Source organism: Periplaneta americana, chromosome 4, assembly GCF_040183065.1.
Source record: "Periplaneta americana isolate PAMFEO1 chromosome 4, P.americana_PAMFEO1_priV1, whole genome shotgun sequence".
Taxonomy (NCBI): Eukaryota; Metazoa; Arthropoda; class Insecta; order Blattodea; family Blattidae; genus Periplaneta; species Periplaneta americana.
In genome coordinates, this window is record NC_091120.1 from 182,178,538 (window position 1) to 182,300,433 (window position 121,896).

Genomic DNA, 121,896 nt, shown 5'->3' on the forward strand with positions numbered 1-121,896 from the left:
TGTCCAGATTGTAAGAAATACATGGTAAAAGCTTCAGATTAATTGGTGTAAAAATGTAGAAGTTAAAAATTTCACAGATCCTTAGCCTTAATAACTTTAATTACACAGGCTGCAGTAGGATGTAGTACCGTGAATTGCATACACATAGCATTGTTCTGAGGGGGCTGCAGAAGAAGTCCCTGGGGGAGGGGCAAAAGGACGTTAATCACAAATTCTGTTGGCACTGACTGTTGTGTAGTTGAATCGATAGATAGCACCAATTAGTGACTTGTGATGCAGAAATGTGGTCTTACAGATTTAAAACAATCATCCTACCAATGGAGTGGTGAGCACAATAAGCCTCAAGTTGCGGTGTTAGCATTTGGGTCTCTCCTCCATCAAAGAGAAAGAGAGAAAAAAGTTCTAATTATCCCAAGATACAAGTATTTCAGTCTTAAAAATATGAAAAATTATTATGCTACATTTCCTTCTGGTATCAAAAGGTATATGAAAGGTGAGGTATCCTTGTGCACACTAATGAGCATATGGGAGAAAGAGAGGTAGAAACTATACGGTTTCTGGACTTTGGTATTAGATAGCAACACACACCAGCTGTCTTGTAGGCCCAAGAAAGGTGTGGTGCTCAATCTTTTTAGGAGGTAGAAGGTCGGAAACATTAAGATTTATATGGTAAAGAATGGTTAGAACGGATAAAAATTCTCTCCGGCACCGGACTGAATCCTTCTCAGTTTAAGTTCTACATCTCTGTTCCCTTTGGTGACCTACACTCATGTACTGTCTCAGAATATGTGACAGTGGCACAATGTCCAACACTATGTACATCTGAATAAACTCGACTTATGTTGAAATACTTGAAAGATGTATTAATCATATATTCGGTATAAGAAGTACATAATTGTAAACACGCTGTAAAAAATTCAGCAACAGAAAACAATCCTATGGCGATTTTCTATTAAGACAGGTTCATAATCAATCGGGAACTAGAACCAGAATGAAAACGAGAAGCAGAGGATGTGAATATGAAAATTTTTGATTCACAATAAACCGAGAACGTAGACGACTATGCATATCGATATGAATGTCAATAACAATATGTAAAGTCGATATTACGCATTCTGATGTTATTTGTGTATAATTGACCAATAGCGTTCTCTCATGAGTACAAGGCAGCCAACATAAACACAGGTTAACCAACTTCGAAATTTCAACTGAAACATTTCAAAACATAAACACAGGTTAACCAACTTCGAAATTTCAACTGAAACATTTCATTAGGTACGGTACTATAAATATGCCCATGCATCTTTATTATCACAACCTATTTTAAGTCTACCATAACGTAAAATAATTAGAGAAGAAACATTTGTAATAGATCAAAAATGAACACAACAGTAGTTATTGAATTGAAGCATGAATATGTAGTGTGTAATACAACCAATACAGTAATAAAATATGATTCACTTACGATCGGTGTTCAAAGATGCAGCTATTGAAAGCCACGTATTCTCCTTCATTTTCTCATCTTTATACGAGGCGGCGCTTATCATAAACGTGAGGATTTACCTCAATACTCAATATTAAAATCTCATCAAATAAAACTTGCTCCATGATGCACAGCACAGAACAAAATAATGCATAGGTTATGTCACGGTCTTCTTGTTAAAAAATATACGATGACAAAATAGCTTTTAGATGGCAATAGAATGAATCTAGTGGGCTGTGATCAGAAACGTGAACGCCAAAGTTGAAACTTGGCCAACTCTCCGTTCCCGATACCGGGCTCCGGCAAGCTTTTTGTTAATTGTGAATCTTCACATTTAAATGTACACATTTTAATAGTTCTACCGTTTTCGTTTTCGTTCCGATTCTCGTTTCTGGTTTATTGTGAACCAGCCTTTTGACTGCTAAAGTAGTACATTCTACACCGAGACAAACAATTCCGGTACAATCACCTGAAACACAACCCAATGACTACAACATAAAGTAATACGAGTGACTAGAATATAGATGTGGACGGAATTGTGTCAATACATACACAGGTGCAGGTGAGTCATGCTGCATGCAGGTGTGAGTGAAGGCCACTACTCCGGCAGCAGGTCATCTCCCAGCTCCTCATCCCCAAATTCGTCTTCGACCTGGCCTGGAGGCTTGCGTCCTGCTGATGTGCGGGGTCTCTCTGCAAGAGGACCCAGTGGGTCGCTGTAGCTTGCGTCTGTGGGGAATAAGCGAAACATCATGTTAATATTTCATTAATTATGCTCTTAAGCCTATCCATGTAACATAGATTCAAATGAAAAAGAATGTGATACAGAAAATGTTACTTATAGACATGCAGAACATATAGGACAGATAAACGATCAAATATAGACAGAAAGAAAAGAAGAGTGAGCCAAATATCTTTAAGGACAACAATAAAAAGTGGAATGAAATAGTAATAATGAAGATAGAAAGAGAAGAAAGTAACAACAAAATGGAAGGAATAAAAAGAAAAAGGTAAGACAGAAAGAAAAAAGAAGAGAAATAAGAACACAGGAGGAAAGAAGGAAAAGTGCAAGGGATGAATAGCAGAAAGGGGAAAAAATTAAAAGAGGAATAAAAATGATGAGAAAAGAAAAGAGAGAAATAAAGAAAGAACGAAAGAAAGGAAAAATCCAGACAGAAATGAAAAAAAAAGTAGAGACAAAGTCCCAAAGGAGAAAACGAGGAAGAAAAATAGAAAGGTAGAAAAAATAAAATGGAAAGAAGGAAAGGAAAGACTAGAAAGAGAAATTTTTTTTTTAAGTAGGTTATTTTACGACGCTGTATCAACATCTTAGGTTATTTAGCGTCTGAATGAGATGAAGGTGATAATGAAATAGTAATAATGAAGATAGAAAGAGAAGAAAGTAACAACAAAATGGAAGGAATTAAAAAAAAAGGTAAGACAGAAAGAAAAAAGAAGAGAAATAAGAACACAGGAGGAAAGAAGGAAAGTGCAAGGGATGAATAGCAGAAAGGGGAAAAAATTTAAAGAGGAATAAAACTGATGAGAAAAGAAAAGAGAGAAATAAAGAAAGAACGAAAGAAAGGAAAAATCCAGACAGAAATGAAAAAAAAAAGTAGAGACAAAGTCCCAAAGGAGAAAACGAGGAAGAAAAATAGAAAGGTAGAAAAAATAAAATGGAAAGAAGGAAAGGAAAGACTAGAAAGAGAAAATCTTTTTTTTTAAGTAGGTTATTTTACGACGCTGTATCAACATCTTAGGTTATTTAGCGTCTGAATGAGATGAAGGTGATAATGAAATAGTAATAATGAAGATAGAAAGAGAAGAAAGTAACAACAAAATGGAAGGAATTAAAAAAAAAGGTAAGACAGAAAGAAAAAAGAAGAGAAATAAGAACACAGGAGGAAAGAAGGAAAAGTGCAAGGGATGAATAGCAGAAAGGGGAAAAAATTAAAAGAGGAATAAAAATGATGAGAAAAGAAAAGAGAGAAATAAAGAAAGAACGAAAGAAAGGAAAAATCCAGACAGAAATGAAAAAAAAAGTAGAGACAAAGTCCCAAAGGAGAAAACGAGGAAGAAAAATAGAAAGGTAGAAAAAATAAAATGGAAAGAAGGAAAGGAAAGACTAGAAAGAGAAAATCTTTTTTTTTAAGTAGGTTATTTTACGACGCTGTATCAACATCTTAGGTTATTTAGCGTCTGAATGAAATGAAGGTGATAATGCCGGTGAAATGAGTCCGGGGTCCAGCATCAAAAGTTAGTTACCCAGCATTTGCTCATATTGGGTTGAGGGAAAACCCCAGAAAAACCTCAACCAAATAACTTGCCCCGACCAGGATTCAAACCTGGGCCACCTGGTTTTGCGGCAGATGCACTAACCATTACTCCACAGGTGTGGACAAGAGGAAATCAAAATGAAACAAAGGGGAAAAATATTAAACAAGGAAAAGGAAACGAAAGAAGAAAAGATAAAATGAAGTATAAATACAAAAAACTGAAAAAAAGAAGAAAAAATGGAAAATGAAGAAACATGAAATAAGGAAAGAAAGAGCTAAATATGGAAACAAAAATTTAAAGGTGGGAAGAGGAAAGGAAATGAAATAAAGAAAGAAATCGTGAAATATGGAAAAAAATTAAATAAGGATAGAAAGCATTAAATATGGAAAGAAGAAAATGAAGTAGGGAAACAAAAGATAAGAGGAGAGAAAAGAAAAGATAAGATATAGAAAGTAAAAATGAAATAAGGAAAGCAAACGTAAAGAAAGAAAAAATTATATATGGAAAGCCAAATTAAATTAGGGAAGAAAAAATTACATAACGAAAGAAAACATTAAAAATGGAAAGAAAATATGAGGAAAAAACAGATATAGGATCAAATAATGAAGAAAACATGAACTGTGGGGATAGATCAAATAAGAAAACAAAAGAAAAGGGAAGAAAAAAGAAAACTGTACATATGGAAAGAAAAAATGAAATAAGAAAAGAAAAGATAAAGTAGGAAAAAATGAAGTATGAGGAAACAATGAAATCTGAAAAGAAAAATGCAATAAGTAAAGAAGAATAAGGAAAGAAAAGAAATGAAATACGGAAAAATTAAATAATGAAAGAAAAATGAAATAGGGGGGGGGGGGAATGTCTTCTTCAATAAGGAAATAAACAAATAAGGAGAGAAAAATTGACTATATAAATAAAAACAAAACATCAAAAGAAAAAATGAAATACGGAAGGAAATAAAGAAAGAAAGGCAGGAGAAAGAAAAGACAAACAGAAAACAAACGAAATAAATAAGGAAAAAAGGGAAGAAAGAAGGAAGAAAGGGAGAAAGCTGGAAAGGCAGGAAAAATGGGGAGGAAACAAAAAGGATAATACAAAGAGAGAAAATGGGTGGAAAATGGAAAAGAAACAAGAAGAAGGAATGAAAGAATGGAAAAAAAGAAAAGGAATTAAGAAAGAAACAAATTTTGTAATTGTTGTTGTTTTCTAATGCCAGGCGTTTGACAATAAAGTCATTTGACCTCTTGCACTCCAATATTTTTCAAAGATATTATCATGACCAGCCACTGAAGCACAGATTTTGAGGTGTTCCGAATCCATTTCTTGGTTTGAGTTGCACAATGGGCAATTAGGGGACTGATATATTCCGATTCTATGCAGGTGTTTGGCCAAACAATCATGGCCTGTTGCCAATCTAAATGCAGCTACAGACGATTTTCGTGGTAAATCGGGAAAATTTTGTAATTATAAGGTACCTTAAGATTTTCAGTCAGATTGAAAAACTTAATCCATTAAGGACAATAATTTCAGTATTGTAGTTGCATGGAACTCACCGACATCTCTGTGAAGATTTGTAGGACTGTAGGATTCATTTGCTTCCAGCAATGCCAGCTTGTGTAACCTCGACACCTGCGGGGGCACCGGTGGGCTACTGCGTGTGCCTGCAGACAGCTGTGGGGAGTCACTGAGGGGACTGTTCAGACCTCCGCGGGACGAACGACCACTTCCACTCCTCAGAGACCCTGTGATGTCAACATTGGCATAAATCTCAATGGAAAGAGATTAATGCAAAGCAGCTCACTATCTTCTTGTACAACAATATTTTAAACCTGATGAGATGTTCATTAATATCATGTACCAACCTGGTCTGCTGCTACCGATCCTCTCCCGCACTTCCTTTGCTTTCTCTGCTTTCTTCAGCTCTAGTGCATATTCAGTGGCTTCCTTAAGCCCTAGATCACTGCACAGACGGATGAGAAACTTCAGACCTGTCAAATAAAATTATTCATGTTGAAATACAACATAAAGAATTTTGATTACTGTGACACTCTCTACGATGAAATTATTGGGGATCATCAGTGTGGTTTAAGGTGTAATAGATCAACTACTGACCAGATATTTTGTATTCGACAGATAATGGAGAAAAAATGGGAGTATAAGTGTACAGTGCATCAGTTATTCATAGATTTCAAAAAGGCATATGACTCGGTTAAGAGAGAATTTTTATATGATATTCTTATTTAATTTGGTATTCCCAAGAAACTAGTTCGATTAATTAAAAATGTGTCTTAGTGAAACGTACAGCAGAGTTCGTATAGGTCAGTTTCTGTCAGATGCGTTTCCAATTCACTGTGGGCTAAAGCAAGGAGACGCACTATCACCTTTACTTTTTAACTTTGCTCTAGAGTATGCCATTAGGAAAGTCCAGGATAACAGAGAGGGTTTGGAATTGAATGGGTTACATCAGCTGCTTGTATATGCGGATGACGCGAATATGTTAGGAGAAAATCCACAAACGATTAGGGAAAACACAGGAATTTTACTGGAATCAAGTAAAGAGATAGGTTTGGAAGTAAATCCCGAAAAGACAAAGTATATGATTATGTCTCGTGACGAGAATATTGTACGAAATGGAAATATAAAAATTGGAAATTTATCTTTCGAAGAGGTGGAGAAGTTCAATTATCTTGGAGCAACAGTAACAAATATAAATGATACTCGGGACGAAATTAAACACAGAATAAATATGGGAAATGCCTGTTATTATTCCAGTGAGAAGCTTTTATCATCCAGTCTGCTGTCAAAAAATCTGAAAGTTAGAATTTATAAAACAGTTATATTATCGGTTGTTCTTTATGGTTGTGAAACTTGGACTCTCACTTTGAGAGAGGAACATAGGTTAAGGGTGTTTGAGAATAAGGTTCTCAGGAAAATATTTGGGGCTAAGAGGGATGAAGTTACAGGAGAATGGAGAAAGTTACACAACACAGAACTGCACGCATTGTATTCTTCACCTAACATAATTAGAAACATTAAATCCAGACGTTTGAGATGGGCAGGGCATGTAGCACGTATGGGCGAATCCAGAAATGCATATAGAGTGTTAGTTGGGAGGCCGGGGGAAAAAAGACCTTTAGGGAGCCCGAGACGCAGATGGGAAGATAATATTAAAATGGATTTAAGGGAGGTGGGATATGATGATAGAGAATGGATTAATCTTGCTCAGGATAGAGACTGGTGGCGGGCTTATGTGAGAGCGGCAGTGAACCTCCGGGTTCCTTAAAAGCCAGTAAGTAAGTAAGTGACACTCTCTACACTGACCTTAACATGAGACTGACAGACAGACTACAGCGTGTTCATAATGCATGTGTTTGATTTATTTGCAACGTCCGTAGATCTGACCGTATCACACCTTCACTAAATATGCTGTCCTGGGCCCGTCTCAAAGAGCGAAGAACTATTCACTCTCTCACTTTACTCTTCAATATTCTTCAAACCTCTAACCCTAGCTACCTAGCTTCTCGTTTTCAACATTTGTCCTCATATCGCGAAATAGATACTCGCTCACAACACCATATCACACTCTCCATTCCTAAACACAGAACATCCTTCTACTCTTCATCTTTCAAGGTCTCTGCAGCTCATCTCTGGAACTCTCTACCACAACATGTCAGAGACTGTCGGACATTGTCTAGTTTCAAAAATAAATTAAAATTGCACTTTTTCAATTCAGATTCTTTTCAGTTATAAGCCCTTTTCTCTGCGATAGTTTTGTAAAAATTTAGGCTATATATTTCTTTCCTTCCTTTCCCCTTTTTGTTCTCTTTATCAGCCAAGAAATTTATTATCATAGCCTTTTTATTGTGAATTTTATTTAATATTCGTATTTTTCTTTTTTATTATTATTTTATTACATTCCATTTTGTTATATTCTATCTTACGTTGCTTTTACTATATTCTAATGTATTTTACTTTCTTTTTTCTATTATTGTATTATTTTCATGTTGTTCAGTGTAGATTTTATTATGCTATTATTATTATTATTATTATTATTATTATTATTATTATTATTATTATTATTATTAAAGAGGAAATTGGGAAGACCACACAAGCGCTGGCATGAGACTGCAACAGATCCTGCAGGGTCTAATACGTGAGGGATATGATGATGATGATTATTATTATTATTATTTTTGTAATATGTTAGTATTCTGTTCTTTAACTTTTTGTTAAATTTTAACCGCCTTTATACTTTGTGACCCTGGTAGAGTTAAGAGAAGGCCCTATGGCTTTAACTCTGCCAGTATAAATAAAGAATTATTATTATTATTATTATTATTTTTTTTGTAATATGTTATTATTCTGTTCTTTAACGTTTTGTTAAATTTTAACCGCCTTTATACTTTGTGACCCTGGTAGAGTTAAGAGAAGGCCCTATGGCTTTAACTCTGCCAGTATAAATAAAGAATTATTATTATTATTATTATTATTATTATTATTATTATTATTATTATTATTATTATTATTAAAGAATTGAAGAGCTTCCTCCCCTCCCAAAAAAAATTAAAATAAAAGTTCTGTTTTCCCTCGAAACTCACTTCCATGAAGCAAATAACGAGCTAGAAATATGACAATTTCACGCAAAACAAGTCCAAGCCCAATTTCTATCGAAACACTTTAAATCCGTCCTGCATATTTGCAGGAAACTGAAGTCTTTTGCACCCTCACAATTGTTCAGAAAACAGAAGTCCTTCGTACGATGCGCATTTGTTCAGAAAACAGTTGAGTATGAAGATGGCCACTGCCAGCCAAGATAATATGAAGAATGACAAAGGTTTTCATAGTGACAAATTGGAGGTTACAAGTGAAATAGACACAGACACTGGCAATTCAGATTATTGGCCAGAAGATATGCAGGAGATAGCAAGCGAGTATGGGTTGACTCAAAGTATTACATGGTTCTACGTACTGCTAGCAGTTTCGCTCTGTTACTCTCAGATGTTCGTGGTTGACTCTAGGGCAGTAGGTAGCATCTTGTTGCATGCATGTCGAGGTGCATGATGAGAATTTTGTATAAATGTAAGGTATAAATTTACAAACACCAATATGTTTTGAACTGTTCATGGAATTTTGGTCAATAAAAAGCATCACACACAATTTATATTAACTTATTTCTTTAAAAATGGTACTATTTAAAACGTAGATTTAAACTGAGGATTATTATTTTACCTATGCTGAAAACATATATGTGTGTATAGCAGTAAGAAACCATCAGGAAATCCAGCATAAATCGATACAGCATCCACAATCTTTTGTCCTTCCCGTCAAATTACTGAAAATGGACTTAACACGTTTTGGGAAAAAGCTCTTCAATTATTGAACAATATACAGTATTAATAGTTATTTATGGTACTTGTGAGGTAAGTGTATCTTTATTGCGCGAGTGGAAAGATTTAAGCACGAGGCGTCAGCCGAGTGCTTAAATTACACGAGCGCAATAAAGATCACGCTCACAAGTACCATACGTAATTTTATCCAGGACTATAACGAAAAATTCTGTTTTATAAAAGAACATATGTTGAAAATAAGTCATCATGGATTTTAGAATCGATACGTGTACTAGGTAGGTTATGATATAGGAGGCCACGATTAGTGAAGAATGGTATCTAAGGCATTGAATAAATAACAAATTATAATTAATTATATAATTTTAATATATATATTTTTTTCATTTTAAACATGTATTTTCGTCTTTTTGAAGTTTCAGGGATTATTTAGACGTGTTCACGGGACTAATGTGATTAAAATAATTTCACATTTTACTTCTGTAAACTTAAGAGGAATATTAAAATGTAATTAATCATCGTGTCTGTTTAGCGTGTTGATATAAAATCCTATAAACGCAACTTGGTAGGTTCAAGTCTCCTCGCCTCCCAAAAGGTAAATTATTACTAATTTTTAAAAAAATACGTATTAGATATGAATGCAATGCACAAATTACGACGTAGTAGATAGAGAAAAGAGAAGGAGATTGAGTGTATGTATATTTAAGAAATTCATTGCATGGTAAAACAAATTCAAATGCTAAATAAAAAAGTGGTCTTCCAATGGATCCCGGCCCACTGCGGACTGAACGGTAACGAGAAAGCAGATATGTTAGCAAAGAAAGGAACTTATATCAACTTAAAAACAAATTTCAAGTTCCCATATGAATCAATAAAGCGAGTCATAAAAAGAATAAGTTACAGCAAACAGGCAAAACATCAAAATTCAAAATGGAAAGAATCATTCAAAGATCCAAAACTAATTCCTGATCTACCTCGAAAATCTGCTGTGGCCATGTTTAGATTGATTACTGGTCATGATTGCCTCAGTAAACACCTCCATCGTATTGGAGTACTGAATTCACCTAAATGCTTACTGTGCACCAGAGAAGAGGACATGGAGATGGAGCACCTGGCTAATTGTGAAACTCTTAGGACATTTGTGGACCTTCCATCAAAATATTGGGAAGCAAGAAGGATGATGACTTCATTGTTAAATCCAGAGCATTAGATACACATATTTAAGAAATAGTAATAAAGAAGTAGAGGTAGTGACATCTAGTAACTAATATATTAACTTCTTGAGTAATAGTTCAATGGAAAAGTATACGTGTGTGCCCGGGTACTAGGAAAATACTAATGAACTGTGAGATAAAGTTCAAACTGTGAGGTAAAATCTTTACAAACGCAAAAGTATTTAGTAAAGGCATGTTTTTCGTTATGGTCATGGATAAAATACATTATAAAGAGACTATTTTGTAATGAAGCGCTTGCAGAACCTAATTAAAAACACTATTTTGTTTGGACCAATTTTACATTGCTATGAAACAAAATGAATTGCGTGTATGAATTTGAATAAATTTGCTATTGGGCGTGCGCACGCACATATGCACACACAAATGTTTATGTGCACTACTGAGAACGTCTGCTAATGAGAAGTTACTATTATAAACTTGCTACAAAAGAAAGAACATCACTGAAGCACTTTATTGGGAAGTTAGACAAAGAATGATGCAAATCAACTCTTAATTGCCATTCGACAACAACACATTACTTTTTCCATGTAAGTCACAAATTTCAATAATTTGATGTTACATTCTTTTCCTGGGGAAGTCTTCAATTATGAATTCATGATACTTACATTCAATGTTCTCTGGAAAGCGAGCGTGAATATCTTTGTATGCCTGTAAAGCCTGATGATAGTTTCCACTTCTCCGATGACAGGAAGCTGCCATGAGTTGCCACTTCACGTCATTAGGCTGCATAAGAGCTGCCCGTTCAAAGTAACCCAGTGCCTTTTCAGCCACTTGATGCTCGATGAAATATGAGCCTAACCAGTCCAGCACTTCCAAGTTCGATGGATAGTACCGGAAAGACTGAAACAAGCAACTTCGTAAGTTTCTTTATGTAATGATGTGATGAAAATACAGTGTTAAATTAAAAGTAACACTTACATCATAGTGATATTGGTAGGCTTGCTGCTTATCTCCATCATGATCGTACATTTCCGCCATCTTGTGTAGAACACCCGGGTCAGTTGGCACAATTCCAAGAAGTTGAAGGTACCTAAAAGCATACAAAAATTGATCAAATGTAACGCACATTTTAAATAAACCAATATTTACTGGCACAGGTCAGAAAATAAATATATACTGGGTGTTTATTTCAAAGTGTGTCATGACGTCACTGTTGTGAGTCAACGATTTCAAGCGAGTTTCAGCTTTTATGTCAGAGAAGTTGCCTATTAATCAAGGCTTTCAATCTGAAGTTAAGAACGTGTATGGTATAATTTGAACGTTGTAGCAACAGATGGCGGTCTGTACGGTCTGTGTGCTACCATAACCTCTTTCGAACTGTGTTTTGCGCAGGCAAGTCGTACACAGGGTATAGGCTCATTCACAATGAAAATTAACCATAACGGAAGCGTTACCTTAAAAATGTAAACGTAACGGTAAAATCAAGAACATTCACGATAGGAACATAAACATAACCGCTAAGATACTTGGTAACCATGGAAACATAACGACGCCATTTCCTCATTATTCTGTCGTATACATCAGCGCTCCATGATTGTGTACTGTTTGCAAATCACGTAAGCATAAGCATGAAAGTTTGGAGTTTGCAAACTTTCATATTAACGTCTAACAGCAATGTTTATGTCAATATTTATGTGAATCATTGTGGATGATCTCATTTGATAACCTGGCCGCAAACTTCTGTGTTTGTGTTACGGTTATGTTTAAATTTAATTGTGAATGGGACTTATTTGTTATCATCGGTTGTGTATGGCAACATTCCACAACACAAATCAAATGCTCCGTGTCCATGTTGACCGTCGAAGTTAATGTCAACAAATACGCAAGTAATCGTCTTAAACCTCTCCCCATATCCCGACAGTAACAAAAAAACTCATCTCAGTACGTGTTTCCAAACAGTTCACATTCCTGGCACTACCGGCATTACCATACGTATCGGTAAGTACTCTTCAGAATGAACGCAGTACTTGCTAGGCAACTTCTCTGGCACATAGGTAATATGCCTCTGCAGAAGTGTAGGAAGATTGAATTCTCTAGGCTCATCGACTAGCCACATGACGACATACAACGAGCCAAGACACACTTTGAACTGAACACGCAGTATTCTTTCCATTGTCAATTCTTTACAAAATACCATCACTATCAACAATCGACAGGCCTGTGTAGGTCCTGACCTACTTCAAAAATATTCTCCATTCTAACACTCTTTCGTATTTTCAGCCAGTTTTCTCAAGTTCCTCTCCCCAAGAAATTCAGTATCCTAATCTACTAACACTATTTCACATCATTAATATGTATTTCTGTATTTGTATAAGTTAAATTGTAGAAATTAAAATTGTATTATTTCTATGTCAATTTAACCCTACGTTCTAAAGCTGTTTTTTTTCTTGTAATTATATCTATCATTGCTAAGTGTGTGTGGATTACTTCCTAAGCACGATACTCCTTCAAGGATGAACCAGAATATGACTTACATTTATATGTGTATAAGTGAAAGTCTCAGCAATCTTCTATGCCACATCAATAAATTTATGAATGTAGTTATATTGTCAAGACTCCAAAGCAGCTATTCTATCAATAGTCTCTAAACACACACCTTCATCTCAAACAGCAGAAATAACTAAAATGCTCTCTCAATTAATATCACTCAATAAAAGAATTGTATTCCAATGGATACCATCCCATTGTGGAATCCTGGGAAACGAGAATGCGGATGCATTAGCAAAGAAGGGCAGCACTGCTACTTACAGACCTGTTACTAATCTACGTATTACTCTGTGAAAAGATTTATTAAATCTACATACTTAGACTTCAACAAACAAAATTTGACAACACAATCTCAAGGGAAAAAATGGAACTCTCTGCATCATAATCCACAGTTAATTCCCGATTTACCACGAAAATCGCCTGTAGCTTCATTTAGATTGGCAACAGCCATGATTGTTTGGCCAAACACCTGCATATAATTGGAATATATCAGTCCCCTAACTGCCCATTGTGCAACTCAAACCAAGAAATGGATTCGGAACACCTCAAAATCTGTGCTTCAGTGGCTGACCATGATAATATCTTTGAAAAATATTGGAGTGCAAGAGATCAAATGACTTTATTGTCAAATGCCTGGTATTAGAAAACAACAACATTTATATGTGTATAAATGTTTTTTACTAGCAATAAATTATCCTTATTTATTTATCCCAGACCTGACCGGGACTCGAACCTGGGCCGCCTGCATGACAGCCCGGAGGTCTGACCACTCAGCCGCCATCTTTGCCATGTTACATTTAAGCAGTAGTAACTCATTATGTTCACAAAAATCGAAAACGCAGTAACTTCCCACTTACGTTTCTGTATTGACTGTTCTCATTTCACACTCTGCCAGAGATAAATATAGCAAAATGACTTAACAAGCTCTGAGAAAACATTTTATAAACTGGCATGAAGTTCGTATCTAAGGACTTAATATGTGGTTACAGCAATCAATGTGTATTGCATTGTCACTTAACTTTCGTTGACCTGCATTATCAAGACAAGCAGTGCAATGCAGCCTTGTCCAGCTGAACTGGTTTTTTCCATCATGCATGTGGAGATGTCGATGATACGTCATCCACAGCCTCAAATATGGAACATTGTTAGTCTTCTTGAACTCCATAATATTTCTCAATAAAATACGGTGACATAGATGTCAACACAATGGTCATGAAATAAGTCCGTCAAACAAAAACAAATTAGTAAGGTCTCACAATTTTTATCTATTTAACACCTACAAACGTTTTTTCATTTGATTCTCTCTAACATTTCTGTTTTTTATTTCTCATATAAACGGTTTTCTGTACAAAAATAGCTCGTTACCATTTAAGTCATATGATACATGTATAACAGTGTTGCCTTGTGCAAGATCAGACATTTAATTTTCGAGTCATGTGATGTAATGATGGATAAATCATTGACTCATGAAAGAGAAAACTAAGGTGTTCCAAGAAAACCTGTCCCAATACCATTTGGTCTTGCTGGATTTTGAATCCAAATCTCCATAGATGATGTACATTATTGTTCTACACTTCTGCTACATTCGAATTTACTGAAATTGCAGAATTTCGAACAAATACAGTAAAACCCCGTTTTTATGGAATTTCCATTTTTAAGGAATAACCTATTAAGTCCCAGCCAAATTATGATGATAATAATAATAATAATAATAATAATAATTAATGTAGAATTCCTTGTATCCGGCAACTGTGGGACAAAGTCAGTACTGGATAACTGATTTTGTCGGATAATTGGAAAATACATTTATAGATTTGTAAAGACATACCGTACTGCACGAACATTTTTTTCCATGTTGAAATCTAGTAATTTTCATATAGATATTTAAAAATAAAGTTTTGAAATACGTTTATTTTTAGTATTAGGCATAAATATAGTAATGTACATTCATCAATTCATAATTATTGTAATACATAATAACGTAACCTTATGACAATTTTAAATAACAGTCATGTGATGTGAAGATCAGTGTAGCCAACGTCGCAACTATGAAGATGAAATGGCGCTCGATGATTTGACACTCTTTAACATATCTCTAACATCTTCTTGTTTATATATACTATCCTTCACTTGAATGAAACTTTAAGCGCTGTAGGAACAGAGAATTTCACACTTTCCCATTTAGACTCGTCCAACACACCTTTGAGATGGGAAAGTTCAAGTAGTAAATTTAAAGATATCGTCTCTGCGCATTGTTTGCAAGTCTGAGTGACAGCTTACCGATGCTACCCGATCTATCCAGGGACATAACGGAGTTTTCTGTCTATGTTTTCACATGTGAACAATGTAAAGAGTAAACAATATGCGGCATGTGCAGTCCACGAAAACCACTCACATCTTCGTCCTACTCTTCCCTGTCGCATGAATGACTTTTTTTGGCCTAGCCAAAAGTGCCGTTGTTTTGGTAATTTGGGTGCAGGATACGAGGGATTTTACTGTAATAATAATAATAATAATAATAATAATAATAATAATAATAATAATAATAATAATAATAATAATAATAATAATGTACGCTTTTAAGGAAACCTGGTTTAAGGAAAATCCTGCTTTTAAGGAATACTTTTCAAGTAAATTTTGTGATAATGAAGCCCGAAATATCGACTCGACTTTCAATAATCATTAGTACCAGCATATTCGATAGCACATGTCAATCGATAGTAATGTGGTGCCACACGGTGAAATTATTCTTTATCGTTCTTTATGGTCTTGCTTTGTGTTGCTTTCACAGAGTGGTTGCTTTGCTTGCTTTGTTCTCGCGAGTTGTGTAGATCCTATTTCCAAGTTTTTTTGTTAGTTTGAGTTCATTTATGCATCATTACAATGGTAATGAAATGGGAGAAATTAACTATAAGACAGAAAGTGAAAATAAGGGATGTCGAATGAAACACTATCGCAATGGCAAAAAGCATGGTTTGTCAGCTACTTCATTGTAGGGAATAATGAAGAAGAAAGAAGAAATTTTCAATGCTGAGTTTCAGTGTGGTTCAGATTCAACTAAACGGAAAAACATTTCTCTCTCACCATTTGAAGGGTTAGAAAATATTATAATAAAATTTATTGTAAATAATAATTATAGGCATAATTAAATGATTATAATATTTGGTATATCATTTGTTATCTCGTGAAACGTACTTGCTTATGAGGGGAAGAAAAAGTGGACTGGAAAGCATCCCTCCCTTGCTACACTTCCACTGGTAGCAAGCGAGCTCACTTACTATGAGCTATGGCACATGCATCCATATGGTTTCACAAGATAATGAACAACCTATATCACACATGTTAGTACTAGTTATTATAGCATTTCCTTTCAATTTTATGTAAACCCCCTTTTAAGGAAAACCCCTATTTAAGGTAAAAAAGTTGTTGTTGTTGTTTTCTAATGCCAGGCATTTGACAAAGTCATTTGAAATCTTGCACTCCAATATTTTTCAAAGATATTATCATGACCAGCCAATGAAGCACAGATTTTGAGGTGTTCCGAATCCATTTCTTGGTTTGAGTTGCACAATGGGCAGTTAGAGGACTGATATATTCCAATTCTATGCAGGTGTTTAGCCAAACAATCATGGCCTGTTGGCAATCTAAATGCAGCTACAGACGATTTTCGTGGTAAATCGGAAATTAACTGTGGATTTTGATGCAGAGAGTTCCATTTTTTCCCTTGGGATTGTGTTATCAAATTTTGTTTGTTGAAGTCTAATGCCCACATACATCAACGTCGGTTAGTGTAACCATCGGTTAAAATTGTGACCCAATCCCCGATTAAGCATTTTTACAGTGGATCGACCTCGGTTACGACTTAAATAGGAAGTTAACCACAGTAATCTCTAACCGGCCAAATATGAGCGGTTAAAGGAGATAACCAGCGATTAGTAGAGCAAGTAAAGCAAAATGGCGGCCATAACCACAGGTGATTATTTCGAAGACGATTATTATTGTGCAGTACTTGAATTACTTGGATAGAGCGTGAGCGTGAAGGTTCTTTAGTGGAAAGAGAGAATTCTTGCGAGCAATTAGGTGACAGAAAATTTCAGGAGGGATTTCCTTTATCAAAATCTACAAAGGGATCAATTGAAATAACACAAGAACAATCATATTTCTCCTACGGATCGGCTGCTTATATTACGATTCTATGTAACTATTATTTTCTGTATTTTAAGAGGGAATACTCGAATACCAGTATCTCTTTCTCTATGTCACTGGCTGAACAAAGAGAGGTTATGGATGGATCTTAGGATAATGCACAATTCCCTGGTGTAGTCCAAGATCGCACACACATTCCTACCAACTTTCTGCATCCTTTTCCTTTATGGATATTCCATCTTTTTTATATAATAGGCCTACATTTAAATCTAGTAATTAAGTCTATCGATACTTCAACCTAACATTGGGATATAATCATTTTTGGATTCAATTTTCCATTTTGTACGATTTTAACCTAAAAGTACTGAAAAACACAAAGAAATGGAACTCACAAATATAACAGCGCCCAAAGGCAAACAAATGCAACGCGAAAATGTAGGATACGTTCATTTCGATGTAGAACATAGTGAGCGCAGTCGGTTTTAGACGTTGACTATTATCTTTGCAGCGGTATGGATGCTTTCCTTTAGTCATTTTGTAGAAACAATGTACCATCATAGACTTTACTCTGGTTAAATGAGGTGTCAGCTAGCCAAGTTTTAGTAATTGGTGATTATGAATGGTGCACATAAATTACATTTTAACCACGGCTACTGTTTAACCATCGTTTCGTAATCTATGATTACTGCGTTTTTAATCAATGTTGATGCACTTCGCCATAAGTATGTAGATTTAATAAATATCTTCACAGAGTAATACGTAGATTTAGTAACGGGTCTGTAAGTAGCAGTGCTGCCCTTCTTTGCTAAAGCATCTGCATTCTCGTTTCCCAGGATTCCACAATGGGATGGTATCCATTGGAATACAATTCTTTTATTGAGTGATATTAATTGAGAGAGCATTTTAGTTATTTCTGCTGTTTGAGATGAAGGTGTGTTTAGAGACGATTGATAGAATAGCTGTTTTGGAGTCTGACAATATAACTGCATTCCTAAATTTATTGATGTGGCATAGAAGATTCCTGAGGTAAAAAAGTAATCCCACAGAGATTCGTTAAAAAAGAGGTTCATCTCGATTACGTTTAAAATTACAGATACACTTCCATCCAGTCTCACTTTTAGTTTGTAAAAACATTTCAATTAGAACATTGAACTGTATCACAAGAGCACTTAATGGAGATAGAATTTGGCACAGGCACTCACCATTCTGTGGCCTGGTCAACATCACCAAGGAGCTCGTAGAGATGTGCCACGTGATAAAGAACCTGTGGGTGATGTCGCACAATCGCCTGCAGCTTCAGAAAGCATTCCAAGGCGTCCTCGTACAGACCCAGCTGCTTGTTCACGAGACCTGCCAACAGAAAGCACAACATAACTTGCATTTTGTATTCCAACCATGAGTCTGAAAGACAAAAATGTTTTACATCATGATGAAAACTAGTATACTAAAAACAGTAACAGAAAGAACAAAAGAAAAGGGAGGACAAAGAGAAAGAACGAGGAGAAGCAAAAAATGAGAATGACTGAAAAGGAAGAACAGATAAATAAGGAGGAAGAGAAAAAAGAGCAGGGGAGGAATAGGAGATAAAAGAGGGAAGCTGATAAACAGGAGGGCGAAGGGAGAGAAAGCTGGGAGAAAAAGAAGAGGAAAACTAAAAGGGGGGAAAAAAAGAGAAAAAAGTAGGAGAGAGGGAAGGGTAGACGAGGAGAGCAGAGGAGAGAGGAATGGAAAGGGGAGCGAGAGGGGAGGGAGAGAAGGAAAGGGAAGGGAAGAGACGAGAGGAGAGAGGAAAGAGGAGAGGGAGAGGGGAGGACAGGAGAGGAGAGTGAGATGGGAGGGGAGGAGTGGAGGGGGAGAGGAGAGGAGAGGAGAGGAGAGGAGAGGAGAGGAGAGAAGAGAAGAGTAGAGAAGAGAAGAGAAGAGGGGAGGGGAGGGAAAGGAGACGAGAGGAGAGGACAGGAGAGCAGAGGAGAGGAGGAGAGGGGGGGAGGTTTGGAGAGGGAAGGGGAGAATAAATAAACAATCTATGAAAAACCAAAATCGATATGCAGATGTTCAATAGAGAATTGTTTAATTTTGCTGTCCAAGGAGAAGAAATAGTGCACAATATTTTTTATTTCAGCAAGCAAGAAGAATTGAGGAGTCAGAAGCAAAGGGGTATAAGTGCACTTAAGCTTCTTTTAAGAAAATGTTGTTAAAAGTATGTAAGATATCATAAATTCCGTAAAAATGTTTATTTCATTTTTAATATGTGAAGAATTTAAAATATATATCCCTTTGCCACTAAAATTTTAGAAGCTTTAACTTACCCTGGATACACTTAACTCATGATTTTAGAAATGCCACTTGTACCTATTTTTTTCTGACCTCTCAATTCTTTGCAGTAAGAAGTATGTGGTGGAGTTAATATACAAGAAGTGAAATATCAAGTAAGCTCTTTTCTATGATAATTCTGTTTGTCCTATTTCTTTCAAAACCCAAAAGCTGCTACTGCTAATGAACGAGAAGAACGGGAAAGAGTACGAACAGGAAAGGAGAAAGTGATTCAGTTAGATAAAAGGCTCTTCTAACCTAGATTGTAGAGTGCCTCAACACATGAGGTATCACTATCCAGGGCACATGCAAAGAGCTCCTTGGCCTTCTCAACGTCATTCCGAGCAAGACTGCAGTTGCCCAGGTTGACAAACGCTGCAGCATTGTAACTATCAGCTTGTCGAGCCATCTCTCCGTACTTCTCGGCTTGTGTGATGTCACCTTGCTGCAATACAACAGTAACACAATTTTAAACCTCATAAATTTATTATAATGTATTGTAAATTTTATTAGTAACAACAATGTAATTTATTCGTCACACAATAATTCCTTTCTACAATTCACCTTAAACGCTCTCGTCAGCAATTGGATCTTCACTCAACACAGTATTCGTTATAGCACTCCACCGACGACAATGACAATTTACTTGGACTATTACGCACAACAATGAACTGTTAATCTTAACTAATATTTACAAAGCACTATTTACAAATCAGAACTACCAGTTCTCAGTTCACAGTTCTTCTATCTCAGTCACTCGAGTTCACAGTATCTCGAACCACAGACCTTCAGAGACAGTTCACTGTACTCGAACTCGGGTCCCTCCAACTGCGGTCCACTGCACTCGAACTCAGGTCACTCCAACTGCGGTCCACTGCACTCGAACTCAGGCCTTCGGATGCTGACGCAGATGCGGACGCACACTCGAGTCGAACTCCGGCACACAAGTCTGGCTTGCTTGCTCTGGCTTACTCACTGACTGAATAACTGAAAACTGCTGTCGTTCCTTCGCGACCGTAATTTATAACCACAGCGACGTAGCCTCGAAAGTTCCACGCGTCTCTAGAGATGGCACTCCAGAAAAATCCAGAGCCCTCTCCTCTCTACCAGCACCAGATGCGCGCGCACTCTCTCTCCACTCTCTCGCCGCGTTGGCCCTTTCCCCTCTCCGCCGCGCGCCATCCCAAAGTGCTCCACGCGATCTTCTCTCTTGCGGGACGCTGGTCGTGAGTTCGAATCTCACGTCGCTGTCACAGTATGAAGAACAAGAAGACTACGATTGTGATTATTAGAGAGCAGAATTTTAGGCCCTAAAAAGTGGCATTTTAGGCTCCTAAAATAGGGTCTTACTTACTTACTTACAAATGGCTTTCAAGGAACCCGAAGGTTCATTGCCGCCCTCACATAAGCCCGCCATCGGTCCCTATCCTGTGCAAGATTAATCCAGTCTCTATCATCACACCCCATCTCCCTCAAATCCATTTTAATATTATCCTCCCATCTACGTCTCGGCCTCCCTAAAGGTCTTTTTCCCTCCGGTCTCCCAACTAACACTCTATATGCATTTCTGGATTCGCCCATACGTGCTACATGCCCTGCCCATCTCAAACGTCTGGATTTTAAGTTCCTAATTATGTTAGGTGAAGAATACAATGCGTGCAGTTCTGTGTTGTGTAACTTTCTCCATTCTCCTGTAACTTCATCCCGCTTAGCCCCAAATATTTTCCTAAGCACCTTATTCTCAAACACAACCTATGTTCCTCTCTCAGAGTGAGAGTCTTAGGGTGTTATACTCCTTTATTTAGGATCTATAAAATAAAAAAAATAGGCTTCTTTTGTTAAAGAATGTCACTAATATAAGAGTGCTTTTCATACACCAATCACATTTCCATAGTTTGCTTCACAGTAGATGATCAGCACTATTGTGGCTATTGTGTCGCTCACTGCTGTACTTACAAATGGTGAGGAAAAAGTAAAGGGTTGTTTCTGTCTTGGAATATAAGAGAATGCTTATTCGAGTACAACTCAGTGAGTTTGTGTTAAATTGCTGACAGACAGAGGAGGAAATAATAATAATAATAATAATAATAATAATAATAATAATAATAATAATAATAATAACAACAACAACAACAACAACTTGTCCCACAGGAGTTCAATTTGCAACCTCGAGCACAGAAGGCCAGTGTTATACCGACTACACCACCCGATTGAAAGTTGGAATTTTAGGATTGAAATATTGTAAGAATGAGAAGGGGTGGCCCGGAGGTACTTCTCTATTGTGCTGTTCACTGCTAGGAATGAGTTGTTGTTATCCATCTTGGAATGTGAACGGTACAGGATGTTAAGAAAAACAGTGAACAGTTACGAAAAATTATGCAAAAATTTATAAAATTTAAAAATAGGCACAACGTCGAAATAGGCATTTTTAGGCACTATAAAACCCCTTTATTTATACCTATATTTCCATGAAAAATGTAAATATTAAATCTCAAGCCCGTATGTATCAAGGAAAAAAATAGGTTCTTGCCTAAATTCCGCTCTCTAGTGATTATAAACAATAAAAAAAATTCGAAAAATATATATTAGTACCAGTCAAAAAAAAAAAAATTCAAATATCTTGGAGCAACAGTAACAAATATAAATGACACTCGGGAGGAAATTAAACGCAGAATAAATATGGGAAATGCGTGTTATTATTCGGTTGAGAAGCTCTTATCATCCAGTCTGCTATCAAAAAATCTGAAAGTTAGAATTTATAAAACAGTTATATTACCGGTTCTTCTGCATGGTTGTGAACCTTGGACTCTCACTCTGAGAGAGGAACATAGGTTCAGGGTGTTTGAGAATAAGGTGCTTAGGAAAATATTTGGGGCTAAGCGGGATGAAGTTACAGGAGAATGGAGAAAGTTACACAACACAGAACTGCACGCATTGTATTCTTCGCCTGACATAATTAGGAACTTAAAATCCAGACGTTTGAGATGGGCAGGGCATGTAGCAGTATGGGCGAATCCAGAAATGCATATACAGTGTTAGTTGGGAGACCGGAGGGAAAAAGACCTTTAGGGAGGCCGAGACGTAGATGGGAGGATAATATTAAAATGGATTTGAGGGAGGTGGGGTATGATGATAGAGACTGGATTAATCTTGCACAGGATAGGGACCAATGGCGGGCTTATGTGAGGGCGGCAATGAACCTTCGGATTCCTTAAAAGCCATTTGTAAGTAAGTAAGTAACCAGTTAATAAGTTAAATTAAAGATCTCAGAAAATGTGAGTACCAGTAGCTTAGCATAATAACATGTTTCAAATGAAGAAAATTACATCTTAACTGATGAAAGTAGTCCATGATTTCAAAAGAAGAAATTCTTGTTGGAAAAAGAGAATTATTAGTTACTGGTACTTCTTGCTCTCGTGCGCTCATTAACCAATGAAACACATTAATATCTGTCAAAAGGAGACCTACAATGAAGATTTCTCTTCCAAATTTCTTACTGTTACCCTAAAACTCTCTTAACACTTTATGTTTACACTTTGAAGAAGGTGGAGGCAGTTCTGAAGACCATGTCCAGGACTGGAAGACACGTTGGGCCAGATGCACACAACTCAATGGGGACTGCTTTGAAAAATACTGTGACAGCGACGTGAGATTCGAACTCACGACCAGGGTCCCGAAAGAGAGCAGACCGCGCGTGAGCCGACGCGGGCCTCACGGAGCACTTTGGGATGGCGCGCGCGGAGAGAAGTAAGGGGAAAGGGCCTACGTGGCGAGGGAGTTTGCGCGCGCATCTTCTGCTTGCCTAGAGAGGCCGAGAAATCCGTCGAAGTGGAAGAATCGCGAATTCGAACTTTCGAGGCTACGTCGCTGTGGTTATAAATTACGGACGCGAAGGAACGACAAGAGAATTTTCAGTTATTCAGTCAGTGAGTAAGCCAGAGCAAGCAAGCCAGTCTTGTGTACCGGAGTTCGACTCGAGTGTGCGTCCACAACTGTATCAGCATCCGAAGGCCTGAGTTCAAGTGCAGCGGACCGCAGTTGGAGGGACCTGAGTTCGAGTGCAGTGGACCGCAGTTGGAGGGACCTGAGTTCGCGTGCAGTGGACCGCAGTTGGAGGGACCTGAGTTCGAGTGCAGTGGACCGCAGTTGGAGGGACCTGAGTTCGAGTGCAGTGGACCGCAGTTGGAGGGACCTGAGTTCGAGTGCAGTGGACCGCAGTTGGAGGAACCTGAGTTCGAGTGCAGTGGACCGCAGTTGGAGGGACCTGAGTTCGAGTGCAGTGGACCGCAGTTGGAGGGACCTGAGTTCGAGTACAGTGAACTGTCTCTGAAGGTCTGTGGTTCGAGATACTGTGAACTCGAGTGACTGAGATAGAAGAACTGTGAACTGAGAACTGATAGTTCTGATTTGTAAATAGTGCTTTGTAAATATTAGTTAAGATTAACAGTTCATTGTTGTTCGTAATAGTCCAAGTAAATTGTCATTGTCGTCGGTGGAGTGCTATAACGAATACTGTGTTGAGTGAAAATCCAATTGTTGACGAGAGCGTTTAAGGCGAATTGTAGAAAGGAATTATTGTTGGAAGAATAAAATCCTATTGTTGAGTGGAAATAAATTTACAATACCATACCAACCTTGACAACCCTGCCTAGAGTACTTCGTAAGCAAAAAATTCATTCTCATTCTTTATTGACTAGCCCTCGTAAATTAAAGAATGGTTGAAAGTTACACACATTGTGTTTAATAAAGACTATTATCAATAGTTCACAATAGCATCATAAGATTAACTTGCTTGTCTACAATACATAGTCAAATAATGATTGACTTATATCTGAACACATTACTACTGAGTCCATCTGAAGTGTCTTAATATTTTACTTAACTACTTACCAAGAAATGAATGAAGGCCAAATTGGTAGCAGCTGCACTGGCAACCTTACTCTCCTTCTTCTCAAAGGCACGGAGAGTATCAACTGCTTGGGAAAACTCCTTCTGCTTCAGGTACATCACAGCCTTGTTGATTTCCAGATCACTGGCCAGGGAGGAATGGTTGGAACCCTTGATTGCATCCACACACCAATTATAGCCTATAAATATGAGTTATTGCTATTACCACAAACAAAACTTCATGCTGCAAATTAATTTCAAAAGAACAAGGACTTACCTGCACTGAAAGAATCTTCTATCACAGGCGAGATGAGTTTAGCTGCAGTCAGGATGCTTCGCTCGGCTTCCTGCCTCATACCTCGCTCCAGTTTCCGCAGGGAGTCATTTTTTATTACCTCGAGGATCAGGTTCGATGCTGGGTCATCCTGTATCAAACAGATGAGGAAAAATAACTTGCAAATCAAGCTTTCAGATAACTCCCTGTAAAGTTTATTTGAATAATTTCGAGGGAAAAATTGTTCCAGGGTCAGGTATCGAACCCGGGACCTTTGGTTTAACGTACCAATGGTCTACCAACTGAGCTACCCGGGAACTCTACCAGACACCGATCCAATTTTTCCCTCTATATCCACAGACTTCAAAGTGGGCTGACAACCGTCAAGCAACCAACATTGAGTGCACACTAACTCTGTGTGACTTAAATTGTGGTTTTCTGTTATTCTTATTTATTCTTATTCTTATTTAACATTACACTAAAGGGATAATTATGGTGATAATATGTATAAGGATGAAAACAATGACAATAAAAATAAAAGCAGTAACAAATGCGTACAAGATGACATGGAAGTGATTTTGTAACTTCAACAAATAAACATTATGAAAAAGTGACATGGGGATTTGAGGAAATCTCTGTAAGTGCGTGTAACATATACAGTAAAACCCTTTTTTAACGAATCTCTGGGGGATTACGTTTTTTTTCTTAAACAGGAGTTTTCCTTAAAAAAGGGATTACATAAAATGAGAAGAAAAGGCTAAAATATGTAGCACTAACGTGTGTTATATACCAAACTTTATTATAACAATTTATTTAGACATACAATTATTATTTACAATAAATTTCATTACAATAATATAGTGTGGCACAAATGTTTTTGTTTGATTGAACCTGAATCACAATGAAAGTCGGCATTAAAAAGTCTTCTTTCTTTTTCATTATTCCCCATAATGAAGTAATTGGCAAACCAGAATTTGTTTGCCATATGCGATAGTATTATTTGAGTGTTAGCCTCGACATTCCTTATTATTTTCTCTTTCTGTCTTATAGTTAATTTCTTTCATTTAATCACCATTGTAATAATGCATAAACAACATAAACGAAAAATAAAAAACCTGGAAACTGGAACCACACAACTCGATGATGATGATGATGATGATGAAGATGATACACAACATTTTAAATACCGATAAATTAAATTGTAAACAATTTTAATGCTGACCCTCCCTGAGCCACCCCCTTGACAAAATTCTGCATACACCACTTGTATAAAGCAATAAAAATTCTACAGTAAATAACATAAAATGTCTTAAGGGATTAGGTACAGCTTACAGCGGTAAAATTTTTGGAAATATTCAACATTTTTTTCCTCCATTACTGTATCTTGTACAATAATGAAAACTGGTACACGTAAAATGCTGTCCTTCTGCTATATGAAAAAAAATATTTTTATGATTTAAAAAAAAATTACTTATATATGAAGAGTCCACTTCAAGAATGATGGATGTCACTTTCTTGTCGAAAATGAACCAAGACTGTCAATGCATAGCTTAAGACATAAAGAAAGTTCATAGAGAGTTATATGGCATTAACACTGATTGTCATTGTCCAGTAATGATCGGAAAATCACAGTTAAGTTTTGAGCACTAAGCATTTCAAACTTTCAACTGCTTCTCCTGCAAAATGTATTCCAAATGACATCCATCATTCTTGCAGTGGACTCCTCATATATATTTTTTTTTCAAAATTAAAGATGGTGGCAGTTCACTGTGCAGTGATGAAGCATTTCCCTCATAACTCATAAACTTGTTAACTTTTTCATGTTCTCTCTCTTGTATTTTATTGCTGAAACTCATATTTACAAATATCATGCACTTTCAACTACATTCCTTAATAAATATTATTTTTTTTTTTATTTTGTGTTAGAAGAAAATACTGATATTTGACCAATTTTTTTAATGAATTTATTTTTTATCAGACAATCTATCAAAGGTAGAGGAGTGATTTTGCATCATATTGTAGATATGACATGTATATTCATCACAGAATGTTGGATAGTTTTTGAGTTATGTGGGAGACACTTCATCACTGCACAGTGAACTGAATTTTGGAAGGAAAAAAAATGTAAATATTCTTTTTTAAATCGTAAAAATATATATATATATTTTTTTTCACACAGCAGAAGGATAGTGTTTTAAACATACCAATTTTCATTATTGTACACAATACAGTAATGGAGGAAAAAAAATGTTGAATATTCCCAAAATTTTACTGCTGTAAGCTGTACCTAACCCCTTAAATTAAAAATCTTTCTTCCTTTCTCTCTCTCCTATTCCTCACTCCCTCTCTAAAATACTGAAACACACTAAATAAAATTCAGAGAGAGAGCAAGCAACTCTATCATAAATGTCAATACAAAGTGAGGTTCAGATCTGTCTTCAGACAGTTGACTAAACAACTATAACACATGAAGTAAATTTATTTTGTGCGAGATAGTGCGCATTTGCTTGGTTTCCGCACACAGTATTCCCAACCTAACACACATAACAATTTCCCTCTTCTTACCGCTTAAGTGACATATTGATTTTACTGCTTTAGGCTTTTAACATATTATTTTTAGAGACGTTCAATATAGTAGTAATTACAAATTGGAAACTTACCACTGCAATTTCACCTAAATTGCACTGTTAATTATTGTTTTTAAATATTTGCGAAAATTAAGTAAACTCTACAACTCCACTAAGTAACATTAAGGAAGCCGTGAAAAAATCAACAAGATTCCACACTCATCATAGACTGAGGTAAAAAAAAGACAGACTTATATCACGGCCTGCTGGAGTATAGTAAACACAGAAAACATTTTAAAGCAACAATGTTGAAGATAGATATTTTTGTTTTGCAAATTTGCCGTCATTGAACAGAAACCAAGATGGAGATTTCATTGCAACTAATTAAAAATTCCTCTTTCAGGTATGTAATCAACGATCTTCGCACAAAAATAATGTACGATACACGAGCAGTATGTTTTCTTTCAATTCTCGGAAATTAAAAAAGCTCAACTACATTTCGCTTTTTCAAACTTTTCCTCGAACATGAAAACTTCAACATACCGCTCTTGCAACGCATATTACTAGTGTGTCATATCTGTAGCCTAACATTTAAAAGCTCATGACATCTACATTACTATTGCAACAGAAACAATAAATGAATTACACAACTTACAGTAGTAGCGTTGTATTTCTCGTCGTCTTCTATGTTTAGGGGACATTCCAATAGCAGTTGAAAAGCTCGCTTCATTTTATCCTTCTCACCAAGTGCGTAATAGCATAAAATCATATGGAGACCTATACGCAAACAAAACAAAATTATTTTAAGATACCATGGATTCTGTTTATGACAAATAACATGAACTGGATCCTGGGAGCTATACTAAAGAGGAACAGATTCGTTCGTGAAGTATTTGTCAATGAATTCTGTTCTACTACTGGGTTCAAAAAGTTCCCGGAATTTTACTACCATTTTTCGTATTAATATATAACAAGGGATATTATACATTTGTTTTGTTGGTAACATTCATGATGTCATTTCCTCAAAGTTTGTTGATAATGGCGATTGTTGGTTTTGAGTTGTAGGCAATTGTTTATCATAGTGTTTTGTTTGTTCGTCGCATTTTGTATTTATGTCCACAGAGCAACGTACAAACATCAAGTTCTGTGTTTTGTTACACAAAATTCCTGCAGAGACATTAAGATTGTTGGAAGAAGCATAATGGCGAAGCAGTAGTGACAAAAACTCAAGTGTATGCCTGGCATAAACGCTTTTCTGGTGGTCGCGATGGCATCAAAGATGGCGTACGCAGCGACCGACCAATAACTGCAACAAATGAAGCAATCGCTCAGCGTGTGCGTAATGTTGTGAGGGACGACCGACGTAAAAGCATAAAAGAGATAGCAGCAGAGGTCGGAATATCAGTCGGAAGTGTACACAATGTTCTTCACAAGCATCTCAACATGCATGACGTGTCTCAGAAGCTAGTTCCGAAAATGTTGCCGGCAGAACAGAAAGAAACAAGAATGACTCTTGCTGGGGACATGATCAGTATGGCTGATGAAGATGGTGATTTCTTAAACAAAATTATTACTGGCGATGAAACTTGGTGCTACTTGTACGACCCAGTCCCTAAACGACAGTCATCTGAGTGGAAATCGAAAACATCTCCTCGGAAGCAAAAATTTCCTAGGGACACTTCCAAAGGCAAAGTTATGTTGGAAGTTTTCTTCGACTCTCAGGGTCTCATCCACCATGAGTTCATTCCAGAAGGTCGTACTGTAACGAAAGAATTGTACGTAGAAATCCTCCGTCGCCTCCGGGACGCAGTGAGAAGGAAACGTCCAGAAAAGTGGGTAGAAAACAACTGGTTCCTTATGCATGACAATGCACCTGCTCATCGCGCAATTATTGTAAAGAATTTTCTTGCCAGGTACAACATAACTGCTTTGGATCACTTACCATGCTCTCCCGATCTCTCACCACCTGATTACTTTCTGTTTCCCCGTCTGAAAAGTCATCTGAAAGGACGGAGATTCAATGCTGAAGAGGTTATCGCAAACGCGACGAGAGCACTAAGACGGGTTTCACAAAATGGCTTCCAGACCTGCTTCCAGGAACTCTACACGCGTTGGCAAAAGTGTGTTGTTGCGGAAGGCAACTATTTTGAAGGGAATGCTGTAGAAGAGTGTTTAAGGTACGTTGTTTCTATGATACTAGCAAATTCCGGGAAGTTTTTGAACCTAGTATGTATTTTATTCTAGGAAATGCTAGTGTATAATTTATTATTATATGGAATAAGAAGAAGAAAACCGGTGACTTACAAATGCTTTCAGAAAAACTGATGGAAGGTGAAGTGAATATACTTCTTGAATGTCAGAATAGAATTCATTTAATATAGTAGAGCATCGATTATCCAAATATCGATCAACGAAATATCAGTTAACCGAAAGCATTCCAGTCAGCAAATTTTACTTTAATGGCCATTTTGAACTTGTCAAACTAGGCTAGTCAGTTCTCTGTGTTATTTGTAAGAAGTGTGATACAAAATATGTACTGTATGTACAGTTTTGTGTTTGATATCAGTGTTTCTTTGTTTCATACTGCTCCTATGAAACCAGTACAATTTGTTTTCGTAAACAATTAGTTATCCGAAAAATCAGTTATCCAAACACCCCCTATCCCCAATTGTTTTGGATAATCGATGCTCTACTGTAATCTTAAAATTATGAAGGAAAACAGAATCCAGAAGAAACTGGTTTGTCTACATTTTCCTTTCTAAATCCGTAGAGAAGGAGAAGAGGAAAGAAATGGAGGAGAAAGAAGAAGGGGAGGAGGAGGTGGAGGCAGAGGAGGAGGAGGAAGGAGAATGGAAAAGGATAGCAGAGAAGATGAGAGACAAAAACCACAGAAAAACAAAGAAAAATATACGCTCCGTAATTTACACAAAACAAATGTAACCAAATTGTCAGAAACTAAATTTGGAAATATCCTTTTGGCACACATGCACATATGTGCACACCCACACACACAAAAATACATTCACTCCCTCATTCACTAAGAAATTAACTCATGCTGATGAAAAGGGATGTTTTTCTTCCAAAAATTTAGCTTGAAAAGAAATAAACTATTTTACCATATTTAAATGATTATAATACACATCCTTTTTTGATAAAATGTCATCTTGAAAACTGGGATGCATACTATTTTCGATGATGTATTATTGTCAAGTCTATTGTGCTATCAAAAAGGAGTGCGTTATATGGCAGTAAGAATTGTTAATAACATCCTTAAGAATATAAACAATCAAATTCAAAACATAAAATTATTTACAGCCAAATTAAAGAAGTACCTAATTTCTCATGCCTTCTATTCTGTAGGTGAATTTATGACATTCAACAATGCTTCATGAATATTTCTGTCTTGTATTAAGTAGTGATACTAAACCTTTGTGTTGTGCTAGAATATTGTAAAACTCCTCTGTATATATTTCAACTAGACTGTGACTATAATTAAGACTTTGTAGTACTATTAAGATTTTTTTTACATGTTCCATATTCTAGCTGTGAAGCAATGTACGAATACCATGGAATGTTAATAAATACAATACAATTCACATGCGAACACTCTGACTGGAACAAATTTAAATTAACGCTCAATTTATGCTATGGGATATGATGGGAAATTGCTAATAGAAACAGCCATTGTGGGTTTGTGTTTTCTCGTCTTTCATGTATGTTTCATTCATATTTTCATGACCATTTTTGACAACCACCATTATTAATACAAACGTTATTTTTAACCTACGGTAATGACTGAATGGCATTTTTTATTCTGAAATGTTATGTATACAACTTTTAAATAAACCAAAAGAATTGATTAACAATAAAAGTAGGTACTGCGGAAAGAGTGACATGATTTAGTCAGTCATTGTCAATCAATATTCTGACATCAACTCAGACCTGGTGGCTGGAAGTTCCAGTTTTGATACTGCAAGTGAGGATAAATGCGATACATAGTTAGAGTAAGGGTGCCTTTGTAACCTGCCTTGATAATATAATTTTAATCTTGAGTGGTTTTTAGCACAGGTGCGTATATATTCGCCAGCAAACTTTTCCTGGACTTTTGGATAAAAATATTGGGGTGTGTATTATATTCAATGGTGATATTATATTCGAGTAAATACAGTATATTTATAAAGCGTACCAGTGGCGAAATCTGGCTTCTCTTGCATTATGTATTCAAAACTGGGGATGGCATCGCTGAACTGGCCCATTTTCACAAAAAGTATGCCTATGTTGTGCATAATTTTCAATCTGAAACATGAGAAGAATACAAAATCACATACCAAACTTATTTATGCTAACTAACAATGACGATGATTACATTATTATTATTACTAATTAAAAGTAGAATGAATAATGTATCATACAGATAATACAGACTCGAATGGTAACAACATGCCTCCATTTGCACAAAGCAGGAGTTTGTTTCAGTGTGATAATGAGAGTGAATTAAGGGTGATTATGCTGATAGTGGTGATAGGAGATAACAACAGATAAATAGGTGGTATTGATAGTGGAGAATGATGGACTGCTGGTGATGAAAATCAACTTTTTTGCCTGAAGGAACTACTTGTTTTAAGTCTCAAAAAAGTTACAGTAAAAATAAAATTACTTTAATCATATGTCATACTGCAATGTCAAATCCCTTCATATTTATTAAATAATTTTCCGTAACTAACTCAGCCATTATTTTTATTAGTATTTTAATAAAAGTTTACAATACTTTATTTATGCATCTGACAGCTATTGGACAGAAGTAACATTGCCAAATGCCTTAGGAAATCTGAAAATTCTTTAAACTATCTCAGCGAAGATTTTAATAAATGTGCTGATATCATCGCAATCGAAAAGAAAGAGAAAAAAAAAAAACACACGCAAGCACGCACACACACACCACGAGATATCCTTTGTTACAAGGCAGCTATTCCTTCCTGGATTCTTCCTCTCACTACCTTAAATTCATAGAAATAACTATACACTCTTAAGTGTGACACTCACTAAAAGCAGGTTTATGTATGAAATTTGTAGCAACCAACCTGAGATCTTTGTGTATAGATGGAACCTGATCCAGCGCCATTCGGTACATCTTCAAGGCACGGTTGAACTGTCCCAACTTCAAGTAAATATTCCCCATGTTTACTTTCAGCCTGTTTGCATTATTAAACATCCTGTTCTTCGTGATCACCTGGTAAGTATTAAGTGCTTCAGAGTACATCTCATTGTTGGCATACTGATTTGCAAGGTTGAAGAGAACCTGAAAACACGTAATAAATACAAATGTAATCATCTCTAGACCTGTTGAGTACAGGAACACTGTAAGTCAATTGCTAAGGAACAATAATATCCATCTTGTGTGATCTCTGAACATAATGGTAACAAAGATTCATATTTTGGCTAAAGAAGGGGCACAAAATTTATTTTAAGAACAGAGCCCTTGCAAATCTAATCTTTCAGGTAAAGCTTCCTGTAAAGCAGATTTGAATAATTTCAAGGGAAAATTTGTTCCGGGGCTGGGTATCGATCCCGGGACCTCTGGTTGAACGTACCAGCACTCTCCCAACTGAGCTACCCGGGAACTCCACCCGACACCGTCTCAATTTTTCCCTTTATATCCACACAACTCACGTGGGCTGACGAAACGCCAGAGACCCACATCGAGTGCACACAAACTCTGTGTGACTTGAAATTGTGGTTTTCTGTTAATGTACACAGTGACGTATATATTATGCAAATCTAACCTTTCAGGTAAAGCTTCCTGTAAAGCAGATTTGAATAATTTCAAGGGAAAAATTGTTCCGGGGCCGGGTATTGATCCCGGGACCTCTGGTTGAATGTACCAGTGCTCTACCCGGCCCCGGAACAATTTTTCCCCTGAAATTATTCAAATCTGCTTTACAGGAAGCATTACCTGAAAGATTAGATTTGCATAATATATACATCACTGTGTACGTTAACAGAAAACTACAATTTCTAGTCACAAAGAGTTTGTGTGCACTCGATGTGGGTGTTTGGCGTTTCGTCAGCCCACGCGAGTTGTGTGGATATAAAGGGAAAAGTTGAGACGGTGTCGGGTGGAGTTCCCGGGTAGTTCAGTTGGGAGAGCCCTTTACTGGCAACAGGAGAAGAAAGACGAGCAAGTGGTTGGTGATAACCCGCCATTTATGAAGAAAATTACAAAGTAACATCTTGCAACTCATGGTCTGTGGTCTGTTTAACAATATTAACTTCAACACATCATGTTCAGAAAAGTCAGTACCAACTGCAAGCATTTCCACTGCGATTTATATTGTTCTTTCACGCACTGCTGTAACTTCTCTCATTTCTTGGCAAGCCAGACATGTTCTAGACAAAAGAATGGCCGGTTGACTGTGAAATAAGGTCTGCTTCCAGTTTTTGAATGGAAGTATTGTGAAACCGATTAATATTTATGGTCAGATTTGTGAGATCCATAGTCAAAATACCATGAGTGATGAAGTAGTGAGAAAATGAGTCAAGACAGTTCAAGGAAGGTCATGAGAATATTCCACATTATAAATAATCAATGTGAGAAAGCCTTGTTGAATGGCGTACATCAACACGACAGTCAAATTCTTGCCACTCTCTCTCCTATCTGTTTATAGATGCAATTGCAGCAAGATCTAATGTCTTACTTCTTCAAGACCTTGGCGTAGAGTTGGCACATAAATTGTATTCTTTACATGCCTCTAAAGAAAGAAGTCACATGGCGTCAAGTCTGGTGACATGGGAGGCCAAGAATGATAGGCCACATCAATGATGTGCTAGATGGTCAATTCTGAAATGTCTACAAAACAACCTTTGTATCATCGTTACTGAATTTGTTTTCACAAGGTACAGAATGCAAAATGAATGTTGTTGAGTTGCCATTTTTCAACAATGTCTCCCATCAAAAAAGAATTAACACGTTTTTCGAAATTTAGAACTTGAAACTCTGAGATGTATCATGTTAATTTCTCACTAATACTTAGGCCTAGGACTTACTTAATAATCATATGTTACCATCATTTTGAAACATAGTGTAATAAATGAACATTATAACAAAATGAAAAAAAATGTTATTACCGAGAAAGTAAGATCCAAGTTGTGTGTTTCACTCAGGCCTGCCTGCTCCTGCATCCTGATGAGACTACGCTCTTTGCCTGAAGCATCTTTGGCTTTATCCAGTGCCAGCCTCTGTTCTCCTCGACTACTTGCCAAACAAGATTCTTCTATGAGCTCCGTAATTTTACGCTCTAGTTTCCGGATCTTTTCTTCTGGTCTAAAAATTAAAGAACAAACTTGTTAAGTATTATTATCATACAGAAAGTACAGATACCAAATAACATACGTACATGTAGAAGTTCAATATGGATGAGCATGCCATCCAGTGGCAGAACCTGTATTTTTAATTTGGAACTGTCCACACCTGTGGAGTAACGGTCAGCGCGTCTGGCTGCGAAACCAGGTGGCCCGGGTTCGAATCCCGGTCAGGGCAAGTTACCTGGTTGAGGTTTTTTCCGGGGTTTTCCCTCAACCCAATACGAGCAAATGCTGGGTAACTTTCGGTGCTGGACCCCGGACTCATTTCATCGGAATTATCACCTACATATCATTCAGACACTAAATAACCTAGATGTTGATACAGCATCGTAAAATAATACAATAAAATAAAAAAATAATTTGGGACTACATTCAACTACATTCATGAGGGCATAACTGAATCAAGTTTCTGCACAGATAACATTCAAATTATTGTTATGGGAATAGAGTGCTGGTCATGGCTAATGTTTGTAATCATAATATTAATATAGATTAATTTTCCATTTTGTGCACCTTCTAATGCTAAACAAAAACAATATGATATAACAAACTAATAAAGACTTAGCATATTAAAACACGAATTCTGTTACTTATCCACAATAACAGAAATTGTGAAGTATTTGCTATGAAAAAGTTGTGAACCAAATATAATAAAACCCTGGTACAATGCTCTCCAAGAGATCGCGTGTTATCCATGTATTAACCAGGACCACATATATAGCAGAAGATAACCAAATATGTACAGTATAACATGAAAAAAAAAAAACGTGTTCAAATATTTTAGCATTTTTAATGAAATATTGCATATACAATACATGTACTGTATGCCAAAATATTATACAGTATTTAATTATGTTTCACAACACTAGATCTATTAATCATACATTGTGAGGATCACGTAAGAGTAGCTCCTAAAAGGCTAATTTGGACGAGACGATAAAAGTCACCCTCGGCTCCCTTTATTGCGCATGCGCTATCAGTGAAGAAATTTCGCTTCCGGTGTGACGCTGAGCCCCGTTGTAAGCATAAAAATGTTTTATTTACCGCAGTAATTGTGAACTGGATTTCTTTTACTTTCATTCGAGATTGATGGATTAGTTTTCAAACTTCTGTAATAATGCCTGTGGTATGCAAACATTGCAGTGTCATATTTAGTAAACAGTCGAATTTAAACAGACATTTAAGACATGTACATAAAATAGAGCACGTGAACATGATATCGTATCAGTAATATTATATCTTTCTCTTGTAAAATTTCCAGTTTTGGAATTACAAGGTTTTGATCGCCACCCGACGATGAGCCATTAGTTACACTGTCATTAATATAACCCAATTTATCATTGTATTCCAGTTCACTGCACTTTCAGTGGGGACAATTTTCTTTATTAAGGATTTATCCATTATCAGTAGTTATATAGCCGTTGCTAATCAATTAACGAGCATACACCTTCGACGACGATCATAACAAAAAAAATCAACCTAAAAACGAGTGTTGATAATGGTTAGTTTTGAATTTTGGGTAATTAAGTAGTAATCATCAGCCAGGCCATCTTCCCGTAATAGAGATCCAGGATAGATACATTACCAAGTATACACATATATTTTAATAATTGTGTAGAAACAAACCATCGACAGGTCATATCGGCCAGGCCATCATCTTACTACAACAGAGATCCAGGGTGTAAAGTGGATACTGGATGACAAGTTAATCATATACAAACGAAATTTAATAAAAGAAAATACATATGATAACGAAGGTGCCCTGGACCTCTATTACGGGAATATGGAGGCCTGGCCGATTATTACTACATAATTACCATACACTGTTAATTAACTGTTAGCTCTGTGTTATTTCCGCTTGGTAAGACTTAGGACCATTACTGTTCGATCCCAACAGTTCATAGATTTGAACTGAACTACAAAAATGTGGATCATGGATAGAGAAGTGGAGTCACTCTGTTGCATGTGTGAAGATTCACCGATCTCAAATTCAGGAAAGATAGCGGCATTATGAATTGCTTTACTAACATGTTCGACAGCTGACCTCCTCTATCAGTGATTTAGATGGATAAAAACATTTAGGGCCTACAAGAACTCATAAAGTTAGTGGTATGTTTCCTAATTTACCATGATATTTAAAATGCTATTGTTCTAAGGGTGTCCCGATTTGTTCTTTTGGATGGTTCCTTGTCCATTTTGTTACTCAACTGTGGAATAATAAATAATAATGAATATAGGTCTATACCGGTAATAATAAATATATATATATATATATATATATATATATATATATATATATATCTTCTTCTTTCCGAGATGTTCCATTCGAACCAAACCACTACTCTCTATAGAGTTCAAATAATAATCTTTGGCCTATAACCTACTTCATCTTTCAAACAAATTAATTCAATTTTTGGCTAAACTAGTGCTGAAGTAGTTCCCCGCTTATATACATGTTGCATATACGAATCTGTGACAGGTTAGATTTGGTTAGTTTAGGGTTTTGTTACGCCATGCATATACGATCAACTGTATCTACATAAAAAGAAACCCTTATAAATTCAACAATTTTCACTTCCGAAATCACCAGAACTACTTCAGCGCTAGTTTCGCCGCTTTATTTACATAGGAGTATCTCTTCGAATTGTTAACAAGGTTGAGATCACTCTTAATTTTACTGGATGTGATGCCCCTGGTTTTATAAATTCGGACACAAAGTGTCTTGCAGCCCCTCTGAAGTTGGCACCTACGTTTGGTGATATTTATTTGCATATCACGAGATTCGTAAGTTGGTTTACAGTTGAAATATCCAGAACTACCTCAGCGCTAGTTCTTGCCGCCCCTCTGAAGTTGTAGATGGAATATTGTGTTAGCCAAGTTTAATATCAATACTACCACCAGAAATTAACTCTTAATACATATAGCCTATCAAGACTTATGAGGAAATATTCTGGAATACAATTATACGAAAATAACGTTTGACTTGGATAACAGGAGCTGGAGTAATAATTGTGAAATCTATCAATGCACTATTATTATAATTACGTAACTTGTATCACCGAAATGTAAATAATATATGATCGTGACGAAGGTGAATCTAGAATGCGGTGAATAAAACAATTTTTATGCTTACAACGAGGCCCAGCATCACACCGGAAGCGGAAATACTACTCCGATGGCGCATGCGCAAAAAGAGAGCCGAGGGTGACTTTTATCGTCTCGTCTAATTTGGCCGTCACTTCAGTGTTGCCAACTAATACCAGATATTACTAAAAATGGTAAAATCACAATGCTGTGTACTGAAAGGAGTCTGGTGGGCTAATAGTTTTTGCAGTGATCACATCGTTTCTCTATTGCTTCGTGTTACAACAATTTTCAAATTATTTTCAATTATTTAAGTATCTTTTTTCTCTTGTATGTGGTGTGGGGGGACATCGAAATTTACAGAAACAAAAAATATTCGTTTTCCTTTTTTTTTCTTTTCCCTAGTAATTTCTCCCAAGCAAGTATGTATTAAATGACATATAAAGGAGAGATCAAAGCAAAACATGTAGGCTAAATTTTCACTTACGAATCTTCTCGTTTTGTTTCTAGCTGTGGAGTTGCTGGCAATTTTACGGCTTGATTTAGTGGATCAAACTGACGCTGACTTGAAGCTGAAGTGTAGCCTGCACCCCTTACTGCCGTCATCGGTCTTGCAACTCCTCCTTCACGGTACTGTTAATGAAAACATAAGTATTTGATATGAAATCAAACAACAGAAGTAAAACAATAGGCCTATAGCCTTAATTACTTATTGCTTTTAAGGAACCCGGAGATTCATTGCCTCCCTCACATAAGCCCGCCGTCGGTCCCTATTCTGTGCAAGATTAATCCAGTCTCTATCATCATATCTCACCTCTCTCAAATCCATTTTAATATTATTCTTTCATCTACGTCTCAGCCTCCCCAAAAGTATTTTTCCCTATGGCCTCCCAACTAACACTCCATATGCATTTATGGATTCGCCCATACGTGCTGCAAGCCCTGCCCATCTCAAACGTCTGGATTTAATGTTCCTATGTGAGGTGAAGAATACAATGCATGCAGTTCTGTGTTGCGTAACTTTCTCCATTCTCCTGTAACTTCATCCCTCTTATTATATATTTTCCTAAGAAACCTTACTCTCAAAGATCCATAATCTCTGTTCCCCTCTTAAAGTGAGAGTCCAAGTTTCACAACCATACAGAACAATCGGTAACATAGCTGTTTTATAAATTAAAAATTTTTTGACGGCAGACTAGATGACAAAAGCTTCTCTACCGAATAATAACAGGCATTTTCCATATATATTCTGCGTTTGATTTCCTCCCGAATGTCATTTATATTCAAAACAATGTGCCGTAGCCTAAAAACAATATACCCTAAACTGCATTAATAGCCTATTTCTCTTCTGTCACATCCATTAACTTAGTCTATATGAAGAAAGAACATGATGACTGCTGCCCGTTAGATTAGGCTAATATAAACAAGCGATATCCTATAAAAAGAATCCCACAAATCCACAAAAATTTATAAACATAATTTTTTATTTAATGCACATATGAACATTAGATGACATTTATCATTTTATATTTCATATTGATAGCTTAGCTCTTGCAGCAATAGGCCTACCTACAACTCTTAATAGACATAGCCAATTTTTACTTCATTCACTCACCCCAGTTGCAGTTCCCAGTCGCATAGCAGTACCTGGTTTTGATGTGAGCTGAAAAATAATACTTACTCTTAGGAACAATTCAAGCAACCGTAATGTAATGCAAGAACATTATAAACACGTTGCAATAAATACACATTTTTTTTTTTACGATTGCGCTACCAAGGAAAGATAGGATATATTTGCGTATTTGGTTTCTAGTGGAATCATATATGCCTTAAACAATAGGCAAATTGAGTGACGACGCCAATTTCACAATGGAATAAGGGTGGAAAGTTGCTGTGAAAGTAGTGGTCAGCGGAGAGGCGGGACTGCGTACCTTGCATGTAACCTGGTAGGTACATAGATAGAAAGAGTTTTCGTAAGGTCGAGTATCAGTGAGAGGTTAGGTTTGGTAAATTCAGGCTTTTTATATGTCTTGCATATACGCATTCTGGTCGATAGGTGGATATCCACCTCCCTATGGTAGCTCACCACTACTGTACTGGTACTTACCACTGGTCTTCTTCCATAACTAGTTCGCAGGGCTTGCTGAAGTATTTCATCTTGTTCCAAATCTTTTGTACTAAACGCAGAAGGGTATTCGTTGTAACCAGAATACAAATCATCGTCATCAAGAATTGGTTGTGCTAAACGCAAATGCTCCATCCTGACAGTAGTCTTGAGTCAGTAAACAATGATAGATTATAGTTTAGGGTTCCTAGGATGACATTTGCTCAAGTGTTCTGTCTCCATACATATCTAACGCAATCATAATCCTCGTTAACTTTTTACAAAATTATATTACTGCGTTATTATTCGTTTTCTTTACTGTTATAAAATCTCCATGAACTCCAATTGTTTAAAATAATGTCACATATTGTTAAAATCATTTTTCAACACTTCAAAAAACTTCATATAATGCCGAAAAACAAATGAATTCTGTAACCAAAAATGTCGATGTTACATCGCTCTGGCGTCCACTTCCCGAACTACTAGCATGAGACCACGGCCGACATGATGCTACCTTCTCTTTGTATAAGCGAAGCGAGCATCAAGTCGGCCGTAATGAGACAGACCTCAGCACATCTTTCGGTAGTTAGCAACACTAAATAAAGCTTATGATCCAGTGTCAATCCTCAGTACCCAGTAACACCAATAGACCTGCCAGGCCTCTGATTTTGCAGCAATCTGCTTTTTTTTTTCTTTTTTTTTAGAAATCTACTGATATACTTCTGAAAATTGAAAAATTCTGTTCTTTGTCCTTTCGCAGCTTATTTTCGACAATACCTTTATTGAAATGTAACATGAATGGAAGCCTTCTTTAATGCATTACATCCTGCAGACAAGACTTTCTTAAAAGATTTGCAGTGTTTGTCTGAGCTTCTATTCTCTTAAACAATGACGCATAGAGGTACCATAAAACGTACTAATTTATTTACGAGCGCACTACATACCTACTCCAACCACATACAACTCCAAAATCACTGGCCACTTCTTGCTAGCTGATGTCTAACAAATGGACACCTCCCTCCTTTGATGTGTTGCAGGTCACTGGGGAGTTCTCTTAAAAGTGTTTTGAGTCTCTATTCCCTTAAACAAGTATGCACACAGGTATGACACCATAAAACGTGCCAAATTATTCTTAAATTACCGTAACACTTCATTGGAACCCTGGTCCGGAAATGACTGAGTCGAAAGTTATAAGCAAAAATAGTTGTGTGGAAATGAAATTGTAATTTGGCATCACGTGCCTTCCTTCCCTTAATCTTTGGAACAATCGTGGAAGGATGGTATGGGCCGGATGTCTCCTACATGGGTACTTGCCCGATACAATCTGTGAGCTTGTCTACTGTTCCCATTGGCTCATCCATATTCGAAAGTCAAGTCTGCATATTCCACTCTCGTGTACTCCTCAATTTCACTAGGACTGATCGACTGGACACTGCAACTTGTACACATACACTGCTGTCTACAGACGTGCATATCAGGACTGACCATGTCCGTTACACATTACGGCATCTGCACTGCTTTAGTGTAGTTTCCTGTCCCCACCCCTCAGACAGCGCACTGAATGGAATACTGTAGGTAGACAAGTAAACATCAGATGAATACAGTATGTGTAAGATGTACAGATAAATACATACATATAAATAAGGTGTACACAGGAGTAAAATTATTCCATTTTCACACAACTATTTTTGCTTATAACTTTCGACTCAGTCACTTCCAGACCAGGATTCCTTATCTCAAATTGATACATGTGCCCTTCTCCATCATCCCTGTAAGTTTGTAACACCAGCCCAGAAACACCCTGTATATTCTTGTCCCGCTCCAATAATGTTTCCTCAAGTCTACTAGTTGATTAATCAGGCATTCTTGCCATCAAACCATTTCCTGACGGGTCTGAAAAATTTGCAGACCAAGAGCAAACCAATCTCAAACCACAGTGATGGATGTGCATTAAGACAGTTATGCTTTACTTTTAGCCAATGGACTGGCTACACACGTACTTTTTGCATTAATATTTTAGGTTTCCATGCTTATTGATATTTGGTTATTCAAATTACATCTTCAATATAGAAGATTAGTAAATTATTTTACAGTACATGAGCGTACAGTACAATAATGGTTTGAAACTGATTTCAAACGGATCATCACTGAGGTTGGAACAGTGTTCATCACAAACTCGCTTCAGAAACAAACCTATTGTCTCTAAGCTCCTCAATAGTGCTGGAGTTATTTCTATACAGTCTATTTTGTAGGGTATCAATAGCCATTTTATCAAAAGAGTCGGGAATATGTGAATGCAGACATCACTTCTATAACTCAGATTAATACTCTTTATAAAATAAAAATATAATTGTGTGCATGCTATTACTAATCAAAATGATATAAGTAAAAATATGGGTGAGGTTACAGACAGTTCCACATACAGACTTTGGGTGTCTTCAATCCTGAGTGGGTCAAAGATGTCTTGCAATATCAAATTTTATTTTTATAGTGGTGATGCCAAGAAGGAGAAATTCACCACCAATAAGAATAAAATTCTGAGTTGCATTTTGATATGAATAAAAAAAGTCAATACATTTTTCCCGGAACTCTCTCTTTTGGTGTCAGTGTTTTTTCCGTGCAATGAACTTCTTCCAAAGAAGTCATGTACTCTTAGACAAAAAAAATGACCGGACTCTTGAGAAGTAAATTTACCTAAGTTCCTTTCGGCTGTGCGCCTGATACACAAAACTAAAATCAGAGTAGTAAGGACGAAACTAGCGAGATCTAAGAACATACTCTTATATCGGCAAACAACGGTTTGAACTCTGTGTGTGTCATAGCTCCGTGGTAAAACTCTGACTTCACACGCAGAAAACCCGGGTTTGTATCCACCTTTGTATAAGTATATATATTTGTTTCGTTTTATTTTTTCTCTAGTTAGAAACAAATGATACATTTATTAACGTGCACAGGAGTTTGGATTAGTTGAAAAATTAAACAAAAACATTGAGTAATATCGGAGACTTCTTCCTAATTACCCTTGAATTAAAATAGATACAAAGTTCTTGAATCTTCTCCCTTCTCCATAAGAAGTATTGATCAGCTCTATAATTTGTATTATTAGTAGTAGCTGTAATAATAATAATAATAATAATAATAATAATAATAATAATAATAATAATAATAATGCAACAACCAGAATAACAACAATAATAATATTCATAGCATTACAAACACAATAATAATAATAATAATAATAATAATAATAATAATAATCATAATGTTAATAGTATTGCAAAAACGAGATGAATAATGTTAAAGACAAAACCAATGTGTTCCAGATATTGGCCACACTCGTAAATAGTGCCGTTACATATCTGCTTTGTAATAGCTCCATGGTAACAGTCTAGCTTCTTGTGTAGGCGATTCAAGGTCGTGTACCCCGTAGGATGCAGGCGGTTATAAATGCGGAGGGATTACATACCCGGTATTGAATTTTTTTTGTCTATTTTGATTTTTGTTTATAGGTCTCCGAGATGTATTTCTTTATTTTGTTTAATACAAAAAAAAGAATAATGTTTGTTTATTCCTATCCGAGAAGGATTTATTTTACTTAAGGTTTATTTTTGTTTATTTCTATCCAAGAAGATTTCGTTTAGTCTCTTTAAATACAAGATACAAGGAAAAGGATTGCTATTATGTATCTAACTTGCCCTTTGTAAATATTAACTTCCTGTTAAATATTTCACAATACTGGTTATTATCAGTATACAAGAAGTAAAAAATTAGAATGAAAAAACAAAGTATAGACTGAGATTCGAACTGGAAACCTTTCGGATACAAGACCACAATACTGCCGACTACGCTATGCGAGAGAGATGACGACTCTTTAAGAAGCATGTTATATAATCATATAGTGGTGGCAGTGGAGCGTTGGAAACATTTACGACAGAAGAAATTCGTCCGCGTGTGTATCATGCTCTGACGAATGCACCCGAAGTCTTCCGAACCGGACATAGAATCTGGAGCCCGGTCATTTTTTTTGTCTAAGAGTGTACAATTTAGTAATTCTTCATGTAATTTTAGAATGCAGTGATTTTCCATAAAAATAGGTCTTTATTCTCCAATATCTCAGGGTTCAATAACGTTAAGAATATTGCATATAAATACTTCAGAATTTCTTTATTTTTTGTTTTCCACAAGTACATTAAAATTTTTCATGATCATAGAAGTTGGCAACACAACTTAAAAAAAAAATATTATAAAAACAACTCCAACAAATTACAGTATAACCCTCATCACTTTCCATTCGACGCCTCCCCTGAAAAACAATATAAACTGCATTATATACATTACTTATTCATAACGACTGAAGGATGTGCGACGCAATCTGTTCGGAGCTGTTTTCTGAAAAGTATACATAAATAAACACAACCAACACATACATCACCACGTTCTACAGTGAGAGAAGGGTATTTTCACAAACACCAATATAACATCATGATCCAAACGTTTATTTCAGACTACTTTATTTTATTTAATTCTGGGTATAATGGTACAATTTATTTTATTTATATAAAATAAAAACATGGTTGGGTTATACTGTAATAAAAAAAGTTTAATGAGGTATAAATATGAACTAGATTTTTGTTACCAAAACATTGGAAATTACTTTTACAACAACCATTTATTATCTAATGAGAAAAGCTATGTCATCGAGCCAAGAAGAGTTTGGGCATCTCTTGGAATGGTTAATAACTTAGTTGTAAAATTATTATTTGACAACATTCCCAACACTCGCATCCCAATACCGGGTAAAAATTAATGAAAGAAAACAATATAAACCCTTGATAGCTAGGTGACACAGCCTGGGAAGTCCTGTTTATTACGAATAATATGGACAACAACCAAGAAATTACTTCGGGTTAGGTATAGGATGGGAGGAAGAATATGCTTAAATTCTGTATGAATTTCTGTAACAAGAATCTATGGAGTATGAGTGTTTGACACTGTCTACGCAATCCGGTATGTCTTCCCTCCCTCTCGGTAGTACAATGCGAACAAGCTGCTCCCACCTCCAAACATCAGATCTGAAATGTAACAAGTTACAAAAACTTAACATTTCTGCACATCAAAATATTGAGGAAGGCCTGTAATAAGGCTTCTTAATAACTAGAGCTAGGAATTTTAGGTGCAAAATAGCGCAAAAACGGTGCCTTAATTTAGCTGAAAAAGGTGCGAATTTCAATTGTGAATATTCATTACAAACAGTACCAAAACATATATTAGAGTGTAGGCCTTCACGGCCAGCGTCAATAGTAGAAAAGTTTTCTGGGCTATGAGGCCGTGGTCTGTTGGTTGTATGACCAAACATTTCGTTCACTGCTGCGGTGAACATCTTCTTTGTTTACCAAGGTACCAATCAGCAATACCATGGTTTTACTCAGGAACATCTTTTCCGAAGATATTGTGACGCTTTTCCAACACGTCCTAACCACTACATATTTTCAGTGGCAACACAAGTTTTATGAACAAACCGACGGAGTGGCCATGGGGAGTCCACTAAGTCCCGTGATAGCGAACTTCTACATGGAAGCTTTTGAGGAGGCAACCCTGGAAACGGCAACATTGAAGCCTAGCTGCTGGTACAGATACGTGGACGATACCTTCGTGATCTGGAAACATGGAAGACGGACACTCGAAGACTTCTTATTACACCTAAATAGTCAAAATGAACAAATACAGTTCACCATGGAAATAGAGAAGGATGGCCAGTTACCCTTCTTAGACATACTGGTTTACAGACAAGAAAATGGCGCCCTCGGCCACAAGGTTTACAGGAAACCCACACACACTGATAGATATCTAGACAAAGATTCCAATCATCATCATCCCCGGCAGAAGCGGGCAATGATTAAAACCCTCTTCGACTGAGCCATACGGGTTTCTGACCCCCAACATATAGACCAAGAAATCGACCACCTACAATCAGCCCTAACCGCTAATGGCTATGCCAGGGCAGAGATAAAAAGAGCCTTGAAACCAAGGAAGAAGACGACACAGGAGTCAGGCCAAGTCCATACGAAGAGAGGCACGGTGTTCTTGCCCTATTACAAGCAAGTCACAGACCGGATAAGCAAGATCCTCAACCGGCACAAGGTGGACACTATCTTCCTGCCCACCAAGCAGATACGCAACAGCCTATGCTCAGCCAAGGACAAACGCGACAGATTGTCATCTACGGGGGTCTACAGGATCCCATGTTCATGCGGAGCAGTTTACATAGGGACACAGCGGAGCTTCAAGACTCGGATCTCCGAACATAGAAGGAACTGCCGCCTTGGCCACGTAGATAAGTAGGCTGTAGGTGAACATGCTTATCTGGAAGGCGAACATAAAATTAGGTTCGAAGATACCGATACACTCAGCGACACACCACATTTCTACGCAAGGCTACACCGAGAGGCGATTGAAATATATAAACATAAGAACAATTTCAATCGAAAAGAGGAAGGCCTCAAGGTTAACAAGGCCTGGTATCCGGCATTAAGGAAAACTAACATCAAACTCGCCCGCGTAGCACAATTAAACACAACCCCGGACGCGGATTGTGTAGGCAACAGCAAACCCGTCCACGAAGCACATTCGAGCGTGGACCGAGGCGACAACAGTAAGCTGCCCCCCCTCCTCCCATACTATATATACAACGATGCAGCCAGCGCAGACTGTAATCGGCACGCGCAGTAGAACCAGCCGCACCAGCAATATCACACCACTGAAGATGTTCACCGCAGCAGTGAACGAAACTTTCGGTCACACAACCAACAGACTATGGCCTCATAGCCCGGAAAACTTTTCTACTTGTACCAAAACAAATTACATTATATATGACACAAAATTTCTTCAATAAGTTTCAGTTTAATTCCTTTTGGTGAAAATGACAGCTGACTGACATATTGGGATTCGGCCAATATAGGAGATGGTATTGACAAGGAGAGGAAAAGAATTCATCTTTCGGCAATGAAGGAGCAAGCTCAAATTCCTTTTCTTCCAATTCAACAGCTTTCGCTAAATCTTCAAAAAGAAATAGTATTCCAATGGATACCTAGTCATTGCGGCATTACTGGAAATGAGATTGTAGATAATATTGCCAACCAAGCAAAATCTTTGGGGCCCAAACCTATGTAAAATAACTTCTTTAACCAACACATATTATGCAGTTAATTCTCATTTAACAAATTTATGGGTCGAATTATGGCTTTCTTCTGATAAAGGCCAAGTACTTCAAAACATTCAAAAGAAACCTAATGATTTACAAATGTTCCGCAACATTCCCAGACACATATAAACTTTCTTGACAAGAGCCAGGACAGGCCATATTGTCACTCAGAAGTATCTTCACCACTTTAATCTTGTTGACTCTAGTAGTTGTTGCTGGTGCAACAATAACGAAGAAGATTTGGAACATATCCTCTTAAACTGCCCTGTGACAAGCATCCATAGAACTAATCTAAAATCTGCAATCCCTGTAACCTTGGACAATTCTCTTCAGTACATATTGATTACACCTCATCTTTGGAATGTGGCTGTTGAAATATACAACCAGCATCGTGCTTTTTACCCATCATTTGTAAGAAGAGGAAATTCATAGTGAAACATAGTGGAACACGTGATGTCAGCAAATGGCTGGATACACAACAAAAATTGAATTGAACAGCTTTCGCCTAATGTTGGTGTGACGAAACACAAACTAACTTGTGGACATTTTGCCTGACGAGAGTTTATTGAGGCACAAACTAATTTGAAAGCTTTTGCCAAACAAGACTGCACTGAAGGGAAAGTAATGTGGTACCATGTCCAATGCTGTGAAGTAACGGTTAGCGCATCTGACCATGAAACGAGGAGTCCGGGTTCAAATCCTGGTTGGGACAAGTTACCTGGTTAGGGTTTTTTCTCGGGGTTTCCCTCAACCAACTGAAGCAGAATTTATTGCTGGGTAACTTTCGGTGTTGGACCTCGGACTCATTTTGCCATCATTAATTCACATATCATCACATACTAGCTGTTGCAGATTCGATCCTGGCTCAGGTCAATGGCATTTAAGTGTGTTTAAATGCGACAGGCTCATGTCAATAGATTTACTGTAAAAGAACTCCTGCGGGACAAAATTCCGGCACACTGGCGACACTAATATAACCTCTGCAATTGCGAGCGTCGTTAAATAAACCATAATTTTTTTTATACTATAGCTCGGGTTAAGTTCATGGTGCAACATGCTGTACTTGTACAAGAGCACAGTTTTTAATGGGTTATTTTACACGACGCTGTATCAACATCTCAAGTTATTTAGCGTCTGAATGGAATGAAGGTGATAATGCTGGTGAAATGAGTCCAGGGTCCAGCACCGATAATTAACCAGCATTTGCTCATATTGGTTTGAGGGAAAACTCCAGAGAAAAACACCAACCAGATAACTTGTCCTGACCAAGATTCGAACCCAAAGGGTATGTCATACTACAACATTATGATAACAGAAACTGAGAATCACAACAAAAGTTCACAGCCTACTGATAAACCCAAAGATCCTACACATGCAATATGATCTATACCCAGGATGTTGTAACCTTGCTCTTGACCGTTGTTATTTGGATTGGCTACCCTTCCTATGAAAAAATTCAAGAATGCTGTGTGGTAGCCCTCAAATACATAGGATAGGACATTCTTGCTGGGTTGCAAGAAACCTGTTCCATAAATTGCTATTCTCTCGTTAAGTAACAGACCTTTAAACTATTCCAGTCTTTAAAGTATAGGTCGTTGCAAATGTGATATTTAACGATCTATTAGCTATTCCACCTTTAAACTGTAAAAATTCAAAACGACAGAGCCATCGTAGCCGGCGCAAATAATTCGCTTATTATATGTGCGTGTCGCTATGGTAATATTAACTTTAACTCTATTAAATATAGAATATAATCTAAATTTAACAGAAGAAATACTGAAATCAGAAGTAAACACTGAAATACTGAAACAATTGTCTTTAGAGACAATTAATATTAGGTACCCTCCACAAAACTGGCTTCATTTATACACCGACGGATCCTTGATCTCCAGAGAACAAGGTGCCGGTGCAGGTGTTACGTGCTGTCTCTTCTCACTTTATAGATCTCTTGGATATGGAACAACAAGTTTTGATGGTGAAATCATTGCAATAAGTGAATGTCTCAGGAATCTTCTAGGCCACATCAATAAATTTAGGAATGCAGTTATATTGTCAGACTCCAAAGCAGCTATTCTATCAATCGTCTCTAAACACACACCTTCATCTCAAACAGCAGAAATAACTAAAATGCTCTCTCAATTAATATCACTCAATAAAAGAATTGTATTCCAATGGATACCATCCCATTGTGGAATCCTGGGAAACGAGAATGCGGATGCTTTAGCAAAGAAGGGCAGCACTGCTACTTACAGACCTGTTACTAAATCTACGTATTACTCTGTGAAGAGATTTATTAAATCTACATACTTAGACTTCAACAAACAAAATTTGATAACTCAATCCCAAGGGAAAAAATGAAACTCTCTGCATCAAAATCCACAGTTAATTCCCGATTTACCACGAAAATCGTCTGTAGCTGCATTTAGATTGGCAACAGGCCATGATTGTTTGGCCAAACACCTGCATAGAATTGGAATTTATCAGTCCCCTAACTGCCCATTGTGCAACTCAAACCAAGAAATGGATTCGGAACACCTCAAAATCTGTGCTTCAGTGGCTAGTCATGATAATATCTTTGAAAAATATTGGAGTGCAAGAGGTCAAATGACTTTATTGTCAAACGCCTGGAATTAGAAAACAACAACAACATATTGTGTTTTTGGACAGTCATTGTTTTCAAACTTTGCACAAGACAGGCATCAAATACTGATTCAGGCCAACATGCAACGATTCTTGGTACAGATTGATAGAGAAGTAACCCTTCCTGTTTCGGTACATCTCATTCAAGTGTCCACTAGGGCTTTGAATTTTCATATGGCTACAGTCTATGCACCAATAACGTTGGGAAAATTGCAAATTGAGAAGAAATCCTGTTTTACTGTTTGTACAGAATTTCCTTGATGCATACCTAATGTATTGTTCTCTCATTCTTGCAATGCAGTCACACATCTTATTATTCTACAAACTGTAGATTTATAAACATGAATATGATCCACTATCACATTCTGAAACGCTCCTATTGCGTAATAGAGCAAGGCAATTTACTGCGTGCGATTTGTTTCCCTATTTCATGCAAGAGAGCCATGAATGTGTCTTTCGATAATCTAAATCTAACCTTAAAATCAATATTATCTTATTCTTCTAGAGGATTCGATCTGTCTCTCAGTATTCTTGGTCTTGGTAGATGTTGTACCATATCAAACATAACCTCTATGTCAGACGATTCTATAATAGTAATGAAATTGGTTTATTCACAGAACTTTTCCTATACACACATGAATCTCGAGTTCATTGTGATATGTATATCATTTACTTCTGATAACATATCCACGAAATTACTTAATACTGTCAGATACAAAAACAAGAAATATACGTACAATATGGTGGCTAACGATTCGTTAACAGTTTATAGCTCCGATTTTCGACCTATAGTTTACAGAGTGCTTTAACGAACCAATAGCTTCAAAGGTCGTTCTTGCAACGCTTACTGATGCTAAATGAACAATTATAGGACCAATAGTGTTTAACGAACCTATAAATGCTTTCTTGCAACCCAGCATCTGTCTTTCATCCCAACCACAGACTGAAGCATGTGAATGCACCAGTTAATAAAATATGATTAGTGAAGATACTTACATTATCCACGGAATCACCTTCGCCTTCATCGCTCACCTCATCACCAAATTCAATATCTTCATCAAAGCCATCCTCCACGAATGTGACAGTGTCGTTAATACGAACTGTAAAACAAGAATGCAACTTTAGTTCTCTGTTTGTGAAGTCCTAACTATTATTTATACCTACAAATATAAAGAAGATCTGGTCATTCATCCCTAAACATTATCTGCCCTTATATTTTTTCAGAGTTTCCTTAGCACTAGTTTTCATCTACTTTTCAAGCTCTTTCTCTATTATGTAAAGCATGTATTTGGTGTTTTATTCTCATTTTGTGTTTGTAATAATGACACAAGATAAGGCAAATGAATTTCAATGTGACAAAGAAATGAGAAACAAATGGGTGCATGCTATTTCTGAGCAAGAAACTACGGACTGCTTTCATTCTGTTTAATCTGTTAAACTTGTCAGACAGTTCGTATTTTAAATACGTCCCAAATCTCTTAACACTTTCTAAAGTTTGTAAACAATACATTCCTAGGGAATGGAATACTTCGAGATCACGAATTTCGCAACCTTTGACAAATATTTCTCAACATCTAATAAATTACAATAAATATACATCTTTCAATCCTTTTATGCCTGATTTGAACACGCAAAACATTGCGAAATCCGTATTATTCCGCGAATTTCGCATATTTTTTCGAAAGAAAAAAAACAAGCGATTTTTTAGCAATTAGCGAATAGTTTGCGCGAATTTTAAATTGCTTAAAATTTTTTTGTACCATGATCAATAGTCATCGCACATATCAATATGGTCTGCACATTCAATAGTATTCAATATGTATTTCTTCAAATATCTGGTATGAACACATTCCTGGCATCATGGTTTGTGCATATGCAGCAAGAATTATATCATAAGCAAAGTTAGCCTGCTGAATGCACCCTACATTCCTATGTGTCATGTGCAAATACAAACTGTGAACTCATCTTACCATATAACAATGTATTGTCTGGTAAATGCTATTATTTGTCAACAGAAAATATCAATCTTTTTTCTGAAATGTATTTTGAATGAAAGTGCCAAAAAAATTCAATTTAAAAGCAGTAATTTCCCCTTTTCAAAATACCACTTTCTGCATTTTAAATTATAAAGAGAGAATTGCGCACAAATGTGCATAGATGTCACTGTAGCACAAATTACTTAATCTGACACATTGGTCTTGCCGTTCACTTTCTGCATTTTGAACTCAACAAAAAATTCCATTCTCTACTTATGAATAATGTATGAATAATAATGTAATAATGAATAATGTAAACATATTTGAAATTAAAATATTATTTATTTAACATAGATTTTATTTGAAAACAAAGAAATAAACGGAAGAAAATAAATTATGATAGTGAACTATACAGTTTTAAGCCAAGACATCACAACACGTGCATCTATTGACATCAGATTTCTCTCTTGAGTTGGGTGGATAATAAAATTAGAAAGCATTCTTTCAGTTTATCCAAAGTGCCCATTACAAAAAAATCAACAACGAAGGTATTAACACAAAACCAAAAAATTAAACAAAATTTATTTTCAGTGAAGAAGGTTAAAAAATGAAAATACTGACAATATTCAAGATGTTCCTTGTAACACAGAAGGCGAAAATGAAATTGTATCAAACTAATGTTTGCTTTTCTGATCTAGTCTGTAAAATCAGGCAAATTTTAAGTTTTAAATGTGCAAATCTAGACATTTACAACTAGATTCATTACTTTTTGCAGACGATTTAGCTCTGGTGGCATCCTCAGAAGATGAATTACAACGTTCAATTTTTAATTTTAACAAAATTGGAATTAAATATGATATGACAATCAATAAAGAAAAAACTAAAATTATGGCCTTCTGCGGAAAATACCTTGTGCCTAGCGAAATATGTTTAGATTCAAAAACATTAGAAAGGATAAATTATTTTACATATCTCGGATACACATTATCTTTTTTCGATGAAGAAAATTTCTAAATACACCAAAACAATGGGAATAATTAACACCATTATGAAACCTTCCCTAGTACAAAGGCATACTAGAATTCGCCTATACAAGACCTTGGCGAGACCTGTACTTTGTTACGGCAGTGAGGCATGGACATTGAGGAAGAAAGACGAAAGCAGAATAACAGCTAATGAAATGAAATTTATGAGATATACAGCGGGATATACGAAATGGGATCACAAACGCAATGAAGATGTAATGGAAGAATTACAACTAGAACCTGTAATTAATCACGTAAAACATTATCAGAACAACTGGATAAATCATCTGCATTGCATGCATAGAGATAGAATCCCAAAAGTCATGCTCCACTATCGTCCAAACAGGAAGAGATCTCTCGGTCGTCCAGAGAAGCGCTGGATTGAAAATTCAACTGTGAGATCGTAACAGGCCATTTGGCTTAATACTTGAAGGGAAGAAGAGGAAGAAGAAGAAATGTGCAAATCTAAAATTAAAATAAGTAAAATATGGAAGGACTGAAATGAAGATGCTAAAACCTAAGCAGAAGGAAATATGTGACAAAATCTTCAGGTCTGGACAAATTCCTTGTAATATTCAAGTATTCATACCTGTTTCTGGGAATTCTCCATAGGTCTTCAAGTTTCTGGCTTCATCTGGAGTATACTTTAAGATAACATCTGCTTTCGCATCTTGATAATCACGCAATCCAATGAGTATGATGTCTCCTTGGTTAATCCACACCTGCAGGAAAATAATCACATTTAAAACATTTGCATCTCCTTTAACACAACAGCGAATGTCCTACTAAAGGTCTTGGAAGTCTCATCTCTGCTGCTTCAATTCTTGTCAACAGAGTTGATGAAAGTATCCAGGTCTCTGAGCCATGTAACAGTTTTGGTAGTGCTAATGTTTTGTAGAATTTTAAATCTGTCTCTGTACTTTCTTAATTAGTATTCTCCCAGGTCGATGGCATTTAAAAGTGTGTAAATGCAACAGGCTTTACTAGCATGTAAAAGAACTCCTGTGGGACAAAATTCCAGCACACTTGCGGTGCTGATATAACCTCAGCAGTTGCAAGCATCGTTATATAAAACAATTTAAAATTAATTTTATTAGAACATACTTCACTGTACCTATCAGCTGCTGAAATTTTGCTAATTTATTTTCTACGTCTCTTGGAAAAATGTGAGAAAGATGGCAACCTAGGTAAGAATTTATGTGTTCTATGATTTGTCCATAAAATATCACTATTTTGCTTCTGATAGGGTTTGTTCCAACAAACCCCATGGTTTTTGTTTTTAATTAACTGATATTTTTAGGTTGTACTGATTTGAAATTATCCATAAATTATATAAATTATCTTCAGAGACTACCAGAATTATTTGATCATCTGCATATAGTGATGTATTAATTGGGTGTTTCCTATCCAGGGGCATATGCAAGGGTGGGGGGGGGGGGTTACCGGGTTTGAAAAAAGACATTTAGATTTGAGCATTGTTGTCGCGAACATTCTTCCCGGAACTAGTTTCACATCTCCCTGCTGCTGCTGCTGATGATAATAATAATACACAAAATTTAAAATACCAACAGTGTAAATTGCAAACAATTTTAATAATGACCCCCCTCCCCTCTTGACAAAATTCTGCTTATGCCAATTATTCCTATCATACACCGATTTATTTTATATTTTCATCATTTAGTGACTTCATTTACGTACAAACTGAACAATGCTGGTGACAAAGGACAGCCCTGTTTAACCCCTTAAATTATTATTCTAAAATTATTACTAATATTATTCACACTGACTTTTATTCTTGTGTTTAAATATAGATTGACAAATCGAACTGAAACCCTGACCGAGTTACTACGTGAGCGCTGGCTGTCTTGGGGAGGAGCAAGTGAGAAAGCACGGGGGAAGGGAAAGAGCACTATGCACTATGTACTTGCGGGTCCACTCACAGTTTGTCAAACCTGCTAACAAAAGCATTAAAAGGTTGACTAGTTGCCTGCAATGCTAGCATAATGGAACCTTCCTAGCCGACAGTCCAGGCAAAAATGAAGAATCCGTTATTGTGGTAATACTGGAGAGTGGTTCTTCTATTGGTCGCGATGCCCACACAGATATTTACGTGGTGATTGGTGACTGAATGACGAGGAGCGAGGAAGAGAGAAGAAAGAAAGAGAGAGATTCCAGAAGTTGGCGTGTTTTACGGGGTTTCACTTGAAATTGTCGAACTATAAATGCACTGTATGACCCTAAGCAGTAAATGATAAAATCTTAGAATGAATAGCCTGTAATATATTTCAATATTTATAGATCATGTGTGTTTAATTATTATCAAACACTAAATTTAAACAAAAACTGAATAATTATGATTTGGCTAGAAATAAATTAAACTTACCTTCTTCCTCAATTTACCACGGATGTGACACAATCTCTTAACGCCATCGAAACACATTGCTTCCAATCTACCGTTTCCTAACATTTTAGTCACTTGGGCATATTCTGGAAAAGATAAATTAGACAATAAGTTTCTTCAATCGATGAACAATTTATTTTAGATCTACATAATTTCTAGGTTATCAGTTCTAATTATGCATTTTGAAATAAGTGTAGTGAAATAAAATGTGATGTGGCAGGAATAATAAAATTACTAATTTGTAAGTTATATTTGATACTAGCTTAAAGCACCTGGCATTGCCTGGGTTTTCTATCTAGACTTTCGAAGATCTCGGCAACTTAACTATAGGAAATGAAAACGAATTGTCTTTACTAAGCTTTCCTCGTCCCTAAAGATGAATCTTTACATAGTGTCACTTACAAGAATTAATGACCTTAACCAAAATGCCTGTCAGGGTTAACTCAATTTAAAACAGCTGAAGATCACGCACCGAGAAGAAATCATTTCATCTTGTGCCTTATGTTCAACTGTTTTTTGTTTTTAATTAGCATTGCCTTGAAGTTGAGCTAAACCAAAAACATACCCCTTGGTCCCTATACACATGCTTAGCATTGACTCAATGTTCTACACTGATCTGAAGCTATGCTGACATACATTTTATGTCATTTCCTGTTCATGTATGCAAGATCTTTAAAGAGAGACTTTGACAATAAATAGGGAATTCACTTGTTCCCAGTCTGAGCCCCTTGGGGTGTCCTAGTGAACTAAAATTTACTCTTTATCGGTTGTACTAAAGACTCAATATATATAATTTAATTTATATTGGAGAATTTTTAACCCTTGGCCACTGTACACTCGCTTGTGTCATAACCGGTTTTTTGAATATGACTTGAAAAATGACATCTCACAAATTCAGAATATATTAATTTATTATTTTTTTATCTTTTATACAGATACAGCATAATCTCGCAACGTCATTTTTCGACCTGAATTATATTTTGAGAGATATACATTTTATAAATTAACAGATTGTTTCTTCCAGTTGCCTTAACACACTACATTAGCAACACAACTGTATAGATATAATTATGCAATAACACATTTTCGGACAAGAATAACAATATTTTGATAGGCATGTATTTTAGAATTAATACACCATTATTTTAGTGGGATACATACATTCGCATACTACATTAACAACATTGTTAAAGTATCACTGAATTGCTTTTTGATAAGCGTACAATTCGTTTTCCCCTCTATTGCATGAATATAATGAAGACCTCCCTCAAAGAACGTTGTATATCATATGCAAAAGCCGTTGATATACAACGTTCTTTGAGGGAGATCTTCAAATGTTTAGGTGTGCCCACTCGAGATCTAGCCACATTGTTGACAATGTGAAAAACATGGGATTTCTAAGTTAATGCCTACAACTTTGAGTGACTGTCCTTGAGCTTTTTCTGTTTAATAGTCATTACGAATCCTAGTAGTGCTGGAAACTGCAATTGCTTAAAATAGAAAGGCATGTTAGGGGATACTATAGCAATACATGAGTTTTGCCAGTTGATATTGTTGCTTCTATTATGTTTTGCATGAGTTTTTTCACACCAACTCTTGTTCCATTGCTTAATTTTGATAGGCAAGTATTTTGCAATAGTATTATTGGTGATTCAATATTAAGTATTAAATTATGTGCTGGCACTTTTTGTCATTTGAAAGACTTCAATAAATTCAGTTGAATAAGGCACAGTTTGCTATCTACAACTGTATCGAGAAACACATAATATGGTCCTAGACTGTGTAATAGCTACTTATTGCATGAATTTTCTAGATTTTGCCTTTCACAATGTATCAACAATGTTATTTAATTTTGTGTTATTTTTTTCGGGCCCATAAAAGTCGATGTTAAACATAACAGAAACAACAATTGACTGCAGAAGAGACTATTTTAATATTATATGGTACATGATGTTTGACTGCATTTATTTTTATTTTTCATATTTCAAAATAATTTAACGTGTATTTGTTCAATTTTATGAACCCATGTCTTTCTCCTGGTAGTGAAGGCTTGGTATGCAAACTTTGGCAAATATCGGTCAAAGTATGTGAATTTGTATAGAGAACACAATTACATTGGCCTACATATATATCCACATTCACTTTTATAGATAGGCTTACCATATTTCTAGGAAATGACATAACTTACGCATGCTATTATGGCAAAATACCGGTTATACCAGTCTATAATCAGACATTTTTTCTAGTCTAATAATGAAACTCTAAAACTTCTTGAATAATACAATTATTTTGTAAAATTTCCTAAAGTTAGCAGTAACGTACATGCCATATTTTTCTATTAGACCTAGCCTACAATAGTAGTCTACATAGAAAATGTATAGGTGAATCTACACAGTTCAACTTTTCTTTCAACTTTACACATTCAAGCAATGCACGAAAGATTGATATTTAATATTAATTAATATAATATATACTCAGTGAAGACGACGTTCAAGCATCTTAATTCAACGCGTGTTTTAAACTTTATTCTTTCAATAGTCTTCCTTGATTGCATGCGTATGCTTTAGTATGTTTTAGTCACCGTAGCAGGAACCTCAGGCTAAACTAGCGCAGAGGTACTTTCCATTGTACTTCGCTAATACACTTTCAATTGTTTCTTCAGTCTTACCAACGTAACTTCATGTAACATTAAGAAAATTTTACGCTTGTGTACAGTGTAATTTTTTACGTTTGGTGTCGTTATCTTAGGTTAGGTTAGCTAGTATTTCTGTACTACTGCGTTACGGTACCACAATAAATATATTCACATCCTTGGCTGCTAGTCAAGTCTTACGTATCATAAAAACACATAAAAATATCGAGTGCCGACGCCAATGTCACGCTGAAAATAAGGCTCCAAAGTTGTTTTGAAATATGTGACAGGTTAGGTTAGAATACGATAGGATAGTTTAGGCTTTCCATATGTCTTGCATAAACGAATATGTGACAAGTTACGTTAGATTAGTTTAGGCTTTTGGTATGCCTTGCATATAGGCTACTCAAAATTGTATAAGAATATGCACTATTTTTCCGCCTTCCTTTGATAATGCTACTGTAAAGATTTACCAAAAGATTCGGTTAGGTTAGCTTAGCTTAGGAGACGTCAAGGCTCCCTTCTGTCCAAGATCAACTTGCTTTCAGAATCTATTAGATCTATTCCACAGAAAGAAGAAATTAGAATTACCTTGCCCATCTTCTTTGAAGACCAATTCTCTCTTCTCGGTTTCGTTTTCATTCTTACCTCTCCTCCTATTTTTACCTCCCTTTCCTAGAAATAAAAAATTCCATGAATAGGTTATAGGTTGCCAGATGTTACTGTAGCAATAATATTTCTCAAAATCTGTAGGCCGTATAAATACTGGATTATGATTTTAAAATGAAACTAAAATTACACATTCATTATTTACAAATGTATAATTCTCGGCAAATTTATAATAACTTACATATATACTACGAGGTCGTAAACGAAATGGCCGTCACAATCTGCGATCAACACGGTCACGTAACTTCAGTCAAACTCTTTTAATTTTTTAATACAACGCTGATGAATATGACTTACCTTTATTTTTTGGCATATCTCAGTAGGTTTCACTAATTTATTTAGAAAACAATTAGCCAGGCAAAGCTGATTTTACAAGAAAACTGCAGAAAAATTTCTGTGGCATACCAAACGGAAGGAAACACCCGTAAAGAGTCATATTACAGTCCGAGTTTTTGGAATGTAACTTGAAGCATGGCACTCATTGTAATAAGTCAGCAAGATAAAATTAATTGTTAAAAAAATTATTTATATTTTGCGTAAAATGATCAATTATAATATGTAAAATATAAGAAGACAATTTGGTTCAGTCATTTTGATAGATTGCGATTCCCAGGGATCTCTGGGAAAATCGAATTATTTAAATTATATTATACATGCATATAAAGTGAAAATTAAATGTAATTAAAATAAATCAATACAAAATATATTACGAAAATAAAACACAGACTGTAAAAATTACATTGAGACGTCTGGACAATAAATGTCATCTTATCGAAAACAAAATTTCTCACGGAATAACAATATGCAAAACTGCAGTATCTCAGAGCACGTTTATTCTAGTAACTGACGAAATTTATATGGAATGAAGTAGACTCTTGTTGAATGTAATAGATAAAGTTAAACAAATAAGCATGTTTGTTATTTATCGCATTTTAGTGCTCAAATAAATAGGTATGTGTTGTTTTCATGCATGCATGTTGGCAACAATGCGAAAAGTCCATATTTACAAGTCGTGGCGGAATTTTTGATCTGCAAAACACAGCCAACTTATGAGTGCTCAAATTGAAATTGTCACAAGAAACAGGAGTAAAATATACATCCAGTCTTCCTTCGCCTTATCAGTTTCTCTTCTTAGTTCGTTGTTAAGCTTTCTGTATTCCTATAGACTGGAGAATGCTGGGTTTGCAGTGAAAGACCTGCCCTTGGGCAGAACATTATGAATGACTGCAAAATTTATTGCTGTTCCTAATGAAAGTAGGAAAGGATGACTGTATCCATGGTGATAATTCTCTTTTATCAGTTTCTTGTACCTTCTTCTGTGTTGATGTTTTTCTATTTTCTCTTTTCCTCCATCTTCTCCAACATTTTCCCTGCAACCCAAAGTTTCTTAATTCTCACACCTTCCGTGTAGCCTATTATTTCTTCTGCTGTTGTCTGTATACAGCTTTTTAGACGAGTCTAGTACTCATTACTATTCTCAGGTGTGGATTGTAATGTAGTGGTTTTCTCTTGAAAATTTGCTACAAATTTTCTTCTTTCCTCTTCACTTTTGATAAGAAAAAGACTAAAGTTAGCAGTAATATACCGAATTAGATGATTATATGACATTTATGAGAATTGTGACTGACTGTTTTTCCCTGTTCAATTTCTTTGACACTTGTCTTCCTCTTATCTTCTTCATTCGAATATCTACTTCGTCTATCAGGAGGAAATGATCTGAGTTAATATCTGTTCCTTGTAAAATCTTCGCTTTTTTAAGCAATTTCGGAATCTTTCCTGTATCAGTAGGTAATTTATCTGGTATCTGCTTTCGTCCCTTGGATATGTCCATGTGTATCTTCTTCGTTTATGTTGGAATAATGTATTTCCAACAATCATTGCATTTCTTTTACATTTAATATTTTTCTCAGGCGAGGCATGGTTCCACCTCCATGGTTATGTATGTTCACAAAACAATCGTTATTGGAGTGCTGAGAAACCTAATATCGTTCATGAAATACCCCTCCATGACGAAAAAATTTGTGTATGGTGTGCCACGAGCAGAGAAAGAATTATAGGGCCCATTTCCTTTCGGAATACAGTTGATTCCCTCATAATATATGTGCATACCATTCTCACCCCCTTCCTTGGAGAATTAACCAGCAGAGAGCGTGATTTTGCATTCTTCCAACAAGACTGAGCCACAACTCTTACAGCCGATATTTCAACACACCCTCAATTGAAACATAATATCCGTCACGAAATTAACAGCATTAATCAACCAGAACTATAGCGAGTTATGGTTATGGAATATTTCATAAAGAGGTGCCAAAAATGTGTGGACAACGAAGATGGCCAGTTTCAGCACCTCCATCAATAAAGTTGGTAGACTTTTTAAAATAGCCACGGAAACTTGTATGGTTGTATCACCACGATTCTACACTGTCTGTTCACCACCGCGAGAATGTCAACAGCGTACAGTGAAAACCCCATCGCTCCTGTTCACACTTCATCTGATCACTCCATATATGGCTCCACTATTAGGCAAGGAGAACTTGTCTGGATCTGTTACCAAGATCTATTCTACAGAATGGTCTAATTATGGCGTCAATATCTCAAAAACATTGGGTCTTTCTTCATATATTATACCTCGCAAAAGAAAGAAAAAAAGAAAGTGGGCAGGGAATTCACAACATGAAACGTTTGTGCTCTCGGTTGGATGTTACTGTGATATTCAGATTTTAAAGGAATTGGTTCTTATTTATAAGGATTTTAAATATGATTGAGAGTAAAATAATTTGTTGTATACCATATACCTGTACAAGTATTTGCAATGAAATTACTGTGTTTCATCCGAACAATCCATTGCTAGGCAAGTGACATCAGAATAGTATGCTCTAACCACTACCTGCTGGATCGCATCCTATAGCTGCGTAAACTGCTTACTCATTCAAAGTTATTTTGCTGCTAGGTGGCAGGTTGTACCACCGCTATTAACCTTATCAATATGTGTATGCAAAGTCACTACCTGCCACCTAGTGGCTACTTGTGCATAACCATTGATTGGGCAGGCAGTGTAAACAGCCATAGGGTATGATCCAGCAGGCAGTAGACTTAACGCTTTGCTGCTGCTAAGCAACTAAAGTCAGATGCTGAAATTTTCATAACATATTATTCATTTCCCAGGATAACAGAGAGTATTTGGAATTGAATGGGTTACACCAGCTGGGTCATTCCATACAACATTTTAAGAATATGTCAGTGATGTCATGAATTTTTTTGGGCTTTTAATATAATAATGTTATTATGAAAATAAAATGGGTGGCAGTTACATGTTATCCATCATTTAAAATATTCTAGACACTCTATATGAAGTGTCATCGAAACTAAACAGACGCCATTGTAAACCTGAATAACCATATTTTAATATCTTAAAGACTAATCAGAATAATATTAAGGCGAAAATTAACTGGAACGGGATTTCAGGTACAAATTCAGATGCACAGACCCTTGTTAATGAATTGATCTGGCGTAAAGATTTCACGCAGGTAGTAAATGGTCCGACGCGTGACAATGCCCTCTTAGATGTTTACCTACTAAGACCTGTCTCTCTCTTTGTCAACTCTGAAAGTCTTCATAAAATAAGTGATCACAATAGCGTCTTATTAGAAATCTTATGGGAAAACACAGTAAATCCGAGGTCAAGTCCAGTGTCTGTCTGGAATTTTAACAAAACCGATGTCCATGAATTACAAACGTTTCTACGACAAAAGCATGATGACTTTCTAAGGACTGAAGGAAATATGGAAAATGTATGGCATAAATTTAAGTGTATAATTTTCGAGGCATTAGTAAAATGTGTACCTTCTAAAATAATTAAGAAAAATCCGGACCCAGAATATTACACTAATTATATTCGCTACTTAAAGAAAAAGACAAGGCGCGCATTTAGCAAACGTAAACGGAGCCATGAGCATTGGGAAAAATATGTTGAATTAATTAAGAAACTTGAGTGTGAAAAAAGGTTAGCTCAGGAAAATTTTCTAAAAACTATTTTAAAAGAAGATGAAAGTAACAATTGGAGACAGTTTTATAATTATGTACGCAGGAGAAAAGGGAAAAATGAAGGAGTAGTGCTTTTACGAAATCAGAAAGGAGAAAGTATAACTGATGACAAAGAAAAGGCCGACTTATTAAATTCCTATTTCATTTCGGTTTTCAATAATAATAATAATAATAATAATAATAATAATAATAATAATAATAATCCCGCTGATAGGAGTGGTTGTGTCACAGACCGTGAATGTGAACCAAATTCGACTTTCAAAATAACTTCCAAAGGGGTTAGAGAGAGAATAACGAAATTAAAAAATCGGAAGTCTCGAGGACCAGATAGTATTGCTACAGAGATTCTTAAATTAGGTTCCGAGGCCATAATTCCATACTTAATGCGTATATTTCATGTTTCCATAAACAATGCAGCTATTCCATGTGACTGGAAATCAGCTATAGTGGTACCCATACATAAAGGTGGAAATAAATTAGATGTCGGAAACTACAGACCGATTAGCCTTACATCTGTCGTATGTAAAGTCATGGAGCATTTGATATCGGATTATATTCGTCATGTTCTAAATGCGAAAGACTGGTTTTACAACCGCCAGCATGGTTTTAGGGAAGGCTTCTCATGTGATAGTCAAATTACGTCGCTGGTTCAGGATCTAGCTGAAGAGGTAGATAGAGGCGGAAGAATCGATGCAGTTGTGATTGACTTTTCGAAAGCATTTGATTTGGTGCCACATGACATATTAATAGATAAGTTAAGTAGGCTAGGAATAGATAAAAGAGTGGTGCTATGGATCCAAGAATTCTTAAAAGGTAGAACCCAGAGAGTTAGAGTAGGTCATGAAATATCGGAAATTGGAAATATAAGTTCAGGGGTGCCACAGGGCAGCGTTCTGGGTCCATTACTCTTTATAATATACGTAAATGACCTATGCCAGGATATTACATCAAATGTGAGGCTATTTGCAGACGACTGCATTATCTATAGAAAGATTAGAAATAATTCAGATGTAGATGCTATTCAAACAGACTTGAATAAAATTTACAACTGGGCGTTAAAGCATAGGATGAAAATAAATGGTTCTAAAAGTAAATCTATAACATTTTGTAAAACCCGAGAGGAAACTACTCTTAATTACGAATTCAGTGGTGTTGTAATTCCGCAAGAACAATGTTGTAAATACCTAGGAGTGTATTTAAACTCCAAACTTTCTTGGGGAGAGCATGTTGATAATGTTACAGGCAAAGCATGGAGGGCACTTCACTTTATTATGAGAATCTTGAGAAAGGCTAGCCCCAAATCGAGGGAAATAGCATATCTAACATTAGTGCGACCGTTAATGGAATACGGAACTACATGTTGGGATCCCTATAGAATATATCAGATAAATTCCTTAGAAAGAATCCAGTATAGGGCAGCTAAATTTGTTAAAGGTAAAAGAGAAGATGGGAACGATACGATAAAAGAACTTAAATGGGAAACTTTGGAAAACAGACGTAGGAAAACTAGAATAACATCATTGTATAGAGCACATCTAGGTCAGAAAGCATGGGTAGACATAACGGCTCGGTTAGAAAAGCCAACGTACTATGGTAGGAACGATCATGATTTTAAAATCAAATGTAGGAAACAGAAAACGGATGTAGGTAAATTCTCATTTTTAAATAGAACTATAAATGATTGGAATGACCTACCTGCAGCGGTCTTTGAGGGCTGTCCTTCCTTAAGGAGATTCAAGAATAATTTAAAGAGTTGTGTATAAAGTGAAAATTAAAATTAAGGTGACATTCAACATTTAATTTTTTTAAGGTGGCATGTATTTATCTAGCCTGACGAGTTTACTTCCTTGGTTTGAATTGTAAATTATTTAAAAATAGCGTGTAAGAGGGCCTTAGACTAGAAATGTTTAGTTTAAATGTAGTTCTGTTTATAAGTACAGTATGCATAAGAATGCAATTATTTGACTTATTTGAACTGTTGTATCAGTGAAGCGAGGTGAGTCAGTGAAGTTATGGTTTTACAGTGCAGTGAACAGGTCCGATCAGTGATAATTTATAGCGTCAATGAAATGTGTTCTATAGTGTCAGTGAAATGTGTTACAGAGTGTCAGTGAAATGTGTGCTAAAGTGTCAGTGAAATGCGTCATAGTGCCACTACAGGGAATGAGATGAGAGTAAAGTGAAAGACTATTGAAAATTATGTAGGACCTATACATAATCATGTAGGTTGTGTTGTAAAATTAGGTGTTTTATTTTATGTTTTATTATTATTGTGTTAAATTGTATTGTGTATTCTTATTGTATTGTGTATAAAATTGTATATGTGTTGTAAATTTTATTATGTATTGTAAATTTTATTGTGTATTGCTTATCATTTTAACTGTGTATTGTTAATATTGTATATACCACTGCCACCGGGTGCTTGCCCACTTGCAGTGTAAATAAATACATACATACATAAAAACACTTCATTGAAAAAAAGAAATAGTTTTATATTCGAATGCAACAAATTAAATTCATGCGAATTTTATTCGTATTAAAGAAAATCTTAATCCTAATCCATCTCCCAAGTTTTATAACTTTATCTCAAAAACCTGTAAATAACTAAATTAATAAAATTATTAATTTTTGTTCTGACGGTTGAAAATCGCTTGCTATGTGTGACGGTCGCAGCGTTCGCGAGACTTCATAACGAGTAATCTCAAACGTCCGTCTCCCTGACCTTGATCACGCAACATTCTGTATGACAGGGGAGTCTACCTGCTGAGCTCCTTTGTTCCAGTGAGTTATTTTTATTAAAAACTGACATGATATTTAAATCAACATTCTGAAATTTTCACAGTGGAATCAATATACCCTAAAGAATTAAACACATGTTTTTGCGTCTGTAAAAATTAATTGCATTTTGTGTTCTATATTTTTTAAAATTATTTTACGGTGGGTAACTATTAAAAAAATTATGTATTTTTTTCAGTTTAAGGGCGTTCATAAACAAGGCTCTCCTTTTTCGAATTGCATTGAATCATTTTTCCATCTTCCTTTACAACTATGAAATCTGCATCGACATGGGGAACTATTAATAATGGAATTCCTCAAGGATCAATATTAAGTCCCCTACTTTTTCTAGTGTTTATAAATGATCTTGCCCCTCTAATAAAAGATGTAGGTCATCCCATATTATTTGCAGATGACACAAGTATAGTAATTACAGCCAATAACTCCAACACATTCCAATCTTCAACAGAGGAAATTCTCTTCAAAATATGTGACTGGTTCTCAGTCAATAAATTAGTATTAACTTGTAACAAAACTAACATAATTCAATTTAAATCCTGTCCAAATTCAACGTCGCAAATTTCTAGCACAATAATTAATAATAGATCCCTATTAGAAACAACAACAACCAAATTTCTTGGCTTAAAAATCGATAATGTGTTAAATTGGAAAAATCATATTAAAGAAATTACCCCCAAACTAAATTCAGCTTGTTTTGCTATTAGACCTATGCAAAAGATAGTAAATATCAATACCTTAAAAACAATATACTTTGCATACTTCCACTCGGTAATGAGTTTTGGAATAATATTCTGGGGAAATTCCACAGATAGTAACAATATATTTCTATTACAAAAAAGAGTAATTATAATAATAGTAGGTGCCAAATCTAGGAAATCGTGTAGGGCTATTTTAAAAAAACTACAAATAATGCCCATGGCTTGTCAGTATACCTTTTCATTAATAATCTTCCTCGTATGTAATCGTGAAAACTTTGTAACTAATTCAACAGTTCATAGCATAAATACACGTCAAAAAAATGACTTTCATACTCCATCGGCAAGTCTATCGTGCTATCAAAAAGGAGTGCGTTATATGGCAGTAAAAATTTTTAATAGCCTCCCTATCGATATAAAAAATGAAACTCAAAACATAACATTATTTAGGGCCAAATTAAAGAAGTACCTAATTTCTCACGCCTTCTATTCTGTAGGTGAATTCATGACATTCAATAACACTTCATGAAATTGATACTAAAACTTTGTGTTGTACTAGACTATATTGCAAATCTCTTCTGTATATACTCCAACTAGACTGTGACTATAAATTAAGATTTTATAATAGTATTAAGTTTTTTGACTTGTTCCATATTCTAGCTGTAAGCAATGTATGAATACCATGGAATGTTAATAAATACAATACAATACAATACATAGTAAGAAAACTTCAATGAATGAAGCCATGTTCTTTGTTAAACCAATATTTTAAATTCTGATTCCTGCCAAACTATGAAAGATATAAATATAGTATTGCTTGAAATTCATATTTAGAACATACAAAATAACCTACTACAATATTTTTAACTTTTCAGACATCATGGTTCAAAAACATACTTTTTTGCATGGAATGACCCAGCTGCTTGTTATGAGGACGACGTGAATATGTTAGGAGAAAATCCACAAACTATTAGAGAAAACACAGGAATTTTACTTGAAGAAAGTAATGAGACAGGTTTGGAAGTAAATCCCGAAAAGACAAAGTATATGATTAATGTCTTTGACCAGAACATAGTACGAAATGGAAATATAAAAATTGAAAATTTATCCTTTGAAGAGGTGGAAAAATTCAGATACCTTAGAAGGTAACAGTAACAAATATAAACGACATTCCGAGAGAAAATCAAAGGCAGAATAACTGTGGGAAATGTCTGCTATTATTTGGTTGAGAAAGTTTTGTCATCTAGTCTGTTTTAAAAGAAATGAAAGTTAGAATTTATAAAATAGTTATATTACCGGTGTTTTGCATGGTTGTGAAACTTGGACTCTAACTTTGAGAGAGGATCAGAGGTTAAGGTTATTCGAGAATAAGGTTCTGAGGAAAATATTTGGGGCTAAGCAGAGCAATGAGTGGGATGAAGTTGCAGGAGAATGTAAAAAGTTACACAATGCAGAACTGCACGCATTGTATTTTTCACCTGACATAATTAAGAACATTAATGCCAGATGTTTGAGATGGGTAGGGCTTATAGTACATTTGGGTGAAACCAGAAATGCATATAAAGTGTTAGTTGGGAGGCTGAAGGGAAAAAGACCTTTGTGGAGGAAGAGACGTAGATAAGAGAATAATATTAAAATGGATTTGAGGAAGGTGGGATATGATGGTAGGGACTGAATTAATCTTGTTCAGGATAGGGACTGATGGCGGGCTTATGTGAGGGTGGCAACGAGCCTCTGGGTTCTCTAAAAGCCATTTGTAAGTATTATTCATTTCACAGTAGAGCATAAATGTTCCCCATATCGTCCACAAAACTGTGTATTATTATTGCCACGCTTTCATGGTTAACATTCGGCAGGTCTTTGAAATTTAATTGCATTATTGTTTTCAATTTCTTATGTCGCTGCTCCAATCACTCGCCTCAATTTCAATATTGCAGCCAATAAGCTGCTTCCATTATTAAATGATACCTACTTGTATAATCCACGTGGACTAAAAGCGAGGTTGCAATGTCTTGTGCTGAGGGCGAACATTAAGGTACATGATTAAAAACTATTATTAAAGAATTATTATTAAGAGTTAAGAATGTCAACATACTCGTTTATAAAACAATAATAATAATAATAATAATAATAATAATAATAATAATAATAATAATAGCCATTTAACAATATAACAAACTAGTGCTTATTCTTATCGAGGAAGTAGACGTGACGTGATGCTTAGAATGAAACCTACAGGGCAACAATCGGTCGGCAGAATTATGTTTTAAAAGCACACCGCACGTTATTGTATGATGCCGACATGTTAACCATGAGAGCGCGGCAATAATACCAGTTTATAACATATGTAATACCTCAAGCTAAATGTTTTTTCATCAACAAAAGAATATACATAATTACATTTATTGTTGATGAATCATGTATGAGAAAAATATTGACTTTATTCAGTGGTATTTATTTATTCACTTAAATTGGCAACATTTTTAAACCACAAAAAAAAAAGTCCCTACTGTAATTCTGGAAATAAGAACTAAAGCTTTACAATAATACTTACGACTATATACAGAGATTAATTTTGTGACCTGTTTCTTCCAATAGAATATTTAGCTGTGACACACATTTAATTTTACTAATGAACTGCCTAAAATTTTAAGAACCAATACAGAAATAATGTACACGGCTATAAAGTGAAATGTCATTATAATGAAAGAAACAATGTTTCATTGACAACTGGTCCTACTGACTGCATGCGAATTAAGGTACGGTCACACGTCGCTACTTTTGCAGCGCTGCAGTACAAAAAACTGCGCAATTCTTGTACTGCAATGTGTGAACAACGGTGCAACCCGAAAAGTAGCGGCTGCCGAACCTGCTGCCCACTACTTTTCCATGCTGCGTACAGCTTAAAAGTAGCGATGTGTGAACAGGGTCCTCAGGGTTGCAGCCGCAGCATTTTTGATATTGGTTTTGTTGGAACTTTTGCTGCGGTTGCAACCAGTGTTACCACCCAAATGTGCCAATGATACTTTTATTGTTTGGATATAGTTTAATATTAAATGTGATGAAAATAAATTATTTGTAACAATTATTAAATACACAACATAGTCTGAGCATAATTGCTGACGATATAATTCATTTTTAAAATTTTTCGTAGCGTAGTTCCAAACAGGAGGGTTGCCAACATTGATTACGTGAATATACTGTTGGTTATCATTTAAGTATATAGGCGTTTTTAAAAGCTATATAGTAAAACTAATGTCAATTTCTGAATACTAGATACGACAGAAAAGTAAATAATAGATAAGGAAGCTTTCGCATGAGTTTCTTAATAATGCGAACATAACCACAAAATGTATATTGAGAAGTCAACACGGAGATGGAAACCTGCAGCATGACTCCGGCTGCAAAAGTAGCGCCTTGTGTGTGAACAGACTCGCAACCTCCAGTTGCAACTTTTGCAGCACTCGGGTTGCGCAGCACGAAAAGTATCGTGCAGTGCGCTACTTTTGACTTACGTGTGAACATGACACGCAACTTTTGCAGCTGCAGTACAAAAGTTGCACTGCAAAAGTAGCGATGTGTGACCGTACCTTTATATTCTGGCTAGTGAGCAGCCCAGATCACTTATAACATAAAACATATTGATCAGCCTTACGGGGTTTCAAGGCAACAATTTTTATCAATTTCACTATGCTGTCATCTAGCGACTGTGAAAGAAGTCACATTATAACTCTCATTTGAATTGCATGGAGCAACTGTACTTCCATCTAGCGGTCGTTACCAATCGACAGTGGCGATCCTGGTGGTTGTTCTCTTCCACATGCTATTGTTTTTAACATGGGGATGGCCAATCTGTTATATATGTGATCAGGGTGAGCAGTCAACAAGAAAATGAGTCACTAAACTGGGGCCAATTGACATTGAAACAAGCTATAGTAGCAGCAAAGAAGTTTATTCACCATAATGAAATTTCATTATAAGAAGCGTACACATATAATAAAATGGTGGAAAGCAGAAAAATATCTCTTCACTTAATATTACATTATTTCTGCTTTTCCTTTTAAAATTGCATTGCACTGTATCTAGATTTTAAGGATGTCTTCCTCTGCAAGACTACTGCCAAATGACACACACTGAGTAGCAAGATGAGGAATGTGACTGGCCATGCCGGACTTCCACTGCCGTCAGGTACTGACACAATGCAGTGAGTGCTTCCACTCATTGCTCTGCTTTCTTGTTGACGTCGAGAGCGGACGTTCAGCGCTGCTGCTGGAGTTGCTCTACCGTCTGCTGCAGTTCTGCGAACTTGGCCTGCAATGTCTTCTCTCTTTCTGTCTGCCTGGTTACGTCCTCTGTCAGTGACTGGGAACAACAACAACAAAATTATCATAAGTAATACCATGAGTGAGTTTCATCTTGTCGATAATTTCACAAGTGCAGAGCGAAGTGAAGCGAAGCGAAAGAAATTATCTTCTACAATATGAGCTCAATATGTAGGAAATATGCTTGTTTATGCGGATGACGTGAATATGATTAGGGAAAACATGGGAATTTTATTGGAAGCAAGTAAAGAGATAGGTTTGGAAGTAAATCCCGAAAAGACAAAGTATATGATTATGTCTCGTGACGAGAATATTGTACGAAATGGAAATATACAAATTGGAAATTTATCTTTTGAAGAGGTGGAGAAGTTCAAATATCTTGGAGCAACAGTAACAAACGTATATGACACTCAGGAGGAAATTAAACACAGAATAAATATGGGAAATGCGTGTTATTATTCAGATGAGAAACTTTTATCATCCAGTCTGCTGTCAAAAAATCTGAAAGTTAGAATTTATAAAACGGTTATATTACCGGTTGTTCTATATGGTTGTGAAACTTGGACTCTCACTTTGAGAGAGGAACATAGGTTAAGGGTGTTTGAGAATAAGGTGCTTAGGAAAATATTTGGGGCTAAGACGGATGAAGTTACAGGAGAATGGAGAAAGTTACACAACGCAGAACTGCATGCATTGTATTCTTCACCTGACATAATTAGGAACATTAAATTCAGACGTTTGAGATGGGCAGGGTATGTAGCACGTATGGGCGAATCCAGAAATGCATATAGAGTGTTAGTTGGGAGGCCGGAGGGAAAAAGACCTTTAGGGAGGCCGAGACGTAGATGGGAAGATAATATTAAAATGGATTTGGGGGAGGTGAGATATGATGATAGAGGCTGGATTAATCTCGCTCAGGATAGGGACCAATGGCGGGCTTAGGTGAGGGCGGCAATGAACCTCCGGGTTCCTTAAAAGCAGTAAGTAAGTAAGTAAGCTATAAGAAAACCTCGGTTGATCGAGTTTTAAACGATGCGCGTTCATGTGCTGCTCGAAAACTGTGAGAAAGGTGCGAGATTGTTTGTGTGGAGGAAAGCGAATCTTTTCCTCCTTTACTGCAGTTAACAGACATAGACAACAGCGCACTAGCGGCCAAAGAAAGAAGCAGAGTTTTAAAGCAATTAAATGAACGGATAGGGAGGAGATCCTCCTCTGAATCAGCGCATGGGCAGGAAATAGAAACCGACTGGTCGCGCAGCAAGCTCGCTACCGCTGCCATTTAACGATGTTGCATTCAACCAGACTATAACACATCTAGGAGGAGGCACAATAAAAACAGTTTGAATGCAAAGCTATGAATGAAAGACACCATAAAAACTTTTTTTTTTGCAAATCTAGTCTTTCAGGTAAGGCTCCCTGTAAAGCAGATTTGAATCATTGCAAGGGAAAAATTGTTCCGGGGCCGGGTATCGATCCTGGGACCTCTGGTTGAACGTACCAGAGGTCCCAGGATCGATACCTGGCCCCGGAACAATTTTTCCCTTGAAATTATTCAACTTTTTTTTTAATTATAAATCAAAATTATTATTCATTGCACTTTATATAGGCTACTATTCATGGTTTGAAACTTTCAAGGATATTTGAAAATTAATTTTGGGTTTATATAAAACAAAGAGGAAGTAGTTAGTTCTACGTTAGTATCACAGATCTTTTGGCCCCTGAAATTCACTTCAATTCATTGTCTACTAGACAGGGCAACAGCCAAGTTGTCAGTTTTGTACAAATATATTCAAATTGAAAGTAGATACTCCAAACTACATTATTTTTAACATAAAAAATTAATCGGCGACCGGCAGCTTTGAACAATAATGATAGTATGACTTTACAAGAACTGACATTCTTCAAAAGCATGTGATACTGAAGTTGTAAAATGTATATGTGGCAACACATACCACGTAGATGGGTGCAGTGTTCTCACTTTCCTCAGATTATTTCCCATTCCCATTTCCATAAAACGGTTCCGATTACGTGTTAGTAGCTATAATCTCTTCCAACACGTGTGATGCTGTAGTGTGCTCGAAAAATGCTGTGAGGTTGTGAATTTCATTGTGATTGTTAACTTGTGCAATTATTCAACAATGAATGGAAGTGGAAACATAATATATTTTGAAAAATTTGGGAAACTTAGTTTATGAGAACAGATTATTGCTATACAGAAGAGAAGGCCAACCCCTACACTACCTGGTCTTACATGTATGCATGTAGGCTAATTTGTAGCATGTTTCATTCAAGAAGGTGTCATTTCGTGCTGTTAACTTCTTTCCTCCTCTTAAGAAATACGCAGGAGCCGCCACTGTCATAAGTAATACCATGAGTGAGTTTCATCTTGTCGATAATTTCACAGTGCAGAGCGAAGTGAGTCGAGAGAAATGATCTTCTACAATACAACGAGTGCTGATAGTTTTCCGGTAATTTAATTGACTTTAACGAATGTTTGTCGTCATGATAATTATTTCGGGACTGGAGGTCGAGCAATAATTATCTAATGACAGCAAACATGAGGATAATTATTTTCACGAATTGTATTCAGCAAGATAATTCCAATGCAAAGAACTGAAATTCTGAACAATTAAACATTCGAGGTTATAATAATAACAAAGTCTAGTATACACAGTCACGAAGCTCAATATGTAGAGCTGAGACGAGATGTTATGGCACCAACCTGCGCTAAGTTTTAAATTGCCGGCCAGCAGGGTAGAGGAGTGGGGGTTGTTTGGGTTACGGTTCTCAAGCTCAGAGCGGCAGGCATATCTGTTTCATCTCTTTCTAAAAACATTCGTCTTACCTCAGTATCACCACTTTCCTACTCAAGAGTCCGAAGGTGCCTAATGAAATCACACCCGCTATTCCATCTTAATATTCTTATTCTCCGTCCGAATCAGACTGATCTGTGCTGGAATCAGATGTCCCTAAGTTTATGGAAATGTTCTCCAAAATACTGTCCATAACGTGCTCACTTTCAATGTATCTGTTCTCTACTTTCTTCACATAATCATACACTGATATCCATTTTTGGAAGAAGCGATTGCAGAGTCGGTCTCTGCTTATGTGTAGACTTCTTAGGACTTCCTCATCAAAACTGTCTACAGCTGCAACATTCTTCTTCTTCGGCTGTGATTTTTCCGGACTGGAGAAAGAATTTGCTGTTCCTGCCTCAATATTTTTCCCTTCTTTCTTGATTCTTGCCAAATTTCGCTTTGAAATACCAGTGGCAGCCAATACTCTTGCACACACGCTTTTCAATGGAATTGGTATTCCATTTACAACCTCTTCTGACATGAATTTCCATACATTGTATGCTATTTTATGTCCTTGACTATGAACTACTCTATGATTTCACACCTTAGACAATGCCATAATGAGGGAGCTCAGAAGGACAATGTTTTCAGTATTAGCAATAGCGGTAGTAGCAGAACGATCTGAACACTCGGAATGCTAGTAACCAACTGACCCAACACCCCTCCAGTTGAGTGTGAGGGCGAGTCCAAGCAAACGAACTAAAATGAGTCTCTCGTGCTGGTGCCATAACTTCTCGTCCGGGCTCTACGAAATATGTATCCATAGTTGCTAACCACTAGGATCGCTACTATCACCTCATCATAGACAATGCGAAATAATACCTGCACAGTCTATTGTTCCTAGTACCCTCATCAACTCAAGCTTCGAGACTGTATATACTAGACTGTGACAATAAGATCCAGAAAAACAGTCGAATCAAAGCAGAGATGATAAAAATAAGACGCCTTGGAATAAAAACAATTGAATATTTGAGGTTACAACAACACTTATTTTGAACTTTTTATCATTGCTTATCTATTACTTTCAACATGTTTAATTTTATTGTAAACATTTTTACTTATAGTAATTAACTGTACAATTATTGTAACTAATTATTGTTGCATGTTGAGACTGCTTCATTGCTGATAAATTCCAGTAATTTAATTGACTTTAACGAATATTTGTTGTCATGATAATTATTTCGAGACTGGAGGTCGAGCAATAATTATCTAATGACAGCAAACATGAGTTTAAAAAGCGAAATTAAATTACCTCAAGATAATTATTTTCACGAATTGTATTCAGCAAGATAATGCCAATGCAAACAACTGTAATTCTGAACAATTAAACATTCGATTTTTTTTTTATTCGGTTATTTTACGACGCTGTATCAACATCTAGGTTATTTAGCGTCTGAATGAAATGAAGGTGATAATGCCGGCGAAATGAGTCCGGGGTCCTGCACCGAAAGATACCCAGCATTTGCTCGTATTGGGTTGAGGGAAAACCCCGGAAAAAAACCTCAACCAGGTAACTTGCCCCGACCGGGATTCGAACCCGGGCCACCTGGTTTCGCAGCCAGACGCCAAAACATTCGAGGTTATAATAATAACACAGTCTAGTATATACAGTCACGAAGCTCAATATGAACGAAATATGCATCCATAGATAGTTGCTAACCACTAGGATCGCTACTATCGCCTCATCACAGACAATGCGAAATAGTACCTGCACAGTCTATTGTCCCTAGTACCCTCATCAACTCAAGCTTCGTCACGAACTGGATCATCTTTATTCTTGAAATAACTATCAAAACTTGCTTATTCCATAACCTTCTTTCTTTGATCAGGTGCGAGATTGTGAGAATGTTAGTCAACTAGGAGAAAAGTACTGGTGCATGATCTGACAAATACAATTAGCAGAATTTTGACAATAATCAAAGGTGATAATAACTGAAGCTCCAGTCTACATGAATTAATTTACAATCAAATCCTCGACTTTATACACTATGGTTTACACATACCTCCAGTCTGCGAGGGATGGCAGCCATTTCTTGACGCTGAAGGAATCGGAATGTCGAGAGTTCGAGCTGGGCTTGTTCAATCTGCTCATACAGGTCATGCAGCTGCTTGATAAGAGCCTGTGCTCGTGACTGCAAGCAAAGTTAATGCAAAATTAACACAAATTCAGTAAACATTTCATACGTGCTTCCTCTACAAGTAATTAGCATTATTTCTGATGAGTGTATTTTTGGGTCCTTGCAACATGACACACACCTAAAAACATCCACATTTTACAGCCACAAATCAGCTCTATCACAAGAGAAAGCAAGAAATGAAAAACTTATCTGTATGTTCTATTATTGAGAACTAGGATGAATCACAAGCAACATTTTAATCTGAGAATGAACACAAAAAAGAGAAGGAGCTTGGAATGTTAATTTACATCTTAAACTTACTATACAGGGCATATCAAAAGTCCTGTAACACTTTCAATATTTTATGCTCGACTATGCCGAAATGTAGTAATTATACACCTGGTAGCAGTCCTTTAATGCATGTCATTAAAGTACAACTATTCATTAAAGTTCAGGTTTTCGATTATTCTCGGATATGCAATCGAAAGACAACGAGGGAAACGTCGCGGAGGCTGGAAATCCAATACTGTCGCAGAAGGTTACGTTCTGTTACTATAATAATTAGCGTTAATTGTAAATAATATTCAAATAAATTCAATTTGTCATCTCGTTTTTCAATTCTAAATCAATTTCCAGGTTATATCAAAATTAGTTCATGTTGCATTACATCAAGGTCAATGACATTATTGTTCCTCGGAAAAAATCAATTATTTTCGCATCTGTGCACATCTCACAATTTAAGAGCTATGAACAAGGTCACTTCCTATCTTCTGTCAGTTACAAATAAAATGAATACTTCTGAATAATTTCAAGTTAGAAATATGGTCGAGCATAAAAAGTCGTATGAAACTTGCCTATAATGGTAATTAAGACACTCGTATGAAAATTATGAAACTCACTTGCTCTCGTTTCATAAACAAACATACTCGCGTCTTAATTACTATCATTATAGGCTCGTTGCATAATGTACTATTATTACACAAAAAACTACTAATGATAGCACTTTCAAACACATGTCAGTTTAAAGTCAAACTCTCAAAGTTATTCAGCCGCTTAATTTTCAGCGACGAAGCGACATTCCATACGAGTGGGAAAATTTACAAGCACAACTGTCGTGTTTGGGGTACACAGAAACCTCACAGAATCATTGAACATGAGCGAGATTCACCAAAGGTGAATGTTTTCTGCGTGTTGTCACAACGAAAACTGTACAGACCTTTCTTCTTCATTGAGGCTACTGTGACTGGACATTCATATCTGGACATGTTGGAGCAATGGTTGGTGCCTCAACTTAGACAAGATCTCGATGACGATTTCATCTTTCAGCAAGATGGGGCTCTGCCACATTTCCACAATGCAGTTCGTGCTTACCTGAATATGGAGATGTCTGATCGTTGGATAGGATGTGCTGGAGTAAGGGACAGATGTTTCATGACATGGCCACCAAGGTCACCCGATATGACTGCATGTGACTTTTTTCTATGGGAGTACCTAAAGGACCGTGTGTTTGTACCGCCTTTGCCACATGATTTAGAGGAACTAAAAACCAGAATTCGAGAAGATGCCGCCACGATCACGGAGGATATGTTGAAGAGTTTGATTATCGTTTGGACATCTGCCAAGTCACTCATGGTTCACACACTGAATCTCTGTAAGGTGTAAACAGAACTTTGAGAGTTTGACTTTAAACTGACGTGTGTTTGAAAGTGCTATCATTAGTAGTTTTTGTGTAATAAAATATTGAAAGTGTTACCGACTTTTGATATGCCCTGTATATTACAAGAATAAAAGACAGACCTGATAACCTCCTGTCAGGATTTTTAGCTTTTTCTCCATCTTAGCAGCTCTCTTTGCTTCACGTGTCATGTGTCCTCGATTCTGTTCAAGTCGTTTTTCTTGTGATTCTAGACGGTCTTTTTTACTGGCCAAGTTGGCACGTGTGTACCGATTTTGACTTGGAAGGAAAAGCACCTATTTTATGGAGACAAAATAAAACATTAATAAAATTATCAAAGCCAGAAAAAATTATTTCAATCCCAGTTAACATTTCATAACACTCTGATATTAATTTAATATAAGTCTGATAAAGTATATAAAGTTTACAGGTCAGACTTAAATTTCGTTCTCTGCCACCTTATAAGACCAGCATACCTGTGCAAGGCACTCCTCCCACACTTGAGTATAAGATTCCAAGGAGAGGTCTCCGTGCCCCATGCCTTGTTTCACCACTTCCATTTCCTTCTGCAACAACTCATGTGCCTGCAAAAATGTAACACAATGTCTTCATATTACCATGTAGTTCCAGAGCAAACATAAATATGTTGCTGAAATGTTTAAGATGACAATAACAATGATGGTGGTGGTGGTGGTGGTGGTGGTGGTGTTCAGGCACTAAAAGTTAAGAATGATTACTTGTATATTAGAGTGAATGTGGTGTCATTGAAGGGTTTTCAGGCCTGATTCACAAGATTCCGAAATGTAACAAAAGAGAACTTTCTCTATATTTTTTCCACCTAACCAAATTATTGTTTTCTTCACTCCCTTGTTTACATACTCAAAAGTTGCACATGTATTACTCATTCAATATTCTCATTAGCCAACATTCATACTGGTTACGAAACAAGTGCTGACGAATATTATATTCTGGGAAAGTTACTGATTTAATCTAAATTGTCACAGTGCTACTTGCTCTGCATGGGGTTGATGTATGCATATCATTTTAAAACAGTTATTGTTGTCTGAGGGAAACTTTTCATTGCACCTCAAAAGCAAAGTTTTTTTTTTGGTCTCCAATCATTAATTATTTAAAAAATTCTTACCACAGGCACAAAAATAAGGTGTTACAAAACAATAATTCTCCCCCATTTTAATATACGGAGTAGAAACATAGATTTCAACAAAGAAGGCAGAGACAGCACTAAAAATCTTTTAAAAGAAAATATCGAGAAAGATTTTTGACCCCATTCAAGACAATGGACAGTGGCGAATTAGGAAGAAAAGAGAAATAATAAGCCTGTATCTGGAACCAGGTGTTGTAACAGTAGTTAAAAGTAGAAGACTGAACTGGTTAGGACAACTAATAAGAAGAGTAGAACAATTCTTGATGAATGTTGCTTGTAAAGAACTACCGGGTGGAAGGAGATCTTTGGGACGATCCAGATTCCGTTGAAATGATCAGGTAAAGGAATCTGGAATGAATAGGAGAAAACAGGACTATGGTGGAAGACAGAGAAGCCTGAAGGAAAATTGTGACTGAGACTGTAAACAAGGTTTACAACTTCCCAATTCGGCACGCAGGAGAATAGCAATGTTGGAATGTGGTAGGTCTAGCAGTAGGGGAGAAATTATGGTGAGAATAGCAAAATTTTGGTTTAGAATTTTATAAATGGAAGGAAACGAGATTGTTAAGATTTGTTACAGATATTTGGTAAGAAATCGCAATAAAATAAATTGGGCTAACACTTTAAAAAATGAACTTGACAAGATTGGACTGGGACAACTGTGGAGAGATAATAATGAAAGTGAAAATAATGTTTTGAATATTATAAGACAAAGTTGTAACAATATAGAAAACCAACTAAAGTTTAGTTACATGAATGACAAAACTTCACAACAATATTACAGAAAAGTTAAAACTGTCTGGAGTCAAGAACCATATATAATGATAGGTTGTTGTTGTTTTCTAATGCCAGGCGTTTGACAATAAAGTCATTTGACTTCTTGCACTCCAATATTTTTCAAAGACATTATCATGACCAGCCACTGAAGCACAGATTTTGAGGTGTTCCGAATCCATTTCTTGGTTTGAGTTGCACAATGGGCAGTTAGGGGATTGATATATTCCAATTCTATGCAGGTGTTTAGCCAAACAATAATGGCCTGTTGCCAATCTAAATGCAGCTACAGACGATTTTCGTGGTAAATCGGAAATTAACTGTGGATTATGACTCAGAGAGTTCCATTTTTTCCCTTGGGATTGTGTTATCAAATTTTGTTTGTTGAAGTCTAAGTATGTAGATTTAATAAATTTTTCACAGAGTAATACGTAGATTTAGTAACAGGTCTGTAAGTAATAGTGCTGCCCTTCTTTGCTAGTGCATCCGCATTCTCGTTTCCCAGGATTCCACAATGGGACGGTATCCATTGGAATACAATTCTTTTATTGAGTGATATTAATTGAGAGAGCATTTTAGTTATTTCTGCTGTTTGAGATGAAGGTATGTGTTTAGAGACTATTGATAGAATAGCTGCTTTGGAGTCTGACAATATAACTGCATTCTTAAATTTATTGATGTGGCATAGAAGATTCCTGTGACTTTCACTTATTGCAATGATTTCTCCATCAAAACTTGTTGTTCCATATCCAAGAGACCCATAAAGTGAGAAGAGACAGCACGTAACACCTGCACCGGCACCTTGTTCTCTGGAGATAAGGATCCGTCCGTGTATAAATGAAGCCAGTTTTTTGGAGGGTACCTAACATCAATTGTCTCTAAAGACAATTGTTTCAGTATTTCAGAGTTTACTTCTGATTTCAGTATTTCTTCTGTTAAATTTTGATTATATTCTATACTTAATAGAGTTAAAGGGTTTGGTTTAATTTGCAAGTTTTCTTTTAAATTTGGGATATTGATTTTCTGTTTTAATTCTTGAACAATGGATATGAAACTTTTTTGAGTTTTCAGTCTACAGAGAGGACTGTATGAATGCTAATTGTTTCCTGGTAATCTGAAAAGTTTTTCATTTTAATCAGTGCTTTTTCTTCTATTGTCATTTTGATGCTGTTAATATTAGTGAGGAATCTCATAGAATCTATTGGAGTTGTTTTGATTCCACCAGTAATGAGCCTGAGAGCTTGGTTTTGAACATATTCTATTTCGTTTATGAAAGGTGATGTAATTAAAATTTCTTCGCAGTATGTCAGCACTGGCTGTATAAACATTTTGTATGTAGTGTTCAAAGTATTCCTAGAGCATCCCCATTTCTTTCCTGCTAGTCTTTTTAGAAGGGAGAATCTTTTACGAGCTTTTTCGGAAATGTATTTCAAATGTTTGCTCCATGTTAACTTGTTATCGAAAATAACTCCAAGATATTTGGATTCATAAGTCCTAGGAAGGTGCCGGCCATTGTATTGGATATTGAATTCTCTTTCTTTTTTACCAAGTGAAAATATTTGGTAGTTACTTTTGCTTAAATTGAGTGTCATCAAATTTGATGTATTCCTTTCATGTAGTTGAGTTAGAGCTTTAAGAGCAGAATTTTGAATTTTGTCTCTATGTCTTTAAGATCTGGAAGTCCACAAAACTATATCATCTGCAAATAGTACTGTTTTCATGTTTGATTCCTCTAATAGGGAGGGTGTCATTTATATAAATATTGAATAAAGTTGTGCTGAGGACAGCGCCCTGAGGTAGACCTCGATATGTTTGTCTGTAACTAGAAAGTGAGTTATTGAATTTAGTGGCAATGAATAGTTGACTAAGGAATTCTGATATCCATCTGAACATATTGCTGGAGATACCTAATTTCTGGAGTTTTAGTAATAATTTATTTCTCCAAACAGAGTCATATGCTAGCTGAAAGTCAATAAATATTGCCAAGGTATCTTCTTTCTTGTTAAAACTGTCTTTTATTTCTTGGCCGAGGCGTATGACTTGTTCATTGGTAGAGTGTAGTTGTCGAAAGCCGGCTTGTCTTGGTGATAAAAGATTTTGGGATTCTAAATATCAAGTTAATCTGTTGGAGATCATGGACTCCATGGTTTTTGCTATCATGCTTAATAGTGCTATTGGTCGATAACTATTAACATCATGTTGTTAAAAATGTTTGAACATGTCTGGGCAAGTCTTTGTACATTTCCAGGTCATTTTGTACAGACTGTAAAATTTTTCCTTTGTCAGAAGAGAGCCAATTGTTGATCCATAGGTTTATAAAATGAGACTTTACTGAAGAAAAAAAAAAATCAATCTTCTTAATGTATCCAGCTGTTTGCTGACAACATAAAGTCCACTATAGTCCACTGTAGTCTATTCAGTTGTTGTTTTTCATGAGAAATGAGGAGTATTTTGATCGGTGTTCATAATAGATGCCTGTTGCTAGTAGCCAGAGGTGGGGTGTAGTCAATATATACTGCAGGGCTGTGTCTTCTGCAACTGGTAATGATGATTTTAATTTACTTCTTTTGTGGTTTATGGATAGAAGAATGTGTTCCAGATCTTCATCATGATTATTACACCACAGACAAGTAGGATTATCAGAAATGTGAAATCGGTGTAGGTACAATTGAGTGGCAATGTGACCTGTTCTGGTCTTATTAAAAATGTTTGAACATGTCTGGGCAAGTTTTTGTACATTTCCAGGTCATTTGGTTTCTTTTGTACAGGCTGTAAAATTTTTCCTTTGTCAGAAGAGAGCCAATTGTTGATCCATAGATTTGTAAAATGAGACTTTACTGAAGCAAAAGCACTGGATAGAGATATCACTTGAAGAGGTCTTGATTGCAAATATGTTGCCTGTTTTGCAATATTATCGACTTTCTCGTTTCCAGGTATAACACAATGACTAGGTATCCATTGAAATGTTATTTCCTTTTGGAGTTCTTTTAGTTTACTTAGTTGTTTCTGAATTGGAATAATTCTATGTGCATATAGGTTTGGTACATATTTAATTATATTAAATATAGCCCCCTTGGAGTCGGTAAGTATGCAAATAGATTTGTCAGAAATTTGAGTAACACACTGAAGAGCAGCATCAATAGCTAGTAATTCAGTGTCAAGACTGGAGGAGGATGAACATGGTATGAAATAACTTTCTTGATATTTTGGAATATAATAACCTGCTCCTGATAAATAAATAAATAAATAAATAAAAATAAAAAAAATAAACCTTTTAAGGTTTAATGTGCCATAGTGATTGATTGAAGGAAACAATATAGTGTGTGGTTCGCGATTCTCTGACTTTGCTATGTCTGTAAACTCCCCATTTTATTTTTAACAACGTAATCATTGTTTCGAAGACAAGAACTCCTACTTGCAAAGTAATTTGGACTAAGACTACGCACCAGAGTGAGCTGATCCTGAGAATAAGACTCGTATGGATGCTGCTCCAGGTAAGCCAAATGTTGCGCCTGGCTGGTCACTTGGCCTCTCTTCTTGGTATCCGCTGGCACTACAGGAGGTGAGTACACTGCATCATAATGGAGCATTGTCACCATTTCCCTTTTGATAAGTTCTTCAGCCTGAAACAGTTCCACAAGTTATGCAAAATTAAAGCTATATATTTCATAACAAACTGATGTACTGGTGAAAATAAACAATTACAAGTGACTGACCTTCTGCAGCTCTGTGAGTGGCGGATCTGTGTGTGGTGGACGCAGGACGGCCATGTTGGTTTCTGCTGGTCGTGGCAGGTCCCTCTGTACAGGCTGGGAACGACTCTTCATTTCCAGTTCACCTGCTCAGTCACAATCATACTAATTACATATATATATAAAAAAGGTAAAGGTATCCCCGTAACATGCCATGAAGGCACTTGGGGGGCATGGAGGTAGAGCCCCATGCTTTCCATGACCTCGGCACTAGAATGAGGTGGTGTGGTCGGCACCACGCTCTGACCGCCTTTCACCTCTTTCTTATTTTTCGTCTATTCATTTTCACCATGGATAACACAGAATAATTAACTACACTAATCCAATTTTCTTGATTAACACTGACCAACAATAAAGTGTTATCCACGTTAAAACTCATATATCCATTTTTCACAAAAAAAAATTTTGCATTTATTAAAAACAACCCGGTACTCAATTTTATAGGAGGCTGAGTGAACCTCGGGGCCGTTCTGAAAGTTTGGCAACGAGAAAAAATCCTGTCACCACCTGGGATCGAACCCCGGACCTTCCAGTCCGTAGCCAGCTGCTCTACCAACTGAGCTACCCGGCCGCCAATTACATATATAAGTATTTAAAAACGGAATATGGTATCCAGTATTAATTATTGTTGTTGTTTGCTAATGCTGAATTTCTGACAATGAAATTATTAATTCTCTTGCTCTCCAGTATTTCTCACTCAATGACGCCAAGTTGATAGTGGCTGGGCAGTGTTGAAGATGATTTTGATCCATTTCCTCTTGAAGATCACATAAAGGGCAGAGTGGTGAAGGAGATATTCCAATCCTGTGCAGATGCTAGGCCAAGCAGTCGTGGCCCGAAAACAGTCTAAAAATTGCAACTGCATTCTTCCATGGGTATCCAGGGACGTTTTGGGTTGAGACAGATTCCCACCTTTTATTTTTGGAAATTTGGAGATGTTGATTTGTTATAATTTTGTGGTATTGTGAAGTAATTATTATTTTTGCTTTATAATAGAATAATTGTGTAGCAGGTTTTTGAATAGTACCACAGTGTTAATTAAATTTATTTACAATTGCCTTTGGAGAGTTTTCAAAGCTACTGCTTTTTATTTCGAAAGAAAGTGAAATAATTGAAGAGTCCACTGCAAGAATGATGGATGTCACTTTCTTGTCGAAAATGAACCAAGACTGTCAATGCATAGCTTAAGACATATAGAATGTACATACAGAGTTATATGGCATTAACACTGATTGTCATTGTCCAGTAATGATCGGAAAATCACAGTTAAGCTTTGAGTGCTGAGCATTTCAAACTTTCAACTGCTTCTCCTGCAAAATGTATTCCAAATGACATCCATCATTCTTGCAGCATACTGAGTAATTACTACTACCACAGTGCCCAGCACTGTTTACATTCTGGTACTTCACTGACAACTCTGTCATCACGTAGTGTGATAATGATGTTGCCTGACAAAATATGTTTGTCTTGGACTACCCAACTACTGTTACAATTTGTGAACTAAATTCTGAAACCCACTGTATATAAATTGTTCAATCCAAGTTGAACTGACACCATTAATAAAACGCTATTCTATGGACTAAGGCGTAACATTGCAATATGGAGAAAAATCGCGTAAAAATCTAATGAGATGAAGATATACAGTATTTTACTTACGTTTGGCTTTCAAGTCCGCAATATATCTCGCATCCACGTCAGCCTGGTCCTCTATGCTGTTGCCAGGTTCAACAGGTGTCTCCATCTCCTCCTCAGATTCCGGCACCACAATCTCATAGTCGTTGCGTGGAGCAGGCAGAGAATTCAGCCCCGAGCGAAGCTGTTCCTTCAGCTGAAAAAGTAATTGTTCTATATTCACAAATTTTCAAACTGAAGTCATTATGCATACTAATCTCCAACATTATGCTCTTGCCTGTGCTGACTCCTGAAAAAATGAGCTGTGATTAACATGAATTTTGACATAAACACTTAAATCTTTTTTTAAGAAATAAAATGACTGTTTACACCAAAAATCTTTACCCAAGCAATTATAACTATACACATGACAATTGTTATTTGCGTTGGCAATCCTTTCCATGAAAAAAAAAAAAAAAAAAAAAAAAATTCTGCATGGTAACCTTCTGAACCAATCAGAACATAACATTTTCTATCAGCTACTGCTACTTTATGGAGTACTGCTCTGTTGTCAGTTTGCTAAATGCTGTGTTACATTGTGTTGCTACTGTATGCATAGTTTGTGAGTTAGACTTATAAATAACACAGGTTTGCAATGAAAAAACTTAAAAAAAAAATTTAGTTCTCCTGAAGCCAGAAATTACATTAAAAATGGCACTTCATGCACCATTTTTACAGAAAACTATATTTTACGTTTTATAGTATTAATATATTGGTGATTTTGCTCCATTCATAACACCATGCTCTAATATAAAATTTCGTATTAACCTGTTGATGAGCATCAGAAACATAATCTAGAATGCTGTGTGATGTGAAAAGTGAAAATTCTGAAGAGTTTACCACTTTGAACTAAATGATTTAATAAGAGATTTAGGGTTACCCAAGGAAAAAGCTGAGCTCTCATGGTCCAGGTTAAAAGAAATGAATTTGCTGGCACCAGGAACATTTCTTCATTGGTACAGGACTGAGAGGATAAAAAGAAAGGAGGGAGTACTTCAAGCCAAATATGCTTGAAATCGGTGCGACGGATATGACGTCAAAATATATCTTTTACACCCCATAATCCACTGCGAAATACCGCCAATTGCCAAATATTAAATTGCTACTCTCGGTTTTGGTCATACATGAACGGATTAGAATGGATGTGGAAGTAACAGGACTACTAGCAGATTATTATATCAATGTATGTTTCACTGTATATTTATTAAGAGTGTTACGGTTGTGACATGGATTGAACATTTCATTTCCACATTCTTTCTCTTATCAAGAAGGATGTTGCCATTCCTTCATATGTTAAAGCATAGGGTGGGACATATCAACGGACATGTTCTACAGTTGAGCCGAACAGAATATTAGCTTATTTATAGTGCAGGGAAATGCACTATCACCTTTATTTTTTAACTTCGCTTTAGAATATGCCATTAGGAAAGTTCAGGATAACAGGCAGGGTTTGGAATTGAACGGGTTACATCAGCTTCTTGTCTATGCAGATGACGTGAATATGTTAGGAGAAAATCCACAAACGATTAGGGAAAACACGGAAATTTTACTTGAAGCAAGTAAAGCGATCGGTTTGGAAGTAAATCCCGAAAAGACAAAGTATATGATTATGTCTCGTGACCAGAATATTGTACGAAATGGAAATATAAAAATTGGAGATTTATCTTTTGAAGAGGTGGAGAAGTTCAAATATCTTGGAGCAACAGTAACAAATATAAATGACACTCGGGAGGAAATTAAACGCAGAATAAATATGGGAAATGCCTGTTATTATTCGGTTGAGAAGCTTTTATCATCTAGTCTGCTGTCAAAAAATCTGAAAGTTAGAATTTATAAAACAGTTATATTACCGGTTGTTCTGTATGGTTGTGAAACTTGGACTCTCACTCTGAGAGAGGAACATAGGTTAAGGGTGTTTGAGAATAAGGTGCTTAGGAAAGTATTTGGGGCTAAGAGGGATGAAGTTACAGGAGAATGGAGAAAGTTACACAACGCAGAACTGCACGCATTGTATTCTTCACCTGACATAATTAGGAACATAAAATCCAGACGTTTGCGATGGGCAGGGCATGTAGCACATATGGGCGAATCCAGAAATGCATATAGTGTTAGTTGGGAGACCGGAGGGAAAAAGACCTTTGGGGAGGCCGAGACGTAGATGGGAGGATAATATTAAAATGGATTTGAGGGAGGTGGGATATGATGATAGAGACTGGATTAATCTTGCACAGGATAGGGACCAATGGCGGGCTTATGTGAGGGCGGCAATGAACCTTCGGGTTCCTTAAAAGCCATTTGTAAGTAAGTATAAAAAAATAACTCCTGCTGAACTTGAGTACACTTCTGAAATATTCACAACACGAAACAATTTGTAATAGTAATAATATGAACAAAACAGCTGATAAACACACTGGAAAAAGAGATGAACAATTGGTAATTTGACGGCCATGCTAGTACACCTTTTTGGTTCCACCGTTTCAAGCTTATGGCCCGGGATTGGAATAGGAGTAAAGAAGAGGAATTTACTCCGTACTTTTCCCTTAGTATACTGCAGTGATATTCTTGGTTTGATACAAAAGTTTAATGTTCAGTATGAAGTGGATGAATGGAGACTTTGATCGATTCCTCCAAAATGAGTCTGAAGGCAGTACTTTTGCACAATGGCAACAAGTTTGCTTCGTTACCTGCTGGTCATTTAGTACACCTTAAAGATACTTATGGAAATCTTGAACTGGTTCTTAAAAAGATAAAATATAAAGATCATAACTGGATGATTTGTGGAGATTTAAGAGAATTGTGCATGCTTCTTAGTCAGGAGGCTGGATATACTAAGTTTCCATATTACCTCTGTGAATGGAACAACTGAACAAGAAGCAGTCATTAGGAACAAAAACACTGGCCACAAAGAACATCTCTTGAAGCTCACACAAGGGAAAAAGCAACAAAGGCAACTTCACCATGAAGAGAGACTAAAGCATTTGACTAAATGTGAGTTGTTAATTATGACAATACAATAGTTTCTGTTAATATTTCCCACAGGACATGTTACACTTCATCACTTTTCCATATTAAATTCAATAACGCTACATTCACATTGCTAAAGGAGCCAATGTATGTTGCGGAAAAATGGTACGTGATAGAGAAAATCTGAGCGCAATTTTGTATTCAGCACCCCAAGAAACTATAAATGTAGCATAAATTATGAAAATCTGGCTTTCAGGTAAAGCTCCCTGTGAAGCAGACTTGAATAATTTTTAGGGAAAAAAATTGTTCCAGGGCCGGGTATCCATCCCAGGACCTTTCGCTTAGTGCACGAATGCTCTACTGACTGAGCTACCCAGGAACTACACCCGACACCGTCCCAATTTTTCTCTTTATAACCACACAACTCAAGAGGGCTGCCAAGGCACTATAAACCCAACTATGAGTGCACACAAACCCTGTGTGACTTGAATTGTGGTTGTCTGTTAACGTATCTACAGTGATGTAAATATTATGCAAATCTGACTTACAGGTCAAGCTTCTTGTGAAGCAGACTTGAATAATTTTTAGAAAAGTTTTTATGATCCTTAATTTTGCAGGGCTGTGCAACTTATAGCGCTGGTGTGGCATGTTGAAAAAAAGACGTCAGGAGAATGATAACTAGGCCTGTGACATTGGAGCATGTGTACAGTGAAAGAAAGCCAACTCACTCCAGGATATACACAGAGTACGCAGCACCACTCCGTCTTGTACGGTACAGTCTGCAGAAGAGAATAATACACACATCTCTGTGAATGGCGTCTAACCTCCTCTGCTGTTCGGGCATGGCAAGTGATGTATACAATCTTTCTGTATGTTTTTTTTTCAACGTAGTTACTGCCTTTAACATATTGGATGCTGCATCGGTAACAATCAGAAGTACCTTGTCACGCTCTATACCTGATGGCCATAATAATTGTATTGCATGTTGAAAAACCCCCACATATTGTAGAATGTTCACAGCATTTATCACATCACCGACAGTAGGTGTGATCCAGCAGGACCTTCCGGATCCAGACCCCCAACAATCACATTAACTACACGCTGCCCAACAGCATCCGTCATCTCATCAATTGACACACAGATGTGTTGGTTTGTTAGTTTACATCTGATCTCAGTAATGCATGTGTTGTAAATTTTCTCAACATAATACTTCAGTAACGTAGTCTGATGTGGAATTTCTCTTCCAGTGTATTTCTGTAAAAACTTGCGGAACGCCATATTTGCGAGTTTGTTAAATGGTTTGTCGGCAGGTATAAATGCCTTACACATGTCTTCATAAAATGTTGAATTTAATATACGGTCCTTCTGCACATTTCCTGTTCCAGCCGTTTGTGTTTCATTGTACTTACATGCCTTTGAACATTATATTCCTTGTTTTTAGCAGGCGTAATGCTGACATTACAAAGTTTACAATACAGATTGTTATTTAGAATGCAAAATACATCTGTACCATACTGTGAAACTAAATATTGTAGTTTCCAAGACGTGTTTCTTTCCTTCTGAGCTATACTGTGGAGCGCACTACACTTCACGACAGTTTGTAATACACTTGAATGAACTGTACCGCGGCGGTTGTGTTGTCTCCGTACACACATACGCTTACGTACTCCGTGTATATCCTGTAGTGAATTGGCTTCCATTCGCTGTACACATGCTCCAATGTCACAGGCCTAATGATAACTCGTGGAGTGAGAGAGAATCCTTTGCGTAAAGGCATAGTGTTAAATAGTCAGGTGTCAGAATTGGTGTGAAGGACTCATCAGCTGTGTAGTGGACACTGTAACAACATCGCATCTCTTGTTACCAACATTACGCAAGCTGTCACATGTATAGTTACAACAGTTTGGGTAAAGATGTGTTCGCGTCTATGTATTCTTCAAATTCTACCATTTGATATTGGTTTCATTAAAATATCGCATTTCCCATTGAAGACCTCCCTTTGTAAAGCTAAGATTTGTCTTCCATATAGTGGGTGGACATGGAGGAGCTTGGAAATAAAACTGAATCAACTTATAATTTGCATACCTGGCGTTGATAGTTATGGAGTGCTTGAGGTGTGTCTCCCACATCCAGACCTTCTTCCGGGTTGATGCTCAGCTTATCACGAATGGGTGTTGGAGTAACACCACCACGGCTGCCATCTAGACTGGGTGTATGGAAACCTCCACCAGCTGGAGTGCGAGGTGCTGCAAGCAAACAGATTTCTTTAACTGTCTTAAATGATTATATCAATACATAACACAAGCTGAAAAAGGTGTAATGTGTCTAACTTGAGCAGTCTACTTTCAAAGTACTTTATCTTTCATTCCAGCCAGAGTCATTGATAAATAACTTCACCTTTTGGTTTATCTCTATTCCACCTCTCTATTTAAAATTTTAAAACAGCTGTCCTAAAAATACAATTGAGGACCATTCTTGCAAAACTTGCTAACTGAAAAAACTAAATTTTACAGGACAGACAAAACACTACAGTAAGCAAGTTTTGCTGTAACTCTGACTTATAGCAGAAAGCAAGTTTTGAAAAAACGATCACACTTTGACACACTACAATGAAGAGAAATAACCCAATTTTACTAAGATGCCTTGAACATCATGTAGAGGCCTGCCTTATGTTAACGAATTGATCAAAATCTAAATTTTGTAAATTTTGCAGTTGGCAAGTTTTGCAAAAACGGTCCTCAATTGTGAATAATTAGTCGCATATTAGAAGGAATTCTCCTACATGGTTAATAATAAGATATTACATTAAAATCACTATATACAGTAGACCTACAATTATCGAAATGCCAAATATGAATATATCAATGGACTGAAGCTTTCTTGCAATCTTCTTCCTGTAAGATCATTTTAATATAACCCGTTGTAGCCATACTGGCTGCAACAAGACAGAAACTGATGGTCACGTATTGGGATTCTGCAGGAAAAGCAAGCTGCTATGGAAGCAACAGACATCATAGAGTGAGGACAAGTATGCAGAAGTCTTAAAACATCTTGGTTGAGAAGTTCATGAAGAGGTTCATTGCATTTTGGCTGCAGATTCAAACAGGCGCACAGACATCATAGCCATTGACAGGGTTAAGGATAAGGCCATGGTATAAGATCCAACCATCCGCTCTGAGAGAAAACTCTCACAAGCGGATGAGGTCAACAAAGAAAAATAAGAAATATATTAATCATGCCTACCTTTCCTCTCTTCTAAATATAACATACCTTTTAATCAGTGGGTCACCAGAGGTATGTTATTTGGAGCGAGAGGTTCCCTTCCACAGTCTACCTACCAACTATTGGTGAAATTAAAGTTCAAGGTCTTTCAAATTCAAAACATCTTATTTCAAATTCTTAGGGACTCTTTACATATCATTCAATATCATTTATATTTTCAAGAAAGATAATTTTTTCAATATGACATTTTGGCATCAAGCAAATCAAGTTTTTTTTTAAATTAACTAAGGACTTAAAAAAAAAACGTAACTTCTCTGTATTCAGGGCCCTTGTGGTCACCCTCACTGGACAACTGACGATTTAATCAAATCCTTCTCTCTTGATCGTCAATTATCTGGATCAATTTTCAGGAAATTTATAAATTCTTTATTCAGTACCGTTCTTTATTCCATAACACTGCACAGTATGTTGCAGAACCTATTCACTCCTGTTCGACTGTTTTGTGTGGTTGCTAGGCTTAAAATCGCAGTTTACATGTGATTTCCATACAAAAGATAAATTGGAAATCCTATTTCTGGCCCCATCATCTGTGAAAAAGCGAAAATGTTTGCTGTTTTTCATTTCTGACCCAATTATCTGAATTTCTGTATATCTGAATCATGCCAATCCCCAATTAGTCCAGATAATTGGAGTTCTACTGTATAGTATATTATACAAACCATCACTGCGCTGGCTCCTGAATGGGGTTGCCAGCACTGTGTTGGGTGTGGTGACCACATCACGTTGAGGAGTCATGCCAGAGAAATCCGAGCTGTGCAGAGGAGTATTCAGTCCTCCTTTAAGGGGCGTGTCCACGTGGGTAAGTGCCATCATGTTCTGTGCCTCCTGCAAGATTCTGTCAGTGGTGGGTGCAGGTGTGCGGGGTGTACGCGTGCCCCCAGCAGGAGTAAGGGAATAGTCTGCCAGGAGGGCATCTGATGGCTGTTGTCCACCCTCAGTTGCCACTTCACGGGCGGCCTCACTCGCACGTCCCAGTTTCACAACTTGTTGTAATTCCTGCAAGCAAAATAAATTCATACTGAACTCAGCAACATCTCATGACATTAAAAATAGCTATGCAGTCATCAGTCATCGCAAATTTCTCTCATTTCGGTTTAAATATGAAACATGGAAAGGAGAATAAATAAATAAATAAATAAATAAATAAATAAATAAATAAATAAATAAGTAAATAAGTAAGTAAATAAATACATAAATAAATACATAAATAAATAAATACATAAATAAATACATAAATAAATAAATACATAAATAAATAAATAAATAAATAAATAAATCAATCAATCAATCAATCAATCAATCAATCAATCAATCAATCAATCTTTTTAATGTATTCAGCTGTTTGCTGACAACATAAAGTCCACTGTAGTCTATTCAGTTCTTGTTTTTTATGAGAAATGAGGAGTATTTTGATCGGTGTTCATTATAGATGCCTATTGCTAGTAGCCAGAGGTGGGGTGTAGTCAATATATGCTGCAGAGCTATGTCTTCTGCAACTACTGTCGGTGACTCAAGAGAAGACGAGAGCGGAATGAGGAGGAAGGGATGTGAACAGATAACGTAAGACAACACGAGCAATATTTGTACTGCAGTAAGCGGAAACATTAGGTCTCCTCCTGTTCAACTTAGCTTTAATTTCCATACGCATTGTTACTCATGTTTCCTGCACGAGTAATAACCTGGCTACTGGGATGCTTATCTGAGCGATGTTTATAATCATCAACAGCGATAGTCAAGAAGGTCACATTCTTTCCGCTCGTCTTCTCCTGAGTAACGGACAATAGTACTGATGATTTTAATTTACTTCTTTTGTGGTTTATGGATGGACAGTATAGAAGAATGTGTCCCAGATCTTCATCATGATTATTACACCAAAGACAAGCAGGATTATCAGAAAGGTGAAATCAGTGTAGGTACAATTGTGTGACAATGTGATCTGTTCTGGCTCTTGTTAAAAATGTTTGAACATGTCTGGGAAAGTTTTTGTACATTTCCAGGTCATTTGGTTTCTTTTGTACGGACTGTAAAATTTTTCCTTTTGTCAGAAGAAAGTCAATTGTTGATCCATAGGTTTATAAAATGAGAGTTAACTGAAGCAAAAGCACTGGATAGAGATATCACTTGAAGAGGTCTTAGTTGCAAATATTTTGCCTGTTTTGCAATATTATCAACTTTCTCGTTTCCAGATGTACCACAATGACTAGGTATCCATTGAAAAAAATAAATAAATAAATATAAATAAGAATAAAAAAATATACATTATGTTTATGTATTACATCTTTTCATTACTAACACACGAGTATGTTCACTTATAGAACACTTGCAACATAGGAGGAATAATATTGATATAAAATGCCTCCATAATTTATTACCTAGTTCTGTAAATAGTCACCTACTGTCTCAGATAAAAATACATGTACCAAGGAAGAACTGTAGGACCAGTAAAACATAAACCACTGTATGCTAGGACATCTTATTATAAGTACTCTTCACTTCTTAGAATCCGTTCCTTCTATAAAAAAAACTGAGTAATATTAACATCTTTCAGGATAGAACCATACTTTTGGGAGAAGTAAATCCTGGTAGCTTTCAAAATACTCCATAATTATTTTGCTATAAATAGGTCTTGGGGACAACTGGATAATACCCACGGCAGAGCAATGTCGATAGTCAACGTTACTCGCTGGCCACTAGTCACTGGGCCGTACCGAGCCGTGTCAAACAGAAGACAATCGAAATGGTGGTAGTAAAATTAGCAACTATATTCTTAAATAAATCGCTCTATTAGTCAAGTGCAAGATTTATGCAGTACAACGACGATGTTTTGAATGCACTAAAAGAAAATGCTTATGTAGTAAGATCTTAAAGTAGGTTATGACAACGAAATAAAGAGGAAAAAGGTGTGGTTCACGGAATATCATTAAAATAACGGAAAGTAAATTTCCGGTTAATGTTCACCAAAGCATTAAGTACATAATTATGACCGCGTTGCAGTTTTATTTGTGGCCTAGACAAAATACTTAGCCTTCTACGAAAAAAAAAAAAAAAAAAACTTTTAGGGGCCATGAAATTATTCACCACTTTAATTATATTACTGTCTATCAATATTACGAAACAAAAACTGACATAAAGGCCATTACCGACTAGAAACATCGATACCGAAGAGATAAATCAATTTGGCTGTGATGAAACAAAAGAAAATGCGAAAGAGAGTTTAGTTCGAGATAAAATGGACACACAATTTTGATGACCATACTGTTAGTAACTCGAGATTGCTTGTAAGATCTGTCTTAATCTTCTATGTAGAAATGTCGTCCAAGCAAATTGGTGGTCCAGGGAAAAATCATTGCAATAGATGAGAGTAACAGTGGTGCTATCTCTCAGTAATGTTCAGAACGAAGGAGGCAGAGAGAAAAAGAAACAAACTTCTCCTTCTAACGACACCACAGACCAAAATCATGTTCTTATGTTGGCAACATTGCATATGTAGTTAAATTTGGTGGTAAATGTAACGGCACAGTTCAAAGCTGCCGTGGTAATTCTCCAGTATAGCAAGGTCTTGAACTGGTCTGTATATCATAGTTTTGATCTCTTTCTTAAATTATTTCATATCATTATTAACTGAATCTCTAATTCTGTTAACATTGCTGACTTGACGTAGGCCTAATATCTCATCATTTATTCTGTTATGTTATTAATCTGTGACTAGTTATTTGCATTTCATCACTTACTCTACTACTTTACTATATAATCTAAGTTTTCTTTTATACTGTAAATGCTTTTGTTTTGTTTACCGAGGTTTTCATGTTATATTTGCTTGTTATTTATTGAGCCATAGTATTGGATTATAACTGTTTAAGTTTAAATTACCATTACACAATTCTATTACAGGTATTACTACTGTTATTACCACTATTCTCTACTCTGTGATTACATTGTTGAGTGGATGAAAAAAAAAAAAATAAATAATTAGAGACCAGCACAATATGAAGAAAATTTTGGCAAAATATAAAAATATTAAGTAAATATCTCAATCCTAAATTATTTGGAGCAACTTTAAATCATTGTCACTATCATTAAATCTTTACCTGAATACAAGAACAAGATAATTCAACTATTTACACTGAAGGGGATGGGGGAAGGACTCAACATTGGTTACAATACAAGACAAGTGGCTTTTCTATATTTTATGGCAAAAGATTACATCTTCTGTCAGCTAATATTGGTTTTGTGCAGTGAAAAATTAATGAAGTTACAAAAAGTGAAGAAATCAAGTACGCAGCAAAACCTGTTGAAAATATTGTTTACAATACTATTTGCTTTAGAACAATCGATATATAGACCGAATATGTTTAATAATGCTGTCTTATTAGACGATTCAAAAGCAGCAATATAAGCCATAGCATCAAACAAAAGAACTATTACAAGGAAAATCAGTGAGATAAGGAAACGAATAAATAGTACATTATGCAACGAGCCTATAATGGTAGTCATTAAGACGCAAGGATGTTTATGAAACGAGTGCAAGCGAGTTTCATAATTTTCATACGAGCATCTTAATTACCATTATAGGCAAGTTTCATACGACTTTTTATGCTCGACCATATTTCTAACTTGAAATTATTCGTAAGTATTCATGTAATTCTTATGTGACTGGAGAGTGAACTGACCTTGTGCAATCTCGTAAATTGTGAGATTTTTTTTTTTTTTTTATATCCAATGCCACCAGGTTGTCTTTTCGACATTTCTGGTCTTCTCTCCTGGCCATGGCTTAATTGTAACCCACTTCTGAGGTTGGGGTGCCTGGAAGGCGGAGTTACATTACCCCGATGATTATGATAATGTGGTGCCAGGAGATGTGCGCAGACGCGAAAGTATTGATTTTTTCCGGGCAACGAATGTCGATGACCTTGATATAAATTCGAGAGTAAGATAAACGTTAAACTTGATATAACCTTGAAATTGAATTCGACATTGAAAAACGAGATGACAAATTGAATTTATTTGAATATTATTTACAATTAACGCTAATTATTATAGTAACAGAACATAACCTTCTGCGACAGTATTGGATTTCCAGCCTGTGTGACATTTTGCTAGTTGTCTTTCGATTGCATGTCCGAGAATAATCGAAAACCTGAACTTTAATGAATAGGTGTACTTTAATGACATGCATTAAAGGACTGCTACCAGGTGTATAATTACTACATTTCGGCATGGCCGAGCATAAGATTCTTTAAAATACAGACTAAATACATAAATGTGCTTACCTGGTCCGATATCTGGGGCTCTGGTAAAACCAACTTGCTGCGTTTCTTGGCTGGTTCCTGGTTCTGCAGCATTGCCACAGGAATGTCATTTTCTTTACGCTGCTTTAACTTCTGCTTATCTTTACGACGTTCACGCTGAAAAAATTGTTATAAACAGAAAAAAATTATAAATGCAAAATATATACAGAATGAACAGTAAGTATGTCATTAATGAGAGAGAGAGAGAGAGAGAGGGAGGGAGAGAGAGAGGGAGGGAGGGAGGGGGGAGAGAGAGAGGGAGAGAGAGAGAGAGGGAGAGGGAGAGAGAGCGAGAGAGAGAGAGGGAGAGAGAGAGAGAGAGAGGGAGAGAGAGTGAGTGTGAGAGAGAGAGTGAGAGAGAGAGAGAGAGTGTGTGTGTGTGTGTGTGTGCGTGCGTGTGTGTGTGTACATATGAGGAGCATAGTATCAAAGTTAGACAACTCCATTTTTTGCGATTTCGAGATATTGTGTCTCACAGAATTTTGTATGCTGAATGGAATTCTGGAACTGTTTAGGTTTAAAAACGCACAGAACAGAGGGAAAATAGCATTTAATTGTGCGCTTTAGAATCAAAATGTAGACAACTCCACTGTGGCTTGGTTTCAAATTGGAACAATTCCTTCAATAGTCAATGAGAAGTCCACATTCGTATCTCCTTTTCCCATCATGCAACGCGAATCCAACATGGTTGATTGTTTATATAATCGGTTTGTGGATGAATAAGTACTGTTTTATGTAAATTTGCTTTGAAACCGAGTTAGAAGAGACTTAGATTCAAAAGTAGACAACTCCACTTTAAATATGGCTTCGTTTGTTTTCAAAAACAGACAAGTCCACTTCAAATATGGCTTCATTTGTTTTCAAAAACAGACAACTGCACTTTAAATATGGCTTCGTTTGGTTTCAAAAACAGTCAACTCCACTTTAAATATGGCTTCATTTTCGTTTGGTTTCAAAAACAGACAACTCCACTTTAAATATGGCTTCGTTTGGTTTCAAAAACAGACAACTCCACTTTAAATATGGCTTCATTTGGTTTCAAAAACAGACAACTCCATGACTTAGTTTCAGAGATGGACAACTCCACTTTTTAAACATAAATTTCAACCTGAATATTAATTTTTATCACATTTTGCGATTAAAAAAAATATTTCTATGACTCATAAGAATGTAGAGTCAAAGAGTGTATGTGTTTTGAAATTGAGTTGTGTGCTGAGAATATCATTGGGGTGTGTTTTCGTGTGTCTGTATATTTCATATTGTTCTAGTGTGTTGAGTTTCTAGCTTTTTGGTTGGATGTGCAGTATTTCCATGTCTGTGTTGATGTCTCTGTAGGTGTGGTTGGCATTTGTGATGTGTTCTGCATATGTGGAGGTGTTTTGTAATTTTGTTATGGCTGTGATGTGTTCTTTGTAACGTGTTTGAACACGTTACGAATTACAAAATACCTCCACATATGCAGAACACATCACAAATGTCAATCACACCTACAGAGACATCAACACGGACATGGAAATACTGCACATCCAACCAAAAGGCCAGAAACTCAACACACTAGAACAATATGAAATATACAGACACACGAAAACACACCCCAACGATATTCTCAGCACACAACTCAATTTCAAAACACATACACTCTTTGACTCTACACTACGAACGCACCCACACAGGAAACAAGAGGCGCCAAGACCAACAACGACCAGTTCCGAAGATGACCGAAAATAGGTCGAAACATGTTAACAAGGTACGTTAATAATATTTAACACAAGAAAGTTCTTATCATACATATTCCGAAGTGATACAGTGTTAAAAGTTGTGTAGGGCCTATACATAATTATGTAGGTTGTAATGTAAAATTAGGTATTTTTTATTTATGTTTTATTATTATTGCGTTAAATTATATTGTGTATTCTTATTGTATTGTGTATTGCTTATCATTTTATTGTGTATTGTTTATATTGTGTATACCACTGCCACGGGGTGCTTGCCCACTTGCAGTGTAAATAAATACATACATACGTAATCAAGATGTATGTATCATAAGAATGTTTAAAAAAATATACGTATAACAGTGACATTGGTTTCCAAGGATCTAGTTTTTCGCCTCTCCTGTAAAAAAAAGCAAAAGTGGAGTTGTCCAACTTTGACACCAAGCTCCTCATATATAGTATGTTTCAATATCTAATTTTACTAAGCGAGAGCTTAATTTCTCTAAGTCAGAGTCTAAATTAACAGATTTTAAGCATCTTTTAGGTGCTTAAAACTTAATTTTTAATACCTAAAAATCTGAGGTTCAATAATGATACATGATAATAATGACAGAGCTATGAACAGCTAACAGCAGTACAGTCGTGGTGAATGTATTTCCCAGATGGGAAGTTGTAGCACTCAAAAAACAAACCTCCTCCTTCTCCGTCCGCAGCTCTCCATCCAGGTGCTGCTGCCTCAGACGACTGAAGTCAGGTGCCGTTGGATCAAGAATTTCATTACTGGTGTCATGAAAACCAGGCGCAGGTCGCTTTTCAAATGGAATCTCTGCATTGTAGTCCACACCACGCTTCTTTTTCTTCCTTGGTGCTAGCTCAATCCCAGCTGCTCGTAATTCTCTCCGCTTCTGCAATGCAGCCAACCTACGAGCCTCTTCCAACTGCTTTTCCCTGGCTTTACGCTTAGCTTTCTTTCCTTGGGTGTTGGCAAGTCGAGCACGTGCTTCAGACAACATCTCCAGTTCTGCAACAAGACGTATTTACGAAATTAATGCTTTACAAATTTTACACTTAAGTAGTATGGGAAACAGGAGCGCCATGCAAGAAATTGATATATACTGAAGGCTCATCTAGGGATTCAATTTAAGAGAGAGTGACGATATAATTAGAGTAATATGTTTTTCACACTTATGCAAGTAGCTGTCAGTGGATTAGCCAGTGGCAATATACACATATATTAATATCTGAAACATAATTTTTTTAAGGAGTTGTTGTTGTTTTCTAATGCCAGGCGTTTGACAATAAAGTCATTTGACCTCTTGCACTCCAATATTTTTGGCCAAACAATCATGGCCTGTTGTCAATCTAAATGCAGCTACAGACGATTTGCGTGGTAAATCGGGAATTAACTGTGGATTTTGATGCAGAGAGTTCCATTTTTTCCCTTGAGATTGTGTTATCAAATTTTGTTTGTTGAAGTCTAAGTATGTAGATTTAATAAATCTTTTCACAGAGTAATACGTAGATTTAGTAACAGGTCTGTAAGTAGCAGTGCTGCCCTTCTTTGCTAAAGCATCTGCATTCTCGTTTCCCAGGATTCCACAATGGGATGGTATCCATTAGAATACAATTCTTTTATTGAGTGATATTAATTGAGAGAGCATTTTAGTTATTTCTGCTGTTTGAGATGAAAGTGTGTGTTTAGAGACTATTGATAGAATAGCTGCTTTGGAGTCTGACAATATAACTGCATTTTTAAATTTATTAATGTGGCATAGAAGATTCCTGAGACTTTCACTTATTGCAATGATTTCTCCATCAAAACTTGTTGTTCCATACCCAAGAGATCTATAAAGTGAGAAGAGACAGCACATAACACCTGCTGGCACCTTGTTCTCTGGAGATCAAGGAGAAAGGAGTTAGGTACAGCGTACAGCAGTAAAATTTTGGAAATATTCAACATTTTCTTCCTCTATTACTGTATCTTGTACAATAATGAAAATTAGTATGTGTAAAACACTGTCCTTCTGCTGTATGAAAAAAAATATTTTTACGATTAAAAAAAAATTATTTACATTTTTTTTTTTCCACAATTCAGTTCACTGTGCAGTGATGAAGCGTTTCCCACATAACTCAAAAACTATCCAACATTCTGTGATTAAATTTTTTTGTGTGTATTTATGCATGTCATATCTACAATATGATGCAAGATCATTTCTCTATCTTTGATAGATTGTCTGATAAAAAATAAATTCATTTAAAAATGGTCAAATATCAGTATTTTCTTCTAACACAAAATAAAAAAAATATTATTTATTAAGGAATGTAGTTGAAAGAGCATGATATTGCAAACATGAGTTTCATCAATACAATAAAAGAGAGAAAACATGAAAAAGTTGACAAATTTATAAGTTATGAGGGAAACGTTTCATCACTGCACAGTGAACTCCCATCATTTTGTCCTTTTAAATTGTAAAAATATTTTTTCCATATAACAGAAGGACTATGTTTTATACATACCAATTTTCATTATTGTACAAGATACAGTAATAGAGGAGGAAAAAAATGTTGAATACTTCCGAAAAATTTACTGTTGTAAGCTGTACCTAACCCCTTAAATAACTGTTAGGTCAAAAATGTAAAAGATGTGTGCGAATTTCTTTCTACAAATATATCCAACAAGAAAAAATTTCACAGATTTATCATCAGAATTTTGGTGAATACAATTTTCTTAAGGAATACCTGCATTTTTAGCAAACTGTGTTTGGCATTTCTACTACATCCCATAGAAATTTCAACAAGACGGAGCCCCTTCCACATTAGCATACGGAGGTCCAGAGGTACCTAAATAAACACCTACCAAGTCGATAAATTGGTCGTGCAACGGATGCAGACAGCACCTTCTGCACATGGCCACCCTGTTCACTGGATTTCACAGTGTGTGATTTATTTCTGTAGAGTTTCGTCAAGGACAATGTTTACATACCTGCACTTCCAGCGACATTGGCTGAATTGAGAAGGCACATTAACACAGCAATCATGAATGTCACAAAAGACATGCTTGAGAGGGTTTGGCAAAGAATGGGATCATTGCCTGGACATCTGCCATATTACAAGTGGGGCTCACATCAAGTGCATCTAAGGCCAGTATAAAACGTCAAACTTGCCTCTTTCAAATGGTGGTAAGATCATGTATTTATGTTCAATATTGGTGAAAATATAGCCTTCTGAAATCGTCCAATATTTTGCAACCACGGTGTATAATATACCTGTATTTGTGTCCTAACTGTAACCTGCAGATTTTTTTCAGCATTTTCTTCATGTCAGTTATTTTTTTAAGTGTAGAAGTATATTAAACTTTTAAAATAAAACAACAAATGTCTCAAGACTCAAGGAGATTAAATGTGGAAAAGAGAGATGCACCAGTGTAAGACTGGTAGCTGATAATGAGCAACTTTTTTTGCTTAGGGGAATTCCCACATGACTGGCTTAATTTAGACGAGGATGGAAAGAAGGAACTCTTAGAAAATTACTTAAATTTCACCATAAGTAGAAAGAAGAAAGAGACTATAACACTATGTCACAATATTGACTGACAAGTCCAGGAACTTTCTCGTGAGGTAAGCAATGATACTAAGGTTATATTGGAAATGGGATGGTGACAAAGGAAACGAGAGTAATAAAAGAAAACTTGCTCGAATATCATCTATATTCAACACAAACTCCACTTCAACACACCACTATTTACTACAACCAATTACAATCTTCCCAATGATAATGCAATTACTTACTAATTATAACCAACATGAATGGAAAGAACAAATTATTTGAATTGTTGTTTAGTAAACTGTCCGAAGACAGGTTTGAACCTCATAAGTGACACCAAAAGCCCAGGGTGATCAGTTCCTGCATACATCGCTGACTAGCTACATATTACACTAATCAAACTTCAGATGTATACAAACAATAATTGTTCTTCTTCTGACACATCAAGTGAGATGTACTGCCTGAGAATAGATGTATAGTCTTAGAAAAAAGTTTTGTCGCAAGATATTGTGACGTCCACGTGAGATTCGATCTCACAACCGATGGAGGAGAGGCTAAGTCGGCCTTGTTTTGGGCGGGTTGCACGCGCATCTGCCTCCTGGGGCATGGCTACGCGCGGTGAAGGAGGGGAGCAGCAGCGTGTGAGATGATTCGAGAATGGACACACGCGTCGAAATATCGCGAACTATCCAGAACTCATACTTTCTCGCAACGATAGTTTAGCTATAAAAGAAGAAACGCGAGCGAACTTGAGCAGTTTTTCAGTTTATTCAGTCAGTGAGCAAGCCAGAGCAAGCAAGCCAGTCTTGTGTACCGGAGTTCGACTCGAGTGTGCGTCCGCAACTGTGTCAGCATCCGAAGGCCTGAGTTCAAGTGCAGTGGACCGCAATTGGAGGGACCTGAGTTCGAGTGCAGTGGACCGCAGTTGGAGGGACCTGAGTTCGAGTACAGTGAACTGTCTCTGAAGGTCTGTGGTTCGAGATACTGTGAACTCGAGTGACTGAGCTAGAAGAACTGTGAACTGAGAACTGACAGTTCTGATTTGTAAATAGTGCTTTGTAAATATTAGTTAAGATTAACAGTTCATTGTTGTTCGTAATAGTCCAAGTAAATTGTCATTGTCGTTTGTGGAGTGCAATAACGAACGCTGTGTTGCTGTGCGGAGAGCAAATCCCATTGTTGACGAGAGCGTTTAAGGTGAATTGTAGAAAGGAATTATTGAGATAATAAAATTTCATTGTTGTTTATTTTAAAAACGTCACAATATTTTGTAACTCCCAGAAAGGAGGCAGTGCGTATGATCAGACATACAACAAAACAAAACTAATTTTATTACCTCAACTAGTCCTTCTCTTGGGAACCAGGTCGCTCATCCCCTGACCATGCGCACTGTCTCCTTTCTGGGACTTACAAAATATCTGTGCGACAGAACTTTTTTCTAAGACTGTACGTATCAGCCAGAACCTCAATCAGAGGTAATTATTTGAATGTGATATGAAAATGGAAAGAATATATTTATTACCTATGGATAACTTTCCATATGTAATCTAATCTCCAAAAATAAAACGCAGAAGCAGAACAAATGAAGGTTTTTTTAAATAAACATGGCCCAAAAAAATGCAAATTTAAGATACTAAGCATGTTGTGAGCATAATGTAGCGGCCATCTACTGAATTAGTCGTTGTGGAAAAAAACACCATAAGGCTTATGTTATAGGAGAAGAAATTTTCAGTGGTTTTTATAAAACAACCATAGTCCAATTTTTTTTTTTTTTTGTGAAAACAGCCATTGTCCAGCCAGGATGATGGTAGCATTTAAAAATATCCCATTCATATAATCTTGATACATTTATCCATACAATTTTAAACTGTAGTAGATTGGCAGTACTGCTTCTTACGTATGTGGCAAAAACCACCTCAGAGAAAAATACTTAAGCACGTGAATTGTTGTATTAGTTATGGAGTCATCTTTAGGTGCAGAAGTAACGCCACGGAAGAAATATAAGCAATGAAAGGAGAGGAAACTAGACACAATAAATAAAAAGAGAATTAAAGGTGAGGCACACTTCAGCCACAACAGAGTATTTTTTCTTAAAACAACCACTGTTACTTACATTTAACATGTATTTCTTATGAGGCAATTTAAGTTATAAATGTACTTCAGTTTTCCCAAGTTTCTACAACACCTTAAGAAATGGCATGATGAATTTCATACTCGAAGTGTCAACAACACCCATGCCAGATAGTTTTTTGTTTTTCCTGAAAATTTATGTTTTTAGACTATGGTTGTTTTTCCAAAAAAAAAAAAAAATCTTCAAATAATTTGTAATGTACGAAAATATGAATCTAGAATATGCAAATATCATTGAAGAAAATTTCACTATCACAGTTGTAGTTTATTATTTTCTAACACAATGCAAACACCTAATACAATCATACAAATGTACTATAATGTAATGAAAATGTTAATTTAGGTAAGTATTGTTGAATGCCATGCACCTTACAGTAAAGTTATAAGCAATCTTACTCTCCAACGTGAATTAGTAATGAACTCTTCAGGTACAATATACAAGGCTCATCACGAACTCTAATTATTACTAGTAATATACAAGGTGGAAGTAATATAACCGTGCAGATTTTAACAGATTATTCCTTGAACAGAGTACAACAAAAAATTCTAACATGTTAGTACCAAATGAATAATTTTCTCATAAAAAATAATTTCCCCCTAAAGGTTAACACTATTTTGCTCAATATGTACTACCTGTATAATTGTGATCCTTATGCTTATCCTTAGAGGAACTGATAAGGAATGATTCATCTCTTTGCATCTACGTAAAGATTAATTTTTTGGTCCTACAGAATATGTCTGTTACGATAACAATTATATTAGACGTTCTCCTTTAATATTAATTGTTACTGTAACAGACGTATTCTGTAGAAACCTGTAATATTAATTGTTATCTTAACAGACGTATTCTGTAGGACCAAGAAATTAATCTTTACATAGATTCCTCGAGCAACAGTGCATATTATTGTGGAATCCCAGCCACCAAGTCACTCAACTGAGTGCGCTTCTTGTGTAATGGCAGTTGAATTAATATAAAAATGTTAATATACACGTCGAACTTGGATTCAGGCCGCAAGGGAAAAACACTGGAGAGGGATTCAATCTGGTGCTGTGGACTGAACTTCGGCATAGCTCAATGGTTAGAGTGCTTGGTACATAAAACCAAGGACCCGGGTTCGATCCCCGGTGCCGGAGCAAATTTTTCTCCTCTAATATTAATTATCCCTTTGCAGTTTTTCAATAAAATGAACGGTGCTCTCACAAATTAAATAAAAAATTAACATGTCTTATTTCTATCATTAGGAAGTCTGGCAACCCTGCTGCAGTGACTAAGAGATGGAATGGTGCTATTCAGACTTGAGTTTGTGTGTGTATTTGTAGGTGAGCCGGTAATGCAATGTTGCCAAACTACACAGACTTTCAGTCTAATTTTATAACTAATCACGAATATAATTACAAAATACATACTAGGTTTTTCTTTATTTATTTTAATGTACACTAATGCCCCTTTTAATCTGCACTGTTATATCATTTCCATCCTGCAGATCATATTTACTTGAATACCCAGCACTCTCAAGTAAGCTGTGCAGCCAATTTTTGTGAGTTAAAAAAGTTTTCCAGAGATAATTAAAAAAAGAAAAAGAAAAGAAAACATAATCACAAACATTTTTATGGTAATATTGATAGCATTAAAAATTATTTTCTGTGTCTGCTCCATTTGCAGTTTCGGAGATCTGTAACACGAAAATTACTCAATATTAGCATTTCTCCATCATATAAAAATCGTTACTTTTAAGCAAAAATTATGCAGGCAGTATAAAAAAGGAGTGCACCCCAATTTTTTACAAGATTTTTTTTTTTTTTCGGAAAAAAAGTTTGCGAGGTATTCAAGTAAATATGGTAATCAATAACTGTTGTAACTGAGGTGAAACTTTCATGCATTTCTAATTTTTCACTCACCATCTTCATCCATGTCCTTTGGGTCAGGACGTGCAGGTTTTGTCTCTGGATTGGGATCAATTTCTCCAGGTTTTAATTTTCGTGGATCATCTGCAGCATCCTCCCCATCTTCTTTCTTCTGTGCTTGATCTCTGAAAAACAATATAAATGTATTATTTCATAGAAGGAATTAAAAAATAACACAATTTATTTTCATTATTGTTATTCAGTAACAAAATAATTTATATTCATTATCATTATTGTTATTCAGTAACAAAATAATTTACGTCATCCTTAAAAAAGAATAAAATAAAAAAATAAATAAATAGATGGATCAATCAATACGCAAATAAATAAACACACTAGAGATTACAGTGTGTTTTGATTATCATCAATTTGGACTACAAACCTTTAACAGGCTTTGTTATCAAAATGACATTAATTAAATCACTTAAGCCCAGGTTATAGTGATAATCTATTTCGAAAATATAATCTAGTCAAATACATATGAGGCTGTGGCTAGAAAATGGGTACCTACATATGCTTATGTGCTTTTTTTCTGCCCATTAGTATAAACTATCCGCCATACTTTTCTGAAACTTCTGTTCCAATCAAGCAACTGTAGAGGTCAGGGCAGTAGTTTCAATGAATCATTGCAGAATAGTTGTTGTTGTTTTCTAATGCCAGGCGTTTGACAATAAAGTCATTTGACCTCTTGCACTCCAATATTTTTCAAAAATATTATCATGACTAGCCACTGAAGCACAGATTTTGAGATGTTCCGAATCCATTTCTTGGTTTGAGTTGCACAATCAGTTAGGGGACTGATATATTCCAATTCTATGCAGGTGTTTGGCCAAACAATCATGGCCTGTTGCCAATCTAAATGCAGCTACAGACGATTTTCATGGTAAATCGGGAATTAACTGTGGATTTTGATGCAGAGAGTTCCATTTTTTCCCTTGGGATTGAGTTATCAGATTTTGTTTGTTGAAGTCTAAGTATGTAGATTTAATAAATCTCTTCACAGAGTAATACGTAGATTCAGTAACAGGTCTGTAAGTAGCAGTGCTGCCCTTCTTTGCTAAAGCATCCACATTCTCGTTTCCCAGGATTCCACAATGGGATGGTATCCATTGGAATATAATTCTTTTATTGAGTGATAATAATTGAGAGACCATTTTAGTTATTTCTGCTGTTTGAGATGAAGGTGTGTGTTTAGAGACGATTGATAGAATAGCTGCTTTGGAGTCTGACAATATAACTGCATTCTTAAATTTATTGATGTGGCATAGAAGATTCCTGAGACATTCACTTATTGCAATGATTTCACCATCAAAACTTGTTGTTCCATATTCAAGAGATCTATAAAGTGAGAAGAGACAGCACGTAACACCTGCACCGGCACCTTGTTCTCTGGAGATCAAGGATCCGTCGGTGTATAAATGAAGCCAGTTTTGTGGAGGGTACCTAATATTAATTGTCTCTAAAGACAATTGTTTCAGTATTTCAGTGTTTACTTCTGATTTCAGTATTTCTTCTGTTAAATTTAGATTATATTCTATATTTAATAGAGTTAAAGGGTTTGGTTTAATTTGTAAGTTTTCTTTTAAATTCGGGATATTGATTTTCTGTTTTAATTCTTGAACAATGGATATGAAACTTTTTTGAGTTTTCAATCTAGAAAGAGGACTGTATGAATGCCAATTGTTACCTGGTAATCTGATAAGTTTTTCATATTGAATCAGTGCTTTTTCTTCTATTGTCATTTTGATGCTGTTAATATTAGTGAGGAATCTCATAGAATCTATTGGCGTTGTTTTGATTCCACCAGTAATGAGTCTGAGAGCTTGGTTTTGAACATATTCCATGTCGTTTATGAAAGGTGAAGTAATTAAAATTTCTCCGCAGTATGTCAGCACTGGCTGTATAAACAGTTTGTATGTAGTGTTCAAAGTATTCCTATTGCAGAATAGTGGTAGGTATGCTCAAGGACTATTTCATGGTTTATGAACTTATAATATACAGGGTGGAAGGTAACCTTTTAAAATCCTTCACACACATAACAGATCATGTCATTTGGGAACATTTTGTCAAATAGTATTTTTTCATACAACCAATAGTTTTTGTAATATTTAGAGAAAACGAATTGTAGATAGTAGCAGTGTTTACTTCGTGAGATCATTGCACCCCAGCATATCAAATGCCGCTCCAATCATTTGCTTGGCAGGGGTTTTGAGAGAATGTACACACATACCATTTTGTAAACAAAAACATCTGTTGAGAATGCAGTCAAATCGAAATTTATGTAATCGTAACATGTCAATTACATGAACTATGTTATTCGTTATCTATGATGAAACGTTCGTTATTGTATCGTTTCAGCACTAAATTTAGTACGAACAAACACGTATTTCCATTACATTTTGAGGCAATTTCATTAATAATACAGTAGGATGAAAAATTATGCATAAAACAAAATTAATCCTTTAAATATAGTATGATTTCACATTGAGGATCACACAGTTGATGTCACTCCAACTCAATTACAACACAATGAAATAAACAACTTTTAAACTAAATGAAAATGAAACACATTAATGTGGGGTACACTGTTAAATTTTGTACACCATTCTCTACAGTGTCTTTCAAAGGTATTGTTCAAAGTGTCCACCAGTTGCGTGTCTACAACTTTCACACTCCTGATCCAGTTATCTGTCACGGTATAAGCGAGCAGCTGCAGTGGCATTGTGACCAGTTTCGCTATAAATTAATAACGTGTCCAGATACTCACGATTAGAAAACTGTGGCATCTCGCTGTGTTTCAAATGCTTCGAACGGCATATAGCCTGCAACTAATGACGAAGTTAATATAAGCGTATCGTATGCTCCGCACACCTAGCTCAGCCACATGTTTTGCATATGTAAGAAACAGTGTTGCCAGCGTGTCACAGCCCTGTTTCCATGCAATGTGTTTTTATTTTTTTATCCAATGCCACCAGGTTGTCTTTTCGACATTTCTGGTCTTCTCTCCTGGCCGTGGCTTAATTGTAACCCACTTCTGAGGTTGGGGCGCCTGGAAGGCGGAGTTACATTACCCCGATGATGTGATAGGATGATTATGATAATGTAGTGCCAGGAGAGGTCTTAAATCTAAACTTAACCTAAATTCCAGACCATGGACGAACACAGGAATAATCCCCTTTAAGGAAAAATTCCTGTGCTCTAACCAGGAATCGAACCCGGGACCTCATGAACTATAGCCAGAAGCTCTGACCACTAGACCATGAGGCTGGTCCCATGCAATGTGTACACGAATATTCACGCGATTTATTCGAAATCTGTGTTATTTTCCTTGCAAATACTACTGTAACATGGCCAAACATAGCTTACTCTATCATCCTACATAAGATAAATCAAATTTTGAGCAGTTTCATGAAAAACTTAATCATAATTTCAAGTTACAAAAGACCATTTTATTTCGAAAACCGCACTTCTGGGAACAAAATATTATTAGACTTTCTTGTTTGTCATAATTCGAGATATCATATACCAGAAGGATTGTAAAAGGTTACCTTCCACCTTTTATAATAAAATCAGTCTGGAAAATCTGCTTCAGAACAACAATAGTAATTTCTGATATTAAAAATTACGTCAAATAAGTTTTACATTGTAATTGTTTGAAAATGATTTTGAAATTGGTACTTATAAGAATGGACAGAGAGAGATTACCAAAGAAGGCACTGAAATCGAAAATAAAAGATAAAAAAACCTGTTGGAAGACCTAGAACAAGATGGGAAGATCAAATTAAGATGGGCATTGAAAAAAAAAGAAAAGAAAGTGAAGCCATGGCGAGTAGTGGAAATGAATAGCCGGGAGAACAATGACAGTTGGAGAATGCTATCTCATACTCGAACCCACAACCAGGAGCACGAGTCTACATGAAGAAGAATTTTTTTATAGTACAAGAATATTTTATATTTGGCCAGAATAAACCAGCAACTCAAGAAATACTTCAATTAAGCAGTAATTTTAGTGTATATGATTTATTTTTTGTGAATTTTAAATACTAATATAGTCACAATCATGCCGTGGCATGAAAGAAAAATTTCACAACCTCGAGCGGGAATCGAACCTGCGACTTCCTGTTTTCCGGTCAGGCGCTCTACCACTTAGCTATCGAGTTCGTCTCACGCCAAAGGCTTGGAATTATCCTTTCATACTGGCGACTGTTATAGAGTACTGTCCATAGCGTCTGAGCTAGTCAGCAACCCATAAGCAGTGGTGACTAGATTAGACGCTATGGACAGTACTCTATAACAGAGTCGCCGGTATGAAAGGATAATTCCAAGCCTTTGGCGTGAGACGAACTCGATAGCTCAGTGGTAGAGGGCCTGACCGGAGAACAGGAAGTCGCAGGTTCGATTCCCGCTCGAGGTTGTGAAATTTTTCTTTCATGCCATGGCATGATTGTGACTATAATAGTATTTAAAATTCATTAATATGTCACATCAACGGACGTGTATACGTCACCAAACATCGTAAGATGAAGATTATATTTTTTGTGTATATTTTAGCAATTTTAAGTGCATAAACCATGCATATTTTATGATTTTAGTACATAAATTTCCGCAGTTTATACATTAACCTGTAAAAAAAGTTAAACCGTACTCACAGTAAGTACTCGTAGCGCTCCAAGCACTGTGCCGCTGTTCTTCCAATTATAGGTGCGATGGTTCGCCACTGTGTTGGCATCAGCTTGGCCAAATGCAATAGCTTTTCATCTTCTTCACGACTCCACTCCGTCTTCTTGATACTTGGATCCAGCCACTCGTACCACCGAGCCTTGCATTGTTTTGCAGACTTTCTATGCAGCAGTGATGCAATACGGGACCATTGGTTTTTCCCATATTTCATTACCGCTGCCTTCAATATCTCATCCTGGTAGAGAATAAAAACAAAATGATTATAAATGTTATAATAAAATACTGTAGAGCAGCCATTTTCAACTGGTGTGCTGCGAGAAAATGAAAATACGGAAAGTTGTTGTAGCAAAGATTGAAAATATAAAAATGAAAGGAAAAGTAAAAACGTGAGTCCACAGGAGTCAACATTCTGTAAACACAGTGGAAGTGTGTGAGCAGAAGAGAAGAGAATGACTGACGAGAGTTGCCGGATCAGTAAAGTTAGAATGTCACACCAACCTAAAAAATATCATATTTTACTTGTCTTCATGAAAAAAAAGATGTAAACTGAATAACTTACTTCAGCAAAACATTTTTTGTCCATATTTGCTAACTAATAAATTAAGAAAACATTAATAATACAATAATTATCACACTCATATTGCATTGTAATGATTTTCTGTCATTAAATTTTACATTTCTATCATAAACTTCAAATAAAAATACAAAAAAGCGTGTTACTTATGAATAATGTGAATTTTGTTTCAGTGCTTCTCAACCTCTTTTTCTCCAAGCGCCCTTTAACCATTCACCACAATGTCATTCCCCGCTATGCTGACTCAAAAATAATGCACATAAGTTTAAAATGTGTGTGTGTTTTTTTTTCTCCCACAACATGTCCCAATACAGAGTAAAACTACATATTTTAGTTTCCTTTTAGCTGTATGTGCTAACTTACCAGAATTTGTTAAGGTTTATTCACTTTCGAATGTGGCGGTAATTGATTTATTTCATGTTGACGGTGTCCGATTTTTTTTAAACTCTATGTCTTATTTACGAAAATAAATTGTTACTTTTTCATCTAATCCCATAAAGTAAAAGTAAAAGTATAACATGTTCACATCAGTTACCAATTTTGATATACAGGCCTATATATACCATCCAATATTTATATACAAGTGTGATTTTGAGTCTTTTTCGTTTACATTGAAATGCTAATTCTGCAGATTTCAAGTAAAAGTATATGGGTGAATGTATGTATTTATTTACACTGCAAGTGGGCAAGCACCGGTGGCAGTGGTATACACAATATAAACAATACACAAAAAAAATGATAAGCAATACACAATAAATTTACAATACACAATACAATTATACAATACACAATACAATTTTATACACAATACAATAAGAATACACAATATAATTTAACACAATAATAATAAAACATAAATAAAATACCTAATTTTACATTACAACCTACATAATTATGTATAGGCCCTACATAAGTTTCAATAGTCTTTCACTTTACTCTCATCTCACTCACTGTAGTGGCACTATGACGCATTTCACTGACACTTTAGGACACATTTCACTGACACACTATAACACATTTCACTGACACTATAGAACACATTTCATTGACGCTATAAATTATCACTGATCGGAACTATTCACTGCACTGTAAAACCATAACTTCACTGACTCACCTCGCTTCACTGATACAACAGTTCAAATAAGTCAAATAATTACACCCTTATGCATACTCTACTTATGAACAGAACTACATTTAAACTAAACATTTCTAGTCTAAGGCCCTCTTACACGCTATTTTTAAATAATTTACAATTCAAACCAAGGAAGTAACTCGTGTCAGGCTAAATAAATAAATGTCACCTTAAAAAATTAAATGTTAAATGTCACCTTAATTTTAATTTGCACTTGATACACAACTTTTTAAATTATTCTTGAAACTCCTTAAGGAAGGACAGCCCTCAAAGACTGCTGCAGGTGTGTGTGTGTGTGTGTGTGTGTCTATGTATATATATATATATATATATATATATATGTGTATGTATGTGTGTGTGTGTGTGTGTGTGTGTATGTATGTATCCAATGCATACCCACTTCACTTTATGTGATTCGGGTCCCACATATTGTGAATAGATGTCAGGACTGTGACCCATTTTCTAGTTGTACATCACTTCGGCAAGCCACACTGTACATGATGTACATCTGTGGAGAGTTATGTCATGTACTAGGGTGAGTGTATGTCTAAGTGTTCGTGTAAGTGTAGTGTAGGGAATGAATGGTGATGATGAAAATGAGGGTGAAGAGGAAACTCGGTGCTGTAGTCTACTCCTGTCAAATAGCACCAAGGGGGTTGTCAGGCTTAACGTCCCCATTCGACAGAAGAATCACTATCAACAGTGACATATGCCTTCTCTCCATATGCACTGCGGAGAGATTTGGGATTTAACCCAGGCATATTGGTGCACAATCTGGTGATTAGAAGTTGTGCACCACCATCTCTCCCAATCCCAAGGTAGAAATTTTACATGAAAATTTCTGACCTCATCAGGGATTAAACCAGGGCTGGCTAGTCTGGAGGCAGGCACATTACCACAGACCTAACTCGGCAGACTATAAGCTTAAAATTGAAAATATTTTATTTTACACAAATTAAGATTTCAAGTATAACTCCCAAAGTTGATTTGAATAATTTCGAGGGAAAAACTGTTCCGGGGCCGGGCATCGAACCCGGGACCTTCGGTTTAACGTACCAACGCTCTACCAACTGAGCTACCCGGGAGCTCTACTCGACACCGATCCAATTTTTCCCTTTATATCTACAGACCTCAAAGTGGGCTGACAACCATCAAGCAACCAACTTCGAGTGCACACAAACTCCGTGTGACTTAAATTGTAGTTTTCTGTTAACGAACAGTGACGTGTATTATGCAAATCAAGATTTCAAGTGTAACTCCCTGTAAAGTTGATTTGAATAATTTCGAGGGAAAAATTGTTCCGGGCCCGGGCATCGAACCCGGGACCTTTTATTTAATATCATATATTAATTCATATACATAATTAGGAACATTAAATCTAGAACTGCATATAGTGTGTTAGCTTGGAGATCAGAGGGAAAAAGACCTTTGGGGAGGCCGAGACATAGATGGGAGGATAATATTAAAATGGATTTGAGGGAGGTGGAATATTATTGTAGAGACTGGATTAATCTTGCTCGGGATAGGGACCAATGGCGGACTTACGTGAGGGTGGCAATGAACCTCTGGGTTCCTTAAAAGCCATAAGTAAAATGCATATACATTTATCCCATTTATCGTGTTGTGCTAAGCACATCAGTGAGGGGGAGGGAGGGAGGGAAGGGAGAAGATTGGTTTAGATTAGGTTTGATTTTCTCAGGCTATTTTCAGTTTGTTTATATTATTTTCGGTTTAGGTTAGGTCTTATTTTCTGAGGCTAATTTGGTTTGCTTAACTTTCAATTTTATATCACAGCTTGACATTTCCCTTTCTCCTCCTACGCTGGCTGTGACGTCATTAAGATACTTCAAGTGAAAGATTTAATTCTCTTTTTTTTTTCAACCCCCTCTCTAACACACTTTGGTACAGTGCAAGGTATTTCTTTACTGCATTACCAAGTTAAGGTACAAAGGTATTTAGTGCCGACGCAAATTTCACACCCATTGATCACAGAGAAAGCGAGTTTTCGTAAGGTCGAATCAGTAATAGGTTAGGTTAGTTTTTTTCTATGCCCTGCACAATTGTTTAAGAAAGTGCCCTTTCTTCCAAGGCGTACCCTCACCTGTCACTGATTCGACCTTACGAAAACTCGCCTTTTCTCTGTGAATCAGTAAGGAAGTGCAAGAAAATGAGATACATGTGCTTCCCCTCTTTTGCCGCCTACCCCTTCCACCTCGCTCGCACCTCTCTCCTTGCCATCACTTTTCCAGTAACTTACGACCATTATTTTCAGTGTGAAACTGGCGTCGGCACTTATTTTTTCGTAAACGATACATATGACTCGATTAAACTCAAGGATGTGAATAAATTTGTAGGCCTACCTTAACGTGGTAACGCTGTAGTAAATAATTAGTAAGTGCAACACTTTAAACATAGCCTAGTATATATAAATATTTCGATAATTCGGTAGAAAATGTTGGTCAATAGGGCGGACATCATCGAGGATCAATGACAGGTTAGGTTTGGTTTGTTCAGGTTTTTGGCATCCTTACCAAAAAATATATAATATACAATGCAAACCAAACCTAACCTGTTACAGATTCTCAATGAGATTATTGATGTTCGTCATATTGACTGTTTTCTACCAAATTGCCAATATTTCATACTAGACAATCTACCCATAGTCTCCCAACTCTGCTATCTCGAAATCAGGTGTTTAATATTCTATTCACATCAAAACAGTAATTTGGGAAAATTTCAGGTAACAAGCAGCATCTAGAACGACTCTTTCACTTGGAGGATCGAAGTTATGTTTTATCACTGTATTAAAAGGCGAGATGGGACCGATGTAAGTATAACCTCAAAAGCATAAAAGTAAAAGAATATTACTTACCTCTGTGTTCCTCCATACACCACCTTTTATCATTATACGCGGCATGTTGATTTATTTTGATTCACAGGTTTTCAATGCAGAAAAATTATATTTTGATTAAAAGTCTTAGACGTAACACTATAAATAAGAATTCACAAACACCAACATCCATTGATGTTCCGTGAACACTAGTCAGTCATATGGCATAGTGCGATACTTGTCCGGAAGATGGCACGATTGTTGACATGTGGTGGATTATTGTTACCAATATTATAATTGTTGCTTTCATAGCTACATACATCCATTACCGATGCCACATCAGTAAATCCTTATATTATTAGGCAACGATATTCGACATTCTTTTGTAAAAAAAATAACGCTAACGAGATAAATATAACACTACAGTCATTAAAGTACCGGCAGGTTGCGAGACATTGGCGGAGATGGAACGATTTCCTAGTGGGGGGGGGGCACAATAGGATAGAACGATAAAACAAGCAAATTCATAATTACATATATTTGTCATGAGCATATAAATGCGCCCACACAATGAAAAAACCAAGTAATATAGTACAGCCTGAACCCCATGAGTGACACCAACAAAGCATCACTCATAAGGCAATTAGGCCAGAAGATAATGGGGTAGGATGGCCAGTTCCTTTCCCCCACCATTGCATACATCGCTGATTAGATATATATTACACCAATCATACTTCAAATGTATACAATTATTGTTTTTCCTCTGACATATATCAAGTGAAATGTACTGCCTGATAATAGATGTAGGCCACATATCAGCCAGAACCTCATTATCTACTTGGAGGGTTTAGTGAAGAACACTATTTTTAGAACATGGGAGGAGCGATAGTAGGAGGAAAAATGAAATGCGTAAGATTTGCTAATGATATGGTGTTGTTAGCAGAAGAGGTGATATTATGCTACTGGAGCTAAATGATAGCTGTCAGCAGTATGGGATGAAGATAAATGCAGATCATGGTCATAGGAAGAAAAATAAAGAATAAGGCATAAACTTGAAAATTCTAAATGAGGCAGTAGAGCAAGTGGACAACTTCTAATATTTGGGGTGTAATATAAGCAATAACATGAGTTCCTGCCAGAAAGTCAAAAGCAGGATGGCAATGGCCAAGGAAGCTTTTAATAGAAAAAGGAGCATATCTGTGCACCTCTGGAAAAAGAACTAAAGAAGAAAAGGACGAAGCGCTTTTTACAAAATCGAGGAAAAGTTTGAAAAACGAGCAGGCGAGTTTTTCAATTTCCGAGATTTTGTAATGCACTTCACGAACGTGTATTGTACAACATTTTTTGCACGATCATATTTTTAAAATTGCAAATACAATATATTTTGCATTGAAAATTAGGGCAATATTATTTCAAAGTCTTCACTAAACTGCATGGTAATGGTAACTAAGTAACAATAAGTGCATCGTAATGGATCTATTTTAGTATAGATTTAACATATGTTATAAAAAATGGTTTCCCTAGCAAAAAGTTTCAGTATGGGAATTCTAACTTTCAAGGCCTAAAACCAATAGATGTAAATACAGTAAAAAACACGATAGTGCAAAAAAAGTTATGGATGGGTTTGGAGAATATATCATATCGTCAATATTGCAATATGTTGTAAGTTGGCAACAGAGTATAACAAATAAAGTACCAAATGAATCACGGTTTTCAAATCATATTTTTATTGCTTTCTACAATGCAACTGAAAGACAGTCAAAGATTTGACAGCATACTAAATATTGTCATAACAGGTGATATGTTAAGAGAACTTTCAATCAAATGATTATTGCAGTCACTCTGGGAAAATTAAACTTGCACCAGTACAGCACACAGATACCAACATACAAAAGCCTTGAGCAAAATCATTGTGTTTACATAAACAAAAGAGATGAAGTAACTGCAAACAGTGTCAAGAGAGAAGCCAACAAGATCCGAATCTAAGTTGCTAAGAATGATCATAACAAACACCAGTTCTTGACACATATGCTAGAAAAGGAAAATTGGAACAGATAGGAAATTAGAATATATACTTTTAAATATTTTCAAATAGGTATACAGGGTGAACTGTAAATAATGTCATAATTTCGAAGGGTTATTCAAAAGAAAAAAGTTAAATACAATTTTGCTCATTTTTGTTTCCTTTTTATATGAAACATTTTATAGAGTGTTTTGGGAAAACCAGTGATTTAATTCCCAAAATGCTCAGTCAGTTTAAGAGAGCATTGCATCATGACAAATTATTGAAAGAATTTTAGTTTTGTCGTTTAAATGTGCAGAAATTTGATCCGAACAAATGGAACTTTTCGTTCTGCAAAGGAACTTTAAAACGTTACATTTGATCAGGTCAAATTTCTACACATTTACAACACAAAACTAAAATTCTTTCAATCATTTATTAACACAATACACTGCTCTCTTAAATTGACTGAGCATATTGGGAATTAAATCAATGGCTTTCCCAAAAGATGCTATGAAATGTTTCACATAAAACATTTTTTTCCTCGAATGGGAAGCAAAAACGAGCAAAATTGTATTTAATTTCTTTTGTTCGCAATATCTCAAAGAACCCTTTGAAATGAATGACATTACTTACTGTTCAACCTGTATATTTTTCAATTCAAAAGAGTTCCACAATATACCCACAGCATAAGGGACAGTAGGTTTAAAACAAAAGTAATTAGAAGTCATATTTATATTAAAAATTGTCAATCCCTAATTTTAGGTAAATTCTATTTACTAAGTCCACTACAAAATTTTCTGGAAAGACAATACCACTTAAGTTACCAATTGCCTTTAAGAACATTTGATTTTGATAAAATAATATTGAATGTTAATATCTATATTTAAAATAATTTCTGTGTGCTCTATGCTTACTGAAACATAATGTTGACTATTTCAGTGTAATAAATTGCGAGAAATCGAAGTTATCTCATATTTCATGTTAGCATGTACATTTAAAAGATTATCAGTATTTTGTGTATTATTATTATTATTATTATTATTATTATTATTATCAGCTCAGTTTTCACACGGAGATGTGAAAGTAGTTCTAGAAAGAATATTCTCGACATTGTCATCACACTGTGGTTGTGAAGAAACATTTGTCGATGTGAAATTTTCACTAACCAGGAAAGAATCACTATGTGAATTTTTGCTAAAAAAATTCTAAAATTGAGCTCTGCAGTTTCTTAGAAATATCAAAGAACACTCAGAACGATAATGTGAAGTTTATATTAAAAATAGGAAGTGTTGTTGTTACCTAATGCTGGGCTTTGGCAACGAAGCCATTAGCGCTCTTACTCTCCAATATTTCTCTGTAGTAGATCCATCAGGTAGAACTTCACAGGTTTGCAGATGATCTTCAGTCATTTCTTCTTCTTTGTTGCATGGAGGACAATTTGGATTCGTGTAAATTCCTATTTTATTCAAGTGTTTGGCCAAATAATCAGGTTCTGTATGCAGTCTGAATTATGCTACTGCAGTTTTACGTGGTATTTCTGGAATAATTTCTGTTTTTTTTTTTATTAAAATGCTTCATTTTTTATCTTTGGCTTTGGTACATTGTGCTTGGTTTTGGCTTGATTTTATATTTGTTTTTAATTAGTCTTTTCATGGATGTAAAAGGTAGGTTTTTATTTGTATTCTGAATTAAACTGGATCCTTTTTTGGCAAGAAAATCAGCAGTTTCATTTCCAGCAATTCCGCAATGTGCAGGTATCCATTGCAATTGAATTTTTTTCTGTAGTTTTTGAAATTGTTGAATCATTTTGTGACATTCTTTAATTTGGATTGACATCATTATATATGAATTTATTGCATATAATGCTGCTTTAGAATCAGAGAGAATGACAGCATTTTGAAATTTATCTATTCCGTATAGTAGGTGTTGGAGTGAGATATGAATAGCCGTTATTTCCGCATCAAAATTTGTTGTATGATATCCTGCTGGTTGATAAAATGAGAATAACGCACACGTAATTCCTGATCCTGAGTTGTTATCGATAGTAGACCCATCTGTGTAGATATGTAACCATTCTTCCGGTGGGTATCTATTGTTCACAGCTTCTAATGCTAGTGCTTTTAGTACAGGTTTGGAAGTTTCAGATTTTGTAACTGGTTCTTCTAAATCTAGTTGAATGTTAATTGGTTCGAAGGTTAGAGGGTTTTCTCTGGTTAAAATGTTTTCTTTAGATTTAGAGAGATTCAATTCTATTTTTATTTCTGTGACTTTAGTGTCAAATGCAAAAACGTTTAATGAACTTTCCACAATAAAATCAGAACTCGAACTAACGGGTGAATACTGCTCTTAAATGAGTTTAAAATCGACAATGCACAATATTTAACATCTGCACTGCAAAACTGTCAAAACAACCTTTACAATATGTTTCACAAGTTAAAGAAGCATTGTTATAATTCGAACGTGTACAAAACCCAAGCACAGGAATTATATTCAAGGAGGGGTGGGAGGACTATGCCTCATATTGATATAGATTTTGTTACTCTAATAGTGAAAAATTAGAGAAGGGAAAACGATTACTAAATATGTCTTTTTTTTCTTTCAAAAAGTGCAAGAGGTGAGTTCAAACCCGATAACTCCTCCTTGTGTACGACCCTGTCTGAAATAATGCAACGAACTCATAGATACTACAGAAAAGTTGAATAGAAGTACAAAAAACAAAATCCTGGAACTGTGACCGAACACGAGTACTGCTCATCCGGTCCTCAAATTTTGTTAATATTACAATATCCTCTTTTTATATTTGTACCGTGCCATGGTCTAAGACATGCTGCCTAGCACTCGCGTTACAGAATGCGTGCTAGTTTGAGTGCTCATGGGGGATGAAATTTTCACGTGAAATTTCGGCATGTATGGGACTAATGCCCACCCAGCATCGTGATGCACTTGGGGAGCTATGATAGGTAGCGAAAATCCGGTTTCACAAACCAGCTGGGAGGATCATCGTGCTAACCACACAATACCTCCATTCTGGTTGAATGATCGTCCATCCAGCTGGTCGGTCTGGACCCTTCATGGGCTGTAGTGCCACGGATTTACTTTTACTTTTTATATTGATTGTATTATATTACCATTAAGTACGAGAAAAATTCGTACCGGCACCAGGAATCGAACCCAGGACCTCTCAGCTGTGCGTGCTGAGTGCTCTTAACCAACTGAGCAATGCCAGGACACGATCCACGACGTCAGCCGAACTCCTCTCGTAGTATTATGTTACGGCCTTACTACTTGCATTTAAGACGATACACGTCATATATATACAGGAGCGCATATTAAATGACTTTATGGCCATATTCAACAACAGTTTCTGAAAACTGTTAACATTATATATGTATCGAGTATGAATGAGGTGGGCGAGACCTCATTCATACTCGATACATATATTGATTGTATTATTTTATTTCTATTTCTATTGTTGTAATATTCTGTATTCCATTCCTAGCAATGAATGAATAAATAAATAAATAAAATATTTAAAAAAAAAACTAAAAAAGTTGTTTTTGGAAAAAATATTTCCCTTTCAAGGTCTTAGACAATAAAATATACGCATAGAATTACATATGAATACACTTATACTGTATTACTGTATGATCATTCCAGCAATACTGAAAATAAAGTTATTGAATCCTAATTGACAGAGGTTATCTTGTTAGCTTCTCGCCAGTAACATTACAACACAGATCTAAATGAAAAGCTGTCCTGAATGTTCATACAACTCGTAATATATAAATATCTTTAAAAACTGTTTACTTTCAAATTAGTGTAAATCACATTTTCCATGAAAATTTATATCATTTTTTTATATATATAAATTGAACACTATTCTGACACAGGACAGAACAAATTTACAATCAAAACACTTTGCAGCTTTTAGAGTCCTATAGTGACTCTGAGAACACTTTCGATATATCTTTCTTGGTAACAGGCTATGAATATATTTTCACAACGTTGACATTTCGTGCAACACGACCACACACGTTGCAACGTTCAGGCACTCTTTTCTATCAGTCACTGAATTGCACCACATATCATGCTCGGCATTACAAAAACGTCTATGCTAAAAGATAAACTATACACCCTTTCTCATCTCTCGTCAAAAGCATTCCTGTACGAACCATATTATTTAACTCTATGTTAAAATTATTCTAACGAAAAACTACACTTATCTTTAAAGCACTTGCATTTTTTCATTTTTTTTTTTGCAATAAACTCTTTACAACTTGGTCCCAACATCATTTTACAAGTTTTTAAAAACTCTTTTTATCTTTCCCGTCGTGATAAAATGTGTTACCTCTCAACACTGTCACTCTCACCACAACTTCAAATCACAACCTGAGACAGTTTATAGTACTCACTGCACAGATGAACACATACATCTCTCAACAAGGCATTTTTGTCTAGTAATTAGGCTTAAATCGCTGATAAGACGATGTTTATAACACTGTGTGTCATATGTTATGGAATCCCATGTAATGGTTCTCTGTACCAAGATATCTTGGATTCAAAATCTAGTATCAACTTTCACTACAAGAAAAGAGATGCTTTTTATATGCATCTATATTGGAATTCACAACACAAAAACTCTCTCATTATCTGGTTCGTGGTCACTATAACAAACATAATAGTTTTCCAGTGGCAGTGTAAATACACACATCAAAATTGTCTAAGGAACAACTAAAAAATTTGAAATATTGAGAAAATTGACCAAGTTACAAAACTGAACGGAAGTGAATATTAAAGTGCTAGTCATTTGTCATTCTACCAGGTTACCATAGTAACCAACGTTGTTATTTTGTATTGTTACATTGGAAATAATAAAATTAGTGTGTTTGGAGGAAATATTTTATTTTTAAAATTCAAAATATTGGCCTACTACCGGAATCAACGGAGTTTGTTGATGCAACAAGACTTGAAGAGTCTTGAAGGAATTCTGTTGGAAGACGTTCAGGAATCTTTGCCACATTGTAATAAAACCCTCAGGGCTCTGCAGAATGAGATCATTATACATCTCGCAACTGATTGACAAGAAGAAGATTGTGTTCTTCACAAACAAGACAGCAGCTCTGCCTGTGGACGATGAGTTCCAGAAACTCTGGCGTTCTGTGGTAGTTGAGAGCACAGATAACCCGAAGATAGAGGAATATCTGGAGAAACGGGGAATCCGCTTAATGGAAGATCATAGACCCAAGAAGGCGACATTCCACAAGCGTAAGAAATTGTAATATGACATTTCCCACAGTATACAAAAAACGTTTTGTACAATAGCGACGTATTCAGTACGAAAAATTCATTAGCTTCATTGTTTACTGATAATGTCTGAGCAGTGAATGTAATAACTCTGACTTTTGAGTGCAGAAGCATGTAGAACAGCGTCGTCAGACACAGCCTAAACGGAGCGGAGCACTCCACTATAACTCATTGCGTGCTCCGGTGCTTCCACAGACATAAGCAACTTCACGCTCCGACTGGACGTCTCTAGCACCACAACTGGTTTCGGAGCTTACAACTCTGACACTACTGATGTAGAGTAATGTAATAAATATTATTTTTCGTTGTAATAAAAAAACGACATTAGTGTGTTTTAACAGGGGACATATGCAACTAAAAACTGTCTAAAATCGTCATAAACAGTTAAGAATAGTTTTAATGACGGAAGAACATCGTCATTTAAATCATCATTAAATGTTTAAGGCGATTGGCATAATTGAAAGTGGCGGAACACAAGCTGATGCTGCAATGGCTCTAAATACAGGAAGAGGTGTAATTTCAAGAATGTGGAGTAATTATAAACAATTTGGCAGTCCAGAAGAAAGGCACCAA

General features: G+C 36.1%; 4 protein-coding genes across 4 annotated transcripts in view; all 4 read right to left on the reverse strand.

The window, feature by feature from the left end:
- Positions 1-2,204, reverse strand: part of LOC138698498 (hexokinase-1-like) — a 224,401-nt gene extending 222,197 nt beyond the window's left edge. Inside the window, exon 1 of the mRNA XM_069824465.1 lies at positions 2,036-2,204. Coding sequence (XP_069680566.1) covers positions 2,036-2,061 — 26 coding nt within the window. The 5' untranslated portion in view covers positions 2,062-2,204. The remainder of the gene's footprint in view (positions 1-2,035) is intronic.
- The window catches only part of nompB (intraflagellar transport protein 88-like protein nompB), a 40,542-nt gene extending 507 nt beyond the window's left edge, over positions 1-40,035 (reverse strand). The window contains exons 1-16 of the mRNA XM_069824464.1: positions 39,565-40,035; positions 39,073-39,120; positions 37,945-38,090; positions 34,137-34,332; positions 32,093-32,310; positions 31,198-31,307; positions 27,667-27,788; positions 24,448-24,595; positions 24,174-24,370; positions 19,542-19,728; positions 18,173-18,320; positions 11,256-11,367; positions 10,943-11,177; positions 5,620-5,745; positions 5,311-5,499; positions 1-2,212 (exon numbers count right to left, since the gene is read on the reverse strand). The exon at positions 1-2,212 is cut by the window's left edge and continues 507 nt beyond it. Of these exons, the coding sequence (XP_069680565.1) occupies positions 2,082-2,212; positions 5,311-5,499; positions 5,620-5,745; positions 10,943-11,177; positions 11,256-11,367; positions 18,173-18,320; positions 19,542-19,728; positions 24,174-24,370; positions 24,448-24,595; positions 27,667-27,788; positions 31,198-31,307; positions 32,093-32,310; positions 34,137-34,332; positions 37,945-38,090; positions 39,073-39,120; positions 39,565-39,717 (2,466 nt within the window). The 5' untranslated portion in view covers positions 39,718-40,035 and the 3' untranslated portion in view covers positions 1-2,081. The remainder of the gene's footprint in view (positions 2,213-5,310; positions 5,500-5,619; positions 5,746-10,942; positions 11,178-11,255; positions 11,368-18,172; positions 18,321-19,541; positions 19,729-24,173; positions 24,371-24,447; positions 24,596-27,666; positions 27,789-31,197; positions 31,308-32,092; positions 32,311-34,136; positions 34,333-37,944; positions 38,091-39,072; positions 39,121-39,564) is intronic.
- A 3,671-nt stretch (positions 40,036-43,706) lies between these two features.
- Positions 43,707-58,560, reverse strand: eIF1A (eukaryotic translation initiation factor 1A). The gene is made up of 6 exons (XM_069824458.1): positions 58,403-58,560; positions 58,028-58,111; positions 54,787-54,890; positions 52,993-53,125; positions 50,399-50,502; positions 43,707-44,633 (listed from the first exon to the last, which is right to left on the reverse strand). The coding sequence occupies exons 1-6, from the start codon at positions 58,416-58,418 to the stop codon at positions 44,628-44,630; spliced, it is 447 nt and encodes a 148-aa protein (XP_069680559.1). The 5' UTR covers positions 58,419-58,560; the 3' UTR covers positions 43,707-44,627.
- Positions 58,561-68,134: 9,574 nt separating this feature from the next.
- On the reverse strand, positions 68,135-114,247 carry Cdc5 (cell division cycle protein 21). Its single transcript, XM_069824459.1, has 14 exons — positions 114,057-114,247; positions 109,448-109,713; positions 104,793-104,923; positions 97,913-98,241; positions 95,491-95,625; positions 90,880-91,216; positions 89,024-89,184; positions 83,960-84,131; positions 82,268-82,389; positions 81,998-82,174; positions 77,089-77,196; positions 76,735-76,908; positions 74,824-74,952; positions 68,135-70,002 (listed from the first exon to the last, which is right to left on the reverse strand). The coding sequence occupies exons 1-14, from the start codon at positions 114,099-114,101 to the stop codon at positions 69,898-69,900; spliced, it is 2,391 nt and encodes a 796-aa protein (XP_069680560.1). The 5' UTR covers positions 114,102-114,247; the 3' UTR covers positions 68,135-69,897.
- Positions 114,248-121,896: the final 7,649 nt, after the last annotated feature.

Excerpts from the sequence above, each read along its gene's own strand:
- eIF1A (XM_069824458.1), bottom strand. Across the intron at positions 53,126-54,786 it reads GTGGTAAATTGAGGAAGAAG|GTGTGGATTAACCAAGGAGA; the intron begins GTAAGTTTAATT and ends ATTTTCCTGCAG. Across the intron at positions 50,503-52,992 it reads TGGAGAATTCCCAGAAACAG|TTCGTATTAACGACACTGTC; the intron begins GTATGAATACTT and ends CTTGTTTTACAG.
- Cdc5 (XM_069824459.1), bottom strand. The coding sequence starts at position 114,101 with ATGCCGCGTATAATGATAAAAGGTGGTGTATGGAGGAACACAGAG. Across the intron at positions 104,924-109,447 it reads GAGCGCTACGAGTACTTACT|AGATCAAGCACAGAAGAAAG; the intron begins GTGAGTACGGTT and ends ATTGTTTTTCAG. Across the intron at positions 82,390-83,959 it reads TGCGGACTTGAAAGCCAAAC|GTGAACTGGAAATGAAGAGT; the intron begins GTAAGTAAAATA and ends GTGACTGAGCAG.